The sequence below is a fragment of the Dipodomys merriami genome, unplaced genomic scaffold, assembly GCF_024711535.1.
Source record: "Dipodomys merriami isolate MVZ:Mamm:240054 unplaced genomic scaffold, mDipMer1.0.p SCAF_407, whole genome shotgun sequence".
Taxonomy (NCBI): Eukaryota; Metazoa; Chordata; class Mammalia; order Rodentia; family Heteromyidae; genus Dipodomys; species Dipodomys merriami.
In genome coordinates this window covers 478333-622511 of record NW_027205682.1, presented here as the reverse complement: position 1 = coordinate 622511, position 144179 = coordinate 478333, and the positions used below count along the sequence as shown (strand labels likewise).

The window sequence follows — 144179 nt, the reverse complement described above, 5'->3', positions numbered from 1 at the left end:
ATAAAGAGAAAAAGACAATAAGAAATGTAGTAAGGAGATCTCATTTTAAACTAGTATTTTGCAAGAGGGAGGAAAATAGGATCAGGACAATTTCGTATCAGTGGTGCTGGGCATAGAGGGAGATTCAGAATGGAAGCATTAAGAGTACGGAGATGAATAATTTGAGTAAATATTTCCTTGATAAAAATATAAAAATCTGAATTAGAGAAAAACATTATTTTCCATTGTAAAATGTCAGTACTACTTTCTTAATTACTACATTGCAGAGAAATATATACATTCTGCATAAAGCAATGCTTTGATATTTGAAAATATTGTAACAGAATGTGAGGAAATATCTTTACATTAAGGAATTTATGGATCTCATTTATGTTTTTGTTTATTTTTCTATTATTCATTTTAGATGTCCCAGAAATGGAGGATGTGATTAGCACCTGCCAGGAACGTCACAATAAATATCTCTCTGAAGTAGCAATCATGAATAGTAACCCAGGGGAGGGAAAAGTGAGACTTATAAGAAGTTTTCATTTGAGCTCCATACCGAAGTCAGAACTGATTAAGAACAATGGGAACTCCTTAGGGATGAGGATAGAAAAGGTCACTGGCTGTCAGAGCATGGGTATTTTCAGTGAACCTGGTAAGATATGTGCTGCATATAGTCCTCATGTGTCTTCTGTAGTTGACGAATGTAAACAGTGTGAAAAGTCTTTCACTGAGAAGGAACACCCTGTTGTTTCTCAGAGAAAACACACAGGAGAGAAACCTTATGAATGTAACATGTGTCAAAAGTCTTTCACCCAGAAATCAAAGCTTACTGTCCACCAGAGAACACACACAAAAGAGAAACTTTTTCAATGTAACATTTGTGGAAAATCTTTCTCCTGGAAGGCAAATATTACTAGACACCAGAGAACACACACAGGAGAGAAACCTTATGAATGTAACATGTGTGGAAAATCTTTCACCTGGAAGACATACCTTACCGTCCACCAGAGAACACACACAACAGAGAAACCTTTTGAATGTAACATTTGTGGAAAGTCTTTCTCCTGGAAGGCATATCTTAATCTGCACCAGAGAACACACACAGGAGAGAAACCTTATGAATGTAAGATGTGTGGAAAGTCTTTCACCTGGAAGACATACCTTACTGTCCACCAGAGAACACACACAAAAGAGAAACCTTTTGAATGTAACATTTGTGGAAAGTCTTTCTCCTGCAAGGCATATCTTAATCTGCACCAGAGAACACACACAGGAGAGAAACCTTATGAATGTAAGATGTGTGGAAAATCTTTCACCAAGAAATCAAATCTTAATCTCCATCAGAGAACACATACTAGAGAGAAACCTTTTGAATGTAACATTTGTGGAAAGTCTTTCTCCTGCAAGGAATATCTTACTCTGCACCAGAGAACACACACAGGAGAGAAACCTTATAAATGTAAGATGTGTGGAAAATCTTTCACCAGGAAATCAAGTCTTACTCTCCATCAGAGAACACATACTAGAGAGAAAACTTATTAATGTAACTTGTGTCGAAAGTCTTTCACCCATAAAGGAAACCTTACTATGCACCAGAAAACACACACATTAGAGAGACCTTATGAATGTAACATGTGTGGAAAGTCCTTGTCTTGGAAGTCAAGCATCAATGTCCATCAGATAATACACACAGGAAAGAAACCTTATGAATGTAACATGTTTGGAATGACTTTCACCTGGAAGTCAAACCTCACTGTCCATCAGCAAACACACAGGAAAGAAACCTTATGAATGTCATATTTGCAGAAAGATTTTCAGCCAGAAGCTACAACCTACTATCCTCCAGAGATCACACACAGGAGAGAAATTTTATGAATGTGACCTATGTGGAAAATCTTTCATGCAGATCATACACCTTTCTGTCCATCAGAAAAAAACCCACGAGAGAGAAATGTTATGTATGTAGCAGGCATGGAAATTCTTTCACCTGGATGGCACAACTTAACATCCATCACAGACACAAGAAGAGAAACCTTATGAATGTGACCAATGTGGAAAGACAGCTTAACACACATAAGTTGATTCACACAAATGAAATAACTTAGGATTGTACCAAATGGGAAAGTCTTTGATCTGTAAGAAAATTGAAATCGCAATGCAGAACCAATACAGGATAGAGACCTTATGATATAGCAAATGTGGAGTCCTCGAACTACAAAACACAGCTCAGGGTTCATCACAGAACATACAAAACACACAGACACACACACACCCTCACACACAAAGAGGAGAAAAATCATATGTAAAAAAAATGGAAAGGTTTTCTAGAAAAAGTCATAACTGTAGTTAAGTCTTTCTTGGAGGGGTAACAATGCTCGATAGAAAATGTATTAATGACCTAACTCATATAATGGTATAACCAATCTATACAGTATCTTTACAATAAAATATATATTTAAAAAATATGATGGATTAATAAAGACTAGAATCTCTGCATTTTGTTTGTTTGTTTGTTTGTTTTTGGGTCCGGTCGTGGGTCCTGAACTCTGGGCCTGGGCGCTGTCCCTCAGCTCTTTAGTTCAAGGCTAGCGCTCTACCACTTGAGCCAGAGCACCACTTCCCGCTTTTTTTTTTCTTTTTGCTTATGTGGAGCTGAGGAATCGAACCCAGGGCCTCGAGCATGCAAGGCAAGCGCTCTACCACAGAGCCACCTTCGCAGCCCTGCTTTTTGTCTTGGGGGAGAACCCCAAAGTGTCTTCAGTGCTTGCACTTTTCTTTAATTAATCACTGGTGATGAAAAACTTGTGATTGATTCACTCTTAGCCCATTTAGTTGTTCTGCTGAGTGAGCTATAATAAAAGACCATGTGGACGATGTGTCGCACCTGTGTTATCTCATAGAATGCCAAAGTGGATATGACATTAGGGGAAATAATCAAGTACACAAAGATATTGATCAATTTCACAAAAATTGAAATTAACAAAGAAATAAAACCATGTGCCACTTGAGCTACAGCATCACTTCTAGACCCTGAGAGGAAGGAAGGAAAGAGTAGGGAAGTGAGAGATGGAAAGAGGAATTGAAGGAATGAGGAAGAAGGAAGAAATAAACTATTCAAAAGGCGAATGTTTAATTTTTGGTGAATGTGAGAATTATTGTTTCAGAGGTGGAGCTCAAGAAATATGGCTTTTACAAAAAGCAAATTTTTGAATGTTTACAAAATGATAAAGAGGATGTAACATTTTATAAATTGATTTAATAATACAGTAATATTAAGTAAGGAGGTCAGGTGTGGCTGGTGCCCTTTGGCCACATGGTAGATGGTGGGGTCTGGCATCTTTTTTTCATGCAGGGGGAAGGAAATGCCCCATCCATCACTTACCTCCCAACTGATGGGTGTGGCTGGATCCCTGCAAGCAGGCATGGGCATTTGGCTGATATGTTACTCAATCTGATAGTCCAGTGCCTGGGACTGGGAATTTCCTGTAGATCTGCCTCCTGCTTAGACCCTATTTAGGCTGACCACCAGTGGCACCAGATGCCATGCCACATGTCTCTGTAATCATGTCCTGTGTGCTTTCTCCTGGCTTGTCTCTGGTCATCCAGTGTCCCAATTCATCACTTTCTTGGTGCTGATTGGTTTCTCGGTGCTGTTTTTATTCTCTCCAGCCCCCTTTCTGTCCTATTTCCAAGCTGTCTAAGTGTATTTGTGGACTGCATGTCTTTGTTAGAACAGGCTGCTTGCAGACTGCTAGCTGTGAAATAGACTCCAGTATTCCATCTACCATAATGTGGCTTCGAACAAATAGTGTCTTCTTTTACAGAAACAGAAAGATTGACCTAAATTTAGAATTTCTAGAGCCAAGATAGATGCCACTGTATAGTTATGTAATTAAAGATATCCTGGAGGCATTTAGAAACAATTTCTGTTACATCAGAAAGAGCTTAATTAATAAACCAAGACCAAGGCTCCAGATCCTATATAAGGCAGTCATTCTAGATATGTCTAGGGCTGTTTGGTTACATGAAGAGCAATACTTTCACACATTCATGAAGGAATGTTATTGTGCCAATATGAGGTGTTGAACTCAGGAACTGAGTTGAACCCATCCAGAGCTGGCTTCAAAGGAGATTCTCTGATCTTGGCCTCCATAAAACTAGGAATCAAAGCATGAGCCCTGTGAGCTGTTCTGAAGAAATCTCTCTCTGGGAACATGAGGTTTTCTTCAGTGCTTCAGCTCAGGCTTCCTGTGGCTTCAAAAATTTCAGTATTTATTTCAATTGTTCAAAAATAATAACTCTTCTCTACAGTATTTTCACAATAAAAAAGGAATCCTTTAATCCTGCCTATGATTCCATTTACAAGATAAGGACATTGGACTTCACATTGCAAGATTTAGCTAGGTGCTCTCTTAACCCCTTCCATTACACTGTTCACCATTCTACTTTTTTGGGGTGGGGGGTCTGGACTGGTGGCCTGAACTCTGCGCCTAGGTGCTGTCCCTCAGCTCTTCAGTTCAAGGCTTGCACTCTACCACTTGAGCCACAGTGCCACTTCCAGGTCTTTTTTTTTTCTTATGTGATGCTGGGGAAATGAACCCAGGACCTCATGCATGCATGGCAAGTGCTCTGACACTGAGCCACCTTCCCAGGCAAACCCTTCTGCTTATCTACAGAGGCCTAGTAAAAAAAATGGGATTGGGAGGCACCTGTGCCCTTGCCCTTCCTATTTGTACCACACACACTCTCTCTCTCTCTCTCTCTCTCTCTCTCTCTCTCTCTCTCTCTCTCTCTCTCTCTCTCTCTCTCTCTCTCTCTCTCTCTCTATCCATTTGGAAATCGCTCATTCTCCCATGTTTACAAACTGTATGCTTTCTGAGAAGGGATGGTTCACAGACTGGAGTCCTACCTAGGCCTGTTATATACCTCAAATTATGAACCAAAATACCACATTCATTAAAAGTATGCCTGATGATAACATATTTTATTAATGTTTTGTATTATTTTTGTTATTATCATTTGGCCAACACTTTGCTTGAATTCAGAATTAAAGGGAGTTAATGCTCACTGAATTCGTAAAGTACCCTTTCCACTTTTAATTTCATTAAAAATGAGCAATTACACTCCCTCATGTGTGGAATCCTAAGTACTCAGGAAGCTGAAATTAGATAGTTTTGTAGGCCATCCCATGCAAAAGCTCCATGAAAATGGTATCTTAGCCAATAAAAGCATGGCTCTGGTAATCTGTACCTATCTTTTTACTACATCTGATATGTAATTATAAAATTAGTTTATTGAAAGGTCCAGGCAGAGAAGGAAGACCCAAAGGTGAAAAATCAGTGATACAAAAGGTCATCTTGTATAGAAGGTAAAGGAAGCCTCACAAATTTTTGCCCCTGAATTCAACCTTTGGACCAATAATGAGGTACGTGTAACCAATACATTCTTCCAAATATTTAGTGGAAGAATTTGGGTGTGGTTTACCCAATGATAGGTAAAGATGGTAATACTTCCAAAACTAATATTCAAATTCAATGCAATTCCTATTAAAATCCCAATGATATACATCACTGAAATACAGAAAACAGTCCAAAAATACATATGGAACAACAGAAGACCTAGAATAGCCAAAACAATTCTAGGGGATAAAGACAATATGGGAGGGCTATCCATGCCGAACTTCAAACTCTACTACAGAGCTATAATAACAAAGACAGCATGGTACTGGCACAAAAACAGACCCGAAGACCAATGGAACAGAATAGAAGACCCAGAAATAAATCCACAAGCCTACAGCCAGCTGATATTGGATAAAAGAGCCAAAGACATACAATGGAAGAAACACAGCCTCTTCAACCGCTGGTGCTGGGAAAACTGGGCAGCCACATGCAGAAAACTAAAAGTGGACCTCAGCCTATCACCATGCACCAACATCAACTCAAAATGGATTAAAGACCTTAACATTAAACCTGAATCTCTGAAACTACTGCAGGACAGAATAGGAGAGACACTTGAACTAATAGGCACAGGAAGGAACTTCCTAAACAAAGTCCCAGGGTCACAACAAGTTGGAGAGAGACTCGACAAATGGGACTACCTGAAAATAAAAAGCTTCTGCACAGCTAAATCTATCGCAACTAAGCTAGAAAGACAACCAACTAATTGGGAAAAAATATTTACCAGCAATATATCAGACAAGGGGTTAACATCCTGTATATACAGGGAGCTCAAGAAACTAATCCCTCCCAAACCTAACAAACCAATTACTAAATCGGCAAGGGAACTAAAGAGGGACTTCTCAAATAAAGAAATAAAAATGGCAAAGAAACACATGAGGAAATGTTCATGATCCCTGGTGGTGAAGGAAATGCAAATAAAGACAACCCTGAGATACCACCTTACCCCCGTCAGAATGTCCCACATCCACAAATCAGCCAACGACAAATGCTGGAGGGGATGTGGAGAAAGAGGAACGCTATTACACTGCTGGTGGGAATGTACACTTATACAACCACTTTGGAAAGCAGTCTGGAGGGTCCTTAGAAAGCTAAAGATTGACCTCCCTTACGACCCAGTCATACCACTTCTGGGCATTTACCCTGAAAAACAGGAACCAATATACAAGGACACGTGCACCTCCATGTTTATTGCAGCACTGTTCGCAATAGCTAGGATATGGAAACAACCTAGATGCCCCACCACAGATGAATGGATCCAAAAATTGTGGTATCTATACACAATGGAATATTATGCAGCCATTAGAAATGACAAAATAATGGAACTTGCAGGGAAATGGATGGAGCTAGAAGGAATCATGTTGAGCGAGGTAAGCCAAGAAAGAAGAGACAAATGGTACATGGTATCCCTGATAAGTTGATGCTAAATCCAAAATGTTAGGCGATATGACAAAACTAACAGGGCTTAAGAAACAAAGAACTCCGACTCATCTGGTTGAACCACTACTAAATATCCCCATGCTGCTGATCACATATATGGTATATAACATGTGAACACCGTTATATGTTACAGACTGTGATAGACAATTTGCTCCAGGAAAGTTAGAATGAACTTGTGACTTTAAATGAACATCATTATTCCACAATACTGGAAATTCCGGAAATTATGTAATCACTTAATCACAATTAAAAAAAAAAAGAACCTTGGGGAAGGGAGGGAGGGGGGATGGTAGGGGAAAAAATGGAGGGGGTAACAATGTTCAAGAGGAAGTGTACTCAATACCTCACTCATGTAACTGTAACTCTCTTTATAGTATCTCTACAATAAAAAAAAAACAAAAAACAAAAGGACCTTTGCATATTTCTATATGATGTTATGAATTTTATATCCTGTTATGTGGACACCATGAGTCCTGTTTGGATCAAGTAATTAAGATCTCCTGATCTAACAGGGCACTGGTGCTTCACATCGGGATTCTTACTTGCTCAAGAGTATGAGGGTTAAAGATCACAATTGAAAGGCAAACTAGGTAGGAAGAGCTGTAAAAGTGTTATGGCCAATTATCACCAAATTTCCCACAAGTGGTGGGGTGAATGAAGTTGATAGACTGTCAACACTTTTGTTCCTTTATTACCAAAGCTCAGGGACAGTACCTGGGCCCTGAGTAGAAAGAACTCCAGGGCCAGGGAAGATATTTTGTAAAATGGGTTTTTGGCCCTCGTGCAGAAAAGTTACCATTCTTGTTTAAGCCAAAAGTCCTCCATAGGGTATAGTCATTGTCCTCAATTGAGGTTGATATTGAACTGTCTTATAAGCCAGGGTAATGATAGATTGTACGAATATTTTGGTTTCTTTTGTCAAGTGAATCCAAATGCACATATATTTATGTTTCTGACCAGTTCATAAGTCCTTGTAGAGGTTCAAGATACTATGCAGGACAATGGGGTCCACGTCTGTAAAGTGCGGAATGAGAACTTCAAAGAGAGATCTCAACATATAAAATGTGGCCAAATATTTCAGTATACTTGAACCAGTATTATGAGAAAAGAGGTTTCAAGTAGTGATGATTTAAGGTCTCAGAATACCAATATATTTGAACAAGAAGACTGTGATCTTGTGCTGTGTGCACATAGATGTAGGAGAAAACCTCTTTTCAATCTGAGCTCTTCAGATGTGTTTAAGCATTTTTGTTGTTTTTCCCTTTCTGATTGCACTTTATTTCAAGGCCACTCCCAGGGGTGAATGACAGGATATTTAATTTCAGCTCATTCTAAAAGCTATGTCCTCAGAAGCGAAGTGGTGAACCATGACTTAGGTACATATTCACCCTAGACACAAACACTAAGAGTGGGTTAAGTTACATAAGTTTTCAGAATGTCAAGGGTCCTACCACACGGTTCATCCTATAGCCCTTTTCAAAATTAGGCTTTAGAAGAGTTCTGCCTTTGTATGAAGATTTCAGCTCTAAATTAGATTATTTTCAACAGTCATTCAGTGAATGTTACTGGATAAAGTATACAAATGAAGTCATATTTATTTTAGAGAAAATTCTGATATCATCAGCAGGGGTAGTTAATATGATTCAAAGTCAGGACCCTGAAGAGTCTGCTCTCCAGAGATCTCAGTATTTAACCAAGAACCTCCAATTCCCAAGCAATCTTGATCCCAATGAGGGATGTTGGATGAATCCTTGTTTCTTCCTCAGGGTAACCTGGAATGATGCACCTCAGAGTGACTGGAAGGGGAAAGAAGCTGGGATACTGGGCACAGTGGGTAGTCAACAAGGCTATCATAGGATTTTGACTAGACCCTCAGGGACCACCCAAGGACACCTTTCATTACCTTGAGCACTTATATCTTTGTGTTTATCCAGCTCTAGGTCATTTTTCTTCGCATAATTAGCTTAACATTAAGTGTACATTTTTTTCTATTCCCTCAATGAATGGAGTTCTTTTAAAATTCTCGTTCATTTTTCTGGATCACTTACACCCTTGTATGAAGTCCCTGTTATACAGGTCTCAGTACTTTGAGTAGATGACTACCTGGAGCATCCACAGCCAACCATCTTTGCCTCACTTGTATATGGATCTGAGCAAAACTCAGCCAAAACTTCATATGTGCATTCTAACTTAAATGTTTGTTACCAAAAGTTTGATGTGGAGACTTCATCTGATGTGGTGGAAGTTGATTGGGCTCATGATCTATGCCAGAACTCAAAATGGAATGTACAGGAAAGAAAAGTTTGGTAAGGAGCCAGCTGAGGAGAAGAGGGCAGTGCCAAAGTCTTCATGCAATAGGCAAACCTGGCAAGCCCCTTGGGACAGGAGTGAGAAGCCCAGAGCAGGGTATGTGCTCCCCATCAGTCCATCACCATCACAGCATGGCACCTGCAGCATGGGCCAAAGTGCACACGTGTTTCCTGCAGGGCTGACGGTTGACAGAGGGACCAGTCAGAGCAGTCAGTGGCCTAATGTAATAGTCTTGTCCTATGTAGATGATACAATTACTTGTGGACTAGAAGAATTGGTAGTAAAACATTGTTAGATGAACTAGTAAAAATTCTTCAGGATGTGTGTGAATGTGTGTGCCCTAAGAAGAAAAGAAATTGAAAAGTAGTTCAGAGAGAAATTCAAAGACAAGTGTGGGACTTGAGTGCACAGCAAAATAGATCCATTACTATCACTACAAATAGGTGAAAAGGAAGGGTTTCCTTCACTTATTTTTATCTACCCTTACAAATCCCATTGTGTTCAAAATAATAAGAATAGAAATGTATGTGTTGCTGCTTAATGTTGTACAATAGCTAGTTTATAAATGACAGCAGAGGCCTAGGGTCTCTTCTGTGTGCTGTCCCTGAGCTCTCTGGAAAGGAGGACAATACTATTGAAAGTGAACTTATGTCACTTGTAAGTTTGTGGTTTAAATTCCAGAGGAATATTGACTAATTTAAATGAGCAGACTTTTTGTTTTGTGGTGTTTATGCTTGAACTCAGGGGACAGGTGCTGTCCCTGAGCTGCTTTTGCTCAAGGGTAGCACTGTACCACTTGAGCCACAGCACCACTTCTGGCTTTATCTGTGTTTGAGAATCTGAGGAATAGAACCTATCTCCACATTCATGCGATGCAAACACTGTACCACTTGCTACCTTCCCTGTCCTATAAGCAGAGTTTTTATGTTAAAAGAAGAAAGAATAGGTTGCTATGTAGGATCGACTTTCCATGTGCAAGTCTGAAGGTTCAACACCTCAAATCGAAAGGAAGAAAGGAGAAAATGGAATGACAGGAAGTATTCAGTTACAACTACAGAGAAAAATAGAAGAACAAACCCAATGAGTAAGTAATTAGGTTTTTGTTTGGGATTGTTTCTTTTTTCTTTCAATTGTTAGCTGTGGGGTTTAAACTCAGGTAGAGCCTGGCATATTCCCTAGGCTTTTTACAAAAGGCTGGCATGCTACCACTTCCAGCCAGAATGTCACTTCTAGTTTTCTGGCATTTCATTGGTGATAAGTCACAATGAATTTTCTGCTGATGTGGTGCTGAGGAATGGAACCCAGTGCCTCATGTATGCAAGGCAAGCACTCTACCACTGAGCCACACTCCCAGCCTGCCTCCTTTCTTAAAACAGTGTGGTTGGGGCTGGCAATGTGTGTTAGTGATAAAGTACTTGCCTAGCAGGCATGGAACACTATGTTTGATATTTCAGTACCTAATAAACAACAACAGCCCCCAAATACCCCTAGAAGCAATTGTGCTGTAGCTCAAATGGTAGAGTGGTAGGCTTCAGCATAATGAAATTCAGGAATAGTTTTTAAGCCCTGAGTTTAGCCCCAGGAATGTCAAACAAGAACAACAAAAACAAGATGAAATGAGCAAATGAAAATAAAAAACCCAATGTCAGCAAGTTTCATTGATAAACACAACACACAAACACACACATAGACACACATACACAAATAGACTTTTATCAAACCATATTCCTCTCCTTTACCATGTCTGCCCACCCACCCTGCAGCAACTGCTACCTACATCCACTGGAGAACTTACTCTGTGTTTCTTTTGTTTTTGCATTCTTAAAAAAATTTATTGTGAAGATTAAAATATAAAAGTAGTATCAATAGTCATGAGAAAAATTCCAATCAAAAGTACCTTCAGCAAGTATTAGAACATTTACCCAAGAAAGAAGCCCAACCTAGGAATATCTTTGTCAGAAAACCTCTGTAAATTATACAGAGAAATCCTTCATGGCACAGGTAAGCTAGGTGTGATGGGAAACCATTCTTAACTCTTCAGCTGTCTTTGAGCCAACATTTCTCATCCTCTGATATTGTTGAGTGGGGATGGTGTCATTCAATATTATCCAAAGCATGTGGAAACAACCAGTCTGGACAAGTAATTCAGAGATTGAAGTTATTAATTTCCGTCTTTTATTCTAAGGAATGGTGTGTCAGGGTAATTTGATAAACTCTTCTTAGAAATATGAGGTTTGTCCCTTTGGGTCTAGATTCAGATCATCTCTCTCATGGTTAGGGGAACAATAGTTGAGTGAAGACTGTTATGATTGGAGGCAAGAACATGAGAACAACTTTTTTTCTATTGCTCTCTTAAGTCCCCCTCTGTATGTGTGATCCATGCATTACAGTACAAATGACTTACTTATTCCAGTTCAGTTTTTGAATGGAAGATCTAATGGAAGATATTAGTCCTTATTGCAGTACATACATAGTAGTAAAGTCTTTCTTGGAGGGGTAACAATGCTCGATAGGAAATGTGTTCATGACCTAATTCATACAATTGCATAACCAATTTGTACAGTATCTTTACAATAAAATATATATTCTAAAAAATATGGTGGATTAATAAAGACAAGAGTCTCAAGATTTTGCCTTGGGGGAGACATTTTCTCAAAATGTCTTCAGTGCTTGCTCTTTTCTTTAATTAATCACTGGTGATGAACAACTTGTGATTGATTCACTCTTAGCCCATTTAGTTGTTCTGCTGAGTGAGCTATAACAGCAGTGTGAACGATGGGTCACACCTGTGTTATCTCATAGAGGGACAATGTAATATAACATTAGGGGAAATAATCAAGCACACAATGATATTGATTAATCTCTCACAAAAATTGAAATAATAAAAAGATACTAGCTTCCAATTGAGCTACAGCATCACTTCTAGGCTTCAGAGGAAGGAAAGGAGGAAGTAGGGAAGTGAGAAAGGGAAAGAGGAAGGGAAGGAATGAGGAAGAAGGAAGAAATAAACTATTCAAAAGAAGAATGTTTAATTTTTGGTCAATGTGAGAATTGTTCTTTCAGAGGTGGGGCTCAAGAAAAATGGCTTTTACAAAAAGCAAATTCTTGAACTGTTTATAATACGATAGAGAGGATGTAACATTTTATCAATTGATTTAATAATTCAGTCATATTAAGTAAGTAGGTCAGGTTTGGCTGGTGTCCTATGCTGAAAAGTAAAGTCTACAATGACATGATTAAAAGGCCAAAGCATGATAATTTGTTTAATCTATCATTATGATTGGAAAACTAATATTCCTCTTAAAGACTGAATAATTAGACAAACGGTCAGTAGAAACACACACATGGATGGTGTTATCTTTACTAAATGCTGTTTATAAAGCACTATGCTATCATATTTACCAAGACAGACACACTGAGAATAGATATGAAGACAAATTGTCTAGAAATCACTATGACAAATAAATCTTTGTTGTAAATACAATAAAATCCAACAATATGTTTCTAATAATCGAACAGTAAAACAAACAGATGGAAACTAGAATAGATCTGTAAAAATGCATGCTTTCATTGTGATTTATTCAATATTAAAGGGAGCCACTTTCTTCACTTGTGAAATAAAAACAATTGCTTTCAATTATATATGGTGTTTTCACATGTATATCTTCTGGTGGGTGTGGCAGAGCCATAGAATGTGAGGGAAAGAGGGTGATGAAAGTGAAGTATACAACTCAAGAGTAGAGATAGGAGGGAGGGATTGGGAGAGAGTGAAAACATGGAAGACACTGTATGAAAGGAAAGGTATTTATTACCTGACTCATGTCATTATAATCTCTGTATATATGACTTCCATAATAACATCAAATTACCTTAATTATAAAACAATACCTCCAGCATAAACGATCTGCTTAGTGAAGAAAATCTACCACAGTTAGAACGGTTACAATTGTTAGAAACACAATACAACACTTAATTTGAAAGATAAACTATTTCAGTGTAGGTTGAATATTAATTCTACATAAACCAGTAACAATAATCCTTTCATTGTAGTATCCAATTAAGTGTTAATGTTAAATGTTGAGGTAAGAAAAACCAAGGCAAGTACTTCTGGCTCAAGACTGTCACTTTAGCCTAGCTACTAAGGAGGAAACTGAGGTCTGCATGCCAGCCTGGATGGACAACTCAAACTAAGCAGCTAGTGAACAAGTTAGAGGTATGGCTCCAGTGATAGTGCCAACAGTGAGTGAGGAAGTTGACTGACTGTGAGACCTGCAGTTCAAGCTCCAATAGTAGCTCAAGAAAACCATGAGGTATGTGTATTATTGTGTTTCTAAGTTAGAAACCTAACTGTAGTCATACTAGCAAGGCTTCATCTCAGATATAAAGGGAAAAGAAGATGAGTGGAGAAGGGAGAGAATGGAAGCAAAAGGTCAGGAATAAGAAGGAAGAAGAGAGGACAAGAGAGTAATGGAGAGGAAGGGAAAGAGGGAAAAGGAAATGAGAAGAAGGAGAGAGGAGGGGAGGAAAGCTTCATGGCATCAGATTTGAGAGTAACAGGTCTGACAAGATTGCTCAGTAGTAGAGTACTTGCTTTGCATGCATGAGGCCCTGGGTTCGATTCCTCAGCACCACATAAGCAAAAAGTTGGAAGTGTTCCTTTTTTCAATTTGTAATATACTTTCCTTGAACTGAAGAGCTGAGCAACAGCGTCCAGGCCCACAGTTCAGGACCCACAGGTGAGCTAAAAAGAAAAAAGAAAAAAAGAAAAAAAAAGAAAGAAAGATTTGAATGTAACCCCATAAATACAACTCCAAAAGAACCTGCTGGAAATAACAAAGAAACAAACAAACAATGTGAGTCTCTGGTGGATCACACCTGTAATCTTAGGTAGGTACTGAAGAGGGTGAGATCTGAAGATTGGGTCTCAAAGTCAGCCTGGGCAGGTATAGCTGTGAAACTCTTACTTCCAGTAAATCACCAGAAAACCGAAAGTGGTGCTGTGGCAAAAGTGGCAGAATGCTAGTCTTGAACTTAAGAGCTGAGGGACAGTGTTCAGGCCCAGAGTTCAAGCCCCATGACCTACAATGAATAATAAATAAATAAATAAACAAACAAATAAAACAAATGAAAACCTTGTATATTGAAAAACACTACGAACAAAGAAAAAATAGCATGGTATGAGAGAACTATTTGCATACCTCTAAATAGATTGCTAACCAATATGAATTATAAAATATAAAGAAAATCCTTCAAGTAATCCACACACAACAAAATCTAATTTTAAAATGGGAAAAAGATTGAAGAGACTTTTCTAAAAAGGACTACACATGTAGTTGATTAAAATATAAAAGTAGTTTAATATCAGTAGTCATGAGAAAAATTCAAATCAAAATTCCATTAAAATAACTATTTTACACATGCTAGTATGGACATAGTTTTAAATAAAAACAACAAAAATACTCCCAAAGTCTAAAAAAACCTAGGAAAGATGTGAAAAGAATGTGAACCTTGGTTCATTTCTGTCAGGTATGTAAAACTATCAAAGATGAAGCCAGGTGCCCATAGCTCACGCCTGTAATTATAGCTACTCAAAAGGCTGAGATTTGAGGATCACAGTTCAAAGTCAGCATGGGCAGGAAAATCCGTGAAACTCTTATCTCTAATACAACCACCAGAAAACCAGACGTGGTGTGGTAGCTGTAGTGGTAGAGCGCTAGCCTTGAACTAAAGTGCTGAGCTACTGCGCTCAGGCCTGGAGTTCAAGCTCCTTGATCGAACAAACAAACAAACTATCAAAGGTACATCAGTAATGGTGATATAAACACAGATTGAGAAGTCCCTCACTTTCCTAAGTAGTCATATTAAGAATCATGTCCATTCTGCTGGAGATACAGGGCCTAATAAAGATGCAACATAAAATGCTGGTCAGAGGAGTGACAAAATCCCAGGCAACCATCCCCAGCCAAGGCACCAGTAGATTGAAGTCTTCTGTGTTACTAAACAATCTTAACAGAAAATACACCCCAAAATGTAGATCTATCAAAATTAAAACCAACAAATTATATCCCTATGTGCTTTTGCTTGTACTTATTGGTTGATTAAACAGGATATTCTATTATCCAGAGTACTGGTATAGTTTTTACAATTACATAGAATGGTAATTGTTAATATAAAATACATGGCCTCTACAGTGACATATACAAAAAGTGAAAATCTATTCTGTATACATCATTGGGATTGTTTTTGCTCAGAAAGACACTATGAATCCTTTAAAAGCAATACTTGCACATTACTACTGGGTTTTTCTGTCACAAGAATGTTTTCTTACTTTGAAAAACTTAAAAGAATTTATTATAGACTAAGTGTTCACATTCACTATATTTAAGATCAGGAGTGTTACAGATTTCAAGGTGGGGGCATTTTCTGTGTGTTTTGGGATTTGGAATGTCCTCATACACATTAGTGACTGAACATTGTGCCTTGAAATTTTTAAGTTTTCTATTTCATATTATTTCTTTAGAATATAATCTGAATGTTAAAAACAGCATTGTAACTGGGCTATCATGTCTATTAGCTGTAATCTTAAGTGTTCAGAATACTGAGATCTGAGGAAAGTTAGTATTATCCCAACCTTTAGTCCTCAGCTCCACCCAGACCTGAGCTCCTCCCAGACCTAGAGTTCCCTCCATACAGCTGGCCACTCCCTCTGTCATCTCAGACTCACCTGAACATGTACTTAACTCACTTCCTGCCCCCCAGATCCTGTTGCAACCTGAAGAGGGACAAATGCTTGTGCTCCCTCTCCTGGGAAATATGGTCCCTCTAATAAAGCTTATAATAATCTTTCTCCTGTGCCTGCTTGTGGTCCCCTGGGATGGACATGAAGAAACCCTACAAGAATAACAGATTGAAGCCAGGGGGATATAAAAGTCTGAGAGACTTATCTCCAATAGTCTACCAAAGTAGTGGGAAGTGCAAATGTGGCTTAAGTGGTAGAACATTATCATTGCACCAAATAATTTCAATTTCAGTTTCCAGACCTTGAGTTCAAGAATCAGGACAGGAAGACACATATCAAGGGCATTGTATTGTATTCAAATTATATTTTAACAATTGTTTTTGGTGTACTTGTATAGGAAAACTCGGTGTGGGGCCTGAACTCTGAGCCTGGGCACTGTTCCTCTGACCTTCAGCTCAAAGCTAGCACTCTACTTCTGGAGCCACAGTACAGTGCTGGCTTTTTCTGCTTATGTGGTTCTGAGGAATCAAACCCAGGGCTTCATTCATGCAAGGTAAGCACTCTACCACTGAACCACCTGCCCAGCTAGGCTCTCTCATTTTAAGTGATGTAAAATAGGCTAAGTATATTAGTGGAGAAACTGTAATTTGTCAGAACAGACACATCAATTGGAGTATATCTGTGCCAGCAGCATTTTGAAGTTTCAAAAGCCATAGGAAGTGCAGAGGATGAAAAGAGTATCAATATGTTTATATAAGACATTTTCAAGGAATGTTTACCATTCATTGGCTTCAATTCACAAAAAGCAAGATTATAAATTCACATGGTTGAGTACCAGAATCTCTAGGGTTAGGAGTATAAATGCAAAACCCCTGACTCTCCTTTCTTGAAACTCAGTGGTTTGTGAGCCAGTTTCTGGCATCTGAAGGAACAAGTCCTAATGGCAGCACAAACCTATGAGCCCATAAAATACCATCCACCCCACAATGGGGAAAGATGGAAAGGGCAGACTTTGGCTAGGAGCCTCAGCTCGCTTCCAGTTACAGCTCCCAAGTTCCCCTGAAAAAGAAAAGCTGGGCTTCTACCTCTTGGCTCTGACTATGGAGTGCAAAGCTGTACTTCACAGCACTTCTAGCAGCAAGTGAAATATTGTGAGACCAATGAAAAACACAAATGTATTTGGACCACTGCATAATTTGGCTTTTTAATTCTTAGTTCTTTTAATATAATTGAGGTTATGAATCTACATAGTTTTTATTTTTGTTTTTGTTAAAAAAAGTACATTCTGCAGAATGCAAATTATGTCTTTTTTTTCCCTTAAGGTTTTGAATATCTACCCTCTCAGTTTGCAAAGGTATTTGCAGCTGGGTGCCAATGGCTCATGCCTGTAATCCTAGGTACTCAGGAAGCTGCGATATGAGGATCCCCGTTCAAAGCCAGCCTGGGCAGAAAAATTCATAAGCCTTATCTTCAACTAACTACCAAAACAATGAAAGTGGCCTTGTGGCTCAAGTGGTAGAGAGCTCACTTTGAGCTGAAAAACGCAGGGACAGTGCTCCAGCGGGGTTCGAGCCACAAGATCCACCAAGAAAAAAAAAAGTACTTGCAGACAGTAAACTGATTGATTCTGGCATCATCTTCTCTGCTCTAATATATATACTGGAATAAAATAACAGAATTTAAAGACAGATATACTTTATAATCTTTGAATTAAATTGATTTGTCAAATTCTACTCATTTATTTCACAGAAACTCCCAAAGTCCATCTATGAAATTTTAAGGAGTTTTTGGTTATTTGTGTCTGAAATTTGCCTTTCGTTATAAAGTTTTCCCCTTGTTTTGTTGTTGGTCCTGTGGCTTGAACTCAGAGCTTGGGCACTGTCTGTGAGCATTTGCTGTGCTGTAATTGCCTTTCTTTTATTAATTGCTTTAGGGGAGTAGTGAAAAGTTTCCTCCCAGGGGTTTCTTAGAAAATGGTACTCCTCCTCCAAGACTCTTCAAAAAAATGGTTGTCTAGGTAGATCAGGATGAATGTGGGAGGAGGTATAGTTCAGGGCAGGTCTATGTTCATGTGAAGCTTGATTACTTGCTCCAAACTAGTCTGTTTTTACTTTTCTGCTTTGCATATCCTATTTTGTTTTGATTTTCTACCTCTTCTCTAACCCTAGAAGTTCCTATTAGCAAGTCTAGGCCACATATCTACGGGTCCTCAGACTTTTCTTCCCAGACTGTATCTATTACACTGTGAAATAAATCTTTTGCCTCCCTCCCTCATATCAGACATCCTAAGCTTGTCTCCTAATGGTTTGTTGTGGTTGTTTTTTAATTTAATTTAATTTTATTTTATTTGTGAACATTCGGTACAGAGGGGTTACAATTACATGGGCAGGATAATGCGTACATTTCTTACCAAGCATTGCAGCCTCCTCCTTTGTTTACCCCTCTCATCCCTTCCAGGCCTCCCCCCTCCCCCCCAATCCCAATCCTTCTCCTACCCCCCCACCCCCACACCAAAGTTGTAAAGCTCATTTTGGACATGAAAACTTGTACTTCTCATTGTTGCAACAGGTCCACCTGTATCCTTAAACAACTGGTTTTTCCCTATCTCCTCCACAAGTTATACTGACATCAAATATAGAGAAAGCAGGGGTTATACTGTGGGGGAGGGACATACAAAGCAACAAAGAGATAATCTTATAAATGCATTAGAAACACATGCATGAAAGAAGAAAATATTAAAATACATATCTAAGGGTTCATTTTTCTGACATCATATTATCTGACCTTTTCCGCTTGACTCATACATATACTATATATAGCAAATAAGGGAAACCATAGGACCTATGTTTCTTTGGGCCTGGCTTACTTCACTTAATATAATTTTTTCCAAGTTTTTCCATTTCCTAACAAATGGGGCAATGTCATTCTTTCTGATGGAGACATAGAATTGCATTGTGTACTTATACCACATTTTCTTGATCCATTCATCTACTGAGGGGCATCTGGGTTGGTTCCATATCTTAGCTATGGTAATAAATGCTGCAATAAACATAGTTGTGCTGGTAGCTTTAGTGTGGTCTTGTTTGTATACATTTGGGTAAATGCCCAAAAGTGGGATTGCTGGGTCATAGGGGAGTTCTATGTGAAGTCTTTTGAGGAACCTCCATACTGCTTTCCAAAGTGGTTGAACAAGTTTACATTCCCACCAACAATGAAGTAAGGTTCCTTTCTGTCCACATCCCCTCCAGCATCTGTTGTTGTTAGAGTTCTTGATTTTTTCTGTTCTAACTGGAGGTGATATCCCAATGTTGTTTTGATTTGCATTTCTTTTATGGCTAGGGATGTTGAACATTTCTTCATGTGTCTATTGGCCATTCTTCTTTCTTCTTCAGAGAAGTTTCTCTTTAAGTCTTTCACCCACTTATTTATTGGGCAGTTGTTTCTTTGAGGATTTGTTGTTTGGGGGTTTAATTTTTTGAGTTCCAAGTATATTTTAGATATGAGACCCTTGTTCGTTGTATGGCTAGTAAAGATCTTCTCCCAATCTGTGGGCTTTGTATTGATCTTGCTAGCTATGTCATTTGCCCTGCAGAAGCTCTGCAACTTTATCCAATCCCATTTGTCCAACCTTTATTTGATTTGTTGTGTTTCAGGGTTTCTATTCAGAAAATTTCGGCCTGAGCCAAGAAGACCTAGGGTTTCTCCTATTCCATCCTGTAATGTTTTCAAAATGTCTGCTTTGAGTTCAAGGTCTTTGATCCATTTGGAGTTGATTCTGGTGCAGGGTGATATATAAGGAACTAGCTTTAGTTTTCTACAAGTAGTTAACCAATTTTGCCAGCACCATTTACTGAAGAGGCTGTCTTTCTTCCATTCTATTGTTTTAGCTCCCTTATCAAAGATTAGATGGCTATAGGTCTGTAGGTTCATTTCTGGGTTTTCAATTGTATTCGATTGGTCCTGAGGTCTGTTCTTATGCCAATACCAAGCTTGTCTCTTAAGGGTTTGTTGTGATTGTTGATGATCCTTTCCCCACATCATGATTGGGAAGGATTGTGTAGGAAATTTTCATGCCTGATATTCAGTCCTCCAGTGTAAGGGTTTTCCATCCCTCTTTTAGTGGACCTGAGCTATTCCTCATGAAAAGGGAGATTATGAGGTACATTTGGATGTATAGATGGCAACATTGGAGCACCTATAAAATATGAAGGAAAAAGTATTCTTTCTTTCTGTAAAAGTAAAAAGTAACTTCCTGAGAGGCCAGGACATAAGGATCAGGTAAAAATGGGTGCTTCCTAAACTAGCTGTGTCCCATAGTTGTCATTGTTCTTGGTTACATTTTTCAAACATTCATTTCTATGTATTATGTTTATTGTACTAGTATAAATATAATTTACTTCCTACATTATTTTTGAATTGTTCATTGCTCACAGATGTAAGTCTCATTATTATACAAATATTATATCCTCTACTTTATTGATCACAGTTATTGACTATTGCAGATCCTGAGGTAGAAGGTAAAAATATGTAAGGTATTCAGGGATAGATTATGGGTCTGACTTCCTTTGGAAGAAAAGGTGAAACAATGGAAAAAGATGGAGCTTATACATAACACTTGCAAAATTTCTTTGGCAAGAGATGTGGTGCATCCTTCTTGGGTTCTACTATGCCCAGCGATTCCCATGGTTGTGATGATCCATCATCCTGGAGGGCCTGTGGATTTCACATCTTGTCCATGGTTCTGGTGGTAGGTGTCTCCCAGTATGTATGGCAGGTCTCAGAGGAGTGATGAGGTCAGTGGTAGCTTGCTGGCTCCGATGTTTGTCAGTTTGTGTGGACAAGCTCACCCTGACATCTTGAGCCTGGCTGCTGCCATGAGGCCTATTTGAACTAATGCCTCTCACCATCCCATTCCTCTGTTTCAGAGACCTGTCCTGTTTCATGGTTTTGTATCATTTACTGTGCAAGCTTGTGTTATGTATCCATATATGCTAGTACTTGGGTTGGGTATGGTTTTCAAGGGTGGGGTGGTGTTTCATGCCTCTTGCAGGAACAATTGTGTTCTCACTAACTGCATGAGTAATCCTAGCTTACTATGCAATCCCCTTAACTTACATTGCATGTTCAGTTGATAGAACCTTGGTATAATAAGTTTGGGTTTCCGTTTGCTATTGAGGTTCAGAGGACTCTTAGCCATTGCTGCAGATTTTTGGGAATATTGGTTGCCCTCATTATTGCTACCCTGACTCTTCTTGCTAGCGCTACTGCTTCTCCTATGATCCTTGTAGAAACAATATATACAGCACAACATGTTAATACTTTAGTTTGAAATGTTTCTGGTACCTTGGGATGCATATAGGAATAGATAAAATGATTGTGATATGTATTATGATTTAGAAACAGCAATGATGTGTGTTGATAATCACATAGACCTGCTAAAGACCCAGTTAAAATGATGTGTCATGCTAATTGTCAGTACATCTGTGTTATCCCTGTTGAATATGATGGAAATATGATTTGGACCAATATCCAGTGACATATTTGAGGAATCTGGCCCTCTGATAATTTGAACTTAGACATTACGAAGCTTCAGGGTCAGATATCTGGTATTGGTCACTCCACCACGCAGGCTTAGCTGTATTATTTCTCCATTACCTGCAGGGATTCACCTGGGGAAATAGCACTCTTTTTGTTACTTTGTAGGCATTTTCCTGTTTCTTGTTTTGGTATATCTTTTTTCTTCCATTCTGCTGCTTTTTCCAGGTTCAGGCTGATAGACACTTGCTCAATTTACAAAATGAAAAAGGGGAAAGTGGTGCAGAACTTGAGGTGCCAGGAGTTGGCAAGGGGCGAGCAAAAGCTCCACAACCCCGGACTCCAGGCTTCAGTGCTAATATGTACTTCGCTTTTTGTTGGAGGGAGTGTTCCTTTTAGATTCTGGGCCTGGGGGCTTACCTCTAGGAGTTTGGTGGACAAAGATTGAACTAGAATGAGGAAAGATGCATATGGTCTGCACTTGTTGGCACAGTGAGTCCTAGAACAATGTGATGCAAGCACTGGACAGATCTAGAAAGTGTCTATAGCTAAGTTATTGCTGAAATAAAGAGAGATTCATCATTGGCCTTGTCTCTGTCTCTTCCATTATCATCCCATTGCCCTTCCAGAGCACTGTTTGTGTTGTGGCTGTCCCGCAACAGTGGTAGAGTGCTTACCTAACATGCATGAAGCCCTGGTTCAAGTCCTCAGTACCACATACATAGAAAAACCTGAATGTGGAATTATCGCTCCAGGAGTAGGGTGATAATGTGGAGCAAAAATTTTGGGACATTGTCCACACACTGAGTTCAAGCCCCAAGGCTGGGACATAAAAGAAAAGAAATGCAAGCTGGGTGCTGGTACCTCATGTCTTTAATCCTAGCTATTCAAAAGGCTGAAACCTGAGGATCGCAGTCCAAAGTCAGCCTGGCCAGCATTGTGTGTGAGACACTTATCTCCAATAAAAACCAGAAAACCAGAATTGGTGCTTTAGCTCACAATGTAGAGCACTTGACTTGAGCTGAAGGGCTGAGGGATGGTTCCTAGGCTCACAGTTCAAGTGGCATGACCAAAAACCAAACCAAACAAAAGGATAAAAGAATAAAGAAATTCATCACAAATGTAGGCTTGAACAATGAAAACTATATTTCAGGGATGGGACGGTGGTTCAGTGGTATAGCGCTTGCCTTGCATGCATGAGGTCCTGGGATTGATTCTTCAGCACCGCATAAACTAAAATAAGAAAGCCGGAAGAGGTGCTGTGGCTCAAGTGGTGGAGCGCCAGTCTTGAGCTGAAGAGCTGAGGGACAGAGCCCAGGTCCAGAGTTCAGGCCCCATGACTGAACCTCCTCCCCCCTAAAAAGAAAAAGAAAAGTAAACTTCATTTCACAGGTACTCTTGGGAGCACCCCAGTTTTTACCTGATCCTTATCTCTTTGTATCTCAGGAATTAAGTTTTAGGGAGGATTTTTTTTTTTTTGTCTTGGGGCTAGAACTCTGGGCCTGAGCACTTGTCCCTCAGCTCTTCAGCTCAAGGTGAGCGCTCTACCACTTGAGCCCAGCCCCATTTCCCAGGAATTTAGTTTTAAAGAATGAAATTATTTTTTCTTTATATTGTTAGAGGTGCTTTTAAGTTGAAGTCTATACATTCAAATATGCTCTTTGATTCCCATTTTCATGAGGAATAGTTCTGGTCCACAATAGAGACATGGAGAACCCATACACTGGAGAACTAAAATCAAACGTGAAAGTTTCCAATCCAGTCTTTCCCAATTATTTTTTATGGAAGAGATTACAAAAAAATCACAATAAACATCTAAGAGACAAGTGTAGGTTCTCTGATAAGAGAGAGGGAGACTGTTGCAGACCCTGTGGTGCCTGCCAGGAGCAGACAAAATGTGAGCAAAGGCTTCAGTGCCATTGACTCCCACCCTCAGGACTGCAAGTCCTTGCCCTTTCTTTGTTTGAGGAAGTGTGTGTTCTAGATTTTGTCCTGGGGCTTTAACTGACAGGAGGTTTGTGTGGAAAAGATGTATTGAAATAAAATGAGGAAAGATGTGTGCTGTTTGCACTTTTGGGCACAGTGGGTCTAGACCAATATTACACAAGCGTTTGAGAAATATAGCAAAATTGTGCCATCAGCCATCTCTCTGTCTCCTTAATTATCATCCCAATGGCTCTCAGAGCCTTGCTTGTGCTCTGATGGGATTGTGGCAGGAGACAAAGATTTACTGCATACTTTAATGGTTAAGGTCTGAGAAGACAAATCTGAGGTCCCCTAGATATGTTGCCTAAAGCTACTGAGAGGAACTGTTAGGATCAGAGAAGAGGTAAGAATTCTAAAGAGATTTTCACATGCAAAATGGAAAGACAAAAGCAGACTGATTTGCAAATGATTAAGCTTCACATCAACATAGCCTAGCCTAGCCTAAACTTCACTCTTCTATCTCTCCTGCATTCATCCTGACCTCCATAACCACTATTTCTTTGAAGGGAAATGGAGGTGATGTGCCATGTTCATAAGAATCCCTGTTTGGGAAATTTTCACTAATTACCTGAAGAAGTTATTAAAGGAAATGCAAATAGAGCATAGCAAATGCTCACAGACAATGCCCAAGCTGTGAGTTCAAGCCACAGGACCAACAACAAAACAAAACAGAAAATCCTTAAATGAAATAAAAATTCAGAAAAAAACAAAAACTCATTAGATTTAATAGATAGAATTGGGGAGTTTCTGGAAAATTAATTGTTAGATTTTGTGAAATCCAAATCACCAAAAGTATTATGCTGCATATTTACATAACAATCTCACTATTTTATGCCAGTGTATACATTACAGCACTGGGAAATGACCCAGGTACAAGCTTAGTGGTTGTGAATACCTTTGTAAAGTAAGAGGAGATGTATTAAAAAAAATTAAGACAAAACAGAGATATAATTTACATTCAGCAGAAGGCAGGCATTGAATAAACACAAAGGTATAAGCAACGCTGTCTCATAACGTCAATTTCATTATTAGAACTAAGAATCGAAAAGCCAATGTAGTCAATTCTCCCCATATATATCCATTTTCTGGTTGGTCTTATGTATTTCAAGAGGAAACAGTGGTTTTCAAGAAACTGAGCTTAACTTCCACAGCAGGGAGAGAAAAGTCCCAATGCACACAAGCACACTTGTTCCCAGGTATGTGGGAGGGTGGCACCGAGCATTCTGGGAATTGTAGTCTCCACGGAGGATATTTTCTTTGAAAGTCCTGGGTTGTTTTTGTTTTTTGGAGGGTGGAGGTGGGGCAGAAGATGCTTTTGCGCATGTGTCTCCCCGCCCACCATAGGCGTTTTAAGTGTGAGTCTTCCTGATTCTTTTCCTTTGCCTTGCCGCTGGAAGTGCTCAGAAATACAGTTTTGCCTTCCATAGGTGTTAGCCAGGAGCCCTGCACCCCGCTCTGTGCAGTGGAGCTTGGGAGCTGTAACTTGAAGGAATCTCAGGCTTTGGAACTGATGTTAGGGAGGGACTGTGTGATTGCTGCAGGAGTCTCCCCTCCATGGGTTTCTGTTTGTTTTTCTGTTTCTGTTTATTTGGTGGGGGGTGAACTCTGGCCTGAAAGCAGCATTCCTGAGCTCCTCAGCTCAGAGGGAGAGCTTGATACTTGAACCAAAGCGCCTACTTCCCTCCCCATGCTTTTCTCCAGTATGGAGTTGATAATTTGCTTGAGGTTCAAATGTCTGAGAGCAAGCTGGGTGATTGTCCAGACCAGGAGAGCCCAAAAATTGTGCACTTGTACTCCAAGACCAAGGGATTCTTCTATTAACCCATATGACTTTATTTGCTTTGCCTAGGTGTAAGAGGAGTACAGGAAGTGAAAGACCCCAGTTCATGCTTGCCCACTAGGACAGCTGCCACCCATCCCCCGCGAAACTATGACAAGAAGGGTGAGGCAGGTTACGACGACGGTCAGTGGTCAGGCCACTAACCGAGAAATAAAACGACAGGCCTCTGAGTCATTGCCTGTGGGGCAGGCATTGTGTCGCCACTAGGCCACCCAACCTGCTGGCCAACCCCTCCCTTCCCGTAAAACTAAGCCCCCATCAAAAGGGGCAAGTCCAGGCATGTCGGGGCAAGTCCAGGCATGTCGGGGCAAGTCCAGGCATGTCAGCTAACCCGCTCGCCTGACTCAACCTGACCAATCCCCTCCTTAAGCATGATTCAAAATTAACCAATCAACACCCTGTAACCAGTCATCTCGCTTCTGTAACCTTGCTTCTGCTGCCCATAAAAGAGGATGCTTTCATGCACCCCGGGGCGCAAGTCTCCCGATAGACTCTGTCGCCCCGGGTACCCGTGTAACCGGTTCCCAGACACTCGACCCAAACCTTGTGGATCTCGAGGTTGAGTGCACCTGGGAGCCGAGGCATGCCCGAATAAACCTCTTGCTGTTTGCATCCGCACAAGTGGTCTCGTTGTTCCTTGGGGAAGGGTCTCTTCAGATCGAAGGGCACCCCACACCGTCGGGGGTCTTTCAGAAGAATTCTAGTGAAATTGTGAGGTGTGTGCCTGCCTTGAGTCCTCTTACATTGAAGTTGTATTTGGGGCTTCTGTGATTTTTCTCATAGAGATATTTTAATCTATTTGGCTTGAGTTTTTAATCTCCTGGCTTGATTTCACACGTGTTTGTATTCGACACTGTTTCTAGAGACAGTTGTACACTGGATATTGGAGTAGTGAGTGCTGGTCCTGTACTTTTAGGAATGAAGCCTAGCAATGTTTGAAGCAGAGCACCCTATGAATAGGAATCTCTATCCTAAATGAACAGACCTTGTCAATTCTGAGAAACCCTAAAGGAAAGAAGCAGAAAAGCAAGGAAGGTGAAGATGTTGCTAGCTTCCTTTGCCTTATGCAAAAATTGTTGCTACTTCCCTGAGCACCAGATTCACGTGGTACTCTTTCCTACACCACTCTCAATCACTTTGTGTTGTTGCAAGATTAAACTAATTTCTAGAAGGCATGATGAGCTGGATTGAGGAATAAGCCAGAGCATAGTTATGAGAGGGTACCTGAGGCTGTGGTTTGGGATGGTGAGGTAATTGTTATGACTGAAAGTATCTATTCTTGTAGTAATCCCTAATCTTGTTTTTGCTCATTTATTCATCCTGTTAACACTGTTATTTTTAGTATGTAATCATGCAAACTTACATTAAATGTGCCATCTATGGATTTGCTAGTGCTAGCTCTAATTGGTTGGTTGTGCTTGGTTGTACAGAAAGTTTTGGTCTGGGACATGTGGCTAAAAAGAAAATTCACAGAAGAAAACTTGAGGTAATATGTCTTACTCAAGGTTGTATGCTTTGTAGGTGTTACTTATCTTCAAGTGTGTCATGCCTATATCGATTATTTTATATTGTATCTTTAGGATGGCCAAGGTTCTTCGCATGACTGTTTAGGGAAATGAACATTAGGGACTTCTCAAACCTGGGTTTACCTCATCTTTACTCTTTTCCCTTTGGCCAAAGCATTTTAAATGGCAAATTGCTAATCATTGCATATGTGTGCAATGGGTAGAGTGAAATGTGCGATTTGACACCCACTATTGAAATAGTATAACATAAAAAATATACTCTATAAACAGTTTTATCTCTAACTTTGGGTGAAAATTACTGAGTTACATCATACATGTTATCCACAGTGTTTAAATATGTAAATGAATGAGGTAGAACACAAAATACAATGGATGCCTAGGATACTTTTGTATTAAAAAAGCAGTTCATGGGCTTGAAAGGTGGCTCAGTGGTAGAGTGCTTGCCTTGCATGTATGATGTCCTGGGTTCGATTCCTCAGCACCACAGAAGCAGAAATCGCTGGAAGTGGTGCTGTGGCTCAAGTGGTAGAGCACTAGCCTTGAGCTGAAGAGCTGAGGGACAGCACCCAGGCCCAGAGTTGCGGCACCTTGTCTGGCAAAAAAAAAAAAAAAAAAAAAAAAGAGGAAAAAAACCCAGTTCATACATCCTGAAGTATATTCAGTAATAATAACGTTTAGTGGAAATATATGTTTTTGCTTTCAATTATTCAATAATTTCAGTGGGAACATTCATTTTTTGAATTTACTGTGTACTTAAACAAAGAAATTAGTTGCTTTAATAATATCTAACAGGAAATTGACTGGATTTGTGTTTATTGGACACTTTAATGCTCTGCCTGAAAAATTAAAGTTTCTTTGCTTATAAAAAGGCTTTACGTTTTCAGGAAAAAATAAATGAATTTTTTTAAAAAAGTTTATGGTTTTGCATCCCATGTATCATGTTTGCAAGAGGAAATTCTGGGCCCAAAATCTCACAGATTCATTTCTGAATGCATCATTTCCCTTATATCCCAGCCATGTTTCCAGAATCTTCTGCTCATTGTCAGCAGCAAGACAGAATGAATGGATCTCTGGTGAGTTGTTTTATTATTTTCATTTGTTTTCCATTCCATTATATGAAACTAAAGATGTCCAAAAATTAAAAACAATACCAACCAGACAGATTCAGCCTCAGGAGCATATTCATAAATCAGATAAAGAAGGCTTGTAAATTAGCAGATAAAGATTGCTTGTAGGTTTCGCAGATTAAATCGTTATATTCTAAGTTGAATTCAGATTGGCTTCAGAATGTCTAGGTTTCATCTTGTTATAAAATGTAGTCATACCTGTTATTTGGTGTAATGACACCAAGCAGGTTACTTCTCATGGAAGTTGAAGGATAGATTGCCACCAGATCACTTCCTCATGAGTAATATTAAACTATCTCAATGAAATTTTCTTGGAATTGCTGAAATAATGTGGTCATACATACCTTCATGTGTTCTTAAGGAATGATTAACCTATATGTACTTAAATTACTCTCCATATATAGTTCTTGGACTGCTTCATGGTCTTGGTCTTACTTGAAACTTCGCCTGTATTTGTTGCTAAGCTTTATGGTCTTTCTACAAATTCCTGTTTGTTTTCTAAAGTATTCTCACGAGATTTCTTTCCTCTATTTTCTCTCTCTATTTTTGATTTTCTACTCACTAGTGTTGGTTATTTTTCTCTTTCTCTCTCTTTGTACCTATCTTTCTATCATTTTTTTCTTTTTTCATTCCCTCTTTCCTCCATATGTGTCTCAGATTTTCTTAGTGATCAGCTTTAAGTTGCTGACATGGCTCTTAGGATTGACATTTTTTTTACCTGTAGTATAGGAATATTATTGCCTAGAGAGTTCTACAGGATTCCAGAAACAAAGAAAATTAGAGAAACACAAAAACACAAACAGATAGATGTATGGGAAACCAGGGTTCCAAAGGCTCTCTGGCACTTTGTCCCTGTGCGCCAGAAAGCTAGCATAGTTCCTTGAGTGCACACTGGGAAGATTACCATTGATAACATGCAAAAATGAATTATCTATATTAATAGTACAATCAGAGCCACAACAGGTTGTGAGGAAAACATGTTTTCTTATTCTCCTGAAACAGTAGACTGTCACCCAGAGAAAATGCAGACATGGAGTTCACCTTACCTAGCCTTCAAGGTGAACAGCAGCTCAGTTTCAGATGCTATCTTTCCAACAGTAAGGAAAAGGCCTGCACTCCAGTCTCTTAACCCTCTCCATATTTCTCTTTTAAGGCTTCTGCAGCCAGCTCTCAGTGCTCTCAATTCTGTCAGGCTGGAATTCCAACCTCTCAAACCTTTTCCCCCTTCAGCTCAACTTCAGAGTTCCGTACAGAAAAGTACATCTTTCCCCCAATTGATAAACTACAAGGAAATTTGATTTCACCTGATTCTGTTATCTTTGGACTAACTTCATTTGTCGTGGTATTCAGTTTTGTTTTTCCATACCACTACTTTTTTTTTATATTTTAAACATAGAATTATGCGTTTTAATTTAATTATGCGTTTATGTTAAAGTAGTTGTCGTGTTGTGAATCATTAAACAAAACTCTGACATGTTATATCTATCAACCATGCCTGAGGTAGCTGAGATGCCAGCAAGCCTCTGACCACTTTTACAGGCAAAATGACGGTGTACAAGGAACTGTTTATGAACATATTCACTTAAGCATGTGTTTTGTTTGGCGTGCTGCATTTTGAACATACAGGCAGGTGCAGATATATTATGCAAATACCCGTATATCCCCCAGTTTTTTTTGTTTCATAATTTTCTTTTATTTTTTTTAATTTTTTTATTGTAAAGATACTATACAGAGGGTTACAGTTACATGAGTGAGCCATACCACTACTTTTAACTATTTCACTCACTGCCAGTATAAGATAGGTAATTTTCATAAAAAAAAATACAGTGACCAAGTTTTCCCTATTAGAAATATCATTTGTTGCAAAATCCCACATATGTTTGCTCAGGAATTGATTTTGATCTCTGAGGAATTTCGCTATTAACTAACACAAGGGAAAATGTATCCTTAGGGCTCTACTGGAGAAATGACTGAGGAATATGTAACACATTTGAGCATTTGGTCATATTTATCATTTTTGTCATCTTGAGGTTTCTTGAGCCTATATTAATTTCCCTCCACCTTCCATGAAGAACTATTAAAATGAAAATCTTCTGAAGGAACATTTTATTCTCCTCCCACCTATATTTTGTATTGTAGAATGTAGAGAAAGTTTACAAAACGTCATGATAGCAGTTCTTTTTTACATAGGAAGGAAATATCAGGGAATCTATGACCACATTTCAATATTTAGTATTTAAACCAATCATGTTGAACCTAGGATACTTTTATGTGGGAACTAAATCAAGTCTTATAAGGGCTCAATAAATCATTAGCTACTTTCTGGAGTACTGTTACTGTTTTTTAATATTCATGTGGACACTGCTTTTCCTTGATCTAGTAATGTTGTAGGTTCTGTATCCCATGTGATATCCTGAATGTGTTCTGCTTGCTTATGAGAGTACTTGTTAATAGAAGGTCTAAGGATTTATGGTGAAGCAGTATATGTAAATGCAGAAAAAATGTTTATTTAATTCATTTTTATGCTGATATGTACTAAAATATTATCAAAAATAATAATATAGTTTTTTAGACACCACCTTAGACTTAATTTCACTATGCCAGATTATTGTCTCCTTAGAGTTTTTATCTTGTCTCTATTGCTAGCAGCAGAAATGTGTTTGCATGCATTAGGAAATCTGTAACTTTTTATTGGTCTTGGGGCTTGAATTCTAGACCTGGTTGTTGTCCCTCAGCTCTTAAGGTCAAGGTGAGTGCTCTACCACTTGAGTCACAGTGCTACTTTCAGTTTTCTGGTGGTTTATTGGAGATAAGTGTCTCATGGACTTTCCTGCCTGGGCTGGCCATGAGCCTTGATCCTCAGACCTCAGCCTCCTCAATAGCTAGGATTACAGGCATCAGCCACCAGGTGCCCTGCAAATCTGTGTATTTGAATGGCCAGGTTTATGTATTGTCAAATATTTCTAATTTGCTATTTAATTTTCGCAGTTAAAAGATAACACAGCCAGCTGCAAACATTTTATGTAAGATAAAAGCATACCTGCAGCGTAATGGAATTCCAGATTGGAATTCTCATGACTCTGGTCTAATTTCTTGATGGAAATGTGCCATTACAGAAGCTGATCTCATTTGACGATGTGGCTGTGTACTTCACCTGAAAGGAGTGTCAGGATCTGGATCCTGGACAGAGGAACCTTTATAGAGAAGTAATGCTGGAGACCTATAGCAACCTAATGTCCTTGGGTGAGCAAAGGTGACTTTTATTTGGAAGATCAAGTGCTTTTATTTTAGTAGACATTTGACTGTTTATGTTATTTAGGTATAATATTCTAGTCCATTCCCAGGTAGAAAACTGCTAGTATAAAAGCCAACCAAAGTCAGGTCTGGGAGCTTGATATTGTTTGCCTTTCACACTACTGCTTCAGCCACAACACCATTTTGGCTTTTGTTTTGGGGTATAGTCTGAATTTCCATTCCAGGTTGGTTTCAAGCCTGCCTCTTCTGATATTACCTCCTAAATGTAGGGTTAGAAGTGTAAGCCTTTGGACCATTACATTTTGTTTAAAAAAAAAAAAAGATTCCAGTCCATGGGAAGTGTCATTTCTTCCTAAGGGAAACTTCAACTTCATTATATGTAACTCAAGAGCTAATTTTATTCTCATTCTTTAACAAGGCAAATTAGTAGTTGGACAAAAGTTGTAAATTATGATCCACTAACAGGAAACTGACTTCCCAGACGTGAGGTGATTATTATAGGTGGATCTGCAGTCTAGAAAGAATATATATTACTAGTGTCAGTACGATTTGGAAATAAGTAGTTGTAAGTGTGAAAGTGTGTATTTGTAAGCCAAACCTGACATAGGTTGCATTGCTTCAAGCTTGGAATCCTAGATACTCTGGAGGTGGAAATCTCAAGATTTTGGTTTGAAGCCAGCAAGTGTAGAAAATGAACATGAGACTCTTATCTCCAATTAACCATTCCAAAACTAGAAAGGTAGCCAAGACTCAAAGGAGTAGAATGCTAGATCTGAGCAAAATAGCTGAGTTCAAGCCACACAATTGGCAAAATAAATGCGTAGCTGGGGAAAAGTCCACCATGGAGCTGTTAGAATTGAGACACCATGGGTTGGGAAGGTGGCTCAGTGGTAGAGCGCTTGTCTTGCATGCTTGAGCCACTGTGTTTGATTGCTCAGCACCACATAAACATAAAACAATCCGGAATTGGCGTTGTGGCTCAAGTGATAGAGTGCTAGCCTTGAGCTTAAGAGCTGAGAGACAGCTCCCAGGTCCAGAGTTCAGGCCCCACAACAGAACCCACCCACCAAAAAATAAAACAATTGAGAAACCAGATTTAGGAGCAACCTTGTGAGCAGGATGTCTGCAACCTTCTATTAATGATGACCCAGCAAGAACAATAGTTCTCCACTATTTCTTAATCACAGGCCTCTGTGTTCCTAAACCTAAATTGATTGTCAAGCTGGAGCAAGGTACAGATCCATGGATAAGAGAAGACTCAGAAGAGAATTTCACAGGTGAGTTAAAGCATCTTGAAGGTGATGATTGGTCCAGAGCCTATTGGTCTGTTTATCTTGAGCTGTTTAGAGGGAAATATGCCTTGTACACCTGAGTCATGTGAAGCAGAAAAGTAGGTGATCTTTTGTCTCAAGGAATTGTAAATCCAGAATTCACGTAGAGACAAACTGAATTTGGTGTGCCAGTGTAGTTAATGTTAGCAATTCTCTTTTTCTGTAGAGAAGTCATTCATAAAGAGAAAAAGACAATAAAAAATGTAGAAAGGAGATCTCATTTTCTTTTAAACTAGTATTATGAAGTTAGGAGGCAAATAGGAGTATGCTAGGGCTGCTATCCTCTGCTGTGACAATTTCTCATCAGTTATGCTGTGCATAGAGTGAGATTCAGAATGGAAGCATTAAAAGTACATAGATGAATAATTTGAGTAAATATTTCCTTGACAAAAAAGAAAAATCTGAAATACAGAAAAACATTATTTTCCATTGTAAACTGTCAGTACTACTTTCTTAATTACTACATTGTATAGAAAATATATATATATATATATTTTTTTTTTTTTTTGTCGCCGTGAGGCTTGAACTCTAGGCCTGGGCGCTGTCCCTCAGCTCTTCAGCTCAAGGCGAGGGGTCTACCACTTGAGCTACAGCGCCACTTCCGGTTTTCTGGTGGTTTATTGGAGATAGGAGTCTCACGGTCTCTCCTGCCCGAGTTGGCTTTGAACCAAGATCCTCATATCTCAGCCTCCTGAGTAGCTAGGATTACAGGCGTGAGCCACCAGCGCCCGGCAGAAAATATATATTCTGAATAAAGGAATGCTTTGATATTTGAAAATTTTGTAACAGAGTGTGAGAAAATACCTTTACATTAAGGAATTTATGGATCTCATTTATGTTTTTGTCTATTTTCCTGTTATTCATTTTAGATGTCCCAGAAATGGAGGATGAAATTAGCACCTGTCAGGAAAGTCACAATAAATATCTCTCTGAAGTAGCAGTCATGAATAGTAACCCAGGGGAGGAAAAAGTGAGACTTATAATAAGTTTTAATTTGAGCTCAAAACAGAAGTCAGAACTGATTAAGAATAATGGGAACTCCTTAGAGATGAGGACAGAAAAGGTCACTGGGTGTCAGAACATGGATGTTTTCAGTGAACCTGGTAAGATGTGTGCTGCATATCGTCCTCATGTGCCTTCTGTAGTTGAAGAATATAAACAATGTGAAAGGTCTTTCACTGAGAAGACATACCCTATCATCCCTCAGAGAAAACAGACAGGAGAGAAACCTTATGAATGTAACATGTGTGGAAAGATTTTCACCTGTAAGGCATACCTTACTGTGCACCTGAGAATTCACACAGGAAACAAACCATATGAATGTAATGTGTGGAAAGTCTTTCACCCAGGAGTCACACCTTACTGTCCACCAGAAAAGACACACAGGTGAGAAACCTTTTCAATGGAACATGTGTGAAATGTCTTTCACCTGGAAGTCAAACCTTACTACCCACCAGCGAACACACACAGGAGAGAAACCTTATGAATGCAACGTGTGTGGAAAGTCTTTTGTCAAGAAGGCATGCCTGGCTGGGCGCTGGTGGCTCACGCCTGTAATCCTAGCTACTCAGGAGGCTGAGATCTGAGGATCCCGGTTCAAAGCCAGCCCGGGCGGGAGAGACTGTGAGACTCCTATCTCCAATAAACCACCAGAAAACCGGAAGTGGTGCTGTAGCTCAAGTGGTAGAGCGCTCGCCTTGAGCTGAAGAGCTGAGGGACAGCGCCCAGGCCCAGAGCTCAAGCCCCACGACCGACAAAAAAAAAAAAAAAAAAAGAAGGCATGCCTTACTGTCCACCAGAGAACACATACTAGAGAGAAACCTTATGAATGTAATATGTGTGGAAAGTCTTTCACCCAGAAATCAAGGCTTACTAGACATCAGAGAACACACTGGAGAGAAACCTCATGAATGTAACAGGTGTGGAAAGACTTTCACCAAGAAGTCATACATTACTGGCCACAAGACAACACACACAAGAGAGAAACCTTATGAATGTAACATGCGTGTCATCTATCACGTGGAAGTCCAACTCACTGTCCATCAGAAAAGACACACAGGAAAGATACCTTATGAATGTCATATGTGTGAAAAGTCTTAGCCAGAAGCTACACCTTACTGTCCACCAGAGAGCACAAAAACAGGAGAAAAATTTTATGAATGTAAGCTATATGGAAAGTCTTTCACCCAGAACATACAACTTTCTGTCCATCAGAAAAAAACCCACCAGAGAGAAATGTTATGTATGTAGCAGGCATGGAAATTCTTTCACCTGTAAAGCACACCTTAACATCCATCACAGAACACAAGGAGAGAAACCTTATGAATGCAACCAGTGTGGAAAGACCTGGAGGTCACAGCTTAATACACATAAGTTGATTCACACAAATGAAATGATTTAGGATTGTACCAAATGGACAAAGTTTTTGATCTGTAAGAAAATTGAAATTGCAATACAGAACTAATACAGGATAGAGACCTTATGATATAGCAGATGTGGAGTCCTCCAACTAGAAGACACAGCTCAGGGTTCATCACAGAACACACAAAACACACAGACAGAGACACACCCTCTCACACAAAGAGGAGAGAAATCCTAAATAGGAAAAATAAATGGAAAGGTTTTCAAGAAAAAGTCCTAACTCAGTTTGCATCAGAGAACAGACACAGATGAGAAAATACAAATGTAACAAATGTGGAATGTCTTTTACCAAGTATTCATGGATCCAAGTTCATAGAACACACACACTGAAGAAATCTTACAAATATTACAAATGTGGAAATCCTTTGATCAGAAAGGAATACTTCATGTTCATCAGAGAACTGACTCACATAGGAGAAAAGAAAGTAGTGCATAGAACCTATGTGAAATGACTTTCAATCAGAAATGAATCCTGAGCATATGTGAGAGCATAGACAGGAAAGAAATTATGAGTATAGAAAACATTTTCCTGGAAGTCACATCTGTACAGGTTCCAGAGACCGGGACACATGGCAGAATTTCTGTAAATATAAACATGAGAGGAAGTGTTTCAACCAGAAGCCGTCCTTTAGCAATTAGTAAAACATTCACCCAGGAAAATAGCCCAATGTAGGAAAACATTTGTCATAAAACCTCTATAAATTATATAGAGAAATGCTTCCTGACAGAGGTAAGCTAGGTGTGATGCGAAACCATTCTTCACTCTTCAGCTTTCTTTGAGCCAACATTTCTCATCCTCTCATCGTGTTGAGTGGATATGGTGTCCTTCAATATTTTCCAAAGCATGTGGAAACAACCAATCACAACAAGTAATTCAGAGATTGAAGTTATTAACTTGTGTCTTTTATACTAAGGAATGGTGTGTCAGGGTAATTTGATAAACTCTTCTTAGAAACATGAGCTCTGGCCCTTTGGGACTGGATTCAGGTCATCTCCAAAATGGTTAGAGGAACAATAGATAGGTAAAGAATGTGATGATTGGAGGCAAGAACATGAGAACAACCATTTTTCTACTGCTCCCTTAAGTCTCCCTCCGTATGTGTGATCCATGCCTTATAGGACAAAGGCCTAACTTATTCCAGTTCAGTTTCTGAATGGAAGATCTAATGGAAGATATTAGTCCTTATTGCAGTACATACATAGTAGTAAATTCTTTCTCAGAGGGGTAACAATGCTCAATAGGAAATGTATTCATGACCTAACTCATATAATGGTATAACGAATCTATATAGTATATCTACAATATATACTTTAAAAAATATGGTGGGGGGCTTGGAAGGTGGATTAGTGGTAGAGTGCTTGCCTTGCATGCATGAGGCCCTGGGTTCAATTCCTCAGCACCACATAAGCAAAAAGAAAAAAGCTGGAAGTGTTGCTGTGGCTCAAGCTGTAGAGCACTAGCCTTGAGCTGAAGAGCTGAGGGAGAGTGCACAGGCCCAGAGTTTAGGCCCCAGGACTGGATGAAAAAAAAAAAGAAGAAATGAAAAAATATGGTTGATAAATAAAACAAGAGTCTCTGCATTTTGCCTTGGGGCAGAACCCCAAAGTGTCTTCAGTGCTTGATCTTTTCTTTATTTAATCACTGTTGATGAGCAACTTGTGATTGATTCACTCTTAGCCCATTTAGTTGTTCTGCTGAGTAAGCTATAATGAAACACCAGTGTGGACGATGTGTCATGCCTGTGTTATCTCATAGAGGGCCAATGTAGATATGACATTAGGGAAAATAATCAGGCACAAAAAGATATTGATCAATCTCACAAAAATTGAACTTAAAAAAAACATAAAACCATCTGCCACTTGAGCTACAGCATCACTTCTAGGCCCTGAGACAAGCGAAGGAAGGAGGGAAGTGAGAGAGGGAAAGAGGAAGGGAAGGAATGAGGAAGAAGGAAGAAATAAACTATTCAAAAGAAGAATGTTTAATTTTTGGTGAATGTGAGAATTATTCTTTCATAGGTGGGGCTCAAGAAAAATGGCTTTTGTTGCAACAATGAGAAGTACAAAATGTCAAAAAAAAAAAAAAAAAAAAAGAAAAATGGCTTTTACAAAAAGCAAATTCTTTAACTGTTTACAAAATGATAAAGAGGATGTAACATTTTGCAAATTAATTTAATAATTCAGTAATATTAAGTAAGGAAGTCAGGTGTGGCTGGTGCGCTATTTGCCACAGGGTGGTTGGTGGGGTCTGCCGTCTGGTATTTATGTTTGGGGAAGGAAATGACAACATATATCACTTGCCAACCAACAGATGGGTGTGTCTGGTTTCCTGGAAGCAGGGGTGAGCATTTGGCTGATATGTTACTCAATCTGTTAGTCTAGTGCCTTGGACTGGAATTTCCTGTAGACCTGCCTCCTTCTTAGGTCCTATTTAGGCTTGACCAGCAGTGGCACCAGATACAATGCCACATGTCTCTGTGATCATGTCCTGTGTCCTTTCCCCTGGCTTGTCTCTGGTCATCCTAGTGTCCCAATTCAACACTCTCTTGGTGCTGATTGGTTTCTTGGTGTTGGTTTTATTCTTTTTTTTTTTCCTTTCTGTCCTATTTCCAAGCTGTCTAAGTGTATTTGTGGACTTCAAGTCTTTGTTACTACAGGCTGCTTGCAGACTGCTAGCTGTGTAATAAACACTGTAGTATTCCATTTTCCAAAATGTGGCTTCCAACAAATATACTGTCTTCTTTTACAGAAACACAAAGGTGGACCTAACATTAGAATTTCTAGAGCCAAGATAGATGCCACAGTATAGTGATGTAATTAAAGATATCCTGGAGGCATTTACAAAATATGTCTGTTACATCAGAAAGTGCTTAATTAGTAAACCAAGACCAAGACTCCAGATCCTATATAAGCCAATCATTCTAGATATGTCCAGAGCTGTTTGGTTACATGAAGAGCTCTACTTTCACACTTTCTTTTTTTTTAATTTTAATTTATAATTTTATATTGTGAAAATACTCTACAGAGGAGTTACAATTCAATGGGCGATATAATGAGTACATTTCTTATCAAGCATTGTAGCCTCTTCCTTTGTTTCCTCTTCCCATACCTTCCCTTCATCCCCGCCAGCTCCCCACCTAATCATCCCCGCTTACCCACCCTGTCCCCCCCCACCAAAGTTGTAAATTTCATTTTTCGACATAACGACTTGTACATCTCATTGTTGCAATGGGTCCACCTGTATCCCTATTTACTTTCACACTTTCATGAAGGAATGCTTTTGTGCCAATATGAGGTGTTGAACTCAGGAACTGAGTTGAAGCCAAGCTGGCTTCAAAGGAGATTCTTTCATCTTGGCCTCCATAAAAGCTAGGAATCAAAGCATGAGCTCTGTGGGCTGTTCTGAAGAAATCTCTCTCTGGTAACAGGAGGTTTCCTTCAGTGCTTTACCTCATGCTTCCTGTGCCTTCAACAATTTCAGTATTTATTTTAATTGTTCAAAGAGAATCCTTAAATCCAGCTTATGATTCCATTTACAAGAAAAGGACAGTGGACTTCACATTGCAAGATTTAGCTAGTTGCTAGCTTAACCTCTTCCGTCACACTGTTCACCCTTTTGCTTTTTTGCGGGGGGGAAGATACGGTTGTGTGGCCTGAACTCTGGGCCTGGGTGCTGTCCATCAGCTCTTCAGCTCAAGATTAGCACTCTACCATTTGAGCCACAGCACCACTTCCAGCTTTTTTTTTCTTTTTGCTTATGTGGTGCTGGGGATTCGACAGGGCCTCATGCATGCAAGGCAAGCACTGTACCACTGAGCCACCTTCCCAGCCCAACACTTCTGCTTATCTACAGAGGAATAGTGAAAAAAATTGGGGGATTGGGAGGCACCTGTGCCCTTGCTCTTCCTACTTGTACCCCCCCCACACACACACACACCATCCATTTGGAAATGGCTCATTCTCCCATGTTTATAAACTGGATGCTTTCTGAGAAGGGATGGTTCACAGACTGGAGTCCTACCTTGGCCTGTTTTATAGCTCAATTTATGAACCAACATACCACATTCATTTAAAGTATGCCTGATGATAACATTTTATTAATGTTTTCTATTATTTTGTTATTATCATGTGGCCAACTCGTTGCTTGAACTCACAATTTAAGGGACTTAATGCTCATTGAATTGGTAATGTACCCTATCCTTCTTTTAATTTAAGACCAGCAATTAAAAATGAGCAATTACACTCCCTCATGTGTGGAATCTTAGCAACTCAGGAAGCCGAAATTAGATAGAATTTGTAGGGTATCCCATGGAAAAGCTTAATGAAAATGGTATCTTAGCCAATAAAAGTGTGGCTCTGGTTATATGTGACTATCTTGTTTGCTACTTGTGATATGTAATTATAAAATTAGTGTGTCGAAAGGCCAAGGCAGAGAAGCAAGACCCTAATGTGAAAAATCAGTGATACAAAAGGGCATCTGGTATAGAAGGTAAAGGAAGCCTCACAAATTTTTGCCCCTGAATTCACCTTGAGGACCAATAATAGGATCTGTGCAAACAATACATTCTTCCAAATATTTAGTGGAACCATTTGAATGTAGTTTACAGAATGATAGGTAAACAGTCCTTTACCAAGTAATTGCAAAAGGAACTTTGCATATGGCTATATGATGTTATGAATTTTATATCCTGTTATGTGGACACCATGAGTCCTGCTTGGATCAAGAAATTAAGATCTCCTGATCTAACAGGACACTGATGCTTCACATGTGAATAATTAGTTGCTCAATAGGATGAGCTTTAAGGATCACAATTGAAAGGCAAACTAGGTAGGAATAGCTGTAAGAGTGTTCTGGCCAATTATCACCAAATTTCCCACAAGTAGTGCTGTGAATAAAATTGATAGATTGTCAACACATTTGTTCCTTTATTACCAAAGCTCAGGGACAGTACCCGGGTCCTGAGTAGAAGGCACTCCAAGGCTAGGGAAGATATTTTGTAAAATGGGTTCTTTGGCCCTAATGCAGAAAAGTTACCATTCCTGAGAAAGCCTAAAGTCCTCCATATTGTATAGTCATTGACCTCAATTGAAGTTGATATTGAAATGTCTGATAGATTGTCATGAATAGTTTGGTATCTTTTTTCATGTGAACCCACATGCGCATAACTTTATATTTCTGACTAGTTCATAGGTCCTTGCAGAGGTTCAAGTTACTATGTAGGACAATGGGGTCCACGTGTGTAAAGTGCAGAATGAGACCTTCAAAGAGAGATCTCAACAGAAAATATGGCCAAATATTTCAGTATCCTTGAAACAGTATCATAAGAAAAGCCATTTGAAGAAAAGTAAAATTAAGAGAAAAATGGAGGAAAGAGAAGCAGAGAGAATGAAAGAGAAAAAGAGACAGAGAGAGAAATAGACAATGAGAGAAGAAAGAGAGAAATAAAACTAGTGAAGCCACATGGTGGTGGCTCATGCCTGCAATCCTAGCTAGTCAGGAGGCTGAGATCCGAGCATAGAAGTTCAAAGCCAGCCCAGGCAGGACCATCTGTGAGACTCTTATCTCCAATTAACCACTAGAAAATTGGATGTGGTGATGTGGCACCAGTGGTAGAGTACTAGCCTTGAGCTGCAGAGTTTAAGTATAGCGCCTAGGCCCAGAGTTCCAGAACTATGACTGAAAAGGAAAAAAAAAAAAAAAAAAAGAAAGAAGGGATGGTAAATGGAAACAAAGGAGGAGGCAACAATGTGTGATAAGAAATGTATTCACTATCTTGACCATGTAATTGTAACCTCCCTTTATGGTATTTTCACAATAAATAAATGTAATGCAAAAGAAAGAAAGCTTAATAAAGATGAAAAATAGAATGAATTGGGAAAATAGGTAAGAGAACTCCTATGAGAGCACCATAGAGAAAAACAGATATTTCTATAAATACCATCAAGCTCAGCCTAAGTTTCAAGTAAAACAAAGAGCACAAAGCAGTCCAAGAGTATTTACAGAGATTACTTGAAGTACTTAAAGCTCACTCAGTCCTGTAGAATATTTGAAGTTATGTTTGACCACACTATTTCAGCAAATCCAGTAAAATTTCATTAGGATAGTTTAATATTGCACATGAGGATGTGATGTCTGAGCAGTTGCTAGCCATCCTTCACCTTCAATGAGAAGTCATCTCCTGGGTGTCACTGAATCACATAACTAGTGGGACAACTTTCTCTCACACTAGAAAATGTAGAAACAAACAAGCATATCTTCACTTAACTTGGAATGTCAGTTTTTATAATCTTCTAAATCTCCAAGCCATCTTTAGTTTTTGTTTTGTTTTTTTTTTTTGTCCATCGTGGGGCTTGAACTCTGGGCTTGGGTGCTGTCCCTGTGCTCTTCAGCTCAAGGTGAGTGCTCTATAGCTTGACCCACAGTGCCACTTCCCTTTTTCTAGCGGTTTATTGGATAAAAGAATCTCACAGACTTTCCTGCTCGGGTTGGCTCTGAACCCTGATCCTCAGCTCTCACCTCCTGAGTAGCTTGGATTACAGGTGTGAGCCACCCGCGTCTGGCTACATCTTTAGCATTTTTAGAAACATGTTCCTGAAGCTGAATCTTTTTTTTTCTCTTCATCCATCTTGGACATCCTTAGGTTCATAATGGAATGTCAAACAAAGTGAAAAATAAAAGAATCTCACTAGAGATCCTTTCATGCTTTCTTGCTGTTGACAATGAATAACGATTCTGGAACCATGGCTAGGAGTGAAGGCAAATAAGGGAGTCAGAAAAGAACCTGTGGGATTTTACCCTAGATGTTCCTGTTCAAAACATGATATGTGGCCTGGAAGAGCCTTCCTATGGGAGAAGAATCATTCCTGTCTTAAGAAGAGCATTAAATTGTCGACTAAAGACATATGCATGGGGGCTGGGAAGATGGCTCAGTGGTAGAGCACTTGCCTTGCATGCCTGAAGCCCTGGGTTCGATTCCTCAGCACCACATAAGCAAAAAGAAAAAAGCTGCAAGTGGCACTGTGGCTCAAGTAGTAGAGCGCTAGGCTTCAGCTGAAGAGCTAAGATACAGGGCCCAGGCCCAGAGTTCAGGCCCCAAGACCAGACCCTCCCCCCCAAAAAAGAACAGAAAAAAAAACTAAAGCTCCTACAAAAGATTGTTGAAAAATTGAAACCAAAAAGGAAAACATGTAACTTGTTCACTAAAAGTAATTATCACTGAAATACACCTAGGGATATATAAACTATTTTTCTATTAATATAAAGATATCTTAGGACGCCATTGATTATTTGTACTCTACCTCATTTATTTACATATTCAAAGACATGTATGTTATGAACAGTATTTTCACACAAAGTTATAGAGATAAAATATATACAACACATATTTTTGTTTTAGAATATTTCAGTAATGGTTGTCATATGGCACATTACCCTTTATGCAAATAATTAGCATACCTTGGTACAATGACTTGCAATTTGAGTTTGAACCTGCTTTGGCCAAAGGTACATCAGTACTGATGATATAAACACAGATTGAGAAGTCCCTCACTTTCCTAAGTAGTCATATTAAGAATCATGTCCATTCTGCTGGAGATACAGGGCCTAATAAAGATGCAACATAAAATGCTGGTCGGAGGAGTGACAAAATCCCAGGCAACCATCCCCAGCCAAGGCACCAGTAGATTGAAGTCTTATGTGTTACTAAACTATCTTAACAGAAAATACACCCCAAAATGTACATCCATCAAAATTAAAACCAACAAATTATATCACAATGTGCTTTTGCTTGTATATATTGGTTGATTACACAGGATATTCTGTTATCGAGTAGTGATGTAGCTTCTACAATTACATAGAATGGTAATTGTTAATATAAAATACATGACCTTTACAGTGACATATACAGAAAGTGAAAATCTATTCTGTATACATCATTGAGGTTGTTTTTGCTCAGAAAGACACTATGAATCCTTTAAAAGCAATACTTGCACATTACTACTCGGTTTTTCTGTCACAAGAATGTTTTCTCACTGTGAAAGACTTAAAAGAATTTATTTTAGACTAAGTGTTCACATTCACAATTCTTAAGATCAGGATTGTTACAGATTTCAAGGTGGGGGCATTTTCTGTGTGTTTTGGGATTTGGACTGTCCTCATACACATTAGTGACTGAACATTGTGCCTTAAAACTTTCAAGTTTTCTATTTCATATTATTTCATTAGAATATAATCTGAATTTTAAAAAGAGCATTGTAACTGGGCTATCATGTGTAATAGCTGTAATCTTAGTTACTCAGAAGGCTGAGATCTGAGGAAAGTTAGTATTATCCTCACCTTTACTTCTCAGCTCCACCAAGACCTGAGCTCTTCCCAGACCTAGAGTTCCCTCAGTACAGCTGGCCACTCCCTCTCTCATCTCAGACTCACCTGAGCATGTATTTAATTCACATCCTGCCCCCCAGATCCTGTTGCAACCAGAAGAGGGACAAATGCTTGTGCTCCCTGTCCTGGGAAATATGGTCCTTCTAATAAACCTTATAATAATTTTTCTCCCGTGCCTGCTTGTGGTTCCCTGGGATGGACATGAAGGAACGATACAAGGATCACAGATTGAAGCCAGGGCATATGAAAGTCTGAGAGACTTATCTCCAATACACTACCAAAGTAGTGGGAAGTGCAAATGTGGCTTAAGTGGTAGAACATTAGCATGGAACCAAATAATTTCAAGGTCATTTTCAGACCCGGAGTTCAAGAATCAGGACAGGCACACACATATCAAGTGCATTGTATTGTATTCAAATTATGTTTTAACAATTTTTTTTGGTGTACATGTATAGGAAATCTCTCTGATATTTTTTTTGTCAGTGTGGGGCCTGAACTCTGAGCCTGGGCACTGTCCCTCTGACCTTCAGCTGAAAGCTAGCACTCTACTACTTGAGCCACAGTACACTGCTGGCTTTTTCTGCTTATGTGGTTCTGAGGAATAAAACCCAGGACTTCATTCACGCAAGCCAAGCAGTCTACGACTGAACCACCTGCCCAGCTAGTCTCTCACATTTTAAGTGATGTAATATAGGCTAATTAAATTAGTGGAGAAATTGTAATTTGTCAAGAACAGACACATTAATTGGAGTATATTGGTGCCAGCAGCATTTTGAAAGTTTCAAAAGCCCTAGAAAGTGCAGAGGATGAAAAGAGGATCAATATGTTTATATAAGACTTTTTCAAGGAATGTTTACCATTCATTGACTTCAATTCAAAAAACCAAGTTCATAAAGTCATATGTGTGCATACCAGAATCTCTAGGTTCAGGAGTATAAACGCACAACTCCTGACTCTCCTTGTCTCAAAAATCAGAGTTTTGTGAGCCACTTTCTGGCCCCTGGAGGAACAAGTGCTAATGGCAGCACAAACCTATGAGCTCATAAAATATCATCCACCCCAGACTGGGGAAAGATGGGAAGGGTAGACTCTGGCTAGGAGCCTCAGATCGCTTCCAGTTAAAGCTCCCAAGATCCCCTGAAAAAGAGAAGCTGGGCTTCTACCTCTTGGCTCTGACTATGGAGTGCAAAGCTCTACTTCAGAGCACTTCCAGCAGCAAGGGAAAAGCAAAGTATCCCGGATTTGCAAACTAAAAACACCAACAGTGGGCAAGGAGGGACTGGTGCCCCCTCCCCCCACCCCTGCCTCCCTGATTTCCCCCACCCCCGACCGCTACCGCCCCCTCTCCCCCACACACACTTTCAAAGGATCTATACCCCCATAGAAACTACAATTCCCTGAATGCATGCACAATTCACCTAGAGGAAGTGGTCTTGTTACAGGGTTTTGATTGGCACAAGGCACATGGTCCTAAGTGTGCAAGGATGCCTGGGGACCTTTCTCTTCCAGCTGGGGAATCTTAGGTGAGTTTCTTCTTGAAAATTCAGTTTACCAACATAAATATTGTGAGACCAATTAAAAACACAAATGTATTAGGAGTACTGCATAATTTGGCTTTTTAATTCTTAGTTCTTTTAATATAATTGAGGTTATGAAACTACGTAGTTTTTGTTTTTGTTTTTGTTCAAAAAGTACGTTCTGCTGAACGTAAATTATGTCTCTGTTTTTCCTTAAATTGTTGAATATCTCCCCTCTCATTTTACAACAGTATTTGCAGCTGGGTGCCAATGGCTCATGCCTGTAATCTTAGGTCTCAGGAACCTGAGATATGAGGATCCCAGTTCAAAGCCAGCCTGGAAAGTTCATAAGTCCTATCTCCAGCTAACTACCAAAAAAAAAAAAAATGGAAGTGGACTTGTGGCTCAAGTGGTAGAGAGCTCACTTTGAGCTAAAAATGCAGGGAAAGCGCTCAGGCTGGGTTCAAGCCACAAGATCGACCAAAAAAAAAAGGTACTTGCCGACACTAAACTGATTGATTCTGGCACCATCATCCCCTGCTCTAATATATATACTGGAATAAAATAACAGAATTTAAAGACAGATATACTTTATAATCTTTGAATTAAATGGATTTGTCAAATTCTACTCATTACTTTCCAAGAAACTCCCAAATTCCATCTATGAAATTTTAAGGAGTTTTTGGTTATTTGTGTCTGAAATTTGTCTTTCCTTATAAAGTTTTTCCCCCTTTTGTTGTTGGTCCTGTGGCTTGAACTCAGAGCTTGGGCACTGTCTGTGAGCATTTGCTGTGCTGTACTTGCCTATCTTTTATTAATTGCTTCAGGGGACTAGTGAAAACTTTCCTCCCAAGGCGTTCTTAGAAAATGGTACTCCTCCTCCAAGACTCTTCAAAAAAAAATGGTTGTGTAGGTAGATCAGGATAAATGTGGGAGGAAGTAGAGTTCAGGGCAGGTCCATGATCATGTGAAGCTTTATTACTTGCTCGAAACCAGTCTGTTTTTACTTTTCTGTTTTGCATATCCTATTTTGTTTTGCTTTTCTACCTCTTCTCGAAACCTAGAAGCTCCTGTCAGCAACTCTAGGCCACATATCTAGGGGTCTTCAGACTTGTCTTCCCATACTGTATCCATTACACTATGGAATAAATCTTTTGCCTCCCTTCCTCATATCAGACATTCTAAGCTTGTCTCTTAAGGGTTTGTTGTGATTGTTGATGATCCTTTCCCCACATCATGATTTGGAAGGATTGTGTAGGAAATTTTTATGCTTGATATTCATTCCTCCAGTGTAAGGGTTTTCCATCCCTCTTTTAGTGGACCTGAGCTTTTCCTCATGAAAATGGAGATCGTGAGGCACTTTTGGTTGTATAGACGGCAACATTGGAGCACCTATAAAATATGAAGGAAAAATAATTCTTTCTTTCTGTAAAAGTTAAAAGTAAGTTCCTGAGAAGCAAGGACATAAGGATCAGGTAAAAATGGGTGCTTCCTGGACTAGCTGTGTCCCATAGTTGTCATTGTTCTTGGTTACATTTTTCAAACATTTATTTCTAAGCATTATGTTTATTATAGTAGTTTAAATAGAATTTACTTTGTACATTATTTTTGAATTGTTCATTGCTCACAGATGTAAGTCTCATTATTATACAAATATTATATCCTCTTACTTCATTGATCACAGTTATTGACAATTGCTGATCCTGAGGTAGAAGGTACAAGTATGGTAAGGTATTCAGGGATATATTATGGTTCTGACTTCCTCTGGAGGAAAAGGTGAACCAATGGAAAAAGATGGAGCTTATGCATAACACTTGTAGAATTCCTTAGGCAGGAGATGTCATGCATCCCTCTTGGGTTCCACTATGCCCAGTGATTCCCATGGTTGTGATGATCATAGCCCTGGATGGCCTGTGAATTTCACACCTTGTCCACAGTTCTGGTGGTAGGAGTCTCCCAGTATGTAAAGCAGGAATGGTCTCAGAGGAGTGATGTGATCAGTGGTAGCTTGCTGGCTCCCATGTTTGTCAGTTTGTATGGACAAGCTCACCCTGACATCTTGAGCCTGGCTGCTGCCATGAGGCCTATTTGAACCAATGCCTCTCACCATCCCATACCTCTGTTTCAGAGACCTGTCCTGTTTCATGGTTTTGTATCATTTACTGTGCAAGCTTGTGTTATGTATCCATACATGCTACTAGTTGGGCTGGGTATGGTTTTCAAAGGTGGGGTGGTTTTTCCTGCCTCTTGCAGGAACAATTGTGTTCTCACTAACTGCATGAGTAATCCTAGCTTACTATGCAATCCCCTTAACTTACATTGCACGTTCACTTGATAGAACAATTGTATAATAAGTTTGGGTCTCTGTTTGCTAATGAGGTTGCGAGGACTCTTAGCCATTGCTGCAGATTTTGGGGAATATGGGTTGCCCTCATTATTGCTACCGTGACACTCCTTGCTACTTCCCTCTCCACACTTTACTCCAGTCTGGGGTTTGATAATTTGCTTGAGGTTCAGGAGTTTGTGCTGTCCTTAGCTTCTGGGCCTTCAGATGCAAGAACCTGGTCCCAAATATCTGAGAGCAAGCTGGGTGATTGTCCAGACCAGGAGAGCCCAAGAGCCCTGCATTTGTACTCCAAAACCAAGGGATTCTTCTATTAACCCATGTGACTTTATTTTCTTTGCCCAGGTATAAGAGGAGTACAAGAAAAATTCTATTGAAATTGTGACAAATATGCCTGCCTTGAGTTCTCTTACATTGCACTTGTATTTGGGGCTTCTGTGTTGTTTCTCCTAGGGATAAGTTAATCTGTTTGGCTTGAGTTTTTAATCTCTTGGCTTGAGTTCACAAGCATTTGTACATGACTCTGTTTCTAGAGACAGTTGTACATGGGATATTGGAGTAGTGAGAGTTGGTCCTGTATTTTTAGGAATGAAGCCTAGCAATGTTTGAAGCAGAGCACCCTATGAATAGGAATCTCCATCCTAAATGGACAGACCTTGTCAATTCTGAGAAGCCCTAAAGGCAAGAAGCAGAGAAGCACAGTAAGAGAAAGATGTTACTAGCTTCCCTTGCCTTATGCAAAAATTGTTGCTACTTCCCTGAGCACCAGATTCACGTGGTACTCTTTCCTACACCACTCTCAATCACTTTGTGTTGTTGCAAGATTTAAACTAATTTCCAGGAATTGTGATGTGCTGAATTGAGGAATAAGCCAGTGCATAGTTACCAGTGGGTACCTGAGGCTGTGGTTTGGGATGGTGGGGTAATTGTTATGACTGAAAGTATATATTCATGCAGTAAAGTAATCCCTAATCTTCTTCTTGCTAATTTATTCAGCCTGTTACCACTATGATTTTTAGTATTTAATCATGCAAACTTATGTTAAATGTCCAATCTAAGGATTTGCTAAGGCTAGCTCTTATTGGTTGGTTTTGCTTGGTAGTAAAGAAAGTATTGGTCAGGGACATTTGGCCTTAAAAGAAAAATCACAGAAGAAAACTTGTTGTACTATGTCTTACTCAAGGTTGTATGCTTTGTAGGTGTTGCTTATCTTCAGGTGTGTCACTCCTATATGCAGTATTTTGTGTTGTATCTTTAGGATGGCCAAGGTTCTTTCCAAGACTGTTAAGGGAAATGAACATTAGGGACTTCTCAAACCTGGGTTTACCTCATCTTTACTCATGTCCCCTTGGCCAAAGCATGTTAAATGGAAATTGCAAGACATTGCATAGGTGTGCAATGGGTACAGTGAAATGTGCCATTTGACAACCATTGTTGAAATATTATAACACAAGAAATATATTCTGTAGACATTTTTTCTCTAAATTGGGTGAAAACTACTGTGCTACATCATACATGCTTTCCCTGGTGTTAAAATATGTAAATGAATGAGGTAGAACACAAATTCCAATGGATTCCTAGGATACCTTTGCATTCAAAAAAGCAGTTCCTACATACCGAAGTATATTCAGTAATAAATACTTTTAGTGGAAATGTGATATGTTTTTGCTTTCAAGTATTCAATAATATTTGTGGGAATATTCATTTTTTCAAATTGAATGTGTACAAAAACATAGAAATTAGTTGGTTTAATAATATCTATCTGTCAGGAAATGGACTGCATTTGTGTTTCTTGGACACTTTAATGCTCTGCCTGGGACATTAAAGATTCTTCTAAGACAGCTTTATGGTATGGCAGTCCATGTATCATGTTTGCAAGAGAAAATTCTGGACGCAAATCTCACAGATTATTTTCTGAATATGTCATTTGCCTTATATCCCAGCCGTGCTTCTAGAGTCTTCTGTTCATTGTCAGCAGCAAGACAGAATGAATGGATCTCTGGTGAGTTTTTTTTTAATTTCTCATTTTTTCCATTCCATTATATGAACCTAAAGATTTCCAAGAATAACAAACAATACCAACCATACACATTCAGCCTCAGGAATGTATTCATAAATTAGAAAAATTTGGCATGTAGATTAGGAGATAAAGATTACTTGTAGGTTTAGCAGATTAAATGGTTATATTCTTTCTAAGTTGAATTCAGATTGGCTTCAGAATGTCTAGGTTTCATCTTGTCATAACATGTAGTCATACCTGTTATGTGATGTAGTGACACCGAGCAGTTTATATCTCGTGGAAGGTGAAGGGTACATTGCAACCAGGTCTCATTCTCATGAGTAACATTAAACTATCTCAATGAAATTTTGCTGGAATTGCTGAAATAGTGTGGTCATATCCACCTTCCTGTGTTCTTAAGGAATGATTAACCTATATGTACTTAAATTACTCTCCATATATAATTATTGGACTACTTCATGGTCTTGGTCTTACTTGAAGCTGAGGCTATATTTGTTGCTAAACTTTATGGTCTTTTTTCAAAATCTTGTTTGTTTTCTAAAGTATCCTCACAAGATTTCTTTCCTCTATAATCTCGCTCTACTTTTGGTTTTCTACTCACTTGTGTTGGTTATTTTTCTGTTTCTCTCTCTTTGTATCTATTTATGAATCATTTTTTCTTACTTTTCTTTTTCTCTCTTTCCTCCATATGTCTCTCAGTTTTTTCTTTTCTTCAATGATCTATCTGTGAACTAGTTTTTCTTTGTGATCAGCTTTATGTTGCTGACATGGCTCTTAAGATTGACATTTTTCATACCCACTGTATAGGACAATTGTTGCCTAGAGAGTTCTACAGGATTCCAGAAACAAAGAAAATTAGAGAAACACAAAAACATAAACAGATAGTCTTAGGGGAAACCAGGGTTCTGAAGCCTCTCTGGCACTTGGTCTCTGGTTGCCAGCAAGCAAGCAAAGTTCCTTGAGTTCACACAGGGAAGATTACCATTGATAACATGGAAAACTGAAGTATCTATATTAATATTACAATCTGAGCCACAACACATTGCGAAGAAAACATGTTTCCTTATTCTCCTGAGACAGAAGACTGGCACCCAGAGAAAATGCAGAGATGAAGTTCACCTTACCTAGCCTTCAAGGTCAACAGCAGCTCAGTTTCAGATGCTATCTTTCCAACAGTAAGGAAAAGGCCTGCACTCTAGTCTCTTAACCATCTCCAGAATTCTCTTTTAACCCTTCTGCAGCCAGCTCTCAGTTCTCTCAGTCCTGTCAGGCTGGAATTCCAAACTCTCAAAACTTTTCCCCTTTCAGCTCAACTTCAGAGTTCAATACAGAAAAGTACGTCCTTCCTCCAACTGATAAACTACAAGAAAATTTGATTTCACCTGATTCTGTTATCTTTAGTCTAACTTCATTTGTTGTGGTATTCAGTTTTGTTCTTCCATACCACTACTTTTAAATATTTTCATTCACTGCCAGTATAAGATAGGTAGTTTTGATAAAAAAAAATAATACAGTGATGAGGTTTTCTCTATTAGAAATATCATTTGTTGCAAAATCTCACAGATATTTGCTAGGAATTGATTTTGATCTCTGAGGAATTTCACTATTAACTAACAAAAGTGGAAATATATCCTTAGGGATCTACTGGAGAAATGACTCAGGAATATTTAACACATTTGAGCATTTGGTCATATTTATCATTTTTGTCATCCTGAGTGTTCCTTGAGTCTCTATCAATTTGCCTCCAACTTCCATGAAGGCCTATCAAAATGAAAATCTTCTCAAGGAATATGTTATTCCCTTCCCACATATATTTTGTGTTGTAGAATGTAGGCAAAGTTTACAAAACTTCATGGTACCAGTTCTTTTTTACATAAGAAGGAAATATCAGGGTATCTAAGACCTCATTTCAATATGTAGTATTTAAACCAAACATGGTTAACCTAGGATATTTTTATGTGGGAACTAAATCAAATCTTCTAAGGGCCCAATAAATCCTTAGCTACTTTCTGGAGTACTGTTACTGTTTTTTACCATTCATGTGGACACTGCTTTTCTTTGATCTAGGAATGTTGTATGTTCTGTATACCATGTGATATCTTGAATGTGTTCTGCTTGCTTATGAGAGTACTTGTTAATAGAAGGTCTAAATAGGATTTATGGTGAAGCAATAAATGTAAATGCAGAGAAAATATTTGTTTAATACATTGTTACCTACTGATATATACTAAAATTTTATCAAAAATAATAATATAATTTTTTAGACACTACCTTAGACTTAATGTCATCATGCCAGATTATTGTCTCCTTAGAATTTTTATCTTGTCTCTATTGCTAGCAGCAGAAATGTGTTTGCATGCATTAGGGAATCTGTAATTTTTTATTGGTCTTGGGGCCTGAATTCTCAGCCTGGTTATTGTCCATCAGCTCTTCAGGGCAAAGTGAGTGCTCTACCACTTGAGTCACAGTGCTACTTTCAGTTTTCTGGTGGTTTATTGGAGATAAGTGTCTCATGGACTTTCCTGCCTGGGCTGGCCATGAACCTTGATCCTCAGACCTCAGCCTCCTCAATAGCTAGGATTATAGGCATAAGCCACCAGTTCTCTGAAAATCTGTTTATTTCAGTGGCCAGGTTTATGTATTGTCAAATATTTCTAATTTGCTATTTAATTTTCCCAGTAAAAAGATACCATAGCCAGCTGCAAACATTTTATGTAAGGCAAAAGCATACCTGCAGCATAATGAAATTCCAGATTGGAATTCTCATGACCCAGGTCCAATTTCTTGATGGAAATGTGCCATTACAGAAGCTGATGTCATTTGATGATGTGGCTGTGTACTTTACCTGGAAGGAGTGGCAGGATCTGGATCCTGGTCAGAGGACCCTTCATAGAGAAGTAATGCTGGAAAATTATAACAACCTAATGTCCTTGGGTGAGCAAAGGTCACTTTTATTTGGAAGGTCAAGTGCTTTTATTTTAGTAGACATTTGACTATGTTATTTAGGTATAAGATTCCAGTCCATTCCCTTGTAAAAAAAACTGCTAGTATAAAAGCCAGCCAAATTCAGGTCTGGGAGCTTGATGTTGTTTGCCTTTCACACTACTGCTAAAGCCACAACTCTATTTTGGCTTTTGTTTTGGGGAATATTCTGAATTTCCATGCCCAGGTTGGTTTCAAGCCTGCCTCTTCTGATCTTACCTCCTAAATATAGGGTTAGAAATGTAAGCCTTTGGACCATTAAATTTTGTTTAAAAAAAAAAAAAGATTCCAGTCCATGGGAAGTGTCATTTCTTCCTAGGGAAACTTCAACTTCATAATGTGTATCTGAAGAACTAATTTTATTCTCAGTCTTTAAGATTTCTAATCAGTAGTTGGACAAAAGTTCTAAACTATGATCCACTAATAGGAGACTGACTTTCCAAACTTGGGGTGATTATTATAGGTGGATCTACACTCTAGATAGAATATACATTACTACTGTCAGTATGATTTGGAAATCAGTAGTGAAAGTGTGAAAGTGTGTATTTGTAAGCCAAACCTGACATAGTTTGCATTGCTTCAAGCTTGGAATCCTAGATACTCTGTAGGCTGAAATCTGAAGATTTTGGTTTAAAGCCAGCAACTGTAGAAAAATGAACATGATACTCTTATCTCCAATTAACCATTCAAAAACTAGAAATGTAGCCAAGACACAAACTAGTAGAATGCTAGATTTGAGCAAAAGAGCTGAGTCCAAGACACACATTGGGAAAATAAACCCAAAGCTGGGGGAAAGTACACCATGGAGCTGTTAAGAATTGAGACACCATGGGCTGGGAAGGTGCCTCAGTGGTAGAGCGCTTACCTTGCATGCTTGTGGCCCTGTGCTCGATTCCTCAGCATGAAAAAAGCAGAAAAAAAGCCAGAATTGGCATTGTGGCTCAAGTGGTAGAGTGCTAGCCTTGAGCTTAGGAGATGTGATACAGCTCCCAGGCTCATAGTTCAGGCCCCAAAAACGATCCCACCCCCCAAAAATAAAACAATTGAGAAACCAGATTTAGGAGCAACCCAGTGAACAGGATGTCTGCAACATTGCATGAATGATGACCCAGCAAGAGCAATAGTTCTCCACTATTTCTTACTCACAAGGCACTGTATTCCTAAACCTATATTGATTGTGAAGCTGGAGCAAGGTGCAGAACCATGGATGAGAGAAGACTCAGAAGAGAATTTCACAGGTGAATTGAAGCATCTTGAATAGTGATGTTGGGTCCAGAGCCAAGTTGGTCTGTTTATCTTGAGCTGTACAGAGCAATAGTATTCCTAGTGCCCTGAGTCATGTATGGAAGAGAACTAGGTGATCCTTTGTCTCAAGGAATTGTCAATCCAGAATTCTTGTGGAGAGGAACTGAATTTGCTGTTCCAGTGTAGTTAATGTTAGCACTTCTATTTGTCTGTAGAGAAGTCATTTATAAAGAGAAAAAGACAATAAGAAATGTAGTAAGGAGATCTCATTTTAAACTAGTATTTTGCAGGAGGGAGGAAAATAGGATATGGACAATTTTGTATCAGTGGTGCTGGGCATAGAGGGAGATTCAGAATGGAAGCATTAAGAGTACGGAGATGAATAATTTGAGTAAATATTTCCTTGAGAAAAATATAAAAATCTGAAGTACAGAAAAACATTATTTTCCATTGTAAAATGTCAGTACTACTTTCTTAATTACTACATTGAAGAGAAATATATATATTCTGCATAAAGCAATGCTCTGATATTTGAAAATATTGTAACAGAATGTGAGGAAATATCTTTATATTAAGGAATTTATGGATCTCATTTATGTTTTTGTTTATTTTTCATTTTAGATGTCCCAGAAATGGAGGATGTGATAAGCACCTGCCAGGAACGTCACAATAAATATCTCTCTGAAGTAGCAATCATGAATAATAACACAGGGGAGGAAAAAGTGAGACTTATAAGAAGTTTTCATTTAAGTTCAATACCGAAGTCAGAACTGATTGAGAATAATGGGAACTCCTTAGGGATGAGGATAGAAAAGGTCACTGCCTGTCAGAGCATGGGTATTTTCAGTGAACCTGGTAAGATATGTGCTGCATATAGTCCTCATGTGTCTTCTGTAGTTGACGAATGTAAACAGTGTGAAAAGTCTTTCACTGAGAAGAAACAACCTGTTGTCCCTCAGAGGACACACACAGGAGAGAAACCTTATGAATGTAACATGTGTCAAAAGTCTTTCACCAAGTAATCAAAGCTTACTGTCCACCAGAGAACACACACAAAAGAGAAAACTTTTCAATGTAACATTTGTGGAAAATCTTTCATATGCAAAGCATATCTTACTAGACACCAGAGACCACACACAGGAGAGAAACCTTATGAATGTAACAAGTGTGGAAAGTGTTTCACCGAGAAATCAAAGCTTACTGTCCACCAGAGAACACATACTAGAGAAAAACCTTATGAATGCAACGTTTGTGGAAAGTCTTTCATCCAGAAATCAAAGCTTACTGTTCACCAGAGAACACACACAAAAGAAAAACCTTTTGAATGTAACATTTGTGGAAAATCTTTCTCCTGGAAGGAATATGTTACTAGACATCAGAGAACACACATAGGAGAGAAACTTTATGAATGTAACATGTGTGGAAAGTCTTTCACCTGGAAGACACACCTTACTGTCCACCAGAGAACACACACAAAAAGAAACCTTTTGAATGTAACATTTGTGGAAAGTCTTTCTCCTGGAAGGCATATCTTAATCTGCACCAGAGAACACACACAGGAGAGAAACCTTATGAATGTAAGATGTGTGGAAAATCTTTCACCAAGAAATCATATCTTAATCTCCATCAGAGAACACATACTAGAGAGAAAACTTTTCAATGTAACATTTGTGGAAAATCTTTCATATGCAAGGCATATCTTACTAGACATCAGAGAACACACACAGGAGAGAAACCTTATGAATGTAACAAGTGTGGAAAGACTTTCATCGAGAAATCAAAGCTTACTGTCCACCAGAGAACACATACTAGAGAAAAACCCTATGAATGTAATGTTTGTGGAAAGTCTTTCATCCAGAAATCAAAGCTTACTGTTCACCAGAGAACACACACAAAAGAAAAACCTTTTGAATGTAACATTTGTGGAAAATCTTTCTCCTGGAAGGGATATGTTACTAGACACCAGAGAACACACACAGGAGAGAAACTTTATGAATGTAACATGTGTGGAAAGTCTTTCACTTGGAAGACACACCTTACTGTCCACCAGAGAACACACACAAAAGAGAAACCTTTTGAATGTAACATTTGTGGAAAGTCTTTCTCCTGGAAGGCATATCTTACTAGACACCAGAGAACACACACAGGAGTGAAACCTTATGAATGTAACATGTGTGGAAAGTCTTTCTTGTGGAAGGCATATCTTACTCTCCACCAGAGAACACACACAGGACAGAAACCTTATGAATGTAACAAGTGTGGAATGTCTTTCACCCAGAAATCGACGCTTACTCACCACCAGAGAACACATAATATAGAGAAACCTTATGAATGTAACGCGTGTCGAAAGTCTTTCACTGAGAAATCAAAGCTTACTCGCCACCAGAGAACACACACAAAAGAGAAACCTTTTGAATGTAACATTTGTGGAAAGTCTTTCTCCAGGAAGGCATATCTTAATCTGCACCAGAGAACACACACAGGAGAGAAACCTCATGAATGTAAGATGTGTGGAAAATCTTTCACCAGGAAATCAAATCTTAATCTCCATCAGAGAACACATACTAGAGAGAAAACTTATTAATGTAACTTGTGTTGAAAGTCTTTCACCCATAAAGGAAACCTTACTATGCACCAGAAAACACAGACATTAGAGAGACCTTATGAATGTAACACGTGTGGAAAGTCCTTGTCTTGGAAGTCAAGCATCAATGTCCATCAGATAATACACACAGGAAAGAAACCTTATGAATGTAACATGTGTGGAATGACTTTCACCTGGAAGTCAAACCTCACTGTCCATCAGAAAATACACAGGAAAGAAACCTTATGAATGTCATATTTGCAGAAAGATTTTCAGCCAGAAGCTACAACCTACTATCCACCAGAGAGCACACACAGGAGAGAAATTTTATGAATGTGACCTATGTGGAAAATCTTTCATGCAGAACATACACCTTTCTGTCCATCAGAAAAAAACCCACCAGAGAGAAATGTTATGTATGTAGCACGCATGGAAATTCTTTCACCTGGAAGGCACAACTTAACATCCATCACAGACACAAGGAGAGAAACCTTATGAATGTGACCAATGTGGAAAGACAGCTTAACACACATAAGTTGATTCACACAAATGAAATAACTTAGGATTGTACCAAATGGGAAAGTCTTTGATCTGTAAGAAAACTGAAATCGCAATACAGAACCAATACAGGATAGAGACCTTATGATATAGCAGATGTGGAGTCCTCGAACTACAAGACACAACTCAGGGTTCATCACAGAACATACAAAACACACAGACACACACAAACCGTCACACACAAAGAGGAGAAAAATCATATGTAGAAAAAATGGAAAGGTTTTCTAGAAAAAGTCATAACAGTAGTAAAGTCTTTCTTGGAGGGGTAACAATGCTCGATAGAAAATGTATTAATGACCTAACTCATATTATGGTATAACCAATCTATACAGTATCTTTACAATAAAATATATATTTAAAAAATATGATGGATTAATAAAGACTAGAATCTCTGCATTTTGTTTGTTTGTTTTTGGGTCCGGTCGTGGGTCCTGAACTCTGGGCCTGGGCACTGTCCCTCAACTCTTTAGCTCAAGGCTAGTGCTCTACCACTTGAGCCAGAGCACCACTTCCCGCTTTTTTTTCTTTTTGCTTATGTGGTTCTGAGGAATCGAACCCAGGGCCTCGAGCATGCAAGGCAAGCACTCTACCACTGAGCCACCTTCGCAGCCCTGCTTTTTGTCTTGGGGGAGAACCCCAAAGTGTCTTCAGTGCTTGCACTTTTCTTTAATTAATCACTGGTGATGAAAAACTTGTGATTGATTCACTCTTAGCCCATTTAGTTGTTCTGCTGAGTGAGGTATAATAAAAGACCATGTGGACGATGTGTCGCACCTGTGTTATATCATAGAGGGCCAAAGTAGATATGACATTAGGGGAAATAATCAAGTACACAAAGATATTGATCAATCTCTCACAAAAATTGAAATTAACAAAGAAATAAAACCATGTGCCACTTGAGCTACAGCATCACTTCTAGACCCTGAGAGAAAGGAAGGAAAGAGTAGGGAAGTAAGAGATGAAAAGAGGAATTGAAGGAATGAGGAAGAAGGAAGAGATAATCTATTCAAAAGAAGAATGTTTAATTATTGGTGAATGTGAGAATTATTGTTTCAGAGGTGGAGCTCAAGAAATATGGCTTTTACAAAAAGCAAATTTTTGAATGTTTACAAAACGATAAAGAGGATGTAACATTTTATAAATTGATTTAATAATACAGTAATATTAAGTAAGGAGGTCAGGTGTGGCTGGTGCCCTTTGGCCACATGGGGTCTGGCATCTTTTTTTCATGCAGGGGGAAGGAAATGCCCCATCCATCACTTACCTCCCAACTGATGGGTGTGGCTGGATCCCTGCAAGCAGGCATGGGCATTTGGCTGATATGTTACTCAATCTGATAGTCCAGTGCCTGGACTGGGAATTTCCTGTAGACGTGCCTCCTGCTTAGGCCCTATTTAGGCTGGCCTGTCGCTACCGCCTCGACCAGCAAGGAAGACGCGACACCGGACTCTTCTCTCTGCAGTTTATTCAGGACCTTTGAGTAATCTTCTGACCCCCACCCCGGGGAGAATTCCCCACAGCCTTAAGTACCGCTGGGTAGCCAACCCTGATACGCCACGTGGGAACCACCAATAGGTTCAGGTGCGCGGAAGCAAGCCAGATTCTTTGCCTTAGCCATATAAGGAGTTGTTTATCACAGAAAGCACTCGCCATCGGGAAGGCGGAGGGCGGAAGCCAGCGCCATCTTCCAGGTGCGACCTCTCGCAGGTCTCTACAGTTCCCCCATTTTTTGTTTAAAGAATACAGATGAGAACAGAGGTCTGATCCCTGTTGTGCAATGCAAGGACTGCATACAAGCCTTCTCCCAGAGGGTACTTTCTCTAGGGATGACTCAGCCTGTCCATTGATTCGTTTTTCACAAGGACGGGAAAAGGTGAATCGAACCCGTGTGCAATCAAACATGCTCTCCTCGAGGGCAAAACTCATGCCTCTCAACTGCAGTACTTTGGCTTTGCAATCTGTGTTCATTGTTTTAGGGTGGCAAGCCACGCTTGGGGGGACTGACCTGCTCCAATGACTGTAAAGGCTTGGATAATCATGGCTGCACTGCGACGCTGAGAACCTCTAATTTGGCAAATGCACCACAGACATACCAAGGAGGTTAACACCAGGAGGCCTGTCAGGGCTCCCAAACCCGCCCATTCCTTAAGATGATTCATAGCAGCGGAGATCCATGAAGATAACCCCTTCGCCAATCCGGCATCCACTTGGGTGGAGTTCACCATGACGATAGCAACCCTGAGCTGTTCCATCAGGCTGTCGAACTCCCCAGTTCAATTACCTAAAAGATAACTAGACAACTGTTTAGACAAATTTGCAGCGATTATTGAATAGGTTTTTTTCCTGGGCCTGAACTCTGGGTCTGGGCACTGTCCCTCAGCTCTTCAGCTCAAGGCCAGCGCTCTACCACTTGAGTCACAGCGTCACTTCTGGCTTTTTTCAATTCTTTTTGCTTATGTGGTGCTGAGGAATCGAACCCAGGGCCTCATGCATGCAAGACAAACGCTCTACCACTGAGCCACCTTCCCAGCCCCTTTCTTCTGGGTTAATTGCACCACAGCAGCAGCTAATCCAGCATTAGTTAGTGGTCCACCCAGCTCTCTGCAAACTTTCATCCATGCTTCTAGTCCCCTATTCTTATATGGGGTTATGGCGGCTCTGCATTCCTTAGTGCACTGCTCATAAACAAGCTGTTTAATTAATGGCATGGCTGCGTCTGGGTCACCAAAAATTCTGCCAGCAGCCTCGACCATATGAGCAACAAAGTCCGAAAACAGCTCTGTAGAGCCCTGCAGGATTTTGGTGAGATTGCTACTCACCTCGCCTTTATTTGGTAAGGCCTTCCATGCCTTTATGCCAATTTTATTGATTTGTTCATAAACTTGAACCGGGTAGCCTATCTGCTGATTGGCGAATCTCCCCTGTCCAAGCAGCACATCTCTGTCCCAAGCTGGGTTTCCCGCAGCCTGATTGGCTGCAGCCTCTTCACTAGCAAATTCAATCAAAAAGGCCTTCCAATCTAAATACTGACCTGGGCTCAAACAAGCTCCTGCGAGCCCACTCCAATCACCGGGTGTCATGCAGTGTCTGTTTAGGGCCTCCACCTGGGCTACAGTAAAGGAGGCCGTGATTCCGTATGTCCGCACAGACTCCGCTAAAGATTTTATAACCTTAAAATCTAAGGGTTCATGATACTGCTGTCCCTGTGGATCCTGAAATATTGGACAGGCTAGATGTAACTCGGTTCTGACCGCTTTCCACACGCCTGGGCTGAAAGAACAGCCGGGGCTGCCACTTCCGGGGTCCTCCGCATAGAGCGGAGGGGCCGAAGGTGTGGGGCGGTGCATGGAGGGCGTGCATTCGTCTTTATCTGGGTCCTCTCTCTCCTTCCCTTTCCTCCTCTTTCTTATCTTTGTTTTTTCTATTTGTTCTATGAGTGATTGTAGTTCCTCTGAGTCTGTAGACTCAGAGGTCTCTAGTTCGGCAAAATCAGGGTATAACTCCCCCTGCTCTCCTCCTTTTCACTGTCTGCCCTTTCCGATCTTTCTTCCTGCAGCATTTCTAAGGCGGCCTGACCATTCTCTACCGCCTCACTGCAACGCTGGTCCTCGAGACAGCCTCTTATCAGTTTCCATATTGGTCTCACTCCGCTCTTAAGCGTTCCTTGTTCAGAGGCAAAATCTAGGTCCCTCCCTAGTTTCTCCCAAGAGGTCACCTTGAGGCTTCCGGAGACAGCGAACCACGGGACAACGATGTCACATTCATTCAAAAATCTCTCTAAAGTACTCTTTTTTATTTTTAACTTTTTTGAGTGCAGTAGCTCATTGAGAGCCAAAAAAATTGGGTGCGAAGAAGAAGCGCCCATGTTTTAAACATTTAAAGCTGGTAAACAAACTTTTACTTTCACTTTTGGCTACTCTACTGACTAGCCCCGGGTTCTCACTCTCTCTATCTACCGAGAAGAGCAAAAATCCCCCCGCTCTTGTCGCAGATTCCCCTTTTACCTGGGAACTTACTCCCCGCTCTTGTCGCGGATTCCCCTTTTACCTGGGAACTTACTCCCCGCTCTTGTCGTGGATTCCCCTTTTACCTGGGGACTTACCCCGCTTTTGTTGAGGATTCCCCTTTTACCTGGGGACTTACCCCCGCTTTTGTCGCGGATTCCCCTTTTACCTGGGAACTTACCGGTGCACCACACTGACCGCAGAGAGTTCTGAGTCCTCGTTGGGGTTATGGCTGAGTTCCCCGTACGGGCCACCACGTGTCGCTACTGCCTCGACCAGCAAGGAAGACGCGACACCGGACTCTTCTCTCTGCAGTTTATTCAGGACCTTTGAGTAATCTTCTGACCCCAACCCCGGGGAGAATCCCCCACAGCCTTAAGTACCTGCTGGGTAGCCAACCCTGATACGCCACGTGGGAACCACCAATAGGTTCAGGTGCGCGGAAGCAAGCCAGATTCTTTGCCTTAGCCATATAAGGAGTTGTTTATCACAGAGAGCACTCGCCATCGGGAAGGCGGAGGGCGGAAGCCGGCGCCATCTTCCAGGTGCGGCCTCTCGCAGCTCTCTACACCTATATAAGTTGTTTCTGTTATATTTTATCGATCTACATTTTGGAGTGTATTTTCTGTTAATACTGTTCAGTAATACATAAGACTTCAGTCTTCTGTGGATTTGTCTTTAGAGGAGACTTTAAAGCTCTACATGATTCAGGAATGTTTCTTCTCCCATAAGAAGGCTTTATGCTTTTCCAGTCCACCTATCATGATCTGACCAGAAGCTTCTAGGGTAAAATCACACAGGTTCTTTCTGACTCTCTCATTTGGCTTCTCTCCCCACCATGGTTCCAGAATCTTTACTCATGGTCAATAGCAAGAGAGAAGAAAGGATCTCTGACGAGATTCTTTTCTCACTCTGTTTGACATTGCATTTTATGAACCTAACTGTGTCCAAGATTAAAAAACAGAAAAAAAAAAAGATTCGGCTTTAGGAACATGTTTCTAAAAAAGCTAAAGATGACTTGTAGATTTAGCAGATGATCAAATCTTGCCTTCTAGTTAAGTGCAGATTTGCTTTAGTTTGCTTCTCATTTTTTAATTTGACCACAATGTTGCCTCACTTTTTTGGGATTCAATGACACCTAGGAGGTAAGTTCTCATGGATGGTAAAGGTTGCCTAAAATCTTGTCAGACATCACATTCACATAACATTAGACTATCCTAATGAAGTTTTAATGGATTTGCTGAAAAAGTGTGGTCAAACATAATTTTGACTGCTGTACAGGACTGAGTGTGTTATAAGTAGTTCAATAAATCTCTGTAAAGACTCTTGGACTTCTTTGTGGTATTTGTCTTTCTTGAAACTTAGTCCGTATTTGATGGTATTTATAGAAATCTTTGTTTTTCTCTAAGTTATGTACAAGTGTAGAAGTACTGGACAATATTTCTATGTAATTCTATATTCAGTTCTTTTTAGGACTTTTCGTCCCATCTTTGATAGTTTTACATACCGGAGAGAAATGCACCAAGTTCACATTGTTGTCACATCTTTCCTAGATTTTGTTAGACTTTGGAAGGATTTTCGTTGTTTTGTTTAAAACTATGGCCACACTAACATGTATGAAATTGTTATTTTATTGTACTTTTGATTGGAATTTTTCTCATGAGTATTGATACTACTTTTATATGTTAATCTTCACAATAAAATTTTTTTAGAATGCAAAAACAAGAGAAACACAGAGTAAGTTCTCCAGTGGATGTAGGTAGCAGTTGCTGCAGGGAGGGAGAGCAGACATGGTAAAGGAGAGGAATATGGTTTGATAAAAGTCTATTTGTGTATGTGTGTCTATGTGTGTGTTTGTGTGTGGTGTTTATCAATGAAACTTGCTGACATGGGGTTTTTTGTTTTCATTTGCTCATTTCATCTTCTTTCTGTTGGTCTTGTTTGACATTCCTGGGGCTAGAACTCAGGGCTTGAAAACTGTTCCTGAATTTCATTATGATGAAGGCTACACTCTACCATTTCAGCTACAACACCAGTGCTTCTAGAGGTATTTGGGGGCTGTTGTTGTTTATTAGGTACCGAGATATCAAAATTAGTGCTCCATGCATGCTAGGCAATCACTTTATCACTAACCCACATTGCCAGCCCCATCCACACTGTTTTAAGAAAGGAGACAGGGCTGCGAGTGTGGCTCAATGGTAGAGGGTTTGCCTTGCATACATGAGGCACTGGGTTCCACTTCTCAGCACCACATCAGCAGAAAATTCATTGTGACTTATCACCAATTAAATGCCAGAAAACTAGAAGTGACATTCTGGCTGGAAGTGGTAGCATGCCAGCTTTCAGTGAAAAGCATAGGGAATATACCAAGCCCTCCCTGAGTTTAAACCCCACAGCTAACAATTGAAAGAAAAAAGAAATAATCCCAAACAAACAAAAACCTAATTACTGGCTCATTGCCTTTGTTCTTCTACTTTTCTTTGTAGTTGTAACTGTATACTTCCTGTCATTCCATTTTCTACTTTCTTCCTTTCACTTGAGGGGTTGAGCCTTCAGACTTTCACATGGAAAGTGGATACTACATACAAACCTATTCTTTCTTCTTTTAACACAAAAAGTCTGTTTACAGGACAGGGAAGGTAGCTAAGTGGTACAGTGCTAGTATCGCAGGAATGAGAAGCTGGGTTCTATTCCTCAGGTTCTCATACACAGAAAAAGCCAGAAGTGGTGCTGTGGCTCAAGTGGTAGAGTTCTACGCTTGAGCAAATGCAGCTCAGGGACAGCACCTGACCCCTGGGTTCAAGCCTAAAGACCAGCAAAACAAAAAGTCTGCTCATTTAAATTAATCAATGCTTCCTCTGGAATTTAAAAGACAAACTTACAAGTGACATAAGTTCACTTCCAATAGTATTGCCCTCCTTTCCAGAGAGTTCAGGGACCGCAAACAGAACTCTGCTGTCATTTATAAACTAGCTGTTGTACAACATTAAGCATTAACGCATACATTTCTGTTATTATTTTGAACACAATGGGATTTGTAAGGGTTGGTAAAAATAAGTGAAGGAAACCCTTCCTTTTCACCTATTTGTTGTGATAATAATGGATCTATTTTGCTGTGCACTCAAGTCCCACACTTGTCATTGAATTTCTCTCTGAACTACTTTTCAATTTCTTTTCTTCTTAGGGCACACACATTCACACACACACCCTGAAGAATTTTTACTAGTTCATCTAACAATGTTTTACTACCAATTCTTCTAGTCCACAAGTAATTGTATCATCTACATAGGACAAGACTATTACATTAGGCCACTGACTGCTCTGACAGGTCCCTGTGTCAACAGTCAGCCCTGCAGGAAACACGTGTGCACCTTGGCCCATGCTGCAGGTGCCATGCTGTGCTGGTGGTGGACTGATGAGGAGCACATACCCTGCTCTGGGCTTCTCACTCCTGTCCCAAGGGGCTTGCCAGGTTTGCCTATTGCATGAAGACTTTGGCACTGCTCTCCTCTCCTCAGCTGGCTCCTTACCAAACTTTTTTTTCCTGTACCTTCCATTTTGAGTTCTGGCATAGACCATGAGCCGAACCAACTTCCACCACATCAGATGAAGTCTCCACATTAAACTTTTGGTAAAAAAAAAAAAAAACATTTAAGTTAGAATGTACATATACAGTTTTGGCTGGGTTTTTCTCAGATCCCATATACAAGTGAGGCAAAGATGGTTGGCTGTGGATGCTCCAGGTAGTCATCTACTCAAAGTACTGAGACGTCTATAACAGAGACTTCATACAAGGGTGTAAGTGATCCAGAAAAATGAAAGATAATTTTAAAAGAAGTTCTCAATTCATTTAGCAAACAAAAAAATGTACACTTAATATTAAGCTAATTATGGGAGGAAAAATGACCTAGAGCTGGACAAACATAAAGATATAAGTGCTCAAGGTAAAGCAAGGGGGCCTTGGGTGGTCCCTGAGGGTCTAGTGAAAATCCTGTGATAGCCTTGTTCAGTACCCACTGTGCTCAGTATCCCAGCTTCTTTCCCTTCCAGTCACTCTGAGGTATATCATTCCAGGTTAACCTGAGGAAGAAACAAGGGTTCGCCTAACATTTTGTTCTCTCATTAGGGTTCATATAGCTAGGGAATTAGAGGTTCTTGGTTAAATATTTAGATCTCTGGAGAGCAGAATCTTTGGGTCCTCAATTTGAGTCATATTAACTGCCCCTGCTGATGACATCAGAATTTTCTCTAAAATAAATATGAGTTTATTTGTATACTTTATCCAGTAATATTCACTGAATGGCTATTGAAAATAATCTAATTTAGAACTGAAATATTCATACAAAGGCAGAACTCTTAAAAAGCCTAATTTTGAAAAGGGCGACAGGATGAACCGTGTGGTAGGACTCTTGACATTTTGAAAACTTGTGTAACTTAACCCACTCTTAGTGATTATGTCTAGGGTGAATATGTACTCATCATGGATGACCACTTCTCTTCTGAGGACATAGCTTTTAGAATGAGCTGAAACTAAATATCCTGTCATTCGCACCTGGGAGTGGCCTTGAAATAAAGTGCAATCAGAAAGGGAAAAACAACAAAAATGCTTAAACTGGTCTGAACAGCTCAGACTAAAAAGAGGTTTTCTCCTACATCTATGTACACACAGCAAAAGACCACAGTCTTCTCGTTCAAATATATTATTATTCTGGGACCTTAAATCATCACTACTTGATTCCTTCTTTTCTTATAATACTGTTTCAAGTATACTGAAATATTTGGCCACATTTTATATGTTGGGTTCTTTCTTTGAAGGTCTCATTGTCCTGCATAGTAACTTGAACCTCTGCAAGGACCTATGAACTAGTCAGAAACATAAAGATATGTGCATGTGAATTCACATGACAAAAGATAGCCAACTATTCATAACACTCTATCATTACCCTGGCTAATAAGATATTTCAAAATCAACTTCAATTGAGCACAATGACTATACCCTATGGAGGACTGTAGGCTTATACAAGAATGGTAACTTTTCTGCACAAGGGCCAAAAATCCATTTTACAAAATATCTTCCCTGGCCTTGGAGTGCTTTCTACTCAGGGCCTCGGTAATGTCACTGGGCTTTGGTAACAAAGGGACAAAATTGTTGACACTACTTGTAGGAAATATGATAATTGGCCATAACACTCTCACAGCAAATCCTACCTAGTTTGCCTTTCAATTGCGATCTTTAAACCTCTTACTCTTGGGCAACTAAGAATTCTGATGTGAAGCACCAGTGCCCTGTTAGATCAGGAGATCTTAATTACTTGATCCAAGCAGGACTCATGGTGTCCACATAACAGGATGCAGGTCCTTTTGCAATCACTTGGTAAAGGACTGTTTACTTATCATTCTGTAATCCATATCCAAATTCTTCCACTAAATATTTGGAAGAATGTATTGTTTACACAGATCATATTATTGGTCCTCAGGTTGAATTCAGGGCAAAAATTTGTGAGACTTCCTTTACCTTCTATACCAGATGCCCTTTTGTATCACTGATTTTTCACCTTAGGGTCTTGCTTCTCTGCCTGGGCCTTTCGACACACTAATTTTATAATTACCTTTCACGGGTAGTAGAAAAAGATAGGCACATATGACCAGAGCCATACTTTTATTGGCTAAGATACCATTTTCATGAAGATTTTGCATGGGATGGCCTAATAATACTATCTAATTTCAGCTTCCTGAGTAGCTAGGATTCCACACATGAGGCAGTTTAATTGCTCATTTTTAATTGCTGGTCTTAAATTAAAAGGAGGAAAAAGTATTTTACCCATTCAGTGAGTATTAAGTCCCTTAAATTCTGAGTTCAAACAAAGTGTTGGCCAAATGAAAATAACAAAAATAATACAAAACATTAATAAAATGTTATCATCAGGCATACTTTAAATAAATATGTTGGTTCATAATTTGAGCTATATCACAGGCCTAGGTAGGACTCCAGTCTGTGAAACATCCCTTCTCAGAAAGCATTGTTTGTAAACATGAGAGAATGAGTGATTTCCAAATGGATGGTGTGTGTGTGTGTGTGTGTGTGTGTGTGTGTGTGTGTGTGTGTGTGTGTGTGTGTGTGGTACAAGTAGGAAGGCCAAAGGCACACACAAGTGCCTCCCAATCCCCCTATTTTTTTGGGGGGGGGTCCGGTCGTGGGGCCTGAACTCTGGGCCTGGGCGCTGTCCCTCAGCTCTTCAGCTCAAGGCTAGTGCTCTACCACTTGAGCCACAGTGCCACTTACGGCTTTTTGCTTTTTGCTTATGTGGTGCTGAGGAATCCAACCCAGGGTCTCAGGCATGCAAGGCAAGTTCTCTACCACTGAGCCACCTTCCCAGCCCAAAATTACATTAATTTTTTTTTTTTTTGGTCGGTCATGGGGCTTGAACTCTGGGCCTGGGTGCTGTCCCTCAGCTCTTCAGCTCAAGGCAAGCGCTCTACCACTTGAACTACAGTGCCACATCCCCTATTTTTTTTTTACTAGGCCTCTGTAGATAAGTAGAAGTGTTGGGCTGGGAAGTTAGTTCACTGTTAGAGCACTTGCCTTGCATGCATGAGGTCCTGGGATCAATTCCCCAGCACCACAAAAATGAAAAGAAAAAAAATTCTGGAAGTGGCCCTGTGGCTCAAGTGGTAGAGTGCTAGCCTTGAGCTGAAGAGCTGAGGGACAGCACCCATGCCCAGAGTTCAGGCCACAAGACTGGACCTCCCCCTCCCCACACACACAAAAAAGCAGAAGGGTGAATAGTGTGAGGGAAGAGGTCAAGGGAGCAACTAGCTAAATCTTGCAATGTGAAGTCCACTGTCCTTATCTTATAAATAGAATCATAGACAGGATTTAAGGATTCTTTTTTTATTGTGAAAATACTGTAAAGAGGAGTTTTATTTTTGAACAATTGAAATAAATACTGAAATTTTTGAAGCCACAGGAAGCCTGAGCTGAAGCACTGAAGGAAACCTCCTGCTCCCAGAGGTAGATTTCTTCAGAACAGCCCACAGAGATCATGCTTTGATTCCTAGCTTTTATAGAGGCCAAGATGAGAGAATCTCATCTTGAAGCCAGCTCCACCTGGCTTCAACTCAGTTCCTGAGTTCAACACCTGATATTGGAACAAAAACATTCCTTCATGAAAGTGTGAAAGTAGAGCTCTTCATGTAACCAAACTGCTCTGGACATATCTAGAATGATTGGCTTATATAGGATATGGAGTCTTGGTCTTGGTTTACTAATTAAGCACTTTCTGATGTAACAGACATTTTTTTCTAAATGCCTCCAAGATATCTTTAATTACATAACTATACAATGGCATCTATCTTGGCTCTAGAAATTGTAATGCTTGGTCAACCTTTGTGTTTCTGTAAAAGAAGACAGTATATTTGTTGGAAGCCACTTTATGGAAGATGGAATACTGGAGTCTATTACACAGCTAGCAGTCTGCAAGCAGCCTGTTGTAACAAAGACTTGCAGTCCACAAATACACTTAGACAACTTAGAAACAGGACAGAAAGGAAAAAAGGAATAAAAACTACACCCAGAAACCAATCAGCACCAAGAGATTGATGAATTGGGACACTAGGATGACCAGAGACAAGCCAGGAGACAGGACACAGGATATGATCACAGGGACATGTGGCATAGCATCTGGTGCCACTGCTGGTGCAGCCTAAATAGGGCCTAAGCAGGAGGCAGGGCTACAGGAAATTCCCAGTCCCACAAACTGAACTAACAGATTGAGTAACATATCAGCCAAATGTCCATGCCTGCTTCCAGGGATCCAGCCACACCCATCATTTGGGAAGCAAGTGATGGATGGGGAATTTCCTTCCCCCTGCATGAAGACAAGATGCCAGACCCCACCATCTACCATGTGGCCAATAGGGCACCAGCCGCACCTGACCTCCTGTGTGTGTATGTGTGTGTGTGTGTGTGTGTGTGTGTGTGTGTGTTTCGTGTGTTCTGTGATGAACCCTGAGCTGTGTCTTGTAGTTGGAGGACTCCACATCTGCTATATCATAAGGTCTCTATCCTGTATTGGTTCTGTATTGCAATTTTAATTTTCTTACAGATCAAAGACTTTCCCATTTGGTACAATCCTAAGTTATTTCATTTGTGTGAATCAACTTATGTGTGTTAAGCTGTGACCTCCAGGTCTTTCCACACTGGTTGCATTCATAAGGTTTCTCTCCTTGTGTTCTGTGATGGATGTTGTGCCTTCCAGGCGAAAGAATTTCCATGCCTGCTACATACATTTCTCTCTGGTGGGTTTTTTTCTGATGGACAGAAAGGTGTATGTTTTGGGTGAAAGAATTTCCACAAGCTTACAAGCATAAAATTTCTCTCCTGTGTGTGCTCCCTGGTGGACAGTAACTTGTAGCTCTTGGCTGAAATACTTTCCACACATATGAGATTCATAAGGTTTCTTTCCTGTGTGTTTTCTGATGGGCAGTAAGGTATGACTTCTTGGTGAAAGACTTTCCACACATGTTACATTCATAAGGTTTCTTTCCCGTGTGTGTTCTCTGTTGGACAGTAAGGTTTGACTTCTTGGTGAAAGACTTTCCACACATGTTACATTACATTCATAAGGTTTCTCTCATGTGTTTTCTCTGGTGGACAGTAAAGTGTAGCTTCTGGGTGAAAGACTTTCCACACACGTTACATTCATAAGGTTTCTTTCCTGTGTGTGTTCTCTGGTGGACAGTAAGGTTTGACTTCCAGGTAAAAGACCTTTCACACATGTTACATTCATAAGGTTTCTTTCCTGTGTGTGTTCTCTGGTGGACAGTAAGATGTGCCTTCTGGGTGAAAGACTTTCCACACACGTTACATTCATAAGGTTTCTTTCCAGTGTGTGTTCTCTGGTGGACAGTAAGGTGTGCCTTCTGGGTGAAAGACTTTCCACACACGTTACATTCATAAGGTTTCTTTCCTGTGTGTGTTCTCTGGTGGACAGTAAGGTTTGACTTCTTGGTGAAAGAATTTCCACACATGTTACATTCATAAGGTTTCTCTCCTGTGTGTGTTCTCTGGTGTACAGTAAGGTGTGCCTTCTGGGTGAAAGACTTTCCACACATGTTACATTCATATGGTTTCTTTCCTGTGTGTCTTCTCTGGTGGACAGTAAGCTCTGACTTCCGGATAAAAGACTTTCCACACATGTTACAGTCATAAGGTTTCTTTCCTGTGTGTCTTCTCTGGTGGTAAGTAAGGTGGGACTTCTGGGTGAAAGACTTTCCACACACGTTACATTCATAAGTTCTCTTTCCTGTGTGTATTCTCTGATGGACAGTGAGAGTTGACTTCTGGGTGAAAGACTTAACACACATGTTACATTCAAAAGGTTTTTCTTTTGTTTGTGTTCTCTGGTGAACAGTAAGCTTTGATTTCTGGGTGATAGACTTACCACTCATGTTACATTCAAAAGGTTTCTCTCTAGTATGTGTTCTCTGGTGGATAGTAAGCCATGCCTTTTTGGCGAAAGACTTTCCACACATGTTACATTCATAAGTTTTCTCTTCTGTGTGTGTTCTCTGGTGGATAGTGAGGTTTGATTTCCAGGTGAAAGATTTTCCACAAATGTTACATTCATAAGGTTTCTTTCTTGTGTGCGTTCTCTGGTGGAGAGTTAGGTTTGACTTCGAGGTAAAAGACATTTCACACATGTTACATTCAAAAAGATTCTCATTTTTGTGTCTTCTCTGGTGGACAGTAAGATATACCTTACTGGTGAAAATCTTTCCACACATTTTACTTTCATATGGTTTCTCTCCTGTGTATGTTCTCTGAGGGACAATAGGGTGTGTCTTCTCGGTGAAAGACCTTTTACATTGTTTATATTCTTCAACTACAGAAGAGAAATGAGGACTATATACAGCATACATCTTACCAGTTTCACTGAAAACACTCATGTTCTGACTCCCAGTGACCTTTTCTGTCCTCATTCCTAAGGAGTTCCCATTATTCTTAATCAGTTCTGACTTCTGTTTTGAGCTCAAATTAAAACTTCTTATAAGTCTCACTTTTTCCTCCCCTGGGTTACTATTCCTGACTGCTACTTCAGAGAGATATTTATTGTGACTTTCCTGACAGGTGTTAATCACATCTTCCATTTGTGGGACATCTAAAATGCATAACAGAAAAATAGACAAAAACATAAATGAGATCCATAAATTCCTTACTGTAAAGGTATTTTCTCACATTTTAAGTGTTACAAGATTTTCAAATATCAAAGCATTGTTTTAGGCAGAAAATAAAACTTTTCTCTGCAATATACTAACTATGAATGTAGTACTGACATTTTAAAATGGAAAATAATGTTTTTCTGTATTTCAGATTTTTCTACTTTTTTCTAGGAAATATTTACTCAAATTATTCATCTACGTACTCTTAATGCTTCCATTCTGAATGTCACTCTATGCCCAGCACAACTCATAAGCTATTGTCCTGATGAGACAATAGCAGCACTACCATTCTCCTATTTTCCTCCTACCTGCACAATACTAGTTTAAAAGAAAATGAGATCTTTTGTACATGTCCTATTGTCTTTTGCTCTTAAAGAATGACTTGTCTACAGACAAAGAGCGTTGCTAATATTAACTACACTGGCACACCAAATTCAGTTTGTCCCCAGTGAATTCTGGATTGACAATTCCTTGAGACAAAGGATTACCTAGTTCACTGCCATACATGACTCAGGGGCATTATGAATACTATCGTTCTGTACAGCTGAAGATAAACAGATCAACTGGGCTCTGGACCCATCATTAGCATTGTAGATGCTTTAACTCACCTGTGAAATTCTTGTCTGAAGCTTCTCTTATCCATGGTTCTGAACCTTGTTCCAGCCTCACAATCAATTCTGGTTTAGATACACAGTGCCCTGTGAATAAGAAATAGTAGAGAACGATTTATCTTGGCTGGGTCATCATTAACGTAAGGTCGCAGACATCCTGTTCACAAGGTTGCTCCTAAATCTGGTTCCTCAATTGTTTTTGTGGGGACAGTCTGGTTGTGGGACCTGAACTCTGGTCCTGGGCACTGTCCGGCAGATCTTCAGCTCAAGGCTAACACTGTATCACATGAGCCACAATGCCAATTCCGGCTTTTATTTTCTGCTTATGTGCTGCTGAAGAATCGAACACAGGGCCTCATGCAGGGAAGGCAATTCCTCTACCACTGAGTCAACTTCCAAGCCCATGGTTTCTCAATTCTTAACTGCTCCATTGTGGAGTTGCATCCAGCTTTGGGTTTATTTTGCCAAATGTGTGGCTTGAACTCAGCTCTTTTGCTAAAAGCTAGCATTCTACTAGTTTGAGTCTTCACTACATTTCGAGTTTTTGAATGGTTAATTGGAGACAAGAGTCTCATGGTCAATTTTTTACAGCTGCTCATTTCAAACTGAAACCTTCAGATGTCACCTCCGGAGTATCTAGGATTTGTAGCTTGAAGCACTAACCCCTGTATCAGGTTTGGTTTACAAATACACACTTTCACCTACTGATTTCCAGAGCATACTGTCAGTAGTAATGTACGTTCTAGACTGCAGATCCACCTATAATAATTACCCAAGTCTGGCAAGTCAGTCTCCTATTAGTGGATCATAGCTTAGAACTTTTGTCCGACTACTGATTTGCCTTCTTAAAAAATGAGAATAAAATTAGCTCTTGTGTTAGATATAATGAAGTTGAAGATTCCCTTAGAAAAAAATGACACTTCCCATGACTCCTAATCTTTTTTTTTTTTTTTTTTGAAAATGTAATGGTCCAAAGGCTTACACCTGTAATCCTACATTTAGGAGGTGAGATCAGAAGAGGCAGGCTTGAAACCAACCTGGGCACGGAAATACAGAATATACCCCAAAACAAAAGCCAAAATAGAATTGTGGCTCAAGCACTAGTGTGAAAGACAAACAGCACCAAGCTCTCAGACTCAAATTTGACTGGCTTTTATACTAGCAGTTTTTTACCTGGGAATGGACTGGAATCTTCTCCCTAAATAACATAGTCTAATGTCTACTAAAATAAAAGCACTTGATCTTCCAAGTCAAAATAACCTTTGCTCACCCAAGGACATGAGGTTGCTATAGATCTCCAGCATTACATCTCTATGAAGGGTCCTCTGACCAGGATCCAGATCCTGCCACTCCCTCCAGGTGAAGTTCACAGCCACATCATCAAATGATAAATTCTGTAATGGCACATTAACATCAAGAAATTAGACCTGGCTTATGAGAATTCCAACCTGGAATTTCATTATGCTGCAGGTATGCTTTTGTCTTACATAAAATGTTTGCAGCTAGCTTTGTTAGCTATTCACTGGGAGAATTAAATACCAAACTAGAAATATTTGACAATACATAAACCTGGTCATTGAAATACACAGATTTGCAAGGCGCTGGTGGCTTATACCTGTAATCCTAGCTATTCAGGAGGCTGAGGTCTGAGGATCAACGTTCAAGACCAGCCCAGGCAGGAAAGTCCATGAGACACTTATCTCCAATAAACCACCAGAAAATGAAAGTAGCACTGTCACTCAAGTGGTAGCACTCACCTTGACCTGAAGAGCTGAGGGAAAATAAACAGACCCAGAATTCAAGCCCCAAAAGAAATAAAAAATTACAGTTTCCATAATGCATGCAATCACATTTCTGCTGCTAGCAATAGAGACAAGATAAAAACTCTAAGGAGACAATAATCTGGCATGATAACATTAAGTCTAAGGAGGTGTCTGAAAAATTATATTATCATTTTTGATAAAATTTCAGTACATACCAGGGTAAAAATGAATTAAACCAATATTTTTCCTCATTTAAACATACTGCTTCACTATAAATCCTATTTAGACCTTCTATTAATAAGTACTCTCAAAAGCAAGCACCACACATTCAGAATATCACATGGAATACAGAACATAGAGCATTGCTAGATCTATGAAACGCAGTGTCCACATGAATGTTCAAAAAACAATAACAGTACTCCAGAAAATAACTAATGATTGATTGGGCCCTTATAAGATTTAATTGTGGCTCTGATTGTACTATTAATATAGATACTTCATTTTTGCATGTTATCAATGGTAATCTTCCCAGTGTGCACTCAAGGAACTATGCTAGCTTTCTGGCGCACAGGGACAAAGTGCCAGAGAGCCTTTGAAACCCTGGTTTCCCGTACGTCTATCTTTTTGTGTTTTTGTGTTTCTCTAATTTTCTTTGTTTCTGGAATCCTGTAGAACTCTCTAGGCAATAATTTTCCTATACTACAGGTAAAAAAAAATGTCAATCCTAAGAGCCATGTCAGCAACTTAAAGCTGATCACTAAGAAAATCTTGTTCCAGATAGATCATTTGAAGAAAAGAAACAACTGAGACACATATGGAGGAAATAGGGAATGAGAAAAGAAAAAAATGATAGAAAGATAGATACAACGAGAGAGAAAGAGAAAAATAAACTACACTAGTGAGTAGAAAATCAAAAATATAGAGAGAAAATAGAGGAAAGAAATCTCGTGAGAATACTTTAGAAAACAAACAGGAATTTGTAGAAAGACCATACAGCTTAGCAACAAATACAGGTGAAGTTTCAAGTAAGACCAAGACCATGAAGTGGTCCAAGAACTATATATGGAAAGTAATTTAAGTACATATAGGTTAATCATTCCTTAAGAACACACGAAGGTGTGCATCACCACACTATTTCAGCAATTCCAAGAAAATTTCATTGAGATAGTTTAATGTTACTCATGAGGAAGTGATCTGGTGGCAATCTATCCTTCACCTTCCATGAGAACTAACCTGTTTGGTGTCATTACATCAAGTAACAGGTATGACTACATTTTATGAGAAGATGAAACCTAGACATTCTGAAGCCAATCTGAATTCAACTTAGAAACAATATCACCATTTAATGTGCTAATCCTAGAAGCAATCTTTATCTGCTAATTTATAAGCCTTCTTTATCTAATTTATTAATATGCTCCTGAGGCTGAATCTGTGTGGTTGGTATTGTTTTTAATTCTTGGACATCTTTAGGTTCATATAATGGAATGGAAAACAAATGAAAAATAATAAAACAACTCACCAGAGATCCATTCATTCTGTCTTGCTGCTGACAATGAGCAGAAGATTCTGGAAGCATGGCTGGGATTTAAGGGAAATGATGCATTCAGAAATGAATCTGTGAGATTTTGGGCCCAGAATTTCCTCTGGCAAACATGATACATGGACTGGAAAACTGTAAATCCTTCTTTTTTTAATTTTTATTTATTTTTATTGTGAAAACGTAAAGCCTTCTTATAAGCGAAGAATTTTTAATGTCTTAGGCAGAGTGTTAAACTGTCTAATAAACACAAATCCAGCCCATTTCCTGATAGATAGATATTATTAAACCTACTAATTTATATATTTATGTACACACTAAATTGGAAAAAATGAATGTTCCCACTGAAATTATTGAATAATTGAGAGCAAAAACATATATTTCCACTAAAAGTCATTCCTTATTACTGAATATACTTCAGGATGTATGAACTGCTTTTTTTTCCTTTTTTTTTTTTTGACAGTCCTGGTTCCTGAACTCTGGGCCTGGGTGCTGTCCCTCAGCTCTTCAGCTCAAGGCTAGTGCTCTACCACTTGAGCCACAGCACCACTTCCAGCCTTTTCTGATTATGTGGTGCTGAGGAATCGAGCCCAGGGCCTCATGCATGCAAGGCAAGCACTCTATCACTAAGCCAACTTTCCAACCCATGAACTGCTTTTTTAATGCAAAAGTATGCTAGGCATCCATTGTATTTTGTGTTCTACCTCATTCATTTACATATTTAAACACCATGGAAAGCATGTATGATGTAACTCAGTAATTTTCACCCAAAGTTAGATAGAAAAATGTATATAGAATATATTTCTGCCGGGCGCTGGTGGCTCACGCCTGTAATCCTGGTGGACAGTAAGATATGCCTTACAGGTGAAAAATCTTTTCACACATTTTACATTCATAAGGATTCTCTCCTGTTTGTGTTCTCTGAGGGAGAATAAGGTGTGTCTTCTCGGTGAAAGACCTTCCACACTGTTTATATTCTTCAACTACAGAAGACACATGAGGTCTATATGCAGCACATATCTTACCAGGTTCACTGAAAGCATCCATGTTCTGACACCCAGTGAGCTTTTCTATCCACATCCCTAAGGAGTTCCCATTATTCTTAATCAGTTCTGACTTCTGTTTTGAGCTCAAATTAAAACTTCTTATAAGTCTCACTTTTTCCTCCCCTGTGTTATTATTCATGATTGTTACTTCAGATATTCATTGTGATTTTCCTGACAGGTGCTAATCACATCCTCCATTTCTTGGACATGTTAAATGAATAATAGAAAAATAGACAAAAACATAAATGAGATCCATAAATTCCTTAATGTAAAGATATTTCCTCACATTCTGTTACAAGATTTTCAAATAATAAAGCATTGTTTTATGCAGAATATATACTTTTCTACACAATGTAGTAATTAAGAAAGTAGTACTGCCATTTTACAATAGAAAACAATGTTTTCTGTTTTTCAGATTTTTCTATTTTTATCCAAGAAATATTTACTCAAATTATTCATGTATGTACTCTTAATGCTTCAATTCTGAATCTCACTCTATGCCCAGCACCACTGACAAGAAATTGTCCTGATCAGAGGATAGCAGCCCTAGCATACTCCTATTTTCCTCCCACCTGCATCATACTAGTTTAAAGGAAAATGAGATCACCTTTTCTACATTTCTCATTGTGTTTCTTTCTTCAAGAATGACTTCTCTAAAGACAAGAGAATTGCTAACATTAACTACACTGGCATACCAAATTCAGTTTGTCTCCACGTAAATTCTGGATTGACAATTCCTTGAGACAAAGGATCACTTACTTCTCTGCCATACATGACTCAGCAGCACTAGGAATACTATTGCTCTGTACAGCTCAAGTTAAACAGACCAACTGGGCTCTGGACCCATCATTACCATTCAAGATGCTTTAACTCACCTGTGAAATTCTCTTCTGAGCCTTCTCTTATCCATGGTTCTGCACCTTGCTCCAGCTTGACAATCAGTTTAGGCTTAGGAACACAGAGCCCTGTGATTAAGAAATAGTGGAGAACTATTGCTCTTGCTGGGTCATCATTAATGTAAGGTCGCAGACATCCTGTTTCCAAGGTTGCTACTAAATCTTATTTCTCAATTGTTTTTTTTTGTGGGGGGGTGTGTGTTGGGAGTCAAAAGTTAAGTCTCTCAACATAATAGGCTTAACTATCTCACTGGAATATCTTGAGGCTGAGTTTACAGATCCCACCTTTTCACCCCGCCCTAAGTAAACACCCTGCAGCTACTAACAACCACCTTTTCACCTTGCCCTAAGCAAACACCCTGCAGCTGCTTCGGCCAAGGAAAAAGCTTACTTATTCCAAGCATATAAATACCCTTGTGTGAAAAATAAAAATTGGCAGCTTGATCAGAATCCCTGTCTTGGTGTCATTCTACCACTTGAGCCACAGCATCACTTCCAGCTTTTTTTTCTGCTTATGTGGTACTGAGGAATCAAAGCACAGGGCCTCAAGCATGCAAGGCAAGCGCTGTACCACTGAGCCACCTTCCCAGCCCATGGTTTCTCAATTCTTAACAGCCCAATTGTGGAGTTTCCCCAACTTTGGTTTATTGTGCCAATTGTGTGGCTAGAACTCAGCTCTTTTGCTCAAAGATAGCATTGTACTAGTTTGAATCTTAGCTACATTTCTAGTTTTTGAATGGTTAATTGAAGATAAGAGTCTCATGGTCATTTTTCTACAGTTGCTGGCTTCAAACCAAAATCTTGAGATTTCAGCCTCCAGAGTATCTAGAATTCAAAGCTTGAAGCACTAAACTCTATATCGGGTTTGGCGTACAAATACACACTTTCAACTACTGATTTCCACATCATAATCAGTAGTAATGTATATTCTATCTAGACTGCAGATCCACCTCAATAATCATTCCAAGTCTGGGAAGTCAGTCTCGTATTAGTGGAACATAGTTTAGGATTTTTTTCCAACTACTGATTTGCTTTCTTAAATAGTGAGAATAAAATTAGCTCTTGAGTTACATATAATCAAGTTGAAGTTTCCCTTAGAAAGAAATGAAACTTCCCATGGACTGGAATCTTATCTCTAAATAACCTAAACAGTCTAATGTCTAATAAAATAAAAACACTTGATCTTCCAAGTAAAAATGACCTTTGCTCACCCAAGGACATGAGGTTGCTATAGGTCTCCAGCATCACATCTCTATGAAGGGTCCTCTGACCAGGATCCAGATCCTGCCACTCCTTCCAGGTGAAGTCCACAGCCACATCATCAAATGATAAATTCTGTAATGGCACATGTCCATCAAGAAATCAGACCTGGGTTATGAGAACTCCAATCTGGAATTTCATTATGCTGCAGGTATGCTTTTGTCTTACATAAAATGTTTGCAGCTTGCTGTGTTATCTATTCACTGGGAGAATTAAATAGCAAATTAGAAATATTTGACAATATATAAACCTGGTCATTAAAATACACAGATTTGTAGGGTGCTGGTGGCTTATGCATGTAATCCATACTACTCAGGAGGCTAAGTTCTGAGGATCATGGTTCAAGGCCAGTGCAGGCAGGAAAGTCCATGAGACACTTATCTCCAATAAACCACCAGAAAACTGAAATTAGCACTGTAACTCAAGGGGTAGAGCACTCACCTTGACCCGAAAAGTTGATTGACAACAGCCAGGCCCAGAATTGAAGCCCAAGACCAATAAAAAATTACAGTTTCCCTAATGCATGCAAACACATTTCTGCTGCTAGCAATAGAGACAAGGTAAAAATTCTACGGACAGCTGGGAAGGTGGCTCAGTGGTAGAGCACTTCCCTTGCATGCATGAGGCCCTGGGTTCTACTCCTCAGCACCACATAAGCAAAAAGAAAACAGCCAGAAGTGGCGCTATGGCACAGGTGGTAGAGCAATAGCCTTGAGCTGAAGAGTTGAGGGACAGCGCCCAGGCCCAGAGTTCAGCCCCAGGACCAGACCCCCCGCCAAAAAAAAAAAAAAATTCTAAGGAGACAATAATCTGTCATGACAACAATACGCCTAAGGTGGTATCTTAAAAATTATATTATCATTTTTTGATAAAATTTTAGTACAATTCAGGGTAACAATGAATTACACAAATACTTTTCCTGCATTTACATGTACTACATGACCATACATTCTATTTAGATCTTCTATTAACAAGTATTATAATAAGCAAACAGAACATATTCAGAATATCACATGGAATACAGAACATAGAACATGACCAGATCTATGAAAAGCACTGTCCACATGAATGTTAAAAAACAGTAGCAGTACTGCAGAAAGAAGCTAATGATTTTTGGGGCCCTTATAAGATTTGATTTAGTTCCCATATAAAAATATCCTAGGTTGGGCTCAGTGGTAGAGCGCTTGCCTTGCATGCCTGAGGCCCTGGGTTTGATTCTTCAGCACCACATAAGCAAAAAGAAAAAGCCTGAAGTGGCACTGTGACTCAAGTGGTAGAGTGCTAGCCTTGAGCTGAAGAGCTGAGGGATAGCGCCCAGGCCCAGAGTTCAGACCCCACGACTGGACCCCCCCCCCAAAAAAAGAAAAAAATATCCTAGGTTAACCATGTTTGGTTTAAATACTAAATATTGAAATGTGGTCATAGATACCCTGATATTTCCTTCCTACATAAAAAAGAACTGCTACCATGAAGTTTTGTAAAGTTTGCCTACATTCTACAATACAAAATATAGTTGGGAGGGGAATAAAATGTTCCTTGACAAGATTTTCATTTTAATAGGCCTTCATGGAAGGTGGAGGCAAATTTATGCAGGGTCAAGGAACACTCAAGATGACAAAAATGATAAATATGACCAAATGATCAAATGTGGCACATATTCCTGAGTCATTTCAACAGTAGATCGCTAAGGATATATTTCCACTTTTGTTAGTTAATAGTGAAATTCCTCAGAGATCAAAATAAATTCTGGAGGAAACATCTGTGAGATTTTGCAACAAGTGATATTTCTAATAGAAAAGACCTCATCACAGTATTATTTTTTTTTATCAAAAGTACTTCAAATCTTAAACTGGCAGTAAATTAAAATATTCAAAAATAGTGGAAAGGAAAAACAAAACTGAATACCACATCAAATGAAGTTATACCAAAGATAACAGAAGCAGGAGAAATCTGATTTTCTTGTAGAGTATCAATTGGGGGAAGGAACTACTTTTCTGTATGGAACTCTGAAGTTGAGCTGAGGGGGAAAAGGATGGAGAGGTTGGAATTCCAGCCTCACAGCACTGAGAGCACTGAGAGCTGGCTGCAGAAGGCTTAAAAGAGAATTCTGGAGAGGGTTCAGAAACTGGAGTGCAGGCCTTTTCCTTAGTTTTGGAAAGATAGCAGCTGAAACTGAGGTGCTGTTGACCTTGAGGGCTAGGTAAGGTGAACGTCATGTCTGCATTTTCTCTGGGTACCAGTCTCTGTCTCAGGAGAAAAAGGAAATATGTTTCCCCCACAACCGGTTGTGGCTCTGATTGTAATATTAATATAGATACTTCATTTTTACATGTTATCAGTTGTAATCTTCCCTATGTGCACTCAAGGAAATATTCTTGCTTGCTGGCACCCAGGGACCAAGTGCCAGAGAGCCTTCAAAACCCTAATTTCCCCTAAGTCTATCTGTTTATGTTTTTGTGTTTCTCTAATTGTCTTTGGTTCTGGAATCCTGTAGAACTCTCTAGGAAACAATTTTCCTAAACAATGAGTAAGAAAAATGCTAATCATAAGAGCCATGTCAGCAAAGTAAAACTGATTACTAAGAAAAACTAGCTCCCAGATAGATCATTTGAAGAAAAGAAACAACTGAGACACATATGGAGGAAAGATGGAATGCAAAAAGCAAAAAAAAAAAAATGATTCAAAGATAGATACAAAGAGTGAGGAAGAGAAAAATAACCAACACTAGTGAGTAGAAAATCAAGAATGGAGGGAGAATATAGAGGAAAGGAATCTTGTGTGGATACTTTAGAAAACAGGGTTTTGTAGGAAGACCATAAAGTTTAGCAACAAATATAGTTTCAAGTAAGACCAAGATCATGAAGTAGCTCAAAAAGTAGATATGGAGATTAATTTAAGGACATATAGGTTAATCATTCCTTTAGAACACATGAAGTTCTGTGTGACCAGACTATTTCAGCAATTCCAGGAAAATGTCATTGAATTAGTTTAATGTTACTCATGAGGATGTGATCTGGTTGCAATCTATCCTTCACCTTTCATGAGATATAACCTCCTTGGTATCATTACATCACATAACAAGTGTGAATCAACTTTATGACAACACAAAACATAGACATTCTGAAACAAATATGCATTCAACTTAAAAAGAATATAACCATTTAATCTGCTAAATCTACAAGCCATCTTTATCTGATTTAAGAATATGTTCCTGAGGCTGAATCTGTGTGGCTGGTATTGTTTTCAATTCTTTTTGGGGGGGGGGGGTCCAGTCGAAGGGCCTCAACTCTGGGCCTGGGCGCTGTCCCCCACCTCTTCAGCTCAAGGCTAGCAATCTACCACTTGAGCCACAACTTCCGGCTTTTTTCTTTTTCCTTATGTGGTGCTGAGGAATGGAACCCAGGTTCTCATGCATGCAAGGCAAGCGCTCTACCACTGAGCCACCTTCCCACCCCCTTGTTTTTTAATTCTTGAACATCTTTAGGTTTATATAATGGAATGGAAAACAAATGAGAAATAAAAACTGAAAAAAAAACTCACCAGAGATCCTTTCATTCTTTCTTGCTGCTGACAATGAACAGAAGATTCTGGAAGGATGGCTGAGATATAAGGCAAATGACATATTCACAAAAGAATCTGTGAGTATTTTGCCCCAGAATTTCCTCTTGCAAACATGATACATGGTCTGGAAAAGCATAAAGCTTTCTAATAAGTGAAGAATCTTTAATGTCTCAAGAACATTAATTTCTCCTATAAACACAAATCCAGCCCATTTCCTGATACATAGATATCATTAAAGCAACTAATTTCCATGTTTATATACTCACTAAATTTGTAAAAACGAAAGTTCCCCCCAAAAATGAATAATTGAAAGCAAAAACATATCACATTTGCACTAAAAGTAGTTATTACTGAATGTACTTCAGGATGTATGAATTGCTTTCTTTTAATGCAAAGGTATCCTAGGAATCCATTGGAATTTATGTGCTACCTCATTGATGTACATATTTAAACTCCATGGAATGCATGTCTGATGTAACTCAGTAGTTTTTATCAAATGTTATAAAGGAAAATATATACAGAACATATTTCTGGTGTGATCTTATTTCAATAATGATTGTCAAATGGCAAATTTCACTGTACCCATTGCACACCTATGCAATGACTTGTAATTTGACATTTAGCATGCTTTGGCCACAGGAACATGAGTAAAGATGATGTAAACCCTGGATTGAGAAGTTCCTACTGGTCACTTTCCTAAACAGTCATGGGAAGAACCTTGGCCATCCTACTGGTGATAAAGGGCTAAAAAAATGTACAGCATAAAATACACAATATAGGAGTGACACAACTGATGATAGGCAACATCTACAAAGCATACAACCTTGAGAAGACATATTACCCCAAGGTTTCTTCTGTGATTTTTCTTATAAGACCAAAGGTCCCTGACCAACCTGAACTACCAGGCACAACCAACTGATTAGAGCTAGCATTAGCAAATCCACAGACGGCATATTTAAGAGAAGTTTCAATGATTACATACTAGAAGTCTTAGTGGAAACAGGCTGCATAAATTAGCGAGAAGATTAGGGATTTGTACATAAATAAATACTTTCAGTCAAAATCCTTGCCCAACCATCCCAAACCACTGCCTCAGGTACCCTGTGATAACTACGCTCTGGTTTATTCCTCAATCCATCACATCACACTGCAAGAAATTAGTTTAAATGTTTCAACAGCAAAAAGTGATTGAGAGTGGTGTAGGAAAGAGTACCAGGTGAATCTGGTACTCAGGGAAGTGGCAACAATTTTTGCATAAGGCAAGGGAAGCTAGCAACATCTTCCCCTTCCTGTGCTTTTCTGCTTCTGCTCTATATGGCTTCCCAGAATTGACCAGGTCTGTTCATTTAGGATGGAGATTCCTTTTCATAGGGTGCTCTGCTTCAAACATTGCTAGGCTTCATTCCTAAAAATACAGGCCCAGTACTCACTACTCCAATATCCCATGTACAACTGTCTCTAGAAACAGGATTGTGTACAAACGCTTGGGAACTCAAGTCGGGAAAATAAAAACTCAAGCCAAATAGATTAAAACATGTCTAAGAGAAACAATACAGAAGCCCCAAATACAACTGCAGTGTAAGAGGACTCAGGCAGGCACACACCTCACAATTTCACTAGAATTCTTCCTGTACTCCTCTTACACCTGGGCAAAGCAAATAAAGTCACATGAGTTAATAGAAGAATCCCTTGGTCTTGGAGTACAAATGCACAGCTCTTGGGCTCTCCTAGTCTGGACAATCACCCAGCTTGCTCTGAGACATTTGGGAATCAGGCTCTTGCATCTGAAGACCCAGAGGCTAATGGCAGCACAAACTCCTGAACCTCAAGCAAATTATCAACCCCACACTGGAGAAAAGCGTGGAGGGAAGTAGGCGCTTTGGCTCAAGTGTAAAGCTCTCCCTCTGAGCTGAGGAGCTCAGGAATGCTGCTTGCAGGCCCAGAGTTCACGCCCCACCAAACAAACAGAAACAGAAAAAGAAACAGAAACCCATGGAGGGGAGACTCCCCAGCAATCGCACAGTTCCTACCTGACATCAGTTCCAAAGCCTGAGATTCCCTCAAGTTACAGCTCCCAAGCTCCACTGCACAGAGCTGGGCGCCGGACTCCTGGCTCCCAAGGCCAAACTATACTTCAGGGCACTTCCAGCGACAAGGCAAAGAAAAGAATCCTGAAGAGGCAGACTTAAAAGGCCTATGGTGGGTGGGGAGACGGATGCGCAAAAGCATCTTCTGCCCCACCTCCACCCTCCGGAAAACAAAAACAAACCAGGACTTTCAAAGAAAATATCCTCCACGGAGACTATAATTCCTACAATGCTCGGTGCCACCCTGCTACATACCTGGGAACAAGTGGCTTGTGTGCATTGGGACTTTTCTCTCCCTGCTGTGGGAGTTAAGCTCAGTTTCTTCTTGAAAACCACTGTTTCCTCTTGACATACATAAGACCACCCAGAAAACGGATTTATATGGGGAGAATTGGATGTATAGGCTTTTTGATTCTTAGTTCTAATAATGAACTTGAGGTTATGAGATGGCGTTGCTTATACCTTTCAGTTTATTCAATGCCTGCCTTCTGCTGAATGTAAATTACATCTCTGTTTTGTCTTAAATTTTTTAATCCATCCCCTCTTACTTTACAAAGGTATTCACCACCACTAAACTTATACCTGGGTCATTTCCCATTGCTGAAATGTATACACTGGCATAAAATAGTGAGCTTGTTAGGTAAATATGCAGCATAATACTACTGGTGATTTGGATTTCACAAAATCTAACAATTAATTTTCCAGAAACTCCCCAATTCTATCTATTAAATCAAATGAGTTTTTATTTTTTTGCTGAATTTTGCATTTCATTTAAGGATTTTATGTTTTGTTTTGTTGTTGGTCCTGTGGCTTGACCTCACAGTTCAGGCATTGTCTGTGAGCATTTGCTATGCCCTATTTGCATTTCCTTTAATAATTTCTTCAGGTAACTAGTGAAAAGTTCCCACACAGGGATTCGTATGAATATGGCACATCACCTCCATTTCCCTTCAAAGAGATAGTTGATAGGGGGGTCAGGGATGAATGGAGGAGAGATAGAAGAGTAAAGTTTAGGCTAGGCTATGTTGATGTGAAGCTTAATCACTTGCAAACCAGTCTGCTTTTGTCTTTTCATTTTGCATGTGAAAATCTCTTTAGAATTCTTACCTCTTCTCTGATCCTAACAGTTCCTCTCAGTAGCTTTAGGCTACATATCTAGGGGAACTCAGACTTGTCTTCTCAAACCTTAACCATTAAAGTATGCAGTAAATCTTTGTCTCCTGCCACAATGCCATCAGAGCACAAGCAAGGCTCTGAGAGCCAATGGGATGATAATTAAGGAGACAGAGAGATGGCTGATGGCACAATTCTGCTATATTTCTCAAATGCTTGGGTAATGTTGGTCTAGACCCACTGTGCCCAAAAGTGCAAACAGCACACATCTTTCCTAATTTTATTTCAATACATCTTTTCCACCCAAGCCTCCAGACAGTTAAAGCCCCAGGCCAAAAGCTAGAACACACACTTCCTCAAACCAAGAAAGGGCAAGGACTTGCAGTCCTGAGGGTGGGAGTTAATGGCTCTGAAGCTTTTGCTCCCATTTTGCCTGCTCCTGGCAGGCACCCCAGGGTCTACAACAGTCTCCCTCTCTCTTATCAGAGAACCTACACTTGTCTCTTAGGTGTTTATTGTGATATTTTGAAATCCCTTCCATAAAAAATAATTGGGAAAGACTGGATTGGAAACTTTCATGTTTGATTTTAGTTCTTCAGTGTATGGGTTCTCCATGTCTCTATTGTGGAGCTGAACTATTCCTCATGAAAATGGGAATCAAAGAGCATATTTGAATGTATAGACTTCAACTTAAAAGCACCTCTAACAATATAAAGAAAAAATAATTTCATCTTTAAAAATAAATTCCTGGGAAGTGGCACTGTGGCTCAAATGGTAGAGCGCTCGCCTTGAGCTGAAGAGCTGAGAGACAAGTGCTCAGGCCCAGAGTTCAAGCCCCACAACCACAAAAAATAATCCTCCCTAAAACTAAATTCCTGAGAGACAAAGTGATCAAACTGGGGTGCTTCCAACAGTATCTGTGAAATGTAGTTTTCTTTTCTTTTCTTTTCTTTTGTTGGTCATCGGGCCTGAACTCTGGGACTAGGTACTGTTCCTCGGCTCTTCAGCTGAAGGCTAGTGCTCTACCACTTAAGCCACAGTGCCACTTCTGGCTTATTCTGCTTATGTGGTGCTGAAGAATCGAACCCAGGACCTCATGCATGCAAGGCAAGCACTCTACCACTGAACCGTCTTTCCATCCCTGAAATATAGTTTTCATTGTTCAAGCCTACATTTATGATGAATTTCTTTATTCTTTTATCCTTTTGTTTGGTTTGGTTTTGTTTTTGGTTATGCCACTTGAACTGTGAGCCTAGGAACCATCCCTTAGCCGTTCAGCTCAAGCCAAGTGCTCTACAATGTGAGCTAAAGCACCAGTTCTGGTTTTCTGGTTTTTATTGGAGATAAGTGTCTCACAGACAATGCTGCCCAGGCTGACTTTGGACTGCGATCCTCAGGTTTCAGCCTTTTGAATAGCTAGGATTAAAGACATGAGGTACCAGCACCCAGCTTGCATTTCTTTTCTTTTATGTCCCAGCCTTGGGGCTTGAACTCAGTGCCTGGACACTGTCCCTAAATTTTTGCTCCAAACTAGCACCCTAGTACTGGAGCCACAATTCCACATTCGGCTTTTTCTATGTATGTGGTACTGAGGACTTGAACCAGAGCTTCATACATGTTAGGTAAGCACTCTACCACTGTTGCGGGACAGCCACAACACCAACAGTGCTCTGGAAGGGCAATGGGATGATAATGGAACAGACTGAGAGAAGGCCAATGATGAATCTCTCTTAATTTCAGCAATAACCTTAGCTGTAGACACTTTCTAGATTGGTCCAGTGCTTGCATCACATTGTTCTAGTACTCACTGAGTCAACAAGTGCAGACCATATGCATCTTTCCTCATTCTAGTTCAACCTTAGTCCAACAAACACCTAGAGGTAAGCCCCTAGGCCCAGAAGCTAAAAGGAACACACCCTCCTATGACAAGGGCAAGTACTTATAGCCCTGAAGATTGGAGTCTGTGGTTGTGGAGCTTTTACTCACACCTTTACAGCTCTTGGCACCTCAGGGTCTGCACCACTTCCCCCTTTTTCATTTTGTAAATTGAGCAAGTGTTTATCAGCCTGAACCTGGAAAATCAGCAGATCATACATCTCAGGAAGAATGGAAGAGTAAAGAAATACCAAAACAATAAACAGGAAAATGCCTACGAAATAACAAAAAGAGTGCTATTTCCCCAGGTGAATCCCTATAGGTAATGGAGAAGTGATACAGCTAAGCCTGCATGGTGGAGTGACCAATACCAGATACCTGGAAGCTGCATAATGCCTAAGCTTAAATGATCAGAGGGCAAGGTTCCTCAAATATGTCACTGGATATTGGTACAAGTCATATTTCCATCATATTCAAGAGGGATAACACAGATGTACTGACAATTAGCATGACACATCATTTTTAACTGTGTCTTTGGCAGGTCTATGTGATTATCAACATACAACATTGCTGTTTCTAAATCATAAAACATATCACAATCATTTTATCTACTCCCACCTGAATATCAAGGGTAAAACAGAAACATTTCAAGCTAAAGTATTAACACGTTTTTCTGTATATATGGTTTCTACAAGGGTCTCAGGAGAAGCAGTAGCACTAGCAATAAGAGTCTGGGTAGCAATAATGTGGGCAACCAATATTCCCCAAAATCTGCAGCAATGGCAAAGAATCCTCTGAACCCCGATAGCAAACAGAGACCCAAAATTATGATACCAAGGTTCTATCAACTGAACATGCAATGTAAGTTAAGGGGATTGCATAGTAAGCTAGGATTACTCATGCAGTTAGTGAGAACACAATTGTTCCTGCAAGAGGCATGAAACACCACCTCACCCATGAAAACCATACCCAGCCCAACTACTAGCATGTATGGATACATAACACAAGCTTGCACAGTAAATGAAACAAAACCATGAAACTGGACAGGTCTCTGAAACAGAGGTATGGGATGGTGAGAGGCATTAACTTGAGCCAGGCTCAAGTTGTCAGGGTGTGCTTGTCCACACAAACTGACAAACATGGGAGCCAGCAAGGTACCACTGATCACATCACTCCTCTGAGACCAGTCCTGCCTTACATACTGGGAGACTCCTACCACTAGAACTGTGGACAAGGTGTGAAATCCACAGGCGATGGATCATCGAAACCATTGGAATCGCTGGGTATAGTGGAACCCAAGAGGGATGCACCACATCTCCTGCCTAAGGAATTCTACAAGTGTTATGCATAAGCTCCATCTTTTTCCATTGGTTCACCTTTTCCTCCAGAGGAAGTCAGACCCATAATATATCCCTGAATACCTTACCATATTTTTACCTTCTACCTCAGGATCTGCAATAGTCAATAACTGTGATCAATGAAGTAGAGGATATAATATTTGTATAATAATGAGACTTACATCTGTGAGCAATGAACAATTCAAAAATAATGTAGGAAGTAAATTCTATTTATACTAGTACAATAAACATAAAACATAGAAGTGAATGTTTTAAAAATGTAACCAAGAAAATGACAACTATGGGACACAGCTAGTCTAGGAAGCACCCATTTTTGACTGATCCTTATATCCTTGCCTCTTAAGAACTTACTTATAACTTTTACAGAAAGAAAGAATTCTTTTTCCTTCATATTTTGTAAGTGCTCCAGTGTTGCCGTCTATACATCCAAACGTGCCTCACGATCTCCATTTTCATGAGGAATAGCTAAGGCCCACTAAAAGAGGGATGGAAAACCCTTACACTGGAGGACTGAATATCAGGTATGAAAGTTTCCTACACAATCCTTCCCAATGTGGAGAAAGGATCATCTTCAATCACAATAAACCCTTAAGAGACAAGCTTACAATGTCTGATATGAGGGAGGGAGGCAAAAGATTTATTCCACAGTGTAATGGATACAGTCTGGGAAGACAAGTCTGAGGTCCCCTAGATACGTGGCCTAGACTTGCTGACAGGAACTTCTAGGATCAGAGAAGAGGTAGAAAATCAAAACAAAATAGGATATGCAAAACAGAAAAGAAAAAAAACAGGCTTGTTTGGAGCAAGTAATCAAGCTTCACATGAACATAGACCTGCCCTGAACTATACCTCGTCCCACATTCATCCTGATCTACCTACACAACCATTTTTTTGAAGAGTCTTGGAGGAGGAGTACCATTTTCTAAGAAACCCCTAGGAGGAAACTTTTCACTAGTCTCCTGAAGCAATTAATAAAAGAAAGGCAAGTACAGCACAGCAAATGCTCACAGACAGTGCCCAAGCTCTGAGTTCAAGCCACAGGACCAACAACAAAACAGGGGAAAACTTTATAAGGAAAGGCAAATTCAGACATAAATAACCAAAAACTCCTTAAAATTTCATAGATGGAATTTGGGAGTTTGGGGGAAAGTAATGAGTAGAATTTGACAAATCCATTTAATTCAAAGATTATAAAGTATATCTGTCTTTAAATTCTTTTATTTTATTCCAGTATATATATTAGGGCAGAGGAAGATGATGCCAGAATCAATCAGTTTACTGTCTGCAAGTACTTTTTTTTTTTTTTTTGGTTGATCTTGTGGCTTGAACCCTGCCTGAGCACTGTCCCTGCGTTATTCAGCTCAAATTGATCTCTCTACGACTTGAGCCACAAGGCCACTTCCATTTTTTGGTAGTTAGTTGGGGATAAGACTTATGGACTTTCCTGCCCAGGCTGGCTTTGAACTTGGATCCTCATATCTCAGCTTCCTGAGTACCTAGGATTACAGGCATGAGCCATTGGCACCCAGCTACAAATACCTTTGTAAAGTGACAGGGGAGATATTCAAAACTTTAAGGAAAAACAGAGACATAATTTACATTCAGCAGAACGTACTTTATGAACAAAAACAAAAACAAAAACTAAGTAGATTCATAACCTCAATTATATTAAAAGAACTAAGAATTAAAAAGCCAAATTATGCAATGCTCCTAATACATTTGTGTTTTTAATTGGTCTCACAATATTTATGTTGGTTAACTGAATTTTCAAGAAGAAACTCACCTAAGTTCCCGCAGCTGGGAGAGAAAGGTCCCCATGCATCCATGCACACTTAGGACCAAGTGCCTTGTGCCAGTCAAAACCCTGTAACAAGCCCACTTCCTCCAGGTGAATTGGGCATTGCATTCTGGGAATTGTAGTTTCTATGGAGGAATAGATCCTTTGAAAGTTTGGGGGTGGGGTGGGGGATGGGGTGTGGAGGGAGGAAGAGGTGCCAGTTCCTCCTTGCTCACTGTGTTTTTATTTTGCAAATTCGGGTTACTTTGCTTTTCCCTTGCTGCTGGAAGTGCTCTAAAGTGCAGCTTTGCACTCCATAGTCAGAGCCAAGAGGTAGAAGCCCAGATTCTGTTTTTCAGGGGAACTTGGGAGCTGTAACATGAAGCAATCTGAGGCTCCTAGCCCGAGTCTGCCCTTCCCATCTTTCCCCAGTCTGTGGTGGATGATATTTTATGGGCTTATAGGTTTGTTCTGCCATTAGCACTCCAGGTGCCAGAAAGGGGTTCACAAACCTCTGATTTTCGAGACAAGGAGAGTCAGGAGTTGTGCGTTTATACTCCTAAACCTAGAGATTCTGGTACTCAGCCATGTGATTTTATAAACTAGCTTTTTGTGAATTGAAGCCAATGAATGGTAAACATTCCTTGAAAATGTCTTATATAAACAGTGATCTTCTTTTCACCCTCTGCACTTCCTATGGCTTTTGAAACTTTCAAAATGTTGCTGGCAAGATATACTCCAATTGATGTGTCCGTTCTGACACGTTATAATTTCTCCACTAATATAATTAGCCTATTTTACATCACTTAAAATGAGAGAGACTGGCTGGGCAGGTGGTTCAGTGGTAGAGTGCTTGCCTTGCATGAATGAAGCCCTGGGTTTGATTCTCAGAACCACATAAGCAGAAAAAGCCAGCAGTGTACTGTGGCTCAAGTGGTAGAGTGCTAGCTTTGAGCTGAAGGTCAGAGGGACACTGCCCAGGCTCAGAGTTCAGGCCCCAAACCGACAAAATAAATGAGAGAGATTTCCTATACATGTACACCAAAAACAATTGTTAAAATATGACTATTGTTAAATATAACAATTGTTAAAATATGTTAAAATTTGAGTACAATACAATGCCCTTTTATGTGTCTGCCTGTCTTGATTCTTGAACTCAAGGTCTGGAAACTGACCTTGAAATTATTTGGTTTAATGATAATGTTCTACCACTTAAGCCACATTCACACTTCCCACTCCTTTGCTAGTGTATTGGAGATAAATCTCTCAGACTTTCATATCCTCCTAACTTCAATCTGTGATCCTTGTAGGGTTCCTTCATGTCCATCCCAGGGGACCACAAGCAGGCACAGGAGAAAGATTATTATAAGCTTTATTAGAGGGACCATATTTCCCAGGAGAGGGAGCACAAGCATTTGTCCCTCTTCAGGTTGCAACAGGATCTGGGGGGGCAGGAAGTGAGATAAGTACATGTTCAGGTGAGTCTGAGATGACAGAGGGAGTGGCCAGCTGTATGGAGGGAACTCTAGGTCTGGGAGGAGCTCAGGTCTGGGTGGAGCTGAGGACTAAAGGTTGGGATAATACTAACTTTCCTCAGATCTCAGTATTCTGAACACTTAAGATTACAGCTAATAGACATGATAGCCCAGTTACAATGCTGTTTTTAAAATACAGATTATATTCTAAAGAAATAATATGAAATAGAAAACTTAAAAATTTTAAGGCAGGATGTTCAGTCACTAATGTGTATGAGGACAGTCCAAATCCCAAAACACACAGAAAATGCCCCCACCTTGAAATCTGTATACTCTTGATCTTAAGTATTGTGAATGTGAACACTTAGTCTATAATAAATTCTTTTAAGTTTTTCAAAGTAAGAAAACATTCTTGTGACAGAAAAACCCAGTAGTAATGTGAAATTATTGCTTTTAAAGGATTCATAGTGTCTGTCTGAGAAAAAACAACCTCAATGATGTATACAGAATAGATTTTCACTTTTTGTATATGTCACTGCAAAGGTCATGTATTTTATATTAACAATTACCATTCTACGTAATTGTAAAAATTACACCAGTACTCTGAATAATAGAATATCCTGTGTAATCAACCAATAAGTACAAGCAAAAGCACATTGTGATATAATTTGTTGGTTTTAATTTTGATGGATGTACATTTTGGGGTGTATTTTCTGTTAATATTGTTTAGTAACACATAAGACTTCAATCTACTGGTGCCTTGGCTGGGGATGGTTGACTGGGATTTTGTCACTCCTCTGACCAGCATTTTATGTTGCATCTTTATGAGGCCCTGTATCTCCAGCAGAATGGTCATGGTTGTTAATATGACTACTTAGGAAAGTGATGGACTTCTAAATCTGTGTTTATGTGATCATTACTGATGTACCTTTGGCCAAAGCAGGTTCAAACTCAAATTGCAAGTCATTGTACCAAGGTATGGTAATTATTTGCATAAAGGGAAACATGCCATTTGACAACCATTATTGAAATATTATAAAACAAAAATATGTGTTGTATATATTTTATCTCTATAACTTTGTGTGAAAATACTGTTCCTAACATACATGTTTGAATATGTAAATAAATGAGGTAGAGTACAAATACTCAATGGAGGCCTAAGATATCTTTATGGTACATTAATAGAAAAATAGTTTATATCACTAGGTGTATTTCAGTGATAATTACTTTTAGTAAACAGGTGGCATGGCATGTTTTCCTTTTTTGGTTTCAATTTTTCAACAATCTTTTGTAGGAGCTTTAGTTTTTATGTGATCTATAAGCATATTAACCTAGCTATCAATTGCTTTTATACTGTGGATCTACCTGCTAATTGACCGTGCATATGTCCTTTTTGGGGTGGGGTGGGGTGGTCCGGTCGTGGTGCCTGAACTCTGGGCTAGGGCACTGTCCCTTAGCTCTTCAGCTCAAGGCTAGCGCTCTACCACTTGAGCCACAGGGCCATATCCGGCTTTTTTTTTCTGCTTATGTGGTGCCGAGGAATCGAATCCAGGGCCTCATGCATGCAAGGCAAGCGCTCTACCAATGAGCCACCTTCCCAGCCCCTGTGCATATTTCTTTAGTTGACACTTTAATGCTCTTCTTAAGACAGGAATGATTCTTCTCCCATAAGAAGACTTTATGCTTTTCCAGCCCACATATCATGTTTTGAGCAGGAACATCTCGGGTAAAATCACACAGGTTCTTTTCTGACTTCCATATTTGCCTTCGCTCCTAGCCATGGTTCCAGAATCTTTATTCATTGTCAAGAGCAAGAAAGAATGAAAGATCTCTAGTGAGATTCTTTGATTTCTCATTTTGACATTCCATTATGAACTTAAGGGTGTCCAAGATTGAAGAAGAGAAAAAAAAAGATTCAGCTTCAGGACCATGTTTCTAAAAATGCTAAAGATGTAACCAGGCACCAGTGTCTCACACCTGTAATCCTAGCTACTCAGGAGTTGAGAGCTGAGGATCAGGGTTCAGAGCCAGCCCAGGCAGGAAAGTCTGGGAGACTCTTATCTCCAATAAACCAGTAGAAAACCAGAAGTGGTGCTGTGGCTCAAGCTGTAGAGCCCTTCCCTTGAGCTGAAGAGCACAGGGACAGTGCCCAAACCCAGAGTTCAAGCCCCACGACCGACAAAAAAAAAAAATAAATAAAGATGGCTTGGAGATTTAGCAGATTATAAAATCAGATATTCTATATTAAGAGCAGATATGCTTCAGTTTGTTTCTACTTTTGCGAGTGTGAGAGAAAGTTGTCCCACTAGTTATGTGGTTCAGTGACACCTAGGAGATGACTTCTCATAGAAGGTGAAGGATGGCTAGCAACTGCTCAGACATCACATCCTCATATATAATATTAAACTATCCTAATGAAATTTTACTGGATTTGCTGAAACAGTGTGGTCAAATATAACTTCAAATATTCTAAAGGACTGAGTGAGCTATAAGTACTTCAATTAATCTCTGTAAATACTCTTGGACTGTTTTGTGCTCTTTGTTTTACTTGAAACTTAGGCTCTATTTGATTGTACTCATAGAAATCTCTGTTTTTCTCTATGGTGCTCTCATAGGAGTTCTCTTACCTATTTTCACAATTAGTTCTGTTTTTCATGTTTATTAGCTTTCTTTCTTTCTTTTGCATTACATTTTATTTATTGTGAAAATACCATACAGAGAGGTTACAATTACATGGGTAAGATAGTGAATACATTTCTTATCAAGCATTGTTGCCTCCTCATTTGTTTCCCTTTACCATCCCTTCTTTCTTTCTTTCTTTCTTTTTTTTTTTCAGTCGTAGGTCTGGAACTCTGGGCCTAGGTGCTATACTTAAACTCTGCAGCTCAAGGCTAATACTCTACCACTGGTGCCACATTGCCACTTCTAGTTTTCTAGTGGTTAATTGGAGATAAGAGTCTCACAGATGGTCCTGCCTGGGCTGGCTTTGAACTTCTATGCTCAGATCTCAGCCTCCTGAGTAGCTAGGATTGCAGGCATGAGCCACCACCATGTGGCTTCACTAGCTTTATTTCTCTCTTTCTCTCTCTCATTGTCTATTTTTCTGTCTCTTTTTCTCTTTCATTCTCTCTGTTTCTCTTTCCTCCAATTGGCTCTTAATTTTACTTTTCTTCAAATGGTTTATCTGGGAAGTAGATTTTATTACTGGTATATGTAGAATTGATATGCAACCTAAACTGAAATAGTTTATCTTTCAAATTAAGTGTTGTATTGTGTTTCTAACCATTGTAACCGTTCTAACTGTGGTAGATTTTCTTCACTAAGCAAATCGTTTATGCTGGAGGTAGTGTTTTATAATTAATGTAATTTGATGTTATTATGGAAGTCATGTTTACAGAGATTATAATGACATGAGTCAGGTAATAAATACCTTTCCTTTCATACAGTGTCTTCCATGTTTTCACTATCTCACAATCCCTTCCTCCTATCTCTACTCTTGAGTTGTATACTTCACTTTCATCACCCTCTTTCCCTCATATTCTATGGCTCTGCCACACCCGCCAGAAGATATACATGTGAAAACACCATACATAATTGAAAGCAATTGTTTTTATTTCACAAGTGAAGAAAGTGGCTCCCTTTAATATTGAATAAATCACAATGATAGCATACATTTTTACATATCCATTCTAGTTTCCTTCTGTTTGTTTTACTGTTAGATTATTAGCAACATATTGTTGGATTTCATTGTACTTATATCATAGATTTATTTGTCTTACTGATTTCAAGACAATTTGTCTTCAGATCTATTCTCAGTGTGTCTGTCTTGGTAAATATAATTGCATAGTGCTTTATAAACAGCATTTTGTAAAGATAATGTCATCCATGTGTCTCTGGTGACCTTTTGTCTAGTTATTCAGTCATTAAGAGGAGTATTACTTCTCCCATCATAATGATACATTAAAGAAATTATCATTCTTTGTCCTTTTAATCATGTCTTTGTAGACTTTACTTTTCAGAATAGAACTTTTGTTATACAGATTTATAATTTGCCTGTTATTATCAATGCTCTGTATCTGTGGTAACACAATTTGTGCTGAGGTTCTTTTCCTTTCCTATTATGACTACTTGTATTTTTCAGTATTGATTGTTGCTTATGGTATGTTTATACTGATTTACTTTTATTTCTCAATAATTAATGTATGTCTTTTTGGCTTATTGAGTTTTTTGAGTATGTTTTCTTCTGTTCAAATCAGACAGTACCTGATATATTTACTATTTTTATATTACAATATTAACATGGTTTCATTTTAGTGATTACTTTGCTATTTATTATGTTTGTCTCATCTGATGTGTATTTCTTAGTTTGTTTTCATGTAACCTGCACACATCGTTCTACACAGTGCAAATCACCTCTAATATAATTTCCAGGGAATATTATATACACCGTAAATCACCTCTGATACCTATTACAATTTAAATCCTACTAAATAGTTGTTACAATTCATTGTTCATCAGATAATGGCAGTTTTTCAAAGGCTGCATGTTTACTATAGGTACCATACTTTGTCAAGTGTTTGGGTTCTATGGTTTTTTGAATCTGTGCAACAAACAAATATCTAAGGCCTAATATATTCCTTTGAAAATGCTACTGTAGGGGCTAGAAAGGTGGCTCAGTGGAGAGTGCTTACCTTGCATGCATGAGGCCCTGGGTTAGGTTGCTCAGCACCACATAAACAGAAACTCTTATCTACAATTAATCACCTAAAAATCCAGGGGTAGAAATTGATAGATGGCTCCAGTGATAGATCCTTAAGATAAAATGGTCAGGGACAGCATCCAGACAATGAGATCAATGCCTAATATTGGTATATTTTACTGTGTTATATGGAAATAAATGCTGCTTTCCAAAGGGGATGGAATTGTACAAAAATGCATATTGTTCAACAAGTAATGAAATCAATTGAGTAATCAATCAAGTAATGAAATCAATACCTGGGTTATGTAACTTTGACATACATATATACATCTATGTATATATACATATATACACACATATGTATATATACATAGGTATATATATATGTATATGTGTATATATACACAGAGGTATATATGTATACACACATATGTATGTATACATAGATGTAAATATATATGATATACATACATATGTATATGTATGTACATACATATGTATATGTACATATATATGTATATATAGACAGATATATGTATGTACAGATGCATATGTATATATATATCACCTTTACAATAATTTTTTTGGGGGGGGTCTGGTCATGGGGCTTGAACTTGGGGCCTGGGCCATGTCCCTCAGGTCTTCAGCTCAAGGCTAGCACTCTACCACTTGAGCCACAGTCCCATTTTCAGCTTTTTATTTTCTTTTTGCTTATGTGGTGCTGAGGAATTGAACCCAGGGCCTCAGGCATGTAAAGCAAGCGCTCTACCACTGAGCCACCTTCCCAGCCCCCACAATAATTTTTATAAGAATGCAAAAACAACAGAAACATAGAATAAGTTCTCCTATGGATGTAGGTAGCATTTGGAGCTGGGAGGGTGAGCACACACAGTAAAGGAGGTGAATATGGTTTAAAAAAAAAGTGTGTGTGTGTGTGTGTTTGTGTGGTGTTTATCAATGAAACTTGCTGACACTGGGTTTTTTGTTTTCATTTGCTCATTTGTTGTTGTTGTTTGACATTCCTGAGGCTTGAACTCAAGGTGTGGGAACTGTTCCTGAATTTCATTATGCTGAAGCCTACCAATCTACCACTTGAGCTACAACACCAGTGCTTCTAGGGGTGTCTGGTAGTTTTTGTTGTTTGTTAGGTATTGAGATATCAAACTTGGTGCCCCATGCATGGTAGGCAAGCACTTTATCACTAAGCCACATTGCCAGCCCCAACCACACTATTTTCAGAAAGGAGGCAGGGCTGGGAGTGTGGCTCAGTGGTAGAGAGCTTGCCTTGCATACATGAGGCACTGGGTTCCACTCCTCAGCCCCACATCAGCAGAAAATTCATTGTGACTTATCACCAATGAAATGCCAGAAAACTAGAAGTGACATTCTGGCTGGAAGTGGTAGCATGCCAGCGTTTAGTGAAAAACCTAAGGAATATGCCAGGCCCTCCCTGAGTTTAAACCCCACAGCTAACAATTAAAAGAAAAAAGAAACAATTATGAACAAACAAAAACCTAAAAACTTGCTCATTGCCTTTGTTCTTCTATTTTTCTTTGTTCTTGTATCTGTATAGTTCATATCATTCCATTTTCTACTTTCTTCCTTTCACTTTGGGGGATTGAACCTTGGGACTTGCACATGGAAGGTGGATACTACGTACCAACCTATTCTTTCTTCTTTTAACATAAAAAGTCTGCTTATAGGACAGGCAAGGTAGCAAAGTGGTATAGTGCTTGCATCGCATGAATGAGGAGCTAGGTTCTATTTCTCAGGTCCACATGCACAGAAAAACCTGGAAGTGTTGCTGTGGCTCAAGTGGTAGAATGCTACACTTTAGCAAAAGCAGCTCAGGGACAGGACCTGGCCTCTGAGTTGAAGCCTAAGGACCAGCAAAACAAAAAGTCTGCTCATTTAAATTAGTCAATGCTTCCCTGCAATTTAAAAGACAAACTTACAAGTGACTTAGTTCACTTCCAATACTACTATCCTCCTTTCCAGTGAGTGCAGGGGCCGCATACAGAAGAGACTCTATGCCTCTGCTGTCACTTGTAAACTAGCTGTTGTACAACCGTAAGCATCAACACATACATTTCTGTTCTTATTATCTTGAACACAATGGTCTTTGTGAAGGTAGGTAAAAATAAGTGAAGGAAACCTTTCCTTTTCACTTATTGGTTGTGATTGTAAAGGATCTATCTTGCTGAGGAATTAAGTCTGACAATCTTGTCATTTGAGTTCTCTCTGAATTACTTTTCAATTTCTCTTTAGGACACACACACACACACACACACACACACACACACACACACACAAATATCCTGAAGAATTTTAACTAGTTCACCACACAATAGTTTTATTACCAATTCTTCTTGTCCACAGCAATTGTATCATCTACACAAGACAAGACAATTACATTAGGCCACTGGCTTAACTTGACTAACAGGTCCCTGTGTCAACAGTCAGCCCTCCTAAAACCTGGGCACACCATGTCCCATGCTGGAGGTGCCATGTGGTGCTGGTGGTGTACTGATGGGTAGCACAGGCCCTGTTCTGGGCTCCTCACTCCTGTCCCAACGGGCTTGCCAGGCTTGCATATTGCATGAAGACTTTGGCACTGTGCTCCTCTCCTCGGCTGGCTCCTCACCAATCTTTTCTTTCCTGTACCTTCCATTTTGAGTTCTGGCCTAGACTATGAGCCCAAACAACTTCCAACACACCTGATGAAGTCTCTACATCAAACTTTTGGTAACAAACATTTAAGTTAGAATGCACATATAAAGATTTTGTCTTGGTTTTGCTCAGACCCCATGGACAAGTGAAGAAAAGATGGTTAGCTGTGGATGCTCCAGGTAGTGATTTTCTCAAAGTACTGACTTTATAACAGGGACTTCACACAAGGATGTTTCTGATCCAGAACCTTGAACAAAAAAAATTTAAAAGAACCTCAGAATTCATTGAGGAAACAGAAAAGAGAGGTTAGGGTAAGATGTTTCTCAAAGGAGCAGGAAAATTGTACACTTAATACTATGCTAATTATGGGAGGAAAAATGACCTAGAGGTGGACAACACTAAAGATATAAGTGCTCAAGCTAATGGAAGGAGGCCTTGGGTGGTCCCTGAGGTTCTAGTGAAAATCCTATGAGAGCCTTGTTCAGTACCCACTGTGCTCAGTATCCGGCTTCTGTCCCTTCCAGTCACTCTGAGATGCATCATTCCAGGTTAACCTCAGGAAGAAACAAGGATTCACCTAAAATCCTGCTCTCTCATTGGGATCAAGATTGCTTGGGAACTGGAGGTTTTGGGTTAAATACTTAGATCTCTGGGGAGCAGACTCTTCAGGGTCATGACTTTGGGTCATATGAATTGCCCCTGCTGATGATATCACAATGTTCTGTAACATAGATGTGACTATGTTTGTATACTTTATCCAGTAACATTCAATGAATGGCTATTGAAAATAATCTAATTTAGAGTTGAAATCTTTGAAGAAAGGGGGACCTCTTCTAAAGCCTAACTTTGGATATTGCTTCAGGATGAACCTTGTGGTAGGACCATTGACATTCTGAAAAATTATAGAACTTAACCCACTCTTAGTGATTAGGTCTAGGGTGGATATGTACCCAAATCATGGTTCACCACTTTTCTTCTCAGGACATAGTAGCTTTTAGAATGAGCTGAAACTAAACATCCTGTCATTCACCCCCGGGAGTGGCCTTGAAATAAAGTGCAATCCATAAGGGAAGAACAACAAAATTGCTTCTACACATCTGGACAGAATAGACTGAAAAGATTCTTTCTCCTATATCTGTGTGCACACAGTAGAAGACCATTGTTTTCTCATTCAAATATATTGGTATTCTGGGATCTTAAATGATCACTATTGACTCCTTCTTTTCTTATGATACTGTTTCAAGTATATTGAAATATTCGGCCACATTTTATATGTTGAGATCTCTCTTGGAATGTCTAATTCCTACACATGTGGACCACATTGTCCTACATAGTAACTTGAACCTCTGCAAGTATGTATGAACTAGTCAGAAATATAAAGGTATATGCATGTCTATTCACATGACAAAAGATACCAAACTATTTGTGACATTTATCATTACCCAGGCTTTAAGACATTTCAATATCAACTTCAATTGACGGACCATGACTATACCCTATGGAGTATTTCAGATTCCTATAGGAGTAGAAACTTTCCTGCATGAAGGCCAAAGAACCCATTTTAAACAATATCTTCCCCGGCCTTGAAGTTCTTTCTACTCAGGACCTGGGTACTGTCCCTGAGATTTTGTAATAAAGGAACAAAAGTGATGACAGTCTATCAACATGATTCACAGCACTACTTGTGGGAAATTAGGTGAAAACAGTCTCAGAGCATTTCCTACCTAGTTGGCCTTTCAATTGTGATTTTAAAACTCATACTCTTGAGCAATTAAGAATTCCAATGTGAAGCACCAGTGCCCTGTTAGATCAGAAGATCTTAATTACTTGATCCAAGCAGGACTCATGGTTTCCACAGAATAGGATAAAAAATTCATATAGACATATGCAAAGGTCCTTTTGCAATCTCAGTTGAGGTCTGTTTACCTATCATTCTGTAAACCACATCCAAATTCTTTCACTAAATATTTGAAAGAATGCATTGTTTGCAAAGATCATATTAGTGGTCCTCAGGTTGAATTCAGGGACAAAATTTGTGAGGCTTCCTTCACCTTCTATACTAGATGCCCTTTTGTATCACTGATTTTTCACCTTAGAGTCTTGCTTCTTTGTCTGGGCCTTTCAACACACTAATTTTATACTTACATATCACAAGTAGCAAACAAGAGAGGCACATATGACCAGATCCATCCTTTTATTGGCTAAGAAACCATATTCATGAAGCTTTTGCATTGGATGGCCTACAAATACTACCTTTCTAATTTCAGCCTCCTGAATAGCTAAGATTCCACACATGAGGGAGTGTCATTGCTCATTTTAATTGCAGGTTTTAAATTAAAAGAAAGAAAGGGTACTTTACCAACTCAGTGAGCAGTAAGTCCCTTAAATTTTGAGCTCAAGCAAAAGTATTTGCCAAATGATAATATTGAATGACACCATCCCCACTCAACACGATGAGAGGATGAGAAATGTTGGCTCAAAGAAAGCTGAAGAGTGAAGAATGGTTTCCCTTCACACCTAGCTTACCTCTGCCATGAAGGATTTCTCTGTATATTTATAGAGGTTTTCTGACAAAGATTTTGCTACGTTGGGCTTCTTTCCTGGGTGAATGTTCTAATACTTGCTGAAGGTTGGCTTCTGGTTGAAAGACTTCCTCTCATGTTTATATTTACAGAGATTCTGTCATGTGTCCAGGTCTCTGATACCTGTACAGATGGGACTTCGGGCAAAATGTTTTCTATTCTCATAATTTCTTTCCTGTCTCTGCTCTCACATATGCTGAATACCCAGTTCTGATTGAAAGTCATTTCACATATGTTCTATGCACTACTTTCTTTTCTCCTATGTGAGTCAGTTCTCTGATAAACATGAGGTATTTCTTTCTGATCAAAGGATTTCCACATTTGTAATATTTTTCATTTTATTTTTTTGTGAACATACTGTACAGAGGGGTTACAATTACATGGGCAAGATAATGAGTACATTTCCTTTCAAGCATTGCAGCCTCCTCCTTTGTTTGCCCTTCACATCCCTTTTCAGCCTCCCCCCGCCCCACCACCCTATTCTCCCCCCCACCCAAAGTTCTAAAGTTCATTTTCGACTTGACAACTTGTACTTCTCATTGTTGCAACAGGTCCACTTGTATGCTTAAATGACTTGTTTTCCCCCTTCTCCTCCACAAATTATACTGACATCAAATATAGTAAAAGCAGGAATTATACTGTGGGGGAGGGACATACAAAGCAACAAAGAAATAATCTTATAAATGCATTAGAAAGAAATGCATGAAAGAAAAGAAAAAAACAGCTGGGCACTGGTGGCTCATTCCTGTAATCCTAGCTACTCAGGAGGCTGAGATCTGAGGATCGAGGTTCCAAGCCAGCCCGGGCAGGAGACACCGTGAGACTCCCATCTCCAATAAACCACCAGAAAACCAGAAGTGGCACTGTGGTTCAAGTGGTAGAGCACTCGCCTTGAGCTGAAGAGCTGAGGGACAACACCCAAGCTCAGAGTTCAAGCCTCACCACCGACAAAAAAAAAAAAAAACATTTAAATACATAGCTAAGGGTTCATTTTCCTAACACCACATTATCTGACCTTTTCTGCTTGACTCATACATATAATAGATATTGCAAATAATAGGTCCCATGGTTTCCCTTATTCACATTTGTAATATTTTTAAGATTACTCCGCTGTGTGCCTCCTATGAACTTGGATCCATGAATACTTGGTAAAGGACTTTCCACAATTGTTACATTTGTATATTCTCGCCTGTGTCGGTTCTCTGATGCAAACTGAGGTAGGACTTTTTCTTGAAAACCTTTCTGTTTATTTTTCCTACATAGGATTTCTCTCCTCTTTGTTTGTGAGGGTGTGTGTGTGTCTGTGTGTCTCTGTGTTTTGTGTGTTTTATGATGAACCCTGAGCTGTGTCTTACAAGTCAAAGACTTTCCCATTTGGTAAAATCCTAAGTTATTTCATTTGTGTGAATCAACTTATGTGTGTTAAGCTGTGACCTCCAGGTCTTTCCACACTGGTTGCATTCATAAAGTTTCTCTCCTTGTGTTCTGTGATGGAGGTTAAGTTGTGCCTTCCAGGTGAAAGAATTTCCATGCCTGCTACATACATAACATTTCTCTCTGGTGGGTTTTTTTCTGATGGACAGAAAGTTGTATGTTCTGGGTGAAAGACTTTCCACATAGCTTACATTCATAAAATTTCTCTCCTGTGTGTGCTCTCTGGTTGACAGTAACGTATACATCTTGGCTGAAATACTTTCCACACATATGAGATTCATAAGGTTTCTTTCCTGTGTGTTTTCTGATGGGCAGTGAGGTATGACTTCTTGGTGAAAGACTTTCCACACACGTTGCATTCATAAAGTTTCCCTCCTGTGTGTGTTCTCTCATGGACAGTAAAGTTTAGCTTCTGGGTGAAAGACTTTCCACACACGTTACATTCATAAGGTTTCTTTCCTGCATGTGTTCTCTGGTGGACAGTAAGGTTTGACTTATTGGTGAAAGACTTTCCACACATGTTACATTCATAAGGTTTATCTCCTGTGTGTGTTCCCTGGTGGACAGTAAAGTGCAGCTTCTGGGTGAAAGACTTTCCACACACGTTGCATTCATAAAGTTTCCCTCCTGTGTGTGTTCTCTCATGGACAGTAAAGTTTAGCTTCTGGGTGAAAGACTTTCCACACATATTACATTCATAAGGTTTCTCTCCTGTGTGTGTTCTCTGGTGTACAGTAAGGTCTGACTTCTTGGTGAAAGACTTTCCACACATGTTACATTCATAAGGTTTCTCTCCTGTGTGTGTTCTCTGGTGGTCAGTAAGATATGCCTTGCAGGTGAAAGACTTGCCACAAATGTTACATTCAAAATGTTTCTCTTTTGTGTGTGTTCTCTGATGGACAGTAAGATCTGCCTTACTGGTGTAAATCTTTCCACACATTTTACTTTCATATGGTTTCTCTCCTGTGTGTGTTCTCTGAGGGACAATAGGGTGTGTCTTCTCAATGAAAGACCTTTTACATTGTTTATATTCTTCAACTACAGAAGACACCTGGGGACTATGTACAGCACACATCTTACCAGGTTCACTGAAAACACCCATGTTCTGACACCCAGTGACCTTTTCTGTCCTCATCTCTAAGGAGTTCCCATTATTCTTAATCAGTTCTGACTTCTGTTTTGAGCTCAAATTAAAACTTCTTATAAGTCTCACTTTTTCCTCCTCTGGGTTACTATTCATGATTGCTACTTCAGAGAGATACTTATTGTGACTCTCCTGACAGGTGCTAATCACATCCTCCATTTGTGGGACATCTAAAATGCATAACAGAAAAATAGACAAAAACATAAATGAGATCCATAAATTCCTTACTGTAAAGGTATTTTCTCACATTTTAACTGTTACAAGATTTTCAACTATCAAAGCATTGTTTTATGCAGAATATAAACTTTTCTCTGCAACGTACTAACTATGAATATAGTACTGATATTTTACAATGGAAAATAATGTTTTTGTGTATTTCAGATTTTTCTATTTTTTTCTAGGAAATATTTACTGAAATTATTCATCAACGTACTCTTAATGCTTCCATTCTGAATCTCACTCTATGCCCATCACAACTCATAAGCTATTGTCCTGATGAGAGAATAGCAGCACTACCACTCTCCTATTTTCCTCCTACCTGCATAATACTAGTTTAAAAGAAAATGAGATCTCCTTTTGTACATTTCTTATTGTCTTTTTCTCTTTAACAATGACTTCTGCCGGGCAGTGGTGGCTCATGCCTGTAATCCTACCTACTCAGGAGGCTGAGATCTGAGGATCGCGGTTCAAAGCCAGCCCGGGCAGGAGAGACCGTGAGACTCCTATCTCCAATAAACCACCAGAAAACCGGAAGTGGCACTGTAGGTCAAGTGGTAGAGCACGCGCCTTGAGCTGAAGAGCTGAGGGACAGCACCCAGGCCCAGAGTTCAAGTCCCACGACCGACAAAAAAAAAAAAGAATGACTTCTCTACAGACAAAGAATTGCTAACATTAAATACATTAGCACACCAAAGCCAGTTTGCCTCCATGTGAATTCTGGATTGACAATTCCTTGAGACAAAGGATCACCTAGTTCCCTGCCACACATGACTCAGGGGCACTAGGAATACTATCACTCTGTACAGCTCAAGATAAACAGACCAACTGGGCTCTGGACCCATCATCACCATTCAAGATGCTTTAACTCACCTGTAAAATTCTTGTCTGAGGCTTCTCTTCTCCATGGATCTGCACCTTGTTCCAGCATCACAATCAATTTAGGTTTAGGAACACAGTGTCCTATGATTAAGAAATACTGGAGAATTATTGCTCTTGCTGGGTCATCATTAACGTAAGGTCGCAGACATCCTGTTCACAAGGTTGCTCCTAAATCTGGTTCCTCAATTGTTTTTTGGGGGTTGGGGGTCCAGTTCTGGGGCCTAAACTCTGGTTCTGGGCACTGTCGGGCAGATCATCAGCTCAAGGCTAGCACTGTATCACATGAGCCACATAGCCAATTCTGGCTTTTTTTTTTTTTCTGCTTATGTGGTGCTGAGGAATCCAACACAGGGCCTCATGCATGGAAGGCAATTCCTCTGCCACTGAGCCACCTTCCCAGCCCATGGTTTCTCAATTGTTAACAGCTCCATGGTGGAGTAGCATCCAGCTTTGTGTTTATTTTGCCAACTGTGTGGCTTGAACTCAGCTCTTTTGCTAAAATCTAGCATTCTACTAGTTTGAGTCGTGGCTACATTTCTAGTTTTTGAATGGTTTATTGGAGATAAGAGTCTCATGGTCATTTTTCTACAGCTGCTGGTTTCAAATTGAAACCTTCAGATGTCAGCCTCCAGAGTATCTAGGATTGGTAGCCTGAAGCACTAAACCCTGTAGCAGGTTTGGCTTACAAATACACACTTTTACTTAATGATTTCCAGAGCATACTGTAAGTAGTAATGTATGTTCTATTCTAGACTGTAGATCCACCTATAATAATTACCCAAGTCTGGGAAGTCAGTCTCCTATTAGTGGATCATAGCTTAGAACTTCTGTCCAACTATTGATTTGCCTTCTTAAAGAACGAGAATAAAATTAACTCTTGTGTTACATATAATGAAGTTGAAGTTTCCCTTAGAAAAAAATAACACTTCCCATGGCCTCTAATCTTTTTTTTTTTTTTTTTTAAGAAATTGTAATGGTCCAAATGCTTACACCTGTAATCCTACAGTTAGGAGGTGAGATCAGAAGAGGCAGGCTTGGAACCCACCTGGGCACGGAAACTCAGAATATACCCCAAAACAAAAGTGAAAATAGAATTGTGGCTCAAGCACTAGTGTAAAAGACAAACAACACCAAGCTATCAGACTCAAATTCGACTGGCTTATATACTAGCAGTTTTTTACATGGGAATAGACTGGAATCTTCTCCCAAAAGAACATAAATAGTCTAATGTCTACTAAAATAAAAGCACTTGATCTTCCAAATAAAAGTGACCTTTGCTCACCCAAGGACATGAGGTTGCTATAGGTTTCCAGCATTACATCTCTATGAAGGGTCCTCTGACCAGGATCCAGATCCTGCCACTCCTTCCAGGTGAAGTACACAGCCACATCATCAAATGACATCAGCTTCTGTAATGGCACATTTCCATCAAGAAATCAGACCTGGGTTATAAGAATTCCAACCTGGAATTTCATTATGCTGCATGTATGCTTTTGTCTTACATACAATGTTTGCAGCTAGCTTTGTTAACTATTCACTGGGAAAATTAAATACCAAACTAGAAATATTTGACAATACATAAACCTGGTCATTAAAATACACAGATTTGCAGGGCGCTGGTGGCTTATGCCTGTAATCCTAGCTATTCAGGAGGCTGAGGTCTGAGGATCAAGGTTGAAGGCCAGCCCAGGCAGGAATGTCCATGAGACACTTATCTCCAATAAACCACCAGAAAATGAAAGTAGCACTGTCACTCAAGTGGTAGCACTCACCTTAACCTGAAGAGCTGAGGGAAAACAACCAGACCCAGAATTCAAGCCCCAAGACCAATAAAAAATTACAGTTTCCATAATGCATGCAAACACATTTCTGCTGCTAGCAATAGAGACAAGATAAAAACTCTAAGGAGACAATAATCTGGCATGATAACATTAAGTCTAAGGAGGTGTCTGAAAAATTATATTATCATTTCTGATAAAAATTTCAGTACATACCAGGGTAAAAATGAATTAAACCAATATTTTTCCTGCATTTACACATACTGCTTCACCATAAATCCTATTTAGACCTTCTATTAACAAGTACTCTCAAAAGTAAGCAGCACACATTCAGGATATCACATGGAATACAGAACATAGAACATTGCTAGATCTATGAAAAGCAGTGTCCACATGAATATTAAAAAAAAAATAGTATCAGTACTCCAGAAAGTAACTAATGATTGATTAGGCCCTTATAAGATTTAATTGAGTTTCCACATAAAAATATCCGTGGTTTAACATGTTTGGTTTAAATGCTAAATATTGAAATATGGTCATAGATACCCTGATATTTCCTTCCCATGTAAAAAAGAACTGCTACCATGAAATTTTGTAAACTTTGCCTACATTCTACAATACAAAATAAAGGTGGAGGGAAAAAAATGTTCCTTACAAGGTTTTCATTTTAATAGCCCTTCACGGAAGGTGAAGGCAAATATAGAGAGGCTCAAGGAACACTCAAGATGACAAAAATGATAAATACGACCAAATGCTTAAATGTGTTACATATTCCTGAGTCCTTTCTCCAGTAGATCTCTAAGGTTATATTTTCACTTGTGTTAGTTAATAGTGAAATACCTCAGAGATCAAAATCAATTAGTGAGCAAACATCTGTGAGATGTTGTGACAAGTGATATTTCTAATAGAGAACAACTCGTCACTGTATTATTTTTTTTTCAACACTAGTTCCAATCTTATACTGGCAGTGAATTAAAATATTCAACAGTAGTGGGAAGGAAAAACAAAACTGAATACCACATCAAATGAAGTTAGACCAACACAAAATCTGGAGAAAACAGATTTTCTTGTAGTGTATCAATTGGTAGAAGGAAGTACTTTTCTGTAGGGAACTCTGAAGTTGAGCTGAAGGGGAAAAGGTTTGAGATGTTGGAATTCCAGCCTGACACCACTGAGAAAACTGAGAGTTGGCGGCAGAAGGGTTAAAAGAGAATTCTGGAGAGGGTTAAGAGACTGGAGTACAGGCCTTTTCCATACTGTTGGAAAGATAGCATCTGAAACTGAGCTGCTGTTCACCTTGAAAGCTAGGTAAGGTGAACTCCATGTCTGCATTTTCTCTTGAAGCCAGTCTTCTGTCTCAGGAGAATAAGGAAACATGTTTTCCTCACAACCTGTTGTGGCTCTGATTGTACTATTAATATAGATACTTCAATTTTGCATGTTATGAATGCTAATCTTCCCTGTGTGAACTCAAGGAACTATGCTAGCTTGCTGGCGCCCAGGGACAAAGTGCCAAAGCGCCTTCGAAACCCTGGTTTCCCCTAAATCTGTTTATGTTTTTGTGTTTCTCTAATTTTCTTTGTTTCTGGAATCCTGTAGAACTCTCTAGGCAATAATTTTCCTATATTATGGGTAAGAAAAATGTCAATCCTAAGAGCCATGTCAGCAACATAAAGCTGATCACTAAGAAAATCTACTTCCAGATAGATCATTTGAAGAAACAACTGAGACACATATGGAGGAAAGAGGGATTGAAAAAAGAAAAAAATGATAAAAGATAGATACAAAGAGAGAGTAAGAAAAATAACCAACACTAGTGAGTAGAAAATCAAAAATGGAGAGAGAAAATAGAGGAAAGAAATCTTGTGAGAATGCTTTAGAAAACAAACAGGAATGTGTAGAAAGACCATAAAGCTTAGCAACAAATATAGGCTAAGTTTCTAGTAAGACCAAGACCATGAAGCAGTGCAAGAAGTATATATGGAGAGTAATTTAAGTACATATAGGTTAATCATTCCTTAAGAAAACACGAAGCTGTGCATGACCACACTATTTCAGCAATTCCAGGAAAATTTTATTGAGATAGTTTAATGTTACTCATGAGGAAGTGATCAGGTGGCAATCTATCCTTCACCTTCCATGAGAAGTAACCTGCTCGGTGTCATTACATCACATAACAGATGTGACTACATTTTATGCAACCATTCTGAAACCAATCTGAATTCAACTTAGAATATAACCATTCAATCTGCTAAACCTACAAGCAATCTTTATCTGCTAATTTACAAGCCTTCTTTATCCGATTTTTGAATATGTTCCTGAGGTTGAATCTGTGTGGTTGGTATTGTTTTTAATTCTTGGACATCATTAGGGTGATATAGTGGAATGGAAAACAAATGAAAAATAAAAAAAAATTAACTCACCAGAGATCCATTCATTCTTTCTTGCTGCTGACAATGAGCAGAAGATTCTGGAAGCATGGCTGGGATTTAAGGGAAATGATGCATTCAGAAATGAATCTGTGAGATTTTGGGCCCAGAATTTCCTCTGGCAAACATGATACATGGACTGGAAAACTGTAAATCCTTCTTTTTTTAATTTTTATTTATTTTTATTGTGAAAACGTAAAGCCTTCTTATAAGCAAAGAATTTTTAATGTCTTAGGCAGAGTATTAAAGTGTCTAATAAACACAAATCCAGCCCATTTCCTGATAGATAGATATTATTAAACCTACTAATTTATATATTTATGTACACACTAAATTGGAAAAAATGAAAGTTCCCACTGAAATTATTGAATAATTGAGAGCAGAAACATATATTTCCACTAAAAGTCATTCCTTATTACTGAATATACTTCAGGATGTATGAACTGCTTTTTTTTCCTTTTTTTTTTTTTTTTTGCCAGTCCTGGTGCCTGAACTCTGTGCCTGGGTGCTGTCCCTCAGCTCTTCAGCTCAAGGCTAGTGCTCTACCACTTGAGCCACAGCACCACTTCCAGCCTTTTCTGATTATGTGGTGCTGAGGAATCGAGCCCAGGGCCTCATGCATGCAAGGTAAGTACTCTACCACTAAGCCAACTTTCCAGCCCATGAACTGCTTTTTTAATGCAAAAGTTTCCTAGGAATCCATTGGATTTTGTGTTCTACCTCATTCATTCACATATTTAAACACCATGGAAAGCATGTATGATGTAAATCAGTAATTTTCACCCAAAATTAGATAGAAAAATGTATATAGAATATATTTCTACCGGGCGCTGGTGGCTCATGCCTGTAATCCTAGCTACTCAGGAGGCTGAGATCTGAGGATCGCGGTTCAAAGCCAGCCAGGGCAGGAGAGACCATCAGACTCCTATCTCCAATAAACCACCAGAAAACTGCTGTAGCTCAAGTGGTAGAGCGCTCGCCTTGAGCTGAAGAGCTGAGGGACAGCGCCCAGGACTAGAGTTCAAGCCCCATGACTGACAAAAAAAAAAAAAAAAGAATATATTTCTTATGTTATACTATTACAATAATGGGTGTCAAATGGCACATTTCACTCTAACCATTGCACACATATGCAATGATTAGCAATTTGCCATTTAAAATGCTTTGTCCAAAGGGCCTTGAGTAAAGATGAGGTAATCGAGGTTTGAGAAGTCCCTAACGTTCATTTCCCTAAACAGTCATGCGAAGAACCTTGGCCATCCTAAAGATACAACACAAAATAATCGATATAGGCGTGACACACCTGAAGATAAGTAACAACTACAAAGCATACAATATTGAGTAAGACATATTGCCTCAAATTTTCTTCTGTGAATTTTCTTTTTAGGCCACATGTCCCAGACCAACACTTTCTGTACTACCAGGCATAACCAACTGATTAGAGCTAGCATTAGCAAATCAATAGATGGCACAATTAATGTAAGTTTGCATGATTACATACTAAAAATAACAGTGTTAACAGGATGAATAAATTAGCAAAAACAAGATTAGGGATTACTACAAGAATAGATACTTTCAGTCATAACAATTACCCCACCATCCCAAACCACAGCCTCAGGTACCCTCTCATAACTATGCTCTAGCTTATTCCTCATCACGCCACCTAGAAATTAGTTTACTCTTGCAACAACACAAAGTGATTGACAGTGGTGTAGGAAAGAGTACCACGTGAATCTGGTGCTCAGGGAAGTAGCAAAAATTTTTGCATAAGGCAAAGGAAGCTAGCAACATCTTCCCTTCCTGTGCTTTTCTGCTTCTTTCCTTTAGGGCTTCTCAGAATTGACAAGGTCTGTCCATTTAGGATGGAGATTCCTATTCATAGGGTGCTCTGCTTCAAACATTGCTAGGCTTCATTCCTAAAAATACAGGACCAGCACTCACTACTCCAATATCGCATGTACAACTGTCTCTAGAAACAGAGTCGAATACAAACGCTTGTGAACTCAAGCCAGGAGATTAAAACCTCAAGCCAAACAGATTAAAATATCTCTAGGAGAAAAATCACAGAAGCCCCAAATACAACTTCAATGTAAGAGGACTCAAGGCAGGCACACACCTCACAATTTCACTAGAATTCTTCCTGTACTCCTCTTACACCTAGGCAAAGCATATAAAGTCACGAGTTAATAGAAGAATCACTTGGTCTTGGAGTACAAATGCACAATTCTTGGGCTCTCCTGGTCTGGACAATCACCCAGCTTGCTCTCAAACATTTGAACCTCAAGCAAATTATCAACTCCATACTGGAGAAAAGTATGGAGAGGGAAGTAGGCGCTTTGGCTCAAGTATCAAGCTCTCCCTCTGAGCTGAGGAGCTCCGGAATGCTGCTTGCAGGCCCAGAGTTCACCCCCCACCAAACAAACAGAAACAGAAAAACAAATAGAAACCCGTGGAGGGGAGACTCCTGCAGCAATCACACAATTCCTACCTGACATCAGTTCCAAAGCCTGAGATTCCTTCAAGTTACAGCTCCCAAGCTCCACTGCACAGAGCGGGGTGCAGGGCTCCTGGCTCACACCTATGGAAGGCAAAACTGTATTTCTGAGCACTTCCAGGGGCAAGGCAAAGGAAAAGAATCCGGAAGACGCAGACTTAAAACGCCCATTTTGGGCGGGGAGACGCATGTGCAAAAGCATCTTCTGCCCCACCTCCACCCTCCAAAAAACAAAAACAACCCAGGACTTTCAAAGAAAATATCCTCCATGGAGACTACAATTCCCACAATGCTCGGTGCCACCCTCCTACATACCTGGGAACAAGTGTGCTTGTGTGCATTGGGACTTTTCTCTCCCTGCTGTGGAAGTTAAGTTCAGTTTCTTGAAAACCACTGTTTCCTCTTGAAATACATAAGACCAACCAGAAAATGGATATATATGGGGAGAATTGGCTACATTGGCTTTTTGATTCTTAGTTCTAATGATGAAATTGAGGTTATGTGACTGCGTTGCTTATACCTTTCTGTTTATCAATGCCTGCCTTCTGCTGAATGTAAATTACATCTCTGTTTTGTCTTAAATTTCTTTTAATACATCCCCTCCTACTTTACAAAGGTATTCACAGCCACTAAACTTATACCTGGGTCACTTCCCATTGCTGTAATGTATACACTGGCATAAAATAGTGAGATTGTTAGGTAAATATGCAGAATAATACTTCTGGTGATTTGGATTTCACAAAAGCTAACAATTAATTTTCCAGAAACTCTCCAATTGTATCTATTAAATCAAATGAGTTTTTGTTCTTTTCTGAATTTTGCATTTCATTTAAGGATTTTATGTTTTCTTCTGTTGTTGGTCCTATGGCTTGAACTCAGAGCTTGTGCACTATCTGTGAGCATTTGCTGTGCTCTATTTGCATTTCCTTTAATACTTTCTTCAGGTAACTAGTGAAAAGTTCCCACACAGGGATTCTTATGAACCAGGCACACCACCTCCATTTCCCTTCACAGAGATAGTGGTGAGGGGGGTCAGGATGAATGCAGGAGAGATAGAAGAGTAAAGTTTAGGCTAGGCTATGTTGATGTGAAGCTTAATCACTTGCAAACCAGTCTGCTTTTGTCTTTTCATTTTGCATGTGAAAATCTCTTTAGAATTCTTACCTCTTCTCTGATCCTAACAGTTCCTCTCAGTAGCTTTAGGCTACATATCTAGGGGACCTCAGACTAGTCTTCTCAGACCTTAACCATTAAAGTATGCAGTAAATCTTTGTCTCCTGCCACAATCCCATCAGAACACAAGCAAGGCTCTGAGAGCCAATGGTATGATAATTAAGGAGACAGAGAGATGGCTGATGGCACAATTCTGCTATATTTCTCAAATTCGTGCGTAATATTGGTCTAGACCCACTGTGCCCAAAAGTGCAAACAGCACACATCTTTCCTCATTTTATTTCAATACATCTTTTCCACACAAGCCTCCTGTCAGTTAAAGCCCCAGGACAAAAGCTAGAACACACTTCCTCAAACCAAGAAAGGGCAAGGACTTGCAGGCCTGAGGGTGGGAGTCAATGGCCCTGAAGCCTTTGTTCACATTTTGTCTGCTCCTGGCAGGCACCTCAGGGTCTGCAACAGTCTCCCTCTCTCTTATCAGAGAACCTACACTTGTCTCTTCGGTGTTTATTGTGATATTTTGTAATCTCTTCCATAAAAAATAATTGGGAAACACTGGATTGAAAACTTTCACGTTTGATTTTAGTGTAAGGGTTCTCCATGTCTCTATTTTGGACCAGAAATATTCCTCATGAAAATGGGAATCAAAGAGCATATTTGAATGTATAGACTTCAACTTAAAAGCACCTCTAACAATATGAAGAAAAAATAATTTCATTCTTTAAAACTAAATTCCTGGGAAATGGGGCTGTGGCTCAAGTGGTAGAGCACTCACCTTGAGCTGAAGAGCTGAGGGACAAGTGCTCAGGCCCAGAGTTCTAGCCTCAGGACCAAAAAAAAAATCCTCCCTAAAACTTGATTCCTGAGACACAAAGAGATAAGGATCAGGTAAAAACTGGGGTGCTCCCAAGAGTACCTGTGAAATGTAGTTTTCTTTTCTTTATCTTTTTGTTGGGGGGAGGGGGTCCAGCCGTGGGGCCTGAACTCTCGACCTGGGCTCTGTCCCTCAGCTCTTCAGCTCAAGGATGGCGCTCCAGCACTTGAGCCACAGCGCCTCTTCCACCTTTATTATTTTAGTTTATGTGGTGCTGAAGAATCAAACCCAGGACCTCATGCATGCAAGGCAAGCGCTCTACCACTGAGCCACCTTCCCACCCCTCTTTTTTTTTTTGGGGGGGGGGGTAGTCATGGGTCCTGAAGTCTGGGCCTATGTACTGTTCCTTGGCTCTTCGGTTCAAGGCTAGTGCTCTACCACTTAAGCCACAGTGCCACATCTGGCTTATTCTGCTTATGTGGTGCTGAGGAAACGAACCCAGGGCCTCATGCATGCAAGGCAAGCACTCTACCACTGAACCACCTTCCCATCCCTGAAATATAGTTTTCATTGTTCAAGCCTACATTTGTGATGAATTTCTTTATTCTTATACCCTTTTGTTTTGTTTTGTTTTGTTTTGGGTCATGCCACTTGAACTGTGAGCCTAGGAACCATCCCTCAGCCCTTCAGCTCAAGTCAAGTGCTCTACATTGTGAGCTAAAGCACCAATTCTGTTTTTCTGGTTTTTATTGGAGATAAGTGTCTCACAGACAATGCTGCCCAGGCTGACTTTGGACTGCGATCCTCAGGTTTCAGCCTTTTGAATAGCTAGGATTAAAGACATGAGGCACCTGCACCTATCTTGCATTTCTTTTCTTTTATGTCCCAGCCTTGGGGCTTGAACTCAGTGCCTGGACACTGTCCCTAAAATTTTGCTCAAAACTAGCACCCTACTCCTGGAGCCACAAATTCACATTTGTCTTTTTCTATGTATGTGGTACTGAGGACTTGAACCAGGGCTTCATGCAGGTTAAGTAAGCACTCTACCACTGTTTTAGGACAGCCACAACACCAACAGTGCTCTGGAAGGGCAATGGGATGATAATGGAACAGACTGAGACAAGGACAATGATGAATCTCTCTTTATTCCAGCAATAACCTTAGCTATTGACACTTTCTAGATCTGTCCAGTGCTTGCATCACATTTTTGAAGGACTCACTGTGCCAACAAGTGCAGACCATATGCATTTTTCCTCATTCTATTTCAACCTTTGTCCACCAAACACCTAGAGGTAAGCCTCCAGGCCCAGAAGCTAAAAGGAACACTCCCTCCTACAAAAAGGGCAAGTACTTATAGCCCTGAAGGTTGCAGTCTGTGGTTCTGGAGCTTTTGCTCACACCGTGCCAGCTCTTGGCACCTCAGGGTCTGCACCACTTCCCCCTTTTTCATTTTGTAAATTGAGCAAGTGTCTATCAGCCTGAACCTGGAAAATCAGCAGATCATACATCTCAGGAAGAATGGAAGAAAAAAGAAATACCAATACAAGAACCAGGAAAATGCCTAAGAAATAGCAAGAAGAGTGCTAGTTCCCCAGGTGAATCCCTGAAGGTAATTGAGAAGTGATACAGCTAAGCCTGCATGGTGGAGTGACCAATACCAGATATCTGACCCTGAAGCTGCATAATGCCTAAGCTTAAATGATCAGAGGGCAAGATTACTCAAATATGTCACTGGATATTGGTACAAGTCATATTTCCATCATATTTAAGAAGGATAACACAGATGTATTGACAATTAGCATGACACATCATTTTTAACTGGCTCTTTAGCAGGTCTATGTGATTATAAACATACATCATTGCTGTTTCCAAATCATAAAACATATCACAATCATTTTATCTACTCCCACCGGAATACCAAGGGTCCAGAAACATTTCAAACTAAAGCATTAACATGTTGTGCTGTATATATGGTTTCTACAAGGATCACAGGAGAAGCAGTAGCGCTAGCAAGAAGAGTCAGGGTAGCAATAATGAAGGCAACCTATATTCCCCAAAATCTGCAGCAATGGCTAAGAGTCCTCTGAACCTCAAAAGCAAACCAAGACCCAAACTTATTATACCATGGTTCTATCAACTGAACATGCAATGTAAGTTAAGGGGATTGCATAGTAAGCTAGGATTACTCATGCAGTTAGTGAGAACACAATTGTTCCTGCAAGAGGCATGAAACACCACCCCACCCTTGAAAACCATACCCAGCCCACTACTAGCCTATATGGATACAAACACAAGCTTGCACAGTAAATGATACAAAACCATGAAACAGGACAGGTCTCTGAACAGAGGTATGGGATGGTGAGATGCATTAGTTCAAATAGGCCTCATGGCAGCAGCCAGGCTCAAGATGTCAGGGTGAGCTTGTCCACACAAACAGACAAACATGGGAGCCAGCAAGGTACCACTAATCACAACACTCCTCTGAGACCAGTCCTGCCTTACATACTGGGAGACTCCTACCACCAAAACTGTGGACAAGGTGTGAAATCCACTGGCCCTCCTGGGTGATGGATCATCACAACCATGGGAATCACTGGGCATAGTGGAACCCAAGAGGGATGCACCACATCTCCTGCCAAAGGAATCCTACAAGTGTTATGCATAAGCTCCATCTTTTTCCATTGGTTCACCTTTTCCTCCAGAGGAAGTCAGAAACATAATCTATCCCTGAATACCTTACCGTACTTGTACCTTCTACCTCAGGATCTGCAATAGTCAATAACTGTAACCAATGAAATAAGAGGATATAATATTTGTATAATAATGAGGCTTACGTCTGTGAGCAATGAACAATTCAAAAATAATGTAGGAAGTAAATTCTATTTATACTAGTATAATAAACATAATACTTAGAAATGAATGTTTGAAAAATGTAACCAAGAACAAGGACAACTATGGGACACAGCTAGTTTAGAAAGCACCCATTTTTACCTCATCCTTATGTCCTTGCCTCCCAGGAACTTACTTTTAACTTTTCAGAAAGAAAGAATTATTCTTCCTTCATATTTTATAGGTGCTCCAATGTTGCCATCTATACATCCAAATGTGCCTCACGATCTCCATTTTCAGGAGGAATAGCTAAGGTCCACTAAAAGAGGGATGGAAAACCCTTACACTGGAGGACTGAATATAAGGCATGAAAATTTCCTACACAATCCTTCCCAGTCATGATGTGTAGAAAGGATCATCAACAATCACAACAAACCCTTAAGAGACAAGCTTAGAATGTCTGATATGAGGGAGGGAGGCAAAAGATTTATTCCACAGTGTAATGGATGCAGTCTGGGAAGACAAGTCTGAGGACCCCTAGATATGTGGCCTAGACTAGCTGACAGGAACTTCTAGGTTCAGAGAAGAGGTCGACAATCAAAACAAAATAGGATATGCAAAACAGAAAAGTAAAAACACACTGGTTTGGAGCAAGTAATGAAGCTTCAAATGAACATGGACCTGCCCTGAACTCTACCTCCTCCCACATTCATTCAGATCTACCTAGAAAACTATTTTTTAAGAGTCTTGGAGGAGGAGTAACATTTTCTAAAAATCACCTGGGAGGAAACTTTTCACTACTCCCCTGAAGCAATTAATAAAAGAAAGGCAAGTACATTACAGCAAATGCTCAGACAGTGCCCAAGCTCTGAGTTCAAGCTACAGGACCAACAACAAAATGAGGGATATTCTTTATAAGGAAAGGCAAATTTCATATGCAAATAACCAAAAACTCCTTAAAATTTCATACATGGAATTTGGGAGTTTCTGGGAAAGTAATGAGTAGAATTTGACAAATCAATTTAATTCAAAGATTATAAAGTATATCTGTCTTTACCTTCTGTTATTTTATTCCAATATATATATTAGAACAGGGGTAGATGATGCCAGAATCAATCATTTTACTATCTGCAAGAACTTTTTTTTTTTTTTTTTGGTCGATCTTGTGGCTTGAACCCAGCCTGAGCAGTGTCCCTGCGTTTTTCAGCTCAAAGTGAGCTCTCTCCCACTTGAGCCACAAGGCCACTTCCATTGTTTTGGTAGTTACATGGAGATAGGACTTATGAACTTTCCTGCCCAGGCTGGCTTTTAACAGGGATCCTCATATCGAAGCTTCCTTAGTACCTAGGATTACAGGCATGAGCCATTGGCACCCAGCTGCAAATACCTTTGTAAAATGACAGGGGAGATACTCAAAACTTTAAGGAAAAACAGAGACATAATTTACATTCAGCAGAACGTACTTTTTGAACAAAAACAAAAAAAACTTCGTATTTCATAACCTTAATTATATTAAAATAACTAAGAATTAAAAAGCCAAATTATGCAATGCTCCTAATACATTTTTGTTTTTCAATGGTCTCACAATATTTATGTTGGTAAACTGAATTTTCAAGAAACTTACCTAAGTTTCCGCAGCTGGGAGAGAAAGGTTCCCATGCATCCTTGCACACTTAGGACCAAGTGCCTTGTGCCAGTCAAAACCCTGTAACAAGCCCACTTCCTCTAGGTGAATTGTGCATGCATTCTGGGAATTGTAGTTTCTATCGGGGCATAGACCTTTGAAAGTGTGTGGGGGAAGATCACAGGGGGTAAATCAGGAGAGGTGGGGGTGAGGGGAACAGGCACCAGTGCCTCTTTGTCCACTGTTCGTGTTTTTGGTTTGCAAATTTGGGTTACTTTGCTTTTCCCTTGCTGCTGGAAGCGCTCTGAAATACAGCTTTGCACTCCATAGTCTGAGCCAAGAGGTAGAAGCCCAGCTTCTCTTTTTCAGGGGAACTTGGGAGCTGTAACTGGAAGCAATCTGAGGCTCCTAGCCAGAGTCTGCCCTTCCCATCTTTCTCCAGTCTGCGGTGGATGATATTTTATGGGCTCATAGGTTTGTGCTGCCATTAGCACTTGTTCCTCCAGGTGCCAGAAAGTGGCTCACAAACCTCTGGTCCTCTTGACAAGGACAGTCAGGAGTTGTGCGTTTATACTTCTGAACCTAGAGATTCTGGTACTCACCCATGTGACTTTATGAGCTTCCTTTTTGTGCATTGTAGCCAATGAATGGTAAACATTCCTTGAAAATGTCTTATATAAACATATTGATCCTCTTTTCATCCTCTGCACTTCCAATGACTTTAGAAACTTTCAAAATGCTGCTGGCACAGATATACTCCAATTGATGTGTCTGTTCTGACAAATTACAATTTCTCCCCTAATTTAATTAGCCTATTTTACATCACTTAAAATGAGAGAGACTGGCTGGGCAGGTGGTTCAGTGGTAGAGTGCTTGCCTTGCATGAATGAAACCCTGGGCTTGATTACTCAGAACCACATAAGCAGAAAAGACCAGCAGTGTACTGTGGCTCAAGTAGTAGAGTGCTAGCTTTGAGCTGAAGGTCAGAGGGACAGTGCCCAGGCTCAGAGTTCAGACCCCACACCGACAAAAAAAAATGAGAGAGATTTCCTATACATGTATACCAAAAACAATTGTTAAAATATAATTTGAATACAATACAATGCCCTTGATATGTGTCTGCCTGTCCTGATTCTTGAACTCAAGGTCTGGAAACTGACCTCGAAATTATTTGGTTCAATGCTAATGTTCTACCACTTAAGCCACATTTTCACTTCCGACTACTTTGGTAGTTTATTGGAAATAAGTCTCTCAGACTTTCCTATCCCCCTGACTTCAATCTGTGATCCTTGTAGGGTTTCTTCATGTCCATCCCAGGGGACCACAAGCAGGCACAGGAGAAAGATTATTATAAGGTTTATTAGTAGGACCATATTTCCCAGGAGAGGGAGCACAAGCATTTGTCCCTCTTCTGGTTGCAACAGGATCTGGGGGGCAGGAAGTGAGTTAAGTACATGCTCAGGTGAGTCTGAGATGAGAGAGGGAGTGGCCAGCTGTACTGAGGGAACTCTAGGTCTGGGAGGAGCTCAGGCCTGGGTGGAGCTGAGGACTAAAAGTGAGGATAATACTAACTTTCCTTAGATCTCAGCCTTCTGAATACCTAAGATTACAGCTATTAGACATGATAGCCCCGTTACAATGCTTTTTTTTAAAATTCAGATTATGTTCTAATGCAATAATATGAAATAGAAAACTTGAAAGTTTTAAGGCAGGATGTTCAGTCACTAATGTGTATGAGGACAGTCCAAATCCCAAAACACAGAAAATGCCCCCACCTTGAAATCTGTAACACTCCTGATCTTAAGAATTGTGAATGTGAACACTTAGTCTAAAATAAATTCTTTTAAGTTTTTCAAAGTAATAAAACATTCTTGTGACAGAAAGACCCAGTAGTAATGCACAAGTATTGCTTTTAAAGGATTCATAGTGTCTTTCTGAGCAAAAACTACCTCACTGAAGTAAACAGAATAGATTTTCCCTTTTTGTATATGTCACTGTAAAGGTGATGTATTTTATATTAACAATTACCATTCTACATAATTGTAAAAACTACATCACTACTCGATAACAGAATATCCTGTGTAATCAACCAATAAGTACAAGCAAAAGCACATAGGGATATAATTTGTTGGTTTTAATTTTGATGGATCTACATTTTGGGGTGTATTTTCTGTTAATATTGTGTAGTAACACATAAGACTTCAATTTACTGGTGCCTTGGCTGGGGATGGTTGACTGAGATTTTGTCACTCCTTTGACCAGCATTTTATGTTGCATCTTTATGAGGCCCTGTATCTCCAGCAGAATGGACATGATTCTTAATATCACTGCTTAGGCAAGTGATGGACTTCTCAATCTCTGTTTATGTGATCATTACTGATGTACCTTTGGCCAAAGCAGGTTCAAACTCAAATTGCAAGTCATTGTACAAGGTATGCTAGTTATTTGCATAAAGGGAAATGTGCCATATGACAACCATTACTGAAATATTATAAAACAAAAAATATGTGTTGTATATATTTTATATCTATAACTTTGTATGAAAATACTGTTCATAACATACATGTGTTTGAATATGTAAATAAATGAGGTAGAGTACAAATAATCAATGGAATCCTAAGATATCTTTACCTTAATAGAAAAATAGTTTACATATCCCTAGGTGTATTTCAGTGATAATTACTTTTAGTTAACAGGTGGCATGTTTTCCTTTTTTGGGTTCAATTTTTCAACAATCTTTTGTAGGAGCTTTAGTTTTTTATTTCTTTTTTTTTGGGGGGGAGGGGGGTCTGGTGGTGGGGCCTGAACTCTGGGCCTGGGCCCTGTACCTTAGCTCTTCAGCTGAAGGCCAGCGCTCTACTACTTGAGCCACAGTGCCACTTGCAGCTTTTTTTCTTTTTGATTATGTGGTGCTGAGGAATCGAACCCATGGCCTCAGGCATACAAGGCAAGTGCTCTACCACTGAACCACCTTCCCAGCCCCCGTGCATATGTCTTTAGTGGACACTTTAATCCTCTTCTTAAGACAGGAATGATTCTTGTCCCATTGGAAGGCTTTTCCAGCCCACATATCATGTTTTGAGCAGGAACATCTAGGGGAAAATCCCACAGGTTCTTTTCTGACTCCCTTATTTGCCTTCACTCCTAGCCATGGTTCCAGAATCTTTATTCATTGTCAACAGCAAGAAAGAATGAAAGGATCTCTAGTGAGATTCTTTTATTTCTTATTTTGTTTGACATTCCATATTATGAACCTAAGGGTGTGCAAAAATGAAGAAAATAAAAGAAAAGAAAAAAGAATCAGCTTCAGGAACATGTTTCTAAAAAAGTTAAGATGTAGCTGGACGCCAGCGGTTCACACTTGTAATCCTAGCTACTCAGGAGGCTGGGAGCTGAGGATCAGGGTTCAGAGCCAGCCCAGGCAGGAAAGTCTGTGAGACTGTTATCTCCAATAAACCACTAGAAAACCAGAAGTGGTGCTGTGGCTCAAGCAATAGAGCACTCGCCTTGAGCTGAAGAGCACAGGGACAGAACCAAAGCCCAGAGCTGAAGCCCCAGGACCGCCAAAAAAAAAAAAAAAAAAAAGCTGAAGATGGCTTGGAGATTTAGCAGATTATAAAATCAGTCATTCTAAGTGAAGATATGCTTCAGTTTGTTTCTACTTTTTCTAGTGTGAGAGAAAGTTGTCCCACTAGTTAATGTGATTCAGTGACACCTAGGAGATGACTTCTCATAGAAAGTGAAGGATGGCTAGCAACTGCTCAGACATCACATCCTCATATGTAATATTAAACTATCCTAATGAAATTTTACTGGATTTGCTGAAATAGTGTGGTCAAACATAACTTCAAATATTCTACAGGACTGAGTGAGCTAAAAGTACTTCACTTAATCTCTGTAAATACTCTTGGACTGCTTTGTGCTCTTTGTTTTACTTGAAACTTAGGCTGAGTTTGATGGTATTTATAGAAATCTCTGTTTTTCTCTATGGTGCTCTCATAGGAGTTCTCTTTCCTATTTTCCCAATTCATTCTATTTTTCATCTTTATTAATTGTTTTCTTTCTTTTGTATTACATTTATTTATTGTGAAAATACCATAAAGGGAGGTTACAATTACATGGGCAAGATAGTGAGTACATTTCTTATCATGCATTGTTGCCTCCTCCTTTGTTTCCCTTTACCATCCTTCTTTCTTCTTTTTTTTCTCAGTTGGAGGTCTGGAACCCTGGGCCTACTCGCTATACTTAAACTCTGCAGCTCAAGGATAGTACTCTACCAGTGGTGCTACATTGCCACTTCCAGTTTTCTAGTGGTTAATTGGAGATGCAAGTCTCACAGATAGTCCTGCCTGGGCTGGCTTTGAACCTCTATGCTCAGATCTCAGCCACCTGAGTAGCTAGGCTTACAGGCATGAGCCACCACCATGTGAGTTCACTAGCTTTATTTCTCTCTTAATTTTTCTTTTCTTCAAATGTTTTATCTGGGAAGTAGATTCTCTTACTGATCAGTTTTCTTTTGGTGACATGGCTCTTAGATTTGACATTTTTGTTATTCATTATACAGGAAAATTGTTCCTAAACATAAAATAATTTGAGTTTCCAGATTCTATTATCTGTCTCTTGTTTAACCTTATTTGATGTGGTTCCTGCAGTTTTCCTTTTTCTTCTTGCTCTGCTTGAATATTTGCATTCACTGATATTATAACATAGAAGCTGGTTGTGAAAATAAACATACAGTGACTATGGTTTTCGTATTGGAAATATCACTAATGGCAAATTCTGACATACATTTGCTAAGTAGTAAACTTTAATCTCAGGAACTTCAATACTAAATAGCATGTGTGGCAATGTATCCTCGGGAATCTAGTGGAAGAAATGGTTCAGGAATATGTGACACATTTGAGCAATAGTCAGTGAAATCATCTTTTAAACCTACACAGATTATAATAATTTGTATTTTTGTCCATGTGTGTTTGTTATTAATGCTATTTGTAGTGTGTATTTCCAACTAAACACTGTTTGAGCATGTGTTCAAACACTTTCAGTTTGTTTGTTATTTTACTAGGTAAAATAGATATGTTTGTCACCCATATGTCTTCACAGAATCCAAAATTTGATTTTTCCATGTTTCTTTGGATGATAGGTCTATCTATGTAGTCCAGCAAGCTCTTATTTGTTAAATAAGTTTATTTATTGTGAAAATACCATACAGAGGGGTTACACTTACATGAACAAGATAATGAGTACATTTCTTATTAAGCATTGTTGCCTCCTCCTTTGTTTTTCCCCTACCATCCCAGCCCTCCCATCTCCTGGACTACACTCCCCCACCCACCTCCAAGCAAGCTCTTCATCTTTTTATGTAGCCTAGGCTGGCAAATAATCTTTCTTGAGTTTCCCAAGTCCAGGGAGAATACTTGTGTTTCAGACTGTGTGTGGCTACATTAGCCATTCTTATGTGTACAATTCATTGATAAAACACTGGGCCACACTGTTGTGAAGCCATTCCATCCATCCAGCTACAACACTTTTCATCTTCCATCTGTGAAGCTGTTTAATCATTGAATAGGCAGCCCCTGTTCCTCTCTATCCCAGTCTCTGGAATCATCCTACATTTGGGCTCCACAAATTTGTTGATCCTTGAAAGCTCAGTAAGGGCAATTATACCATGGCTGTTCCTTTATGACTGGTGTGTTTTATTTAGCTAATTTTACTTAAAGTTCATTCCTGCCATAAAATGTAGTAAAGTTTTCTCCTTTGAACACATTTATTGGTTTACATGCTTCAATGTTTTGCTTATTGTGAGTAGATTTTGAGAAGTGATTCTCCAAGCATTTGTTGTACTCCCTGCTTTATCTGCTGTTGCACACAAGCATAGAAATGCTGGACCATATTCCTATATAATTCTATGTTTAGTTCTTTTTAGGACTCTTCGTACCCTCTTTGATAGATTATTTGTTTGTTTGTTAGGTCGATCAAGGGGCTTGAACTCAGGGCCTGAGCCGTACTCCCTCAGCTCTTTAGCTCACGGCTAGCGCTCTACCACTGGAGCCACAGCAACATTTCTGGTTTTCTGGTGGTTTTATTGGAGATAAGAGTTTCACGGATTTTCCTGCCCATGCTGGCATTGAACCGTGATCCTCAAATCTCAGCCTTCTGAGTAGATATGATTACAGGTGTGAACCACGGGTACCTGGCTTCATCTTTGATATTTTTATATACATGACAGAAATGCACCAAGGTTCACATCCTTTTCACATCTTTCCTAGCTTTTTTGAGACTTTGGGAGTATTTTTGTTGTTTTTATTTAAAACTATGTCCATACTAGCATGCATCAAATGTTATTTTATTGGAATTTTGATTTGAATTTTTCTCATGACTACAGATATTAAACTATTTTTTATTTTAATGTACTACATGTGTATGTCATTTTTAGAAAAATCTCTTCAATCTTTTTCCAACTTTAAAATTAGATTTTGTTGTCTGCATTACTTGAAGGATTTTCTTTATATTTTCTAATTCATATTGGTTAGCAATCCATTTAGAGATATATGCAAATATTTCTCACATACATGCTTTTTTTCCTTTATTGGTAGTGTTTTTCAATATACAAGGTTTTCATTTGTATTTATTTATTAGTTATTTATTTATATATTGTAGGTCATGGGGCTTGAACTCTGGGCCTGAATGCTGTCCCTCAGCTCTTAAATTCAAGACTAGCACTCTACCACTTTGGCCACAGCACCATTTCTGGTTTTCTTTTGATTTACTGGAAGTAAGAGTTTCACAGCTATACCTGCTCAGGCTGACTTTGAGACCCGATCTTCAGATCTCACCCTCTTGAGTACCTAATATAACAGGTGTGATCCACCAGAGACTCACATTGTTTGTTTGTTTCTTTGTTTTTTCCAAGAGGTAGTTTTGGAGTTTTATTTATGGGGTTACTGTCAAATCTTGCTTTATTTTTTTTTTCTTTTCTTTTTTCTCAGCAGTGAGTTCTGAACTGTAGGCCTGGGTGCTGTCACTCAGCTGTTCAGCTCAAGGTGAGTACATTACAGATTGAACCAGAGGAACACTTCCAACATTTTGCTTATGTGGTACTGAGGAATTAAACCCAGGGCCTTATTCATGATAAGCAAGCACTCTACCACTGAGCAATCTTCCCAGACCAGTTACTGTCAAATCTGATGCCATGAAACTTTCCTCCCCATCTCTCTTCTCTTCTTTTCCCTTTCCCTCTTTTCCCCTCCTCTCCACTATTCTCTTGTCCTCTCTTCTTCCTTCTTTTTCCTGACCTTTGCTTCCCTTCTCTCCCTCCTCCACTCATCTTCTTTTCCCTTTATATCTGAGATGAAGACTTGCTAGTATCAGTACAGTTAGGTTTCTAACTTAGAAACACAGTAATAAACATACCTCATGGTTTTCTTGAGCTACTATTGGAGCTTGAACTTCAGGTCTCATAGTCAGTCAACTTCCTCACTCACTGTTGGCACTATCACTTGAGCCATACCTCTAACCTGTTCATTAGCTGCTTAGTTTGAGTTGTCTATCCAGGCTGGCTTGCAGACCTCAGTTTCCTCCTTAGTAGCTAGGCTAAAATGACAGTCTGAGCAAGAAGTACTTGCCTTGATTTTTCTTACTTCAACATTTAACATTAATACTTAATTGGATACTACAATGAAATAATTTCTTGTTTCTGGTTTATGTAGAGTTATTTTGCAACCTAAACTGAAATAGTTTATCTTTCAAATTAAGTGTTGTATTGTTTTTCTAACAACTGTACCTGTTCTACCTGTGGTAGATTTTCTTCACTAAGCAGATCGTTTATGCTGGAGGTATTGTTTTATAATTAATGTAATTTAATCTTATTATGGAGGTGATGTATAGAGAGATATGTCATGAGTGAGGTAAAAAATACCCTTCGTTTCATACAGTGTCTTCCATGCCTTCATTCTCTCCCAATCTCTCCCTCTTATCTCTACTCTTGAGTTGTATATTTTACTTTCATCATCCTATTTCCCTCACATTCTATGACAATGCCACACCCACCAGAAGATATACATGTGAATACACCATACATAATTGAAAACAACTGTTTTTATTTCACAAGTGAAGTAAGAAAGTAGCTCTCTTTAATAAATCACAATGATAGCATACATATATTTTTACATATTCATTCTAGTTTCCTTCTGTTTATTTTACTGTTAGATTATTGGAAACATATTGTTGGATTTTTTTGTATTTATATCATAGATTTATTTGTCATACTGATTTCTAGACAATTTGTCTTTAGATCTATTGTCAGTGTGTCTGTCTTGGTAAATATAACTGCATAGTGCTTTATAAACAGCATTTAGTAAAGATAATGCTATCCCTGTGTGTGTTTCTAGTGACCATTTGTCTAGTTATACAATCATTAAGAGGAAAATTACTTCTCCAATCATAATGATAGATTAAAGAAATTATCATTCTTTGTCCTTTTAATCATGTCTTTGTAGACTTTACTTTTCAGAATAGAACTTTTGTTATACAGATTTATAATTTGCTTGTTATTATCAATGCTCCGTATCTGTGGTAACACAATTTGTGCTGAGGTTCCTTTCCTTTCATATTATGACTACTTGTATTTTTCAATAATGATTGTTGCTTATGATATGTTTATATTGATTTAATTTTATTTCTTGATAATTAATGTATGTCTGTTTGGCTTATTGAGTTTTTTGAGTATGTTTTCTTCTGTTCAAATCAGACAGTACCTGATATATTTACTATTTTTATATTACAATATTAACATGGTTTCATTTTAGTGATCACTTCGCTATTTATTATGTTTGTCTCATCTGACATGTATTTATTAGTTTGCTTTCATGTAACCTGCACACATCGTTCTATACCATGCAAATCACCTCTAATATAATCTCCAGAGAATCTTCTATACACTGTAAATCACCTTTGACTTCGGGCAAAATGTTTTCTATACTCATAATTTCTCTGCTGTGTTTGATCTCACATATGCTGAGGACTCAGTTCTGATTGAAAGTCATTTCACATATGTTCTATGCACTACTTTCTTTTCTCCTATGTGAGTCAGTTCTCTCATGAACACTGAGATATTCCTTTCAGGTCAAAGAGCTTCCACATTTGTAATATTTTTAAGATTTCTCTGCTGTGTGTTATATGAACTTGGATCTATGAATACTTAGTAAAGGACTTTCCACATTTGATATATTTGTATTTTCTCATCTGTGTCTGTTCTCTGATGCAAACTGAGTTAGGACTTTTTCTTGAAAACCTTTCCATTTTTTCCTACATATGATTTCTCTCCTCTTTGTGTGTGAGAGCATGTGTCTCTGTTTCTGTGTGTTTTGGGTGTTCTGTGATGCACTCTGAGCTGTGTCTTGTAGTAGGAGGACTCCACATCTGCTATATCATAAGGTTTCTATCCTGTATTGGTTCAGTATTGCAATTTCACTTTTCTTACAGATCGAAAACTTTGTCCATTTGGTACAATCCTAAGTTATTTCATTTGTGTGAATCAACTTATGTGTGTTAAACTGTGAACTCCAGGTTTTTCCACACTGGTTGCATTCATAAGGTTTCTCTCCTTGTGTTCTGTGATGGATGTTAAGTTTGCCTTCTAGATGAAAGAATTTCCATGCCTACTACATACATAACATTTCTCTCTGGTGGGTTTTTTTCTGATGGACAGAAAGGTGTATGTTCTGGGTGAAAGAATTTCCACATAGGTTACATTCATAAAATTTCTCTCCTGGTGTGCTCTCTGGTGGACAGTAAGGTGTAGCTTCTAGCTGAAAATATTTCCACACATACAACATTCATAAGGTTTCTTTCATGTGTGTTTTCTGATGGACAGTGAAGTTTTACTTCCAGGTGAAAGCCTTTCCACACATGTTACATTAATAAGGTTTCTCTCCTGTGTGTGTGTTCTCTGGTGGCGAGTAAGCTTTGATTTCTGGATGAAACACTTTCCACACAAGTTACATTCATAAGGTCTCTCTCCTGTGTGTGTTCTGTGGTGGACAGTAAGGTACACCTTTCGGGTGAAAGTCTTTCCACACACATTACATTCATAAGGTTTCTTTCCTGTGTGTGTTATCTGATGGACAGTGAGGGCTGACTTCCAGGTAAAGGACTTTCCACACAAGTTACATTCATAAATTTTCTCTCCTGTGTGTGTTCTCTGGTGGGTAGTAAGATATCCCTTGCGGGTGAAAAACTTTCCGCAAATCTTACATTCAAAAGGTTTCTCTTTTGTGTGTGTTCTCTGGTGGCAAGTAAGTATTGATTTCTGGGTGAAACACTTTCCACACAGGTTACATTCATAAGGTCTCTCTCCTGTGTGTGTTCTGTGGTGGACAGTAAGATTTGATTTCTTGGTGAAAGACTTTCCACACATGTTACATTCATAAGGTTTCTCTCTAGTGTGTGTTCTCTGGTGGACAGTAAGGTATGCCATCCTGGCGAAAGACTTTCCACACATGTTACATTCATAAGGTTTCTTTCCTGTGTGTGTTATCTGATGGACAGTGAGAGTTGACTTCCAGGAGAAGGACTTTCCACATAAGTTACATTCATAAATTTTCTTTCCAGTGTGTGTTCTCTGATGTCTAGTAAGATATGCCTTGCAGGTGAAAGATTTTCCACAAATGTTGCATTGAGAAGGTTTCTCTTTTGTGTGTGTTCTCTGGTGGACAGTAAGCTTTGATTTCTGGGTGAAAGACTTTTGACACACGTTACATTCATAAGGTTTCTCTCTTGTGTGTGTTCTCTGAGGGACAACATGGTGTGTCTTCTCAGTGAAAGACTTTTCACATTGTTTATATTCTTCAACTACAGAAGACACATGAGGACTATAGGCAGCACACATCTTACCAGGTTCACTGAAAACACCCATTTTCTGACAGCCAGTGACCTTTTCTATCCTCATCACTAAGGAGTTCCCATTATTCTTAATCAGTTCTGACTTCTGTATGGAGCTCAAATGAAAACTTTTTATAAGCCTCACTTTTTCCTCCCCTGGGTTACTATTCATGACTGCTACTTCAGAGCGATATTTATTGTGACTTTCCTGACAGGTGCTAATCACATCCTCCATTACTGGGACATCTAAAATGAATAATAGAAAAATAGACAAAAACATAAATGAGACCCACAAATTCCTTACGATAATGATATTTCCTCACATTCTGTTACTACATTTTCAAATATCAAAGCATTGCTTTATGCAGAATATATACTTTTCTCTGTAATGTAGTAATTAAGAAAGTAGTACTGACATTTTACAATGCAAAATAATGTTTTTCTATATTTCAGATTATTATATGTTGTCCCAGGAAATATTTCCTGAAATTATTCATCTCCATACTCTTAATGCTTCCATTCTGAATCGCGCTGTATGCCCAGCACCACTGATAAGAAATTGTCCCCATCAGAGGATAGCAGCCCTAGCATACTGCTATTTTCCTCGTACCTGCATAATACTAGTTTAAAAGAAAATGAGGTCTCCTTTCTACATTTCTTATTCTCTTTTTCTCTTTATGAATGATTTCTCTACAGAAAAAGGGAATTGCTAACACTGCCTACACTGGCACACCAAATTCAGTGTGTCTCCACGTGAATTCTGGATTGACAATTCCTTGAGACAAAGGATCACCTAGTTCTCTGCCACACATGACTCAGGGGCACTAGGAATACTACTGCTCTGTACCGCTGAATATAAACAGAACCACTGGGCTCTGGATCCATCATCACCATTCAAGATGCTTTAACTCACCTGTAAAATTCTTGTCTGAGCCTTCTCTTATCCATGGTTCTGCACCTTGCTCCAGCTTCACAATCAATTCAGGTTTAGGAACACAGTGCCCTGTGAATAAGAAATAGTGGAGAACAATTGCTCTTGCTGGGTAATCATTAATGTAAGGTCACAGACATCCTGTTCACAAGGTTGCTCCTAAATCTGGTTTCTCAATTGTTTTTGTGGGGGGCCACCGAGTTGTGGGGCCTGAATTCTGGGCCTGGGAGCTGTCTCTCAGCTCTTAAGCACAAGGCTAGCACTCTATCACTTGAGCCACAACACCAATTCTAGCTTTATTTCCCTGCTTATGTGGTGCTGAGATATCAAACACAGGGCCTCAAGCATGCAAGGCAATCACTCTACCCCTGAGCCATCTTCCCAGCCCATGGTTTCTTTATTCTTAATAACTCCATGGTGGAGTTTCCCCCAGCTTTGAGTTTATGGTGTCCATTGTGTGGCTTGAACTCAGCTCTTTTGCTCAAAGCTAGCATTCTACTAGTTTGAGTCTTGCCTATGATTCTAGTTTTTGAATGGTTAATTGGAGATAAGAGTTTCATGGTCACTTTTCCACAGTTGCTGGCTTCAAACCAAAATCTTCACATTTCAGCCTCCAGAGTTTCTAGAATTCCAATCTTTATGCACTAAACTCTGTGTCAAGTTTGGCTTACAAATACACATGTTCACCTACTGATTTCCAGATCATACTGTCAGTAGTAATGTATATTCTATCTAGACTGTAGATCCACCTATAATAATTACCCCCAGTCTGGGAAGTCAGTCTCCTATTATTGGATCATAGTTTAGAACTTTTGTACAACTATTGATTAGAAATGTTAAAGATTGAAAATAAAATTAGCTCTTGAGTTACATATAATGAGTTGAAGTTTCCCTTACAAAGAAATGACACTTGCCATGGACTGGAATCTTTTTTAGTTTTTTTGTTGTTGTTGTTGTTTTAGAAAATGTTATGGTTCAAAGGCTTACAACTTTAATCCTTCATTGACGAGGTGAGATCAGAAGTGGCAGGCTTGAAACCAACCTGAGCATGGAAACCCAGAATATACCCCAAAACAAAAGCCAAAATGGAGTTGTGGTTCATGCAGTAGTGCGAAAGGCAAACAACACCAAGCACCCCGACCTGAATTTGGCTGGCTTTTATACTAGCAGTTTTCTACCTGGGAATGGACTAGAATATTATACCTAAATAACATAAACAGTCAAATGTCTACTAAAATAAAAGCACTTGATCTTCCAAATAAAAGTGACCTTTGCTCACCCAAGGACATGAGGTTGCTATAGGTCTCCAGCATCACATCTCTGTGAAGGGTCCGCTGACCAGGATCCAGATCTTGCCACTCCTTCCATGTGAAGTACACAGCCACATCATCAAATGACATCAGCTTCTGTAATGGCACATTTCCATTAAGAAATTAGACCTAGGTCATGAGAATTCCAATCTGGAATTTCATTATGCTGCAGGTATGCTTTTGTCTTACATAAAATGTTTTCAGCTTGCTGTGTTATCTATTCACTGGGAAAATTAAATAGCAAATTAGAAATATTGGACAATATATAAACCTGGTCATTAAAACACACAGATTGGCAGGGCACTGGTGGCTTATCCTCCTAGTTATTCAGGAGGCTGAGGTCTGAGGATCTAGGTTCAAGGCCAGCCCAGGCAGGAAAGTCCCTGAGACACTTATCTCCAGTAAACCACCAGAAAACTGAAAGTAGCACTGTGACTCAAGTGGTAGAGCACTCACTTTGACCTGAAGAGCTGAGGGATAACAACCAGGCCCAGAATTCAAGCGCCAAGACCAATAAAAAATTACAGTTTCCCTAATGCATGCAAACACATTTCTGCTGCTAGCAATAGAGACAAGGTAAAAACTCTAAGGAGACAATAATCTGGCATGACAACAATAAGTCTAAGGAGGTGTCTGAAAAATTATATTATCATTTTTTGATAAAATTTTTGTACATATAAGGGTAACAATGAATTAAACAAATATTTTTTCTGCATTTACATATACTGCTTCACCCTAAATCCTATTTAGACTTTCTATTAACAGGTACTCTCATCAGCAAGCAGAACACATTTAGGATATGACATGGAATACAGAACATAGAACATTACTAGACCTATGAGAAGCAGTGTCCACATAAATATTAAAAAATACTAACAATACTCCAGAAAGTAGCTAATGATTTATTTTTCCCATATAAGATTTAATTGAGTTCACACATAAAAATATCCTAGGTTAACCATGTTTGGTTTAAATACTAAATATTGAAAAGTGGTCACAGATACCCTGATATTTACATCCTATGTAAAAAAAGAACTGCTACCATGAGGTTTTGTAAACTTTGCCTACATTCTACAATACAAAATATATGTGGGAGGGGAATAAAATATTCTTTACAATATTTTCATTTTAATAGGCTTCATGGAAGGTGGAAGAAAATGTATAGAAGCTCAAGGAATACTCAATATGACAAAAATGATAAATATGAACAAATGCTCCAACGTGTCACATATTCCTGAGTCATTTCTCCAGTAGATCCCTAAGGATATATTTCCACTTATGTTAGTTAATAGCAAAATTCCTCAGAGATCCAAATTAATTCCTGAGAAATCATCCATGAGATTTTGCAACAAGTGATATTTCTAATAAAGAACACCTTGTCACTGTATTTTGTTTTTTAATCAAAACCAGTTCCTATCCTATACTGGCAGTGAATTAAAATATTCAAAAATAGTGGGAAGGAAAGACAAAACAGAATACCACATCAAATGAAGTTAGACCAAAGATAACAGAATCAGGAGAAAACTGATTTTCTTGTAGTTTATAAGCTGGGCGAAGGAAATACTTTTCTGTGGAAACTCTGAGGTTGAGCCAAGGGGGAAAAGGTTTGAGAGGTTGGAATTCGAGCCTGACCTCAATGAGAACACTGAGAGCTGGCCACAGAAGGGTTAAAAGAGAATTCTGGAGAGGATTAAGAGACTGGAGGGCAGGCCTTTTCCTTACTGTTGGAAAGATAGCATCTGAAACTGAGCTTCTGTTCACCTTCAAGGCTAGGTAAGGTGAACTTCATGTCTGCATTTTCTCTGGGAGCCAGTCTTCTGTCTCAGGAGATTAGGAAACATGTTTTCCTCACAACCTGTTGTGGCTCTGATTGTACTATTAATATAGATACTTCATTTTTGCATGTTACCAATGGTAATCTTCCCTGTGTGCACTCAAGGAACTATGCTTGCTTGCTGGCACCAAGGGACCAAGTGCAGGAGAGCCTAGGAACCCTGGTTTTCCCTAAGTCTATCTGTTTATGGTTTTGTGATTTTCTAAGTTTGTTTCTGGAATCCTGTAGAACTCTCTAGGCAACAATTTTCCTATATAATGGGTAAGAAAAATGTCAAACCTAAGAGCCATGTCAGCAAAGTAAAAATGATCACTAAGAAAAACTAGCTCCCAGATAGATCATTTGAAGAAAAGAAACAACTGAGACACATATGGAGGAAAGAGGGAATGAGAAAAGTAAGAAAAAATGATAGAAAGATAGATACAAAGAGAGAGAAAGAGAAAAATAACCAACACTAGTGAGTAGAAAATCAAAAATAGACAGATAAAATAGAGGAAAGAAATTTTGTGAGGATACTTTAGAAAACAAACAGGAATTTGTAGAAAGACCATAAAGTTTAGCAACAAATATAGCCTAAGTTTCAAGTATGACCAAGACCATGAAGTCGTACAAGTACTATATATGGAGAGTAATTTAAGTACATATAGATTAATCATTCCTTAAGAACACATGAAGGTATGTATGACCACACTATTTCAGCAATTCCAGGAAAATTTCATTGAAATAGTTTAATGTTGCTCATGAGGATGTGATCTGTTTACAAGCTATCCACCTTCCATAAGAAGTAACCTGCTGGGTGTCATTACATCACATAACAGATTTGATTACATTTTATGACAACATGAAACCTAGACATTCTGAAGCCAATCTGCATTCAACTTAGAAAGAATATAACCATTTAATTTGCTAAACCTACAAGCAATCTTAATCTGATAATCTATAAGCCATATGAATATGTACCTGGGGCTAAATCTGTGTGGTTGGACTTCTTTTAAATTCTTGAACATCTTTAGGTTCATATAATGGAATAAAACCAAATGAGAAATAAAAAAACAACTCACCAGAGATCCATTCATTCTGTTTTGCTGCTGACAATAAGCAGAAGATTCTGGAAGCATGGCTGGGATACAAGACAAATGATGTATTCAGAAATGAATCTGTGAGACTTTTGGCCCAGAATTTCGTCTTGCAACATAATACAAGGGCTGGAAAACGGCAAAGACTTCTTATAAGTGAAGAATCTTTAATGTCTCGGGCAGAGCATTCAAGTCTCCAATAAATACAAATCCAGTCCATTTCGTGGTAGATAGATAATATTAAACCAACTAATTTCTATGTTTATGTACATACTATATATAAAACTGAATTTTCCTACAAAAAATATTGAATAACTGAAAGCAAAAACATATCACATTGCCACTAAAATTAATTATTACTGAATATACTTCAGGAATGTATGAACTGCTTTTTTAATGCAAAGGTATCCTAGGAATCCATTGGAATTTGTTTTCTGCCTCATTCATTTACATATTTAAACATCATGGAAAGCATGTATGATGTAACTCAGTAGTTTTCACCCAAAGTTACAGAGGAAACTATGTACAGAATATATTGCTTGTGCTATACTATTTCAATAATGGTTGTCAAATGGCACATTTCACTGTATCATTGCAAACATATGCAATGATTTGTAATTTGCCATTTAACATGCTTTGGCCAAAGGAACATGAGTAAAGATGAGGTAAACCCAGGTTTGAGAAGTCCCTAATGTTCATTTCCCTTAACAGTCTTGGAAAGAACCTTGACCATCCTAATGCTACAACATAAAATACTCCATATAGAAGTGACACACCTGAAGATAAGCAACACTTACAAAGCATACAACCTTGAGTAAGACATTACCTCAAGTTTTCTTCTGTGATTTTTCATTTAAGGCCAAATGTCCCCGACCAACACTTTCTGAACTACGAGGCACAGCCAACACATGAGAGCTATTATTAACAAATCCATAGATGGGACATTTAAGATAAGTTTCAATGAATACATACTAAAAATTATAGTGGTAATGCAGGCTGAATAAATTAGAAAGAAGAGGATTAGGGATTGCTATATGAATAGATATTTTCAGTCATAACAATTACCCCACCTTCCCAAACCACTGTCTCAGGTACCTTCTGATAACTAGCCTCTGGGTTATTCCTCAAGCCAGCTCATCACGACTCCTAGAAATCAGCTTAAATCTTGCAACAACACAAAATGATTGAGAGTGATGTAGGAAAGAGTACCACGTGAATCTGGTGCTTAGGGAAGTAGCAACAATTTTTGCATAAGGCAAGGGAAGCTAGCAACATCTTCCCCTTCCTGTGCTTTTCTGCTTCTTCCCTTTTGGGCTTCTCAGAATTGAAAAGGTCTGTCCATTTAGGATGGAGATTCTTATTCATAGGGTGCTCTGCTTCAAACATTGCTAGGCTTCATTCCTAAAAATCCAGGACCAGCACTCACTACTCCAATATCCCATGTACAACTGTCTCTAGAAACAGGATGGTGAACAAACATCTGTGAACTCAAGCCAGGAGATTAAAACTTCAAGCCAAAAAGATTAAAATTTGTCTTGGAGAAACAACACAGAAGCCCTAAATACAACTTCCATGTAAGAGGACTCAAGGCAGGCACACACCTCACAATTTCACTAGAATTTTTCCTGTACTCCTCTTCCACCTGGGCAAAGCAAATAAAATCACATGAGTTAATAGAAAAATCCCTTGGTCTTGGAGTACAAATGCACAGCTCTTGGGCTCTCCTTGTCTGCAGAATCACCAAGCTTGCTCTCAGACATTTGGGAAACAGGTTCTTGTTTATCAACCCCAGACTGGAGAAAAGCGTGGAGGGGAAAACAGGTGCTTTGGCTCAAGTGTAAAGCTCTCCTTATGAGCTGACGAGCTCAGGAACATTGCTTGCAAGCCCAATGTTCAAGCCCCACCAACGACCAAGAAAAAACAGAACCAGAAAAAGAAACCCATGGAGGATAGACTCCAGCAGCAATCCCACAGTTCCTACCTGATATCAGTTCCAAAGCTTAAGATTCTTTCAAGTTACAACTCCCAAGCTTCACTGCACAGAGCTGGGCGCCTGCCTCCTGGCTCCCACCTATGGAAGGCCGAACTTTACTTCAGGGCACTTCCAGGAGCAAGGCAAAGGGAAAGAATCTAGAAGGGGCAGACTTAAAACACCCCATATGGGCGGGGAGGTGCATGCGCAAAAGGATCTCTGCGCCACTTCCGCCCTCCCAAAACAAAAACAACTCAGGACTTTCAAACCAAAAGCCCTCCACGGAGACTACAATTCCCATAATGCTCGGCGCCACCTTGCTTCACCTCTGGTTAGAAGAGTGCTTGGATGCATTGGGACTTTTCTCTCCCTGCTGTGGGAGCTGAGTTTCTTCTTCAAAACCACTGTTTCCTTTGTGAAATATTGTAAGACCAACCAGAAAATGGATATACATGGGGAGAATTAGATGCATTGACTTTTTGGTACTTAGTTCTAATAATGAAATTGAGGTTATGAGACTGTTTCTCATACCTTTCTTTTTGTTCTATGCCTGTGTTCTGCTGAGTGTAAATTATATCTCTGTTTTGCTTTACATTGTTTAATACCTCCCCTCTCATCTTACAAACATACTCATAGACACTGAACTTATACCGGGTCATTTTCCGTTAGTGTAATGTACACATTGGCATAGAATAAGAAGATGGTTATGTACATATGAATCATAATCCTTGTGTTGATTTAGATTTTGCAAAATCAAACAATTAATTTTCCAGAAAATCCCCAATTCTATCTATTAAATGGAATTGAGTTTTTGGCTGTTTCTGAATCTTGCTTTTTCATTTAAGGGTTTTATGATTTTTCTTTTTCTGTTCGTCCTGAGGCTTCAACTCAGAGCTTGGTCACTGTCTGTGAGCATTTGCTGTGCTCTACTTGGATTTCTTTAATAATTTCTTCAGGTAACTAGTGAAAAGTTTCCTCACAGGGATTCTTAAGATCATGGCACATTTCCCTAATTTTCCTACAAAGAGAGTGGTTTGGGGGTCAGAATGAATGCAGGTGAGTAGAAGAGTTAAGTTTAGTGTAGGTCTATGTTGATGTGAATCTTAATCATTTACAAACCAGTCTGCTTTTGTCTTCTCATTTTGATTGTGAAAATCTCTTTAGAATTTTTTTTTGGGGGGGGGTCCGGTCGTGGGGCCTGAACTCTGAGTCTGGGCACTGTCCCTCAGCTCTTCAGCTCAAGGCTAGGGCTCTACCACTTGAGCCACAGCACCACTTCCGGCTTTTTCTTTTTGCTTATGTGGTGTTGAGGAATCGAACCCAGGGCCTCAGGCATGCAAGGCAAGCACTCTACCACTGAGCCACAGCACTACTTTAGAATTCTTTAGAATTCTTCCTCTTCTCTGATCCTAACAGTTCCTCTCAGTAGCTTTAGGCTACATATCTAGGGGACCTCAGACTTGTCTTCCCAGACCTTATCCATTAAGCTGTGGAATAAATCTTTGTTTTCTGTCACAGTCCTAACAGAGCACAAGCAAGACTTCTGTGGGCCAATGGGATAATAATTAAGGAGACAGAGAGATGGCTGATGGCACATTTCTGCTATATTTCTCAAATGCTTGTGTAATATTGGTCTAAGCCCACTGTGTCAAAAAGTGCAAACAGCACACATCTATCCTCATTCTACTTCAATCTATGTTTTCCACCAAAGCCTCCCTTCACTTAAAGCCCCAGGCCAAACAGCTACAACACACACTTCCTCTAAACAAGAAAGGGCAAGGACTTGCAACCCTGAGGGTGGGAGTCAATGGCCCTTAAGCCTTTGTTCACAGTTTGCCTGCTCCTGGCAGGCACCCCAGGGTCTGCAACAGTCTCGCTCTCTCATATTCAGAGATCCTATACTTGTCTCTTAAATATTTATTGTGATTTTTAGTGATCCTTTACATACAATATAATTGAGATGGTTTGGATTGGAAAGTTTCATGCCTGGTTTTAGCTCTCCAATGTATAGGTTTTCCATATCTCCTTTGTGGACCTGAATTATTCCTCATGAAAATGGAAATCAAAGGGCATATTTGGATTTATAGACTTCAACTTACAAGCACCTCTAATAATATAAAGAAAAATTAATTTCATTCTATAAAAGTAAATTCCTGAGAGGCAAGGAGAAAAGGATCAGAAAGAATTGGAGTACTTCCAAGACTACATGTGAAGTGTAGTTTTCATTGTTCAAGCCTATATTTCTGATGCATTTACTTATATTTTTATCTTTTTGTTTTTTTGTCAGTCGTGGCACTTGTACTTTGAACTTGGGAACCATCTCTAAGCTCAAGTACTCTACCATGTGAACCACAACACACTTCTGGATTTCTAATTGTCTCTGGAGATAAGTGTCTCACACATGTTGGTGGCCAGGCTGACTTTGAATTGGGATCCTCAGGTTTCAGCCTTTTCAAAAGCAATGATTACAGACATGAGGAACCAACACCCAACTTGCATTTCTTGTGTTTTATGTCCCAACCCTGGGGCTTGAACTCAGTGCATGGACACTGTCACTGAACTTCTTTTGCTCAAAATTATCATACTACTACTTGAGCCACAATTCCACATTTTGTGTTCCTGTGTATGTGGTAGTGAGGACTTGAACCAGGGATTCTAGGTAAGCATACTACCACTGCTGGGGGCCAGCCACAACACCAGCAGTGCTCCAGAAGAACAAAGGGATGATAATAGAAGAGACAGAGACCAGGCCAATGATGAATCTCTCTTTATTTCAGCAATATTCTTAGCTATAGACACTTTCTATATCTGTCCAGTTCTTGCATCACATTGTTCTAGGACTCAATGTGGCAACAACTGCAGATCATGTGAATCCTTCCTCATTCTAGTTCAACCTTTGTCCACCAAACTCCTACAGGTAAGGCCCCAGGCCCAGAAGCTAAAAGGAACACTCCCTCCTATGAAAATGGCAAGTACTTACAGCCCTGAAGGTTGCAGTCCATGGTTGTGGAGCTTTTGCTCACACCTTGACAGTCCTGGCACCTCTGAGTCTGCAACAAGTCCTCCTTTTTATTTTGTAAATTGAGCAAGTGTCTATCAGCCTGAGCCTGGAAAATGCAGCAGATCCTACATCTCAGGAAGAATGGAAGAAAAAGGAATACCAAAACAAGAAACAGGAAAATGCCTAAGGGATGGAAAAAAGATTGCTATTTCCCAGGCTGAATCCCTGTATATAATGGAGAACTGATGCAGCTAAATCTGCAGGGTGTGCTACCTATAGGGTGGATTGACCAATATCAGATTTCTGACCCTGAAGCTGCCTAATGTCTAAGCTTAATTTATCAAAGGAGGGCTGGGAAGGTGGCTCAGTGGTAGAATCCTTGCCTTGCATGCATGAGGTCCTGAGTTCAATTCTCCAGCACCACATAGGCAAAAAGAAAAAAGCAAGAAGTGGCGCTGTCGCTCAAGTGGTAGCCCGCTAGCCTTGAGGTGAAGAGCTGAAGGATAGTACCCAGGCCCAGAGTTCAGCCCTATGACCAGATCCCCAAAAGAAAAAATTATCAAAGGGCCAGATTCCTCAAATATGTCACTGGATATTGGCCCATATCATATTGAGGGATAACACAGACGTACTAACCATCAGCATGTCACATCATTTTTGTTGGGGGGGGTCTGTTCATGGGGCCTGAACTCTGGCTCTGGGCGCTATCCCTCAGCTCTTCAGCTCAAGGCTAGCACTCTACCGCTTGAGCCACAACACCACTTCCGGCTTTTTTATTTTTGTTTATATCGTGCGGAGGAATTGAACCCAGGGCCTCATGCATGCAAGGCAAGTGCTCTACCACTGAGCCATCTTCCCAGCCCCTGTCACATCATTTTTAACCGGGTCTTTAGCACGTCTACTTGATTATCAATATACATCATTGCTGTTTCCAAATCATAACACATATCACAAACTTATCTAAGCCCACCTGCATCCCAGGGCACCAGAAACATATCAAGCCAAACTATTAACATGTTGTGTTGTATATATGGTTTGGATACGTTTCATAGCAGAAGTAGTAGCACTAGCAAGAACATTTAGGGTAGCAAAAATGCTGGCAACCAATATTCCAAAAAATCTGCAGCAATGGCTAAGGGCCTATAAACCTCAATAGCAAACAGAGACCCAAACTTATTATACCATAATGGTTATATCAGGAGAACAGGCAACATAAGATGATTGCATAGTAATCTCAGAGTATTTATGCAGTTAGTGAGAACACAATTGTTCCTGCTAGAGGCATCAAAAACTACTCCACCCTTGAAAACCATACCTAGCTCTACTAACTGCATGTATGGATACATAACACAACCTTGCACAGTAACTGATACAAAACCATGAAACAGGACACGTCTCTGATATAGTGGTCTGGGATGTAGACAGGCATTAGTCCAAAAGGCCTCAGCAGCAACCAGTTGCAGATGTCAGGGTGAGCTTGTCAAAACAGGCTGACAAACATGGGGGCCAGCAAGGTAGCACTGATCACGTCACTCCTTGAGCCCAGTTATGCAGTGCATATTGGAAGACTTCCACCAGTACAACAGTAGACAAGATGTGAAATCCACAGGCTCTCCATAATGCACATGCCCTCCATGGTGGTGCATCATTGCAACCACAGGAATCTCTGGGCATAGTGGAACCCATGAGGGGTGCACCACATCTCCTGCCAAAGTGTTATCCATGAGCTACATGTTTTCCATTCGTTCACCTTTTCCTCCAGAGGACATCAGAACCATAATTTATCCCTGAATACCATACCATACTTGTACCTTCTACCTCAGCATCTGGAACAGTCAATCATTGAGATGAATGAAGGAAGAGGATATAATATCTGTATAACAAATAATGAGACTTACTCTGTGAGCATTGAACAATTCAAAAATAATGTAGGAAATGAATTCTATTTCTACTAGTACAATGAACTTTTAACTTTTAGAGAAAGAAAGTATTATTTTTCCTTCATATTTTATAGTTGCTCCAAAGTTGATGTCTATATATCCAACTGTGCCTCATGATCTCCATTTTAATGAGGAATAGCTCAGGTCCACTAAAAGAGGCATGGAAGGACCCATGCACTGGAGGACTGAATATCAGGCATGAATATTTCCTACACAATCCTTCCCAATCATGATGTGGGGAAAGGATCATCAACAAGCACAACAAATCCTTAAGAGAAAAGCTTAGGATGTCTGACATGAGGGAGGGAGGCAAAAGGTTTATTCCACAGTGTAATGGATACAGTTGGGAAGACAATTCTGAGGACCCCTAGCATGCAGAAACTTCTAGGATCAGAGAACAGGTAGAAAATCAAAACAACAGGATATGCAAAACAGAAAAGTAAAAACAGACTGGTTTGGATCATGTTATCAAGCTTCACATGAACATAGACCTACCCTGAACTCTATCTCCACCCACATTCACCCTGATGACCCTAGGCAACCATTTTTGAAAGAGTCTTGGAGGAGGAGTACCATTTTCTAAGAAACCCCTGGGAGGAAAGTTTTCACTAGTTTCCTGAAGCAATAATAAAAGAAAGGCAAGTACAGCACTGCAAATGCTCACAGACAGTGCCCATGCTCTGAGTTCAAGCCACAGGACCAACAACAAAAGGAGGGAAAAAATTATTAAAGAAAAGGCAAATTTCATATGCCAAAAACCAAAAACTCCTTAAAATTTCATAGAGGGAATTTGGCAGTTTCTGGAAAAATAATGGGTAGAGTTTGACCAATGTATTCAATTCTAAGATTATAAAGTATGTCTACCTTAAAATTCTGCTATTTTATTCATATATATGTATATATACATATATGTTATATATTATATATACATATATGTATTAGGGAAGGGGAAAATAATTCCAGAATCAATCAGCTAAGTGTATGGAAGTACCTGATCTTGTGGCTTGAACTCTGGGCCTGAGCAATATCCGTGAGCTGTTCTGCTGAAGGGGAGCTATACACCACCTGAACCACAAGGCCACTTCCGTATTTTTGGTGGTTAATTGGAGAGAAAGCTCATGAATGTTCTTGCCTGAGTTGGCTTTGGACCAGCATCCTCAGATCTCAGCATCCTTAGTACATAGGATTACAGGCTGAGCTACTGGCACCCAGCTGCAAATACCTTTTTAAAGTGAGAGGGGAGATATTCAAATTTTGAAGGCAAAACAGCAACCTAATTTATATTCAGAGGAACATACTTTTGAACAAAAACAAAATCAATAACCATGGAATCTCATAACCTCAATTACATTAATAAAACTACGAATTAAAAAGCCAAATTATCTAATGATCCTAATACATTTCTTTGTTTTGGTTGATCTCACAATGTTTCAGGAGGTAAACTGATTTTTCAAGAAGAAACTCACCTTGTTCCCGCAGCTGGGAGAGAAAGGTTTTCATGCATGCATGCACACTTAGGACCAAGTGTCTGGTGCCAGTCCAAAACCTCTAACAAGCCCACTTCCTCTAGTTGAATGCATTGTGTTATGGGAATTGTAGTTTCTATTGAGGCACAAATCCTTTGAAAGAGTGGAGGGCTGCCGGGGTAAGGCGCTTGAACCTGCTTGGCCACTGTTGGTGTTTTTACTTTGTAAATTCAAGTTTCTTTCCTTTTGCCTTGCTGCTGGAAGTGCTCTGAAGTACAGCTTTGCATTCTATAGTCAGAGCCAAGAGGAAGAAGCCCAGTGTCTCTTCTTCAGAGAAACTTGGGAGCTGTAACTTGAAGCGATCTGAGTCGCTAGCCAAAGTCTGCCCTTACCATCTTTCCCCAGTCTGAGGTTGATGATATTTTTTGGCCTAATGGAATTGTGCTGCCATTAGCACTTGTTCCTGCAGGTGCAAGAAACTGGCTGAGAATCCTCTGGTTCTCTAGACAAGGAGAGTCTAGAGACTGAACCTAGAGATTCTGGTACTCACCCATGTGGCTTTATCAACTTGGTTTTTGTGCTTTGAAGCCAATGAATGGTAAACATTCCTTGAATATGTCTTATATAAACATAGTGATCTTCTTTTCACCCTCTGCACTTCCTATGGTGTTTGAAAATTTCAAAATGCACCTGGCACAGATATACTCCAATTATTGTGTCCTTTCTTGACAAATTACAACTACTCCATTAATATAATTAGTCTATTTTACATCACTTAAAATGAGAGAGACTGGCTGGGCAGGTGGTTCAGTGGTAGAGTTCTTGCTTTGCATGAATGAGACCCTGAGTTTGATTCCTCAGAACCACAGAAGCAGGAAAAGCTGGCAGTGCACTGTGGCTCAAGTAGTAGAGTGCTAGCTTTGAGTTTAAGAGCTTAGGAACAGTTCCCAGGCTCAGAGTTCAGGACCAAAAAACAATAAAAAAGGAGAGAGAGAGAGAGACTTCCTATCCATGTATTCCAATTTAATTGTTAAAATATAATTTGAATACAATACAATGACCTTGATATATGTGTGCTTGTCCTGATACTTGAACTCAAGGTCTGGAAAATGACCATGAAATTATTTGGTTCAATGATAATGTTGTACCACTTAAGCCACACCTCCCCTTCCAGCTACTTTGGCTATTTTATTGGAGATAAGTCTCTCATACATTCTTTTACCAATGGCTTCATTTTGTGATCCTTGTAGGGATCCATCATGTGCATCCCAGGGGACCAGAAGCAGGCACAGGAGAAAGATTATTATAAGGTTTACTAGAAGGACCATATTTCCCAGGAGAGGGAGCACATGCATGTGTCTGTCTTCAGGTAGCCACAGGAGCTGGGGGCAGGAAGTTAGGTAGGTGCATGCTCAGCTAGGTGTGGGTAGAGGGAGGGAGTGGTCAGCAGTATGGAGGGAACTCTAGGTCTGGGAGGAGCTCAAGTCTTGGTGGAGCTGAGGAGCAAAAGTGGGGATAATATTAACTTTCCTCAGATCTCAGTCTTCTGAGAAGCTAAGATTACAGCCATTAGACATGAGAGCCCAGTTACAATGTCCTCTTTTAAATTCAGATTATATTCTAATAAAATAAGATGAAATAGAAAATGACAATTTTAAGGCAGATTGTTCAGTCACTAATGTGGATGAGGACAGTCCAAATCCCCAAACACACAAAAATATCCCACTTTGAAATGTGTAACACTCCTCATCTTAAGTATTGTGAATGTGAACATTTAGGCTACAATAAATACGTTTTAAGTTTTCTCTTTTTTTGGAGGGGGGGTCTAGTCA

General features: G+C 39.3%; 2 protein-coding genes across 2 annotated transcripts; one reads left to right on the top strand and one right to left on the bottom strand.

Moving 5' to 3' along the window:
- The first annotated feature begins 27833 nt into the window (after nt 1-27833).
- Nucleotides 27834-56026, top strand: LOC138806740 (zinc finger protein 420-like). Its single transcript, XM_069992086.1, has 8 exons — nt 27834-27890; nt 29098-29286; nt 31106-31187; nt 32387-32476; nt 51895-52149; nt 54064-54389; nt 54486-54823; nt 54988-56026. Exons 1-8 carry the CDS (start codon nt 27834-27836, stop codon nt 56024-56026), a joined length of 2376 nt encoding a protein of 791 aa, XP_069848187.1.
- Nucleotides 56027-57258: 1232 nt separating this feature from the next.
- LOC138806739 (zinc finger protein 25-like) lies at nt 57259-136599 on the bottom strand. The gene is made up of 11 exons (XM_069992085.1): nt 136563-136599; nt 133954-134012; nt 131028-131154; nt 129731-129820; nt 129056-129063; nt 127991-128158; nt 103231-103382; nt 100421-100433; nt 69288-69846; nt 61093-61159; nt 57259-57358 (listed from the first exon to the last, which is right to left on the bottom strand). The coding sequence occupies exons 1-11, from the start codon at nt 136597-136599 to the stop codon at nt 57259-57261; spliced, it is 1380 nt and encodes a 459-aa protein (XP_069848186.1).
- Between the last annotated feature and the right edge of the window lie 7580 nt (nt 136600-144179).

Bases quoted from the DNA above. Each gene is read 5' to 3' on its own strand.
- LOC138806740 (XM_069992086.1), top strand. From the start codon at position 27,834: ATGTTTCCAGAATCTTCTGCTCATTGTCAGCAGCAAGACAGAATGAAT. The intron at 29,287-31,105 runs GTATTCAGTTTT...TTCACCTGAAAG, and splicing joins GACTAACTTCATTTGTCGTG to GAGTGTCAGGATCTGGATCC. The intron at 54,390-54,485 runs GTTGTCCCTCAG...ACTGTCCACCAG, and splicing joins TCACTGAGAAGAAACAACCT to AGAACACACACAAAAGAGAA.
- LOC138806739 (XM_069992085.1), bottom strand. From the start codon at position 136,599: ATGACCCGGTATAAGTTCAGTGTCTATGAGTATGTTT. The intron at 129,821-131,027 runs GTGAGCAAAGGT...TCTTATTCACAG, and splicing joins TAGCAACCTCATGTCCTTGG to GGCACTGTGTTCCTAAACCT. The intron at 103,383-127,990 runs GTGTACCTTACT...TTCACCTGCAAG, and splicing joins GAAAGACTTTCACCCGAAAG to GCATATCTTACTGACCACCA.